Here is a 105,395-nt window from a genome sequence, read left to right as displayed (position 1 = left end):
TGTGACATAATTTACCACAATGACAATAGCATGTATTGTTATTGGACATTCCCAGTGCATATCCTTCTCTGTGCCTTTATTTTTGCTTTGGTAGCTCATGTTAATTTGCCAAGCTTGACCGATGGCAAAAACACAAATAAAATGAATACATTTTGTACACAAAGAGCAGTTACTTCACAGAGATTCCAACTAGAAGAGCTAGTAATCAGTGTTGGGCTGCTGGAGTAATGTAACTGTAATGCATCACTGCTATAGACATCCCAACATGTTAGTAATCAGTTAATAATGTGGGTGAACACATGTTGGTAACATGTTAGTAATACACAACTTTATGCTTTTTTTTTTTAAATCTCGTATGCTCCTCTATGCCCTTTTATCTCTTATTTATGCTTTCTTGATCTCTTAATTAATGATATCTGTTTATGTATCTATCTGATGTGCATGTACATAGTTATTTTAATTGCAGACAGTCCTGTTCCTGTGCTCTGCTCATTGCAGTGGATTGCAGATTAGAAACTGTACTTATGGTCAGATTTACTCTGTCATTCACTAAATATTTCAGAGGCCTTTCCTTGCCTTTCACAGACCTCTGCAGTAGAATACCGACATATGATTAGATGTTTGTAAATGGCTCCATGGTTTCTGGCGTAGCTGCTTGGTTAGAGGAGGTTGTTTTATAGCTTTGGGAAAGAACAGAAAGGAAAGCAGTCGAGCCGGCTCAGTCAGTATGCCTAATCATCTCAATCCCCTTTTCAGTGGAAAAATAAAAACCTGAACTAGACTGTCTGGAACAAATAAAGTGCATGTTCTCTGTTGTTCAGGAATTGGTATGACTCGTCTATGACACTGGTGCTCACGATTAACAGTAGTAAACTGACTTTTCTTTTTTTGGCTGCTATTAATGCATAATAGAATGATGCCAAAAGATCAGTGTGTGTGTGTGTGTGTGTGTGTGTGTATTTTTGTTTTTAATGATTTCGTTCAGCATTGAATTGACACAGGGTGTGTTTGTCTATGGAGCTTAAATGTCAAAGCCTCTGTGTGTAAAGATCATGATACGTTCTTGTTTGATTTACACAATTAACCAGTTTGTTAGTGGTTATCAAACATCTCATCTATTACACGATCTTTTTGTGAACAGCTCAGTGAGTGAAGGCATACAGTACTTCATAAAGTGAATGATTAATCTCATTGACACAGACAATTGAATGATCAGTCATGAAATTCCTCTCGCTATTACTGGTCTTTCTTGTGTCTATCAGGCTGAAGATCACGGTGAGAAAGTCAGTCCAGAGGCTGAGAAATCCACCAGTGCAGAAAATGGAGTAGTCCAGACTGAGGTGCTATCTCAACTCCACAGTCACAGTCCCGTGGCGGGGGCAGACACACATAATCACGAGGACGGGAGCGGAAAAGAAGAGGAACTCGAGTTTCCCCATGACCTGCTGCCCAGCATAGATCTGAGCAGTGAGCTCAACTTCACCTGGGGAGCATCACTCCGGTAGGTCCCCAGCTCCTTTCACGCTGTTTTACTCTCTCTCTGTTATTCTGTTGCAAACACGGACACACGAGTGCTGAATAATATGTTTCAGACTGGTTCTGACAAGGACTTCCTGCTAACATGGAATTAAAGAAAATGCTTGCCAACATGCAGTTAACAAAGGGCAAGATTCAGCATGTCACTGCTTTGAAGATATCGGATTCAAATCCCTGTCCCACATTTGTTTTGCATGTGTAGCTCACATAAACAAAAGCATTTTATGCAATGATGGACCTGGATTCGTGTGAGGATTGTCAGTCCTGGAATGATTTCCTCTAAAAAACATGCAAACAACATGTATTCTGGATTTTGCTTCCATGCTTGCGTAGTGCATGCCTGTTTGTAAACTTTATTTCATCCCAAAAACCAAACTAAAAAAAAAAATTGTATTTACTAATGATACTGTATGAGAAAATGTAAAATTAATGACAATTGATTTTAATGCTGTAAGAGCAGCAGCCTTATCTATCTTAGTAGTTTGAATCACACAGTGAACATAAAACAGGAAGAAAATGTGCGATACGTTATGGAAAAAAATTAACTAGGTTGAAATAATTCAGTTATTAACATTACTATAAAACATTAACTTTTATGTTACACATTAGGCCAGGTTTTAACTGTACTGCGTTCCAAACTCAAAGCCTAAAAAATCTGCCACAACTGAAACGAAATGCAGAATATTAAGTGTACTAAGATAAATATATTCACAGCATTTCTGCCAGAAAGTGTGACATGATTTTTTGCACCTGGCTAAGTGCTTTCCCACAGACAACTCTCACTATATATTTTGTAATTAGCTCATGAAAATGCAGTTCTGGCATGTTGTAGTTATGTGTTTGATGGCATATATTAGTTCAAATCCTCAAAAATTAGCACACCAGTGTCACAAACGGCCAGGCAAGGCCCATGTCTCTGTACATAGTGTCCTTGTGCTACTGATAAGGGGGCGGGGGGAGAGAGGGGCAAATCACAGTTCCTCCTTTCTTACAATCATGTTGCAAGATTTAACCATAAGCCTTTAAGTTAAAGGGCACGCCTAATGTAATCCATCATAAAATTCATACAGTAGTAGTCATTGGATGTGAGACAGTTTGTTGGTTTGGCTTTGTATTCCAGCACGTCAGATTTGATTTCATTAAGCAACATTTATTTATTGAACCACATTTATTATGACACATATCACTGCCATTTTTATGCACTCTTCCTCCATTTTAGGCATCAGTAAGTATAAAATAAGCTGTTGGCTGCTTGGTTGTTTTCTTGGTCAGTTGTGTTTTTTTTTATCTCGCACAAGCAAGCTAAGAAAAGATCTGGAGCTGATGATAGATGCTAAGATGCTCTGGAACCAAAAATGGTAACGCCACTAAAACAGGCCATTATAAACAAACAAAACCAAGAAAAAAAACCCTCTTGTGGCCAGTAATCACATGTATGTATGTATGTATATTGCTAATAACAAGAGTCATCAGGAAATGACATATCCCCCCTGGCCCCCACATAAAACCTCACTCCAAATCTTCCTCGGTTGAATTGGTTGCCATGGAAATATGGAAAAAAAATCGCAGAAATCCCAAAATGTCAAAAGGCACAACTCCTCTAGTCACTTAACATAACTGTCAGGTTTCGTGAAAAAAAAAATCTTAATAGTTTTTGAGTTATACTCCAGAAACTAAAATGTTTACAGACGGACAGACAGATGGACAGACGGACAGAGCAATAGCTATATCCTCCCGCATTATATACCGGGGGGATAAAAAGCAAGAACTTACTGGTGTGGTTAACACCAGCAAATAAAAGCTCTTGAATTTATACAAGAATATGATAATGGGTAAACATAGATGTGACATCTAGGAAGTTAATAACAGTACAGTCTCATCTCATCTCATTATCTCTAGCCGCTTTATCCTGTTCTACAGGGTTGCAGGCAAGCTGGAGCCTATCCCAGCTGACTACGGGCGAAAGGCGGGGTACACCCTGGACAAGTCGCCAGGTCATCACAGGGCTGACACATAGACACAGACAACCATTCACACTCACATTCACACCTACGGTCAATTTAGAGTCACCAGTTAACCTAACCTGCATGTCTTTGGACTGTGGGGGAAACCGGAGCACCCGGAGGAAACCCACGCGGACACGGGGAGAACATGCAAAGTCCACACAGAAAGGCCCTCGCCGGCCACGGGGCTCGAACCCGGACCTTCTTGCTGTGAGGCGACAGCGCTAACCACTACACCACCGTGCCGCCCTGACCTTGCAGTGTTTACCAAAATATGCAAACCATTGGTATGAACAGAACTGCTATTAAACTGAGCTCTGTGATCAAGTCTTATGGACAGGTTAGATGACCTATACCGAAATGCTCAGACATGCTCATGGTCCAAAGCACAGCACCTCATGTGAAACGTCATCTTTGTCTGCCAATGAAAACTGTAAATTGTAGATGTAGAAAGGTGTAAATGTAAATGACTGTGGGTTACGATCTGCAGAGCACCAAACTTGACATTTGATGCTCATTTAATTTCCAAGGTCTTAATGTTCACTAAAATGTGGGCATGTGGGTGTAATAGGGGTATAAAAAGCACAACAGTTGCTTTTGCATATTTTATGTAAATACTCATGTTAAATGTGATTTTCTGCACTTATAGTAACTGAAGACAGAGCCAAGATCATCTTGCCAGTTGCCTTTCTGTTGAATTATTTACAGATTGTGTAACAAATTAAAAATATTGTTTTCCACTGTATATCTCTGCATTTGATGCACAGTCTTTACATGTGCACACATGTACAGTTCAAAAGAAAAGCTAAGCCTTACACCTGACCCAACAATCCCTTTGTCTTTAAAAAGCAGATTAACGCTGCACGTGTTGAACAGATTTCCAAAGTTCTGATTCACTGTGATGGAAAATTTGCCAGAAGCTTCTATTGGCAGACCTGTGCATGAACATGGGTGCAGCTGAAGTGGTCGGGCAGGTATAATGGGAGCGTTAATGATTTAACATGTAATTAAAAGGCACATGACATCGAGAAGATTTTTAAAAATAATTATTACTCTATTTTCTCCTTCTTTGGTAATTTGCCAATTCCCCTAGCACCCACTAGCATGTTTTCCTCTTTTCATATGATAGCTAATAGCCAGGGTGTGTGGGGGCTAGCAAGTGCTTCCTTTGAGACGTGAAACCAGTCACTGCATCGTTTCCAAGTGCTGCTAATGCTTTGACACGAGACAGATGAAAACACTCAGAGGAAAGCACTAACTGCTCTCTTCCACATACAGTACGTGAGTTCATAAACGTCCATGGTTGGTTAGTGTCACACTGACTGACAGGGCAGAGTAATGCAATTTGCTTTCATGGACTCCTGGACGCAGATAGTTGTGACACTGTCTGGTTTCAAACTTTTGATCTTTTGAGGATAAGGTGAATGCTTATCTTTTCTGTTCGATTAATTTACAATATTCCACACAGACCAGTGAGAGGTATAAGGAAATAAAATGAGCAAAAAAGCATATGCGTGTGGGCGTGCTTGTGTATGCATGAGTTCACAGCTGCATGTGATCATTTTAGTGGAAACTTCTCACAACCATTAAGGACAGAGCAAAATTCAGGTTTTGGTCCTGTTTTTTTTTTTTTTTTATAACGTTAACTAATATTTCCAATAATAATTGCTAAATAAGGTAGGTCTACTGTATGGCTTTCAGAATCTGGGCTGTTTGATAAAAAATTCACCTGAAATACTGTATATAGATCCAATCTCATAGTGCCGCACCCTCTTCTGAAACCACAACTACACCCTTCCAGACAAGTGATTAATTATTAATGCATGACCAAGAAGATTTTCAGGAAGACTTCAGCCACCTCCAAGCATTCTGAAACGTGTTAGTCAGAGAATGATTATTAGGCTTATTGCATCAGCTATTCAGGAGCATGTTTTGGAAAGAAAACATTATGGCTCTTATGATGTATTAGGATTTCTTGAAGCATATCTTTATGTTTGTGTGTGTTCATGTGTATGAATAAGTAGCAGTAAGCCGGGTGAGCAAGGAGACCCCCTGCTGGGAGAAATGCAGCATCACATGGAGGCCAGTCCACCAGTGGTGGCCTTTGTAACGAGGTAACAGATAACAAAATGCAGTCTGTGACAAACCAGGCCCAGACCTGTGCAGCATTACGATAAAGCAGTGTGCATGTCATGCATGTTTCCTTCACCCCGCATCTAATAATGTGCACACATCCTGTGTAAATACAAGGAAAAACAATGCATCTGCTCTTCAATATCTCTTAAACGAAGCTGTCAAGAGCATGGCCCAAAGCTTAGAGTGTCCCAGAATCCTAAAAGTGTTACAATCCAACAGAACAGTGTCACAAACATTATTTCAGCAAATGTAACAAACAACAACAACAATTGGTAAATTTTAGCTTTAAGTCCTCCTGCACACCCTTACTGACCTCTTTATTAAGGCCTCTGCATGCTCTTGCGACAAGGCTTTCACAGATAGCTTTTCGCAGACAGTTGTAATTTATCGTTGCGCGGGGAGTAATAGGTGTGCGCGATGTTATTCACCGCCACAAAGCAAGGGGGCGCGAAGTCGCGAAATCGCTAGGAGTAGTTGGTGGGTGTGGTTAGTGGAGTGTTTATCCTCCGGTTACTTATAATGACTAGAACTGGAGTTGTATAGATGTACGTACTTCCTCACTTCCTCGATCAACCGCTCTTCGTGCTGCTCCATCTTCGCTCGTGTTTTTAAAAATGGCGGTCGTGAAAACAAACCAAACCAGGAAAGTAGGGAAGCGGAAGTGCGTGTACAGTGGATGTAGAGTGGACCAATCAGAGCCCTCTTGTCTGTGACGCTGTCTGTGAGGCTTCTGCGGTGGTCACAATTTTTGGGAGGTGCGCGCAGAGCGTCTGCGAAGGTGGGGGGGCTACGCAGACGCTATCTGCGGCGCCGTCTGCGAGGACTGGGTTGTCAGCATAAATTGGCCTTTAGACACACCTAACTTGAAGTGCACCCTGACAGTGTACACTTAGGCACTTAACATTATCTTTTTCATGCACCATGCCGTTTATGTTAGCTAGTCAGTTAACTGTGAATAGTGATAGATACCTAGCTCCTCAATACAGCAAACTGTATAGTAAGTGTTATAGGTTTAATACATGAATATGTCTGTATGTTAATCAATGTAAAGCAAATATTTAAATTGTATTCGCTGGCTTTGAGTAGTATATCAGATACATTCCATTCAGCTAGCATGATACTGAACAAGTCGAAGATGAGTATATCTATATATAGAATATATCTGATATACCGCAAAAAAAGCGCCAGCCAATATTATTATTATTATTATTATTATTATTATTATACATAGACACTCTCTTCATATCAGCATTCTCGAAGGCCAGCCAGGGCCGCGTTAACCCTTGCCGAGGCCCTGGGCAGACACCCCCCCGAGGCCCCACCCCCGCCTGTTGTCAACTGCGCTCAGCAAATTCACCCCCTCAGACGTACCTATCTAACTAGACACAGAAACTTAAATAATGACAGTGGCACAATTAGAAATACTATTGAACGATAAAACTTTATATCCATCAACACCTATTTAATCGAGAAAAAGCAATGGTGAAATAGGCAATTGCATGGTGAAAAAATCCATCAGACATCACGGTTAACAAGTCTGGTTAACTAAAGTTTAGCCTCAAGAAGCCTTTGAATGAGTGAGTCAATGAACAACATGTCAAAAACATAACCTAGGCCTACAACAGTTTCTTTAGTATTCAGAACAAGAACATTCATTTGGTATATAACCGTTCGTTTTCATTTTGGAATCCAGGCGACTTTTAACTTGTGAAAACAAAGAGCGATAACAACGAGAGAAAAATATCTTGCTTCTCAGAAATAAATCTCAAAATGTTAGGCTATGTGAAACATTTCATCCTTTCACACACGTAATGTCCCAAACAGCAGTGGCACACAGCTTTGCGCATTCAGTTTGACAGCCATGGGTCAACTTACAAGGGCACTTTCCTACTTTTCTGGAAAGCGAAGTCATTAATTAAATCATTGAACTCAAGCTGGCGTAGCGTGTGAAGACATGGTGGACAGTGACGGGTGATTTATGCGACGGGACAAGGTGGGCTTCCTTATGGGTGGCGAAATGCATCAAAAATGTTATCAATATGATCAAAACTTCTGAAAATATCGTTTCATATTTTCCGATCTCGCTACCTCTGAGGCCCCCTAGTGGCCGAGGCCCTGGGCAGCTGCCCATGAAGCCCATTAGGATAACGCATCCTTGAGGCCAGCGCTAGCTTACCTGCGAGTCGGTGCTGTCAGTGTGGCAGTGAAGTCACCTTCCAGCCGGCGTAGCGTTCATCAGTAGTGTTAGCGAATGCTAATAGACCCCTTCGCATGTTTGTAAACAAACCGACCGTTGCCAGGATGCGCGCGCAGCCTGGACTCAGAAACAATGGCGCTGCCCATAGACCGGCATTATGAGCTGTCAGATTATGCCAAACAATTGTCGTTACAAGATCGAGAATTCTACATAAATAAGTTAACTCTAACAAGTGGACATCGCCTACCGGATCCGCATTTAATTAAAGAGTGGACGGACGATGTTAGTAAGTTCCCTGGTATACAATGGCCAGATATATACTCGTACCTTATTGACAAGACTTCAGTGTACACCCACGAAAAACTTCGTGCCTACAAGTCTTTAGACGCATATGATTGTTATGTGCAGGCATGTACAACTTGATTAACAATGGGACATTCATATTCATTTTGTTTTAATCAAATTATGCCAGTGATGTGATGGCAATGTGACTTTAGCTACAACAGCAAATACCAACACTAAACAGCAATTTGCAGGAGGTAATGGCATGAAAGGAATGATAGTGTAAAGAGTGCAGCTAAGAGAAATCAGAGCTGCGTAAAAAGCGAGAGGCAGAGAGCAGAAATGAAACTGAACGGAGCGGGAGCTAGGTTAGAGCAGTCAACGTAAGTTGGCATTTAGAGTGAGGGCACACAATTTTACCTTTCCATCCTTGCTTTAAAATTGTGATTTTCGGCATACACAAATAATGATGGCACAAAATCTGGACTGCTTGAGTCAAGCGAGACCTCTCCTACAAACAAAATTGCATGCAAAGCTAAGTTAACATGCTAACAATATTCATTACATTGTGTAACTATGACCCAGCTAATCAGACAAACGTTACCAAAGTATTTTGCTACATCAATAAACGAAGACTAGAAAGAATAAAAAAGAAAGATTTAATAAATAGCCTGATCTTACCTGTGATGAAGTGGGCGCTGCAAACCCGCGCATTTTTGATAGTGCTTTCATCCCAGTCTACGCGTTTGATGGCTTGTAGTCATAGACGTCAGCGATTTTTTTGGAATGGGTGAGATCCTGCTGGAATTCTGAACATTTTAACCCCATCACTGCTACGATTCTGACACCCAACAACACAACAACTAGGCATTTCTGAGTCTTTTTTGGGTCCAGGATGCGTGCGCAATTTCCGCTTACGTATGAATGACGTTTACTGCGAAGGGGTCTATAAAGCAGTCAAGCCACTGCTATTGAAAGCAAGTAGCTCCGGATAATGACTGAGAAACTAAGATTTCTGTCTCCAGACTCTTCTTCCACAGTATTTTTCACTCACACTTAAGTATTCATTTCCCTCTGTAATTTACTCAGTTACTTTTTAAATCAACATTGACAACTACACACAATGGCGCGACCTGGCAGCCTGCCGCTAATCCCTTGCAAAATCATTTGCCCTGTTGCTTTTTTGGTGTGTCTGGCTAAGTTTTGGCTGAGCTGAAGTCCCAGCTCTAATAGTAACAGTTCGCTAATCCTTGAAGAAAATCTAATAAAGTTTTGGTAGCCTTTTGGGTGTTCAATGCGTCTTTCTCTTTCCCAGCAAACAAAGAAATGCTTCTGTGCATGCGCAGCAGAAAACGTTCTCACTGTATATTCACATCAGCTCTGACATGTGACGTCATATTGTCTTGACAACACGCAATATCGCAAATCATACTGAATGTGCATTCTCCATTGGGTAGAGTGACATAATGCACGTAGGATGAGTGATATGATAACAATATTGCATGCTATTGAACCAAGTCAGTGAAACCCGCTAGAAGGGAATAGAATACATGTTTTTATTCCATGGAAAAAGTGTCCTGTATGTATAATAATTGTATATATAGCATTTAAAGGTAAGAAGTGCTACTTTGCTCAGCCATGTTGATTTGATGTCACTCGACAAACTCATAGTTGAGAAGACTCCCTTGAGTTCATGAGGAGGAATTTCAAATTGAGAGGGTGATTTCTTTAGCTTTTCCTGGACGGAGGTCGGAATTTACAAGTTACAATCTCTGGTTGAACGCAGCTTAAGTCATTCTCTGCCTCTGCAATGACAATGGGGTGAATCTCAGGAATGCCACTGTGTCTGATACACTTAGCGTTACACACACTGCTATACCACTACCGTGTCAGTATAATTGCTGCGCTGAGCATAATTCACCACCACAATAATAATATTTATTCAGCAGTGGTCCTACATGTATGGTTGTTCCTAAAATGGGCGGACATATTGAGCACAGCAACAGAGTGCCAATTACTGCATACCTATAGTGCACTTATATGTTAGATGTACCTGATAAATTGATCAGTGAGTGCAGTTACAAGGCCGGTAAACCTAATTAACCTGCCACTCAGTGTCAATTTCCAAAGACGCTACAGACAGTTTTCATTTTGCCTCCACATTATACCAAACTCACCTGATTTAATATCCACATTAAAAACAAAATCAACTCCCCCAATATCAATAGATTACCTTAAATATGAAAGGGATGCAGTGTTCGTAGATATTTTTAGCACCTTTATGTCTGTAAATACAGTTGTTAAGTAGCCTCCTGTGTGTGTGTGTGTAGCTTGGTTTTTGCTACTACTACTAAGCTCTTATTGACTGATTTGATATGTGCACACAGACTTAACAAGTTTCATAATGGTGGAAAGCAGGTTATTATATAAAAACATGATATAAAACTGCCTTCATACTGATTTTATTTTATCCAATAATTTCCTAGATTGAAAAAAGACAGGGCGGCATGGTGGTGTAGTGGTTAGCGCTGTCGCCTCACAGCAAGAAGGTCCTGGGTTCGAGCCCCGTGGCCAGCAAGGGCCTTTCTGTGCGGAGTTTGCATGTTCTCCCCGTGTCCGCGTGGGTTTCCTCCGGGTGCTCCGGTTTCCCCCACAGTCCAAAGACATGCAGGTTAGGTTAACTGGTGACTCTAAATTGAGCGTAGGTGTGAATGTGAGTGTGAATGGTTGTCTGTGTCTATGTGTCAGCCCTGTGATGACCTGGCGACTTGTCCAGGGTGTACCCCGCCTTTCGCCCATAGTCAGCTGGGACAGGCTCCAGCTTGCTTGCGACCCTGTAGAACAGGATAAAGCAGCTAGAGATAATGAGATGAAAAAAGACAGAAAGCAATAGGGTACACAGTGCACAGTACGTACCGTATGATTGGTCGCAGTGCAGCAGGCAGGTGTGTGCCAAGTCATACACAGGTATGCACATGCACAACACACACACACATTGGCATGTAGGCAAGGGCTTGCCATTCACACCCTGTTTCTCCTCTCACATCTGGCAAGGCGTGTTATTAAGACCTTTCAGCTTGTTGGTTGAAAAAAGGCAGCTTTTCCAACACAATTTCTGTGACAGGCAGCAGTACATGGTGTTATTACCTTACAGCTTACATTGTGAATGAATACCAGAAGGTGACCTTGTGATTATCACTTGTGATTATTATGTTAGTGCGTTTCAATTTGCAGTTGAGAATGATTGATTGCCATGGAGTTTCATTTGGCAGAGAAAAATGTGCAAGGCAAATATTAGCTTCACTCTGTGAATGTCTCTTTAAAATGAAGGCACGGGGGAGAATTACTGAGGTCGAAAAGGCAGAGGCAGAGTAAGGGCAGTGTGTGTGAACAAGCTGGTGCTATTGTATTGGCCAGTGACTCAGCAGCTGTGATTCAGCACCAGAAGCTGGAGCACGAGAGTGGTTATAATGCACACCTCTCTCTGATGCTTGTTACATGAGGCTGACAACATCTGCTTGAATGTGCTTTTGTTGGCAATTCAAAGGACTTGGGTAGAAATGTATTGCTTTTTGTGGCCAAATAGTATCTGCTTGCTGCCACTTGCAGTACTCAAAACAGCTTGTTGTGCTGTGTTTGTGCATGTGGTGTTTTTGCATTGTGGAATTGTGTGCTTTTAGGATTTCTGTGTGGAATAAACTGCTGGTGTGTCATTTAAAAAAAAAAAATCCAATGTTTATCTTTATTATTCTCTGTTGCTGGATCACGTGTAGCCAAGATGGAGAGGCAGTTTCCACAGAGAGCTCATCTCTTCCACAACTCCAGTCAGCTGGAAAGATTCAGAAAAATGCACCATCACACCAGTCCTCAGTAACGCTGCTGGACCGTGAGCTCCAAGAAGCCTTTCAGGAATGCGAGAAACAAATAGCCTCTTTTGGCATATCCTCACACTCAGTCACTTCACGCAGTACAGATCATATTGACAATCATCTGTCAGAGGCTGTGCCTGCAACTGATAATAAAGAACTCAAGATGGCATATATCAAGAAGGATCCTATGTCACTGGCAATTTCACTCACAGAATCTCAAACAAGATGTGACCAGGGTTGCCATAGAAATGTTGGAGCACACACTACTGATTTAGCATCTTGTACAGAGGAGGCTGTGTTTAGCTTCAGAGACTATGTACTAGGGAAAACACAGCCAGAACAAGCCAGGGTCGAAGATCCTGAAGAACACAGTGAGAAATTGCACAGTGATCCAAAGGAAGAATTTCAGAAAGGGCCTGAAAGGGAAACAAACACTGACACAACAAAATCTGAAAGTGAATTAAATAAAACATATGAAATACAGGAAGTACCAGAAGGTGTCAGCTTAATAGTGTACAAAGACTCTCCAAATCAGGAGGCTAAAACTATAACAGGTCCTGAAGAAAAGCCACAAATGACACCGGAAACGGGCACACAAATTTTCACCACTACAGTCACGGATAATAAATCACTAGAAGGGTTTTCAACAGAAAAGGACGTTAATTTTTGTTCCATGTCAGAGAACTCTGATTGGGATAGGATACAACACAACTCAGAGACATTGCTGGAGTCAGACAAGCAGGAAAAAATTATTACTCAAACAAAGGCTCAGTCAGAAACAAAACCTGATCTTAAGACAAAAGCAGATTATCCAATAGAGTTGTTAGACACCCTTGGACAGCTGGGGCATCTCTGCCCTTCACCTCCACAGTCTTTATCCAATCAGGCTCATCTTACCCCACTGGAGGCTACACCTACCCCCACACTGGACCATTTACAGAGAGCAGAACAACAGGGTAACTGTACTGGGGCAGATGGACCCTGTAAGTCAATATCAGAACATGAAACCCTAAACCTCAACTCAACAAGGGAAGCTGAAGATGAAAAATGTTTATATAAGATATCTGCTGATAGCACTGTGATTGATTTTAGAGTTGCTAAAGCCAATAAACATGAGCATGAAAAGAGATGCAGTTCAGAGGCATATCCACTGGAGGAGGAGGAGGAGGAGGAGGAGGAGAATGTATTTTTTATAGGCAGTGAAGCTGGCACACACACACTGATGCGGGGGAAAACACACTCTCTGAGCAGAACTAGTACTAAAGGGATAAAGACAGAGGAGGAGAGTGCCCTTGAAGAGGCTTCAGCATCAGCCGTTGATTTCACACCGCCACTGACAACATCCACAATGCCAGAAATGAGAGAGTGTGAGGGAGTTGGAGAGAAGGGGACTGGAGATTCAGAAAGAGTGAAGATGACAGAGAAAGGATATTTAGATGGAAGCACAGAATTAAAGGAAACATATGAACCTCTGTGTTCTGATGGACAACGGGGCGAAATTATTGCAGCAGAAGTGCACTTATGTCCGCTAAGCTTTCCAGAGACTAATAACTCACCTGCAAAGGAAGCTAAAGAGGTAGAAGCAGCATCTGAGGTGAGATGGAGCAGCAAAATGCTACAAAACTCTGAAGAGAATGAAGAAAAGGGAGGAAGTCTGTTAGTTGATTGCTCCCTGGGGATGGACTCTCTCTCTGCAACTGGCAAGAAAGAGACAGGCACAGCCAGTGTTGAGGACATGACTGTGGTCGCTGCTTCCACACCAGAGTTTAACGACAGATGTGATTGGAAGAGAAAGAGCTCTGAGTCACCGGAGAAAAGGGGAGAGGGAGGAACAGAGGAAGGGAGAGAGAAAGAAAGGGGTGGAGCAGAGACTTTATACAGAGAGCAGGCACTGTCCTTGACAGTGACTAAATCGTATCCTCTCCATGACAACGGCGTGACACTGGCGGCACCGCAGCAAAGAGGTGAACTCATCACTTTGGCCACAACAGACATAGCTGACACAGCCTTACCTTTGTTGACCAGCAGCAAAACAATTGCCGGCAGCTTGATCGACCCCTCCTCTCCTGTCTTCCTCTTAAATGCAACAGAAACAGACAGCAAGGAAGCATCAGAGAAAGAGGCTCATCTGAATGCTTTGGGTGAAAACCAGCCAAACAGAGATATTTCACATCTGACAGCTGCTTCAGCAGATCTTGCTGCACAAGCCAGCTATCAACAGGTACAGAATACTTTGTGGATTCAAACTGAAATTAGCAGCGGCAAACAAAACAAGGCGGGGACAGGAAAAGACACATGCCATAAGAGTGAAGACCTGCATTCATCATCTACATCTCAGCTGGACATGAGGAGCAGCATTGGAAGTTTTAACAATATGGATGGGGAAACTGGGGGCTCTCAAGATGGCATGCCAAGCCAGATGATTGGGTTTGCTTCTCTGCCTCCACTAACAGTTCATGAGAATCTTTGGCACCCAGTAAGTGAGACAAGCTTTAGCTTTCAGGGGTTATTTGGTAACAGAGGACCAGACCCACCCAAAAAAACAGCTAATACCACGTGTGAAAGCACTACTGAGGCTGAGATCACGGAGGGAAACATGACCATGAATGAATATCCTGAACGGTATATTGATGGCAAAAAGAGAAACGATTCAAAAGATAAAACTACTAATAACATTACAATGAGTGCTGAAGACTTACTGAAGAGTGTGAGTACCAATGATATGAAGACCTCTGAGAAAAATTCAGTGAACCACGATCCTGATCTGCTTCTGAAAAACAAGGAAGAGAGTCAAGGAAAGGATGAAACTGTAATAATCACCCAGAGCACCCTGGAGCATACATCTTCATTAGAGGATACTATTGAAAAAAGTGTCGAGCTGCAGGATACTATTATTGAAGAGAATGGAAGTGATAAGATGAACCTCTTTGGTCGTTCTCACTGTGACCTCACTGTGTCTGATGTAGAGAAAAAATCTGAGGTTGTGCTCACCACCAAAGAAGAGGATGGACGGGAAGATAAATCAGTGGAATACGATGTGAGAGAATCTTGTGAAGACAATTTCCAGAGCATTCTGAGTGACAGTGTACAGCAGGAGTCCAAGTTAGTGTCACAAACTTCAGAAGGTGTTTCTCAGGAGCACTGTATGAAATCTGAAGAAAAACCCCTCTCCTGCTCAGATGGGGACGGCATGCTGTCAAGTCACTCTCCTGATAGTACAGGCATATCCAAGAAAGACCTAAACTCAAATATTCAACAACACAGTTTAATGTCTGTTGGAGATCCTCAAGCAAAACATGAAGACCACATGAGTGGGCTCCAGTATGAGACAGACTCCAGTCATGACACTAGACCAGCTTCTGAAGTTGCCATGGGCGTTGTGAGTACAAAAGATCCCACGCCTATTGCTGTAAAAGTATCTAGTGCAGTGGAAGGGAGTGTACCCTCTGCCATTGCCAATATTCAAAGTGATACTAAAGTGCCTATCGTGCTCAGGCCTCCTGGTCCTATGATGAGTCACTGGGAGGTCATTAATGATGTTTCTCTCCCAGGAGATGAAATGCGATGCAGCCAGGAAGTTAAAGCAGAGATGAACAGAAAGATTGTACGTACTGATACTGTAGAAAAATCGAAACCTGTGGAGACTACAGGAGAAAAAATAGAAATTGATAGCAGCCTTCCCTATGTGAATTTGTTAAACCCTGATATAACTGTCATGGCTTGCTCTGTGCAGGATGCCAAGTTAGCATCTAAAGAAGTGGATGGTACTAATTTGACTTCAGGCAGCTTACATGGTGGTGAAATTGCAAATGAAAGGATAGATTTGTTTGTACATGAGAATGCTATAGATGGAAAAGCTGAAGTGGATGTTAAGCCTGAGGCACCTGAGAAACCGTTAAGTGCTGGTCAGGAAGCGGAACCCCTGTCCTGCTATATACCATCTGCTGCTGAATGCTCCAAAGCAGACAACATGCTATCAAGCCAGTCTATTAACACTACAGACATATATCAACAGGACCAGATATCAAATTCTGTGATCTTGGAGGAATGTTCTCGAGCAAAACTCGAAGATAATATAAGTGAGCTGCAATATCAAACAGATTTAGGTCATGACAGTGCAGCAGTCTCAGAAGGTGCCATGAGTGTTGTGCCTACAACAGACCTCACACCTCCTGAAATAGATGTATCTGGTATGAGAGAAGGGGGAGTTTCATCTTCTAATATACAGCATGATTTGAAAGTACCTATTGTGCTCAGGCCTCCTGGCCCTATGATGAGTCACTGGGAGGTCATTGATGACTATAATGTTTCTGTCTCAGAAGAGGAAACACAATGCAACTATACTAAAATCAACACTCTGAACAATGGAAGTGTTGGTGCAGCAGATATGAGACATGAGAGTGTGAAAACTGATACTGTAGAAAAACCTGACGAGCATTCTGAATCTGTGGATATAAAGAAAGAGAAAAATGAAGATTATAACAGCTCTTCCTGTATGAATGTGTTAATCCTGGATATACTAACTGATGCTGTTTCTTCCAAGAAGGATATCAAGTCAGCTTCTAAAGAAGTGGAAGGTACTAATTTGGCACCAGACAGCTTACATAGTGATGAAAAGGCAAATAAGGTCAAATCAAACCAGTCTACTAACAGTACGGGCATTTCTCAACACAACCAAGAATCAAATGCCGTGAGCTTAGAAGAATGTTTCCAAGCAAAATCTGAAGAGAACATGAGTAAGCTGCATTATCAAACAGATATAGCTCATGACAGTGGAACACTCTCAGAAGTTGCCATGAGTGTTGTGTCTACGAAAGACCTCAAACGTCCTGATTTGGCTTTATCTGGCACAAGTGAAAGGGGAGTTTCATGTTCCAATATTCAAAGTGATCCTGTAGAAACACCTAATGAACATTCTGAAACTGAGGCGACAAATAGAGAAAAAAAAGAAAACGATAGCAGCTCTTCCTGTATGAACGTGTTAATCTCGGCTACAGGAACTGTCATGGCTTCTTCTAAAAAGCATGAAAAAGAAAATAAGGGGATTGATTTTGTGGTAGAAGATGACCGTGGAGATGAAAAACCTGATGAGGTTGTTCTAACAAGGGAACCAGGGAGACAATTAAGTACTTGTCATGAAAGGGATCAAATTACACATACAAAGGATATAACAGAAGCTAGTACTGTAAGACAAGGCACTGAGCAAAATACAGAAACTCTGCCACTCATGCCACAACACTGTGATGACAGCAAATTCTATGGCAAATGTGATGCTATTTCTAAGCCAAATGCATCAACAGCAGATAAAGTTTGTCTTTCATTTGGATATGTCAACTCTGAATCAGAGGACAGAGTGGCTGATATTCAGTCCTCACAATCTGCCTGTGCAAAGCCAAATTCCTTGGTGGAGATAGACACCTCCATTGCTGATGAATACTGTGCAATTGAACTTTCCACTGTGATACCACAGCACTCAAGCCCCAAACCTGCTGCCAATGAAATCAACCCTGTCCTAAATCAGGTACTGATAGAGCATATAGGTAGCTTTACTAAAGATGATACAGTTAGAACAAATAAAACATATCAAGAACATACTGAAGAAGAAAATCAAGTGATTAAGTTGGAGCCACTTGAAGAACCAGAGTGTGCAAATGATGCAAGTCTATTCAAAGAACAAACCATTACAGATAAACATAATGTCTCTGAAAATAAAATAAAGCATGAGCAATCAATCAATAATGTACATCCACTGGAGGACGGAATGTCTGGAAACCTTAAAGATAAGATAAACAAAGACAAGAAAACAAATGCTTCAAATGAACTACAAGAAAGCAATCAAAATTTGGAGAAAGAAGTACAAACCAATATTCAACAGAAACTGATAAATGTGGATCACTGGGAGACACCAGAAGGACAAGAAAGTAAAAAGGACAAGAAAGAAGAAAAACACTTCGATGAAACAGTACCAGGAACATCTTTGAAGGCTTGTCTTTCTGATTCTGGCTTAATCCTCACAGGGTTTGTTGAGGAAGTACAGAGCCGTGGTAGGGATTTGATTGAAACCACTCATCCACCCATGGATCAGGGCCTTGTGCAGGTGGCATGCTGTGAAAGAAACCAGACACAAGATCAGAAAGTGTTGAGTGAATTGGATTTGGCACCTGGTTTAAATATTAAGTCCCAGCCAACAGAGCTACACCAACCACAGCAATGCAATGAAGCTACAAAAACAGTGGAAATTAGAAGTTTAGAGAGGTATGATGATGATGTTTCTCTAAAAGAACCCAAGGTTAGCTGTCCAAGTTATGAACTGCAGGCCACTGGGATTTTGTTAAGTCAAGTTGAATCTGAGAACTCCTGTAGTAGTTGTGGGAAGTTGGAAAATGTTACGTTGTTGATGGATTATGAGAATGCCAGTACTAAGGGTGATGAGTGTCTTGATGGTAAGCAAAATCAAAGTGAACCCAGTATCAAACCAACAGAGTTTGGAGATGTCTCTTCTATAATTAAAGGCATGAATGAAAATAGTACAGAAGATAGAAACGAAGCAAACCAGATTAAGTTGGACAAGCAAGAAAATAAATTGCTAAGCATTTCAGCAACAGCTCTTGAAAATACAGACCTCAATAGTGAGCTGAAAGAATTGCCAGTGTCTGTCATTCAAGCATCAGAAGAAGGTGAGTACAAACCTCACTTGGGCCAGACAAATGAATCACAGGTCAGTGTGGATAAAAATGGATGTCTGGAGGAAGTTGTGCCTGACCTCTGTAAAGCTGTAAAACTTGCCAATGATATATCCAAGGTATGTGAGAATTCTAGCACCTCACACCATGAACACAAAACAGAGGATCAGTGTTTCAGTGCCATCACCTTTGGCAAGAACAAGTGTACTGAGGTGTGCACTAGTGTTCAGGCTGAGGCTATACTGCCAACTATTTACAAAACTTCTGTTGAGAAAGTGGAGAGTGAGAGTGTTGCTGATGTCTCTCAAGACATGGACAAAGAAGAGCTGACAAATAAAGCTCAGATTCACAATGTAGAACTCCCTTGTACACCCCTTCAGGCTCAGACTTTGGCTTTGGAGCTGGAGCAACATAATGAGGCACCCCAAACGTTGGATCCCAAACATTCACAAAACAAAGAGTGGCAGGATTCATTTAATCCTGAAGCACAGCATACTGAGCCACAGGGCCTCTCAACAAGTGCAGGAACTGAAGGTGAGGCCAGAAATAAGAAGACACAAACAACTATTTTAGGAGAGGTCAAGCAGATGGAGCACAGGAAGGAAGAGATAAGTGAATGCAAAGAAAAGAGAAGAGAGAATGAGACAGTAGAGGGCATGAAACTCGCAGAGAAGTCTGAAAGGCCTGAGACTAGAGCCGTAGAGTGTGATCTTAAAGACATAAAGGAAGGCGATGAGAGACAATTGTCTGAACACAGTGAGGGATTGCAGACTGAACAAGGAAAAGAGTTATCAAGTCCCAAACTCAGTGTTGTTGTCATGATGTCAAGCTCACAGGACCCTTCCCAGACATTACTCAATGCTAATGCAGACTTTAGTCATGAGGCTGCCAATTCCTTTATTCCAACTATGCATGAAAATGCTTCAGACGTATTGAAAACAGAGCACGGCTCAAAAGATGGAGAAGTGGACTTCACTTTATTCAGCAAAGTAGTTCAGGAGGAAAAGGCTGATAGCAATGAATGCACCGAACAAGTATCAACAGATGAAGACAGGTCAGTTAATCTGAAGACTAGTGTACTGTCAGAGGAAGATGTTTCAGCTGTTAGTCCTGTACTGAATCAAAACACACTCAAGCACACAGAAGAATCATGTGAGAGTTCAGACTGGCTCAGAGCACTGAAAGAGATGGCCTCTATATCGCAGACTCAACAGAAATCTAAGCTTGAAACGCCTTGTGGATCTGCAGATAACAGGTACTTGAGAACTGCTTCGGAGAGAGTTTATGTGGCTACTATTCATTTTGATTTTTTTAAATCCATAAAATAAAGTGTTTAGCAGATATACTACATTTCAAGTTTTTAACCCCATAAACAATTTATTGGGTGAAAAAAAAGTCAGGAGGCCTTTCATTAAATGATAAAAGATTTTCACATATTTTTCAGCAGAGCTTAGTCTCATCCTCAGATGCTACATGTCCATGTGTCTGGTATCTTTCTTTTAAATAGCTTGTCCCAATCTTTAGAATCTTGAAGGTTGCAATTTGATTGGACCTTTGTATCTCAGCGTATACACACATCTGCACACTGATTTTCAGTGTGAAGCTAAATGAGCTTTTCAGAGCAGGAAGCAATCACTGGATTAAAAAGGAAAACACCATTAAGGCAATTAATTAAAAGTTATTGAATAGCGTTTGAAAAATGGTGTGAAAACATGGTTTACAGTGTCAGTCAAATAGCCTCTACCTGTGAAAATTTGTTGTTCTTGGCTATATTTAGTGACAAATATTACCACATATTCTCTAGCAAAGCCTAGTGCAGGGCTGTCCAATTTGGGGCCCACGGGCCACATTTGGCCCATGATCCCTTTGTTTTGGCCCAACATGGCATTTGACAGGCTCATGCTTATTCTCTTCTTATTTTGAAATTGCTATAAAATCCTAAATGTCATGACTATGAAATGTAAATTGTGTGCAACTATAAAGTACATAATCTGAGGTTTACGGCAATGTACAGCACAGTGCTGTTAAGAATTACAGTACTCTTTCTCCCTCCCTCTCTTTCTTTAATTTTTCATTTTTACAATTTTGTTTCAATATAATTTTTACACAAAAGCAGAAGGGAGTGATAATCACAAAATATTGCTCATCTGACGTATAGACGGTATTTTAATACCCTATTTTTAAGGAAATGCTCACGTACTGTGCATGTCTCTTACTTCACTGGCTTTGAGGCATCCAAGTCAAGATGGAGTGACCGAGGCAGTGGCCCTCCATCCAGATTAACTTTTGACCCTTCATAGGAAAGAATTTGGGCACCTCTGGCCTAGAGATCTGGCTATGCTAGTACTAGCCATAGTTTAACCTACAATTTTAGATAGACTTGTTCCAATTAACACTCCCAATGCCCTTCTAGAGGAATTCAGCTGGGCTCTATGTAGAACCCTACAACAGAAAAGTTCCCAGTTAGAACCCCTTTAGGAATTTAGAAAGGACCTTTAAACATTCAAAGAACTCTTGAGGAAACATTTTCCCGAAGTGCACTGTAACTTTATGGTATATTTGGACCTTGGTTTCAACTGACAGAAAGTTAGGAAGTATAGATTTACAGGTTTTTGAGACTGTATAAATGATTATTATGGTGGTTTAATGAAAGGTTGCACATCTACTATTGCTCATTATCTCCTGAAGGTGATCTCAGCAGTGACATCATCTCATGCCCTTTGTGGCAAGAAAGAGCCTATTCATATAGACACCCAACAAAACATCGCCCTCACAGAGTCTATAAACAATTGCTCATGCAATCTTTGCATTGTGATGCACTCTTGACCTGTTTTCTGTGCTTGTTGTTTCTCCCTAGACCTTTTGAGACTCTTGACAAACCTCAGGCTGAACTAGAGTCTCGTTCCCCTACTAAAGACAGTGACTCTGTAGTAAAGCAGCAGCCAGAGGAACCACCAGACAGCAGGTAGGAACTTTATGACAGTACATTGCCACTTTTGCAAAAGTTTTGTTTTTTCTGTAAGCTGATTGTTAGAAAAAGACCAAAGCTGCATACTTATAGGATTTTACTGTGGTTTAATCGCTCACTTATCAGTGCTATGCTTACTTTCTCTCTAATTCTGCCTTCTTTACTTTTTATTGACCTTGCTCTAAAACTACCAGAGAGCACTTGCTGTCTGTCAGTCATAGCCTTTGACCCAGAAGTTCACAAAGAGAGACTAAGAGAGGGCAGTGACTGACAGACATTCTAATGTCTTATATCCTTCTTATTTCTTAAAACATACCGCAAGTTGGCCTAGTGGTTAGCGTGTCCGCCTCTCGATCGGGAGATCGCAAGTTTTACTCACGGTCGGGTCATACCAAAGACCATCATAAAAATGGTACCTACTGCCGTCTGGTAAGGCACGCTGCAATACAGATGCGAGTGGGGAGTCAAACTCTCGCGGTTACCAGAGGACTAGCCCCCCACTGTAACCCTATGTAATAGGCGAGAGGCCGAGGGCTATGGAAACGGAGATCGGCGCTGCCCTATGCACCACATGGCGTGGGAAGGACTTTGAATGATTTCTTAAAACACAAATGTAAGCTTGTTAGTTCATTCAGGTAATCATTGATGTTGTGTGCTTGTGTATGAGTAGCTTTAGCTTACTGAAAAGTAGCTGTCAGATTCTCCCTGACTCTCTTGTAGATGTGGTCCACAAAGAATGTAGGCTACGTGTGTGTGTGTGTGTGTGTGTGTGTGTGTGTGTGTGTGTTCTGGCAAATGTGAGTGCAAGAATGTGCAACCATGCATGCATATAGTATGTTTGCTATTTGCGCCAACACCCTCACATGAGGTCATTCTAGGGGCCTATCAGTGCAGAACAAAAGGGATGGAGCAGTGGCACACTTGAGACCAGTGTGAATGAGTCAGAGAGAGAGAGAGAGAGAGAGAGAGACCAGCAAAGTGTCTTGAGGTATTTTGAGTGCAGCGCCTAAAGGGAATACCCTCCACGCTGTACTGTATAGTCTGCACTCACTCAGGCTAGTGGACTCTGTGCGCTCCAACACTTGGTAAGTTCTGCACTCATTTCACTGATCCTGAAGTTTAGTCATATACCTTCTTTGATGTTGCGGAGGCTCATGGGTACATTTAGTGCTAATAATTGTCAGCGTGCAACAGATGGAAAGTGGGAGGAACTCTGTGTGCTGTAGAGAAGCATCTTGCTTCTTTCTCTGTTCCTGCTTCTCTCTGTCCTTTCTGATTTCAAACAGATGACTGTACTCAGTATGATCACCCCTCTGAAACATGCTTTGGGATTTAAATGTTAGGCTCAGCGAAGAAAGTAAAATAAATATGAGACTAAGGTGATTGCATGTTAATGTCTCCGTCTCAGCTCTTTCCACTCTGACGAACATAAACATGTTTTAACAACCCACAAGTGGATCTGCACATGTTCAGCATAACAGTAACAGACGGTGTTCACCTGCATGTGGCCAGTAACTTTACTATTAGATCTCATTGACTTAAACACATGATGTTTTTTGTGTATGAATTTATTTTTCCAGATGCTTGATTGTTTTTCACTGTTAAATAATAAATATAGTTATCACAGTTTATCATGAAAGAAGTTCTAGAGGTAGCCAAGCTAAAAAGCTTCTCACATTGTTACATTTTTTTGGATTTACTTGAAATCTCAGCTCTCAAAATAGTGTCTCTTTTATAGATGTGTTACCACAAATAATTGCATGCAGTAACATACTTGAATTGTGCACATCTTGTTAATACTTTCAATGCTGTTTACACCGCAAAAAGGTTTGGATAATAATTCTGGTCACGCTGCTCTGAGTTCTTAAAGTGCCATTCCACCATTGGATGTATTCTTTGGCATAAAATACAATATATTTTATGACAACATGACTAGACAGAGAAATCTTTTAGCTTCAAAATGATATATCAAACATAATTTTTTGACAACGACAAGTATATTAATTTTGCGACCAAAGTCACCTACCCTTTTAATTTCCGCGCGGTAGTGAAACGTGATGTCATCGGCAGGTTCCCCTTCTTGTGTACCACGTGTCGGTCTATTTTTAGACCAGGAAACCCCCAAAGTGAGAGAGTCATTTCTCCTCGTATATGGGGGCCAAAAAAATTGCGAAAAATTTTGAGTTAATCTTTCAGTTAGCTAGATTTATTGGTATTAGCTAGATTTATTGGTATTATTTTTATCGCGTTCTATCCGCCATTGCTGATAATATGTGCCACGTCACACGTCACGTGGTACACAAGAAGGGGAACCTGCCGATGACATCACGCGCGGAAATTAAAAGGGTAGGTGACTTTGGTCGCAAAATTAATATTCTTTGTCGTTGTCAAAAAATTATGTTTGATATATCATTTTGAAGCTAAAAGATTTCTCTATCTAGTGATACCATTTATATATGTTGTCAAAATATATTGTATTTTATGCCAAAGAATACATCCAATGGTGGAATGGCACTTTAAGGGGCACCTAAATACTGGATGGTCAGGAATGCTAATTCATCTGAATGTAAAGGAAGAATATTCACACAAGACTGATGTGGCTGGAAGAAATGGGTGTGTGAAAGAATCAGAGGTCTCATGGTAATTCATAGCCACCATTAAAAATGGCTGAGAAGCAGTAGATCGTAAGAGACTTAGGAAAAACGGAAAGTATGTAAACTTTTTATATGGCAGCTAAAACTATAATTAGCTGAAACTGCTTCTGGTGGAGTGTAAAAAAGTGTGAATGCTGCTTTAGAATACACTCGTTGCATTGTTATATGCCAGCTCCTTCAGCTACTTTTATTTTATTGCAGTCTGTTTGCTATTAAACACTCTCTGGGCCTCTAGGCCTATTTCAGAGAATACAGCTGCTCCCGAGTGATTAGGTTGTGTGAGGATATACAGACATGGACAAGTTTGTTGGTATCCTTCCATGAAAAAAAAAAGAACCCACAACTATCTGAAATAACTTGAAACTGACAAAAGTTAATGGCATCCATCATTGTTTATTCCATGTTTAACACAAATCAGACTTTTGCTTTTGAGTTTTGATTCAATTGAATATTTTGCATAACAAAACAAATGAAAATGGCATAGACAAAAATGATGGTACCCTTAGCTTAATATTTTATTGCACAAACTTTAGCAGCAATCACTGCTAACTAGCGATCTCTGTAGCTCTCAGTCAGTGTGTTTACATGCACATCCAAATCGAGCTACTGTCGGTAATCGAGCTAAGGGTCCCAGCAGGGGTGCCAGAGAAATCCAATCCTACATGCACACAAGGAAATTGAGCTATTGTGTGAGGTACATTGTGCACCCGAGCCACAGGTGGCGCTACATGCCCCATTGTGTTGGTACACTTCCGGTTGTCGTCATGAAGAAGAGGAATGAGTTCCACTTTACATTCACACCACATGTCATTGCCACCTGTTGGCTACAAACTGTTCTGCGCAGACCACTGTTTTGTAAGACAACTTATTTTGCACAATTGTTTATTTTTCTAAAGTCCATTTTTTGCTTACAATTTAACTTGTGTCTTAATAAACACACAAAAAGTTCAATTGTTTTTGTTTTTTGTCTCCTTGTTCCTCCTGACCTCTTCTGCTGCTCGCTACTACTACTGTTGTCATGCCGACCGAGGCTGTTGTGTTTCCCGCTTGTGGTCTCGTCACTCGTCACTTCCAGAAGGGAAGTAAGTAGCTCGACTACGTAGCTCGATAGGGTTACATGCACTAAGTAGCTCGGCTACCATCGCATAATCTAGGTCGCGTAGCTCGATTACGAGAAATCCAGTTCGTTTCGATTTCAGCCGAGCTAAGGTGTATCCATGGCATTTAGAACTTCGATTTCAGTCGAGCTACGGCAGAAATTCGATTTTCTCGATGTGCATGTAAACACACTGAGTGAGACTTCTGCATCCGCCAACAGGTAGCTTGACCCACTCTTCCTGAGCAAACTGCTTTAGCTGTCTCAGGTTTGAAGGGTGCCTTCTCCACACTGCATGTTTCAGCTCTTTCCAGAGATATTCGATAAGATTCAGATCAGGGCTCATAGAAGGCGACTTCAGAATAGTCCAATGTTTTGTTCTTCACCATTTTTGGGTGCTTTTAGCTGTGTGTTTTGGGTTTCTATCCTGTTGGAGGTCCCATGGCCTGTGACTGAGGCAGAGCTTTCTGATACCGGGTAGTAGGTTTCGCTCCAGAATGCCTTGGTAGTCTTGAGATTTCATTGTGCCCTGCACAGATTCAATTCACCCCGTGCCAGATGCAGCAAAGCAGCCCCAAATCATAACCAAGCCTCCTCCGTCTTTCACAGTAGGTATGGTGTTCTTTTCTTTGAAAGCTTCATTTTTTTCTTCTGTGGACATACAACTGATATGACTTGCCAGTAAGCTTGAGTTCTGTCCCATCTGTCCAAAGGACATATTCACAGAAGCACTGTGGCTTGTCAGTGTGCATTTTAGTAAATACCAGTCTGGCTTTTTAAAAAGTTTTTCTTTCAACAATGGAGCCTTCCTAGGTTTTCTTTCACTGAGCTCACTGTCGTTCAGAAAGTGACGGATGGTACAATCAAACATTGATGTACCTTGGCCTTGGAGTTCAACTTTTATCTCTTTGGAAGTTGTCCTTGGCTCTTTCTCTACCATTGACACTATCCTTCTATTCAATCTTGCAGTCATGTCCAGGAAGGTTGGCTACAGTCACATGTAACTTAAATTTCTTAAGAATATTTGCAACTGTAACCACAGGAACATCAAGTTGCTTGGAGATGGTCTTATAGTCTTTGCCTTTAATATGCTTGTCTGTGATTTTCTTTCTGATTTCTTCAAACAACTCTTTTCTTTGCTTTCTCTGGTCGATGTTCAATGTGTTGCACATGACAATACAAAATAGAATAAAATAGAATAGAATGCCTTTATTGTCACTATACACATGTACAATGAGATTAAAGCATCTCCAATAACAGTGCAAACAGAGAGAGAGAGAGGAAGGGGGGGAGAAAAAAAAGGGGGGGTGTAAGGGGGGTAAGGTGCACAGTCTGAGGTGTATGTGTTGTGTTACACATTATGGAGTGAGGTATTGCACATAAAGTATTGCACAGAGACAGTCACATTATAAATTATTGCACGAGAGAGTCACATTATAAGATAAAATATTACACATTATGAAGTATTGCAAGGTAAGGTAAGGTGCACAGACTTGAGGTGTATGTGCTGTGTGTAAGGTGCACAGTCCTGAGGTGAATATGTTGCGTTTCACATTATGGAGTGTGGTATTGCGCATTATAAAAGTATTGCATAGAGAGTCATCTTATAAAGTACTGCACATTATAAATTAGTAAAATAGTAAAATAGTAAAATAAATAGACTATAAAGTCAGAGCATATCCGAGTTCAGGGCGGTTATGGCTTTTGGAAAGAAGCTGTTTTTTAATCGATTTGTCTTTGTCCTGATGCACCTGTAGCGCCTCCCTGAGGGCAACAGGTCGAACAGATCAAAGCCAGGGTGGGAGCTGTCCTTGATAATATTCTTAGCTCTGCTAAGGCAGCGGGAGGTGTAAATGTCCATCAGGGAGGGGAAAGGGCAGCCAATGATCTTCTGTGCTGCCTTAACTACCCTCTGGAGCCTCTCCCTGTCTACAGCAGTGCAGCTGCCGTACCATACTGTAATACAGTACGTCAGCATGCTCTCGATGGATGAGCGGTAGAAGGTCAGCAGCAGGTTGGAGCTTAAGTTGTACTTCCTGAGGACTCTCAGGAAGTGTAGCCGCTGCTGAGCCTTCTTAATGACTGCTGTAATGTTTGCTGAGATGTCGGTGGAGATGAGGACACTGAGAAACCGGAAGGTGTGGACCCTCTCCACATACACGTTGTTGATGTAGAGGGGGGCTAGGTCGGTGCTGTGCTTCCTGAAGTCAACAATGAGCTCTTTGGTTTTCTTGGTGTTCAGAGCGAGGTTATTTTCTGAACACCAGGCTGCCAACTTCAGGACCTCCTCTCTGTAGGCTGCCTCGTCTCCCTTTGAGATGAGTCCGACCACTGTGGTGTCGTCAGCAAACTTGACGATAAGGTTGTTGTTGTTGTGGGTCGGACTACAGTCGTGGGTGTAGAGGCAGTACAGGAGGGGGCTCAGCACACAGCCCTGTGGAGAGCCGGTGCTCAACGTGCGGGTGGAGGAGAAGCGGGGGTCAAGTCTCACAGTCTGGGGCCGGTTAGTAAGAAAGTCCTTTAACCAGGCACATGTGAGAGGGGGGAAGCCGAGAGTGTCCAATTTTCTAATAAGGATGGCCGGGATTATTGTATTAAAAGCTGAACTGTAATCCACAAAGAGTATGCGGACGTAGCTCTGCTGCTGCTCCAGGTGATTTAGCGCAGAGTGATGACTTTTCTCCATTTAAATAGATCAAATGACTGATTACAAGATTGAAGACACCTGTAATACTAATTAAGGTTAAACAATTAGTTTAAAATATCACTATAATCCAATTATTTATAATCTTTTCTAGGGGCACCAACAAATCTGTCCAGGCTATTTTAGAATCCATCCATCCATCCATCCATTATCTGTAGCCACTTATCCTGTCCTACAGGGTTGCAGGCAAGCTGGAGCCTATCCCAGCTGACTACGGGCGAAAGGCGGGGTACACCCTGGACAAGTCACCAGGTCATCGCAGGGCTGACACATAGACACAGACAACCATTCACACTCACATTCACACCTACGGTCAATTTAGAGCCACCAATTAGCCTAACCTGCATGTCTTTGGACTGTGGGGGAAACCGGAGCACCCAGAGCAAACCCACGTGGACACAGAGAGAGCATGCAAACTCCACACAGAAAGGCCCTCATCAGCCACTGGGCTTGAACCCAGGACCTTCTTGCTGTGAGGCGACAGTGCTAACCACTACACCACCATGCCGCCTGCTATTTTAGAATATCTTTGTAAAATAAACAATAAATCATTTCTTTTCACACTTTTTTGCTTTAGTCTATGACATGCAAAAGGCATGCAAGTATACATGCGAAAATTGCTTTTAATTTCATTACTTTTCAGGAGGAATAAAGCATTGTTTCAATGAGCTGTAAGGGTTCCAACAAATTTGTCCACTTCTGTATGCTCATGTGGATTTGTTTGCATGTGTCAGGGAGAGATAATTGTGCTGTTGTTCCTCTTTTACAAATTTCTATTGTTCTTGCAGTTCTCATTATATTCTAGATAAGTTACAGTAGACGTATGTTGAGTTGAAATGTCTATTATGAGATGAGTAGATATGAGATTGCTGTATGGGGCTTGTTGATTAAAAGATACAGTGTGTTGGAAATGCTAGTACTACGTTATGCTATGCACAGTTGTTGAAGGACTGTGTATGTCTGGAGGCTGAGATGCATAAGTGAGCTATATTTTTAGATTGTGGCAAGAGGCTGGCCCTCACTATGAGCAGCTGGAAGACTGTCTGCTGTCTACCCAGTTGGGCTTTTGTCATCTTTTTTTGGCCAATACCAATTATGATATATGATTTTTAGTGGCTTACATTTCATTTCTACGTTGGGGTTGAGGCAGTGTCACCTGACCCATGCTCCATCTTATGATTAAGGTTTTATGCAAAATATGTGGTTTTATGTTTATATTTATTGAGCTAAACTATGCTAGTAATTCAGCTGGAATACCATTTCAGTACTATATTCCAGTATAGCATTATATTCTAGATCAACATGATGCACCGTTCCCCTTACCAGAACTATCAATAATTATAAAAGGAACCAGTGAATCAGAAGGGGTTAAAACAAAGTTGCTTGAAATGCCTAACCCTGTACAATAAAACTTGACAATACAGAATCCAGGAAAGTTGTAGACAAGAACCGATCAGGAGTGATGTAGATGACATTTAAATATTTCCTTGAGGTTGTCAGTATGGTCCCAGTATGGCCAAGTTTACATTAGACCGTATCTGTCTCGTTTTCTTCGCGGATGCACTGTCCGTTCACATTAAAACGCCGGGAAACGGGAATCCGCCAGAGCCCACGTATTCAACTCAGTTCGTATTTGATCCGGTGCTGTGTAAACATTGAGATACGCGGATACGCTGTGCTGAGCTCTAGCTGACGTCGTCATTGGACAACGTCACTGTGACATCCACCTTCCTGATTCGCTGGCGTTGGTCATGTGACGCGACTGCTGAAAAACGGCGCGGACTTCCGCCTTGTATCACCTTTCATTAAAGAGTATAAAAGTATGAAAATACTGCAGATACTGATGCAAATACTGCCCATTGTGTAGTTATGATTGTCTTTAGGCTTGCCATCCTTCCACTTGCAAGTGGTAAGTGACTTGCGCATGCTGCCCGATATGCACTGGGATCACACACACAGCGGATCAGTCCCGAATCACTGCTCGTGCGCTTCACTCGTGCGCTCTGTGAGCTGCGCAGGGCCGGAGTGCGCACCCTCCAGAGGGCACTCGCTGTTCAGGGCGGAGTGATTTGGAGCGCAGCCGCTGAGGACGAAGCGATGAGCTGCACTGACACATTTCAACTTACGTGCCGAATTAGTCATGTGATTAGCGTATCCGTGTATTGGCGTTGCTGTGTGCACGCGAATCGTGTATTGGCGTTGCTGTGTGCACGCGAATCGTTTTAAAAACGTTAATCTGATGATCCGCTGATACGGTCTAATGTAAACCCCACACCAGTAGCACTGTATAATCCCAAATACTGGATACTGCATACAAACTACTTTTAAAACATTAAAATCCTACAGGATGTAGGGGCAGTCTGGCTGACAGGGTTTTCTTAAATTATCACTTAGCCTAACTTGTCATTTAGGAACAACTGAAAATCTTAGAAATACAATCCACGACAGTCACTGATGCAGACTCTAGGCTTGCTTTCTACTTGTCAAATTTTTGTGGGGAAAAAATGGTCGTATGATAGATAGTTTACTGTTAAGTGGGCACAGGCTTACCAATACTTGAGAGCTAAATATTGTGAAAACTTCACCTGGTATTTTTTCTCTCTTCAACTCCTCAATTTCAGTGAACCTGTGCCCTCTGTAGCCTCAGAAGCTTGTTCTTGGCCGACAGAAGTGGAACTTTATGTGGTCTTCTGATGTTGTAACCCATTTGACTCAGTGTTCAATATGAGATCTTTCTTGTTCACTACGGTTGTAAAGACTGGTTATTTGAGTTAATGTATGCTAACCAGTCTGGCCATTCTTCTCTGAACTCTTTCATCAACAAGGTGTTTCTGTCCACAGCGGAAACTACAGCTCACTGGATGTTTTTTGTTTATTGCTCCATTCTGCGTAAACTCCAGAAATAGAGTTGTGTGAGAAAATCCCATGAGATCATGAGCTGAAATACTCATACCAGCCCATCTGGCACTATCCATCAATCCATCTCTCTCTCTCTCTCTGTCTCTCTCACACACACAAAACAAGCCCTATGCTTTGCTTCTGTAAAGTGAATGATGTATTTTTCTCTCAAGCCCTCCTTACTCCTTTGTATACTTGTGTGTTGTCCAGGCCATTGCTTTCAGAATCAGCTGATGGGAGTGAGTCTGTCCTTTCCTTCCCCCCACCCCCAGAGGAGGACACGTTGCCGCCTGTTCTCCCTGCTCACCTGTTCTGTGACAGCACTGAATTCCCCACGCCACCACCCACACCCCCAGAGAGTGTTCCTCTAGAGCCTGAACTTGAGTCTGCACCTCCTGCTTCTTCCTTTAACCCAGATCAGGTCCCGAGCGCTGCAGCTGTCCTCCTACCTCAGCTCCAGCACGACCAGCAGCCAGGACCTCCAGCCAGGTACACAGCTCTGCAATCTCTTATTCAACAGTTACATTTATTCTTGTGTGAAATGCATGTGTAAGAGTGCAGCTGTTGGTTGAGACAAATGTAACCTCACACAAACTGGATCTTCACAATGAGTTGAGGTTGAAAGGTAATCTGATAAGCGACAAATGTTAAGTTTTCTCTTCTACATGTAGATGTTGATGGAGGCAACGACTTCCCAAGAGTGCTGATTCACTGCTAATGTTTTTGTGCTCTCTGGCTGCCTGTCTTAATTAATACAACACTCGCATAGGTGGCCTCTCTGTTCTTTGTGTGAGTCTTAGGCCTGTTGCTGCCAAGAAGAGACATCATTCACTTTTAGCTGTCTAATGCAGATTTTCCTTGCAGATGAATAATAATGGCAGCTTTTACTAAAGCCTTAATGCGACATGCGGAGATATACTGAGCTAGCTAACGCTTCCTCAGCATTCCCTCCCTGCTGATTCTCATAAAAATGGCAGCAGAGTAATGCAGACTTAAGACAGAAATTTATAGACGTCTAATTCTTATGCACATTATAAATTTCACAAGGTAAAGGCGGAGCCTTTTAACCTTTATATTTTTATTCCCTTCATGCCTTTTTGCTGCTCTGATGTTTACTGTCGTATTTTTGCTCACAGATATATTTGAGGTATATTGGTCACAGATGAAGCATTTCACTAGCACTGCTTTGTTTGGATAGAGGACAGGATGACTCAGCCACGTTGACACTGTGTGAATAGCACGCATTTTCCTTTTCTGAGGTAGAGGTTGGGTGTGCTGCGCTCTGTAGCACTGCCTGGCTCCATCTACACACTACTGCCCACTACAGTATATATTGAGTGAATGCATGTAGAAGGAGATAAATCTGCAATATGATGACTGTCATTTTAATTGCGGAAAATCTCTGCTGAAAGAATGTGTTGACACTCAGGGTGTTCTTTATGGGAAATAAAGATATAAATATATATTATATGGGAAATTGTGTGTGTATATATATGTTTTTAACACTTTTTTTTGTTTACCACATAATTCCATATATGGTCCATATGTTATTTCATAGTTTTGGTGTCTTCAGTATTGTTCTACAATGTAGAAAATAGTCAAAATACAGAAAAACTATGAATGAGTAGGTGTGTCCAAACTTTTGACTGAGATAATATACAGATTTCATGCAGTGAAACGTTTTATTTATCCATCCATTATCTGTAGCCACTTATCCTGTGTAGGGTCGCAGGCAAGCTGGAGCCTATCCCAGCTGACTATGGGCGAGAGGCGGGGTACACCCTGGACAAGTCGCCAGGTTATTGCAAGGCTGACACAGAGACAAACAACCATTCACACTCAGGGTCAATTTAGAGCCACCAATTAACCTAACCTGCACGATTTTGGACTGTGGGGGAAACCAGAGCACCCAGAGGAAACCCACACGGGGAGAACATGCAAACCCCACACAGAAAGGCCCTCGTCGGCCGCTGGGCTCGAGCACAGGACCTTCTGGCTGTAAGGCAACAGCGCTAACCACTACACTACCATACCGCCCTCGTTTGTATTTATTTATTTATTTATTTATTAGGTCATGGTGTATTTATTAAAATATTATACCTATTCATCTCGGGGCGGCACGGTGGTGTAGTGGTGAGCACTGTCACCTCATAGCAAGAAGGTCCGGGTTCAAGCCCAGCGGCCGGTGAGGGCCTTTCTGTGTGGAGTTTGCATGTTCTCCCCGTGTCCACGTGGGTTTCCTCCGGGTGCTCCGGTTTCCCCCACAGTCCAAAGACATGCAGGTTAGGTTAACTGGTGACTCTAAATTGACCGTAGGTGTGAATGTGAGTGTGAATGGTTGTCTGTGTCTATGCGTCAGCCCTGCGATGACCTGGCGACTTGTCCAGGGTGTACCCCGCCTTTCGCCCGTAGTCAGCTGGGATAGGCTCCAGCTTGCCTGTGACCCTGTAGAACAGGATAAGCGGCTACAGATAATGGATGGATGGATATTTATGGATACTTATGTCCATCCATCCATATTTTTTATATATATTGTATATATACAAAAGAACTGTACACAATATTAGTTATGCATTTGCATAATGCTACTCATAAAACATCCTGCTTCATGTATTTCGTCATTGCCCTGTGGCCCTACTTTCAATATACTGCATACTGATTATGTAGAACCTATGCATTTTGGCCATGACAATACACATTTCTGTCAGCATAAAGTGCCATTAATATATCCACTAAGAATGCAAAGATCTATGAATAAGTATGAATGTACACGGTGGAATGTCCCCATGTCCTCCCACCATCCAAATTTCATCCTAACTTACATACACTATACTCCTGCTTGTGTTAAACTGCACTATTATCAAGTGGCAACATTGAGGAATGTAAGTAGCAATACCTCTTTGGACCTCAGACTGCCTCACAGTTTTTAAAAACAGTGATTAGTTTATGTATCAAAATAGTCAATTCAATTATCATATTGTATTTACTGACATGGTATTGTATTTATGCAGGTAGCATGGTGATGCAGTGGTTAGCACTGTTGCCTCACAGCAAGAAGGTCCTTGGTTCAAACCTCATGGCTGACAGGGAGGCCTTTCTGTGTGCATGCTTGCATGTTCTCCCTGTGTCTGTGTGGGTTTCCTCTGGGTGCTCTGTTTTCCCCCACAGTCCAAAGACATGCAGAGGAAAGATTGGAGAGAGTTGCATCAAGAAGCGCATCCAATGTAAAACCAATGCCAAATCAAATATGTGGAACAGATTCGGAAGAAGATTTACTGACACTGCTAATGAAACTGTACTGTAGGGTTACTTTCGCTAGCAGGTCAGAGAGTTGGATTTCAATAGCTGAGTCTCAATTTGCTTGACATATAAGCTGAATTATTTATTAAACTATCTTAACATGTCATTGTGTCCTAAGAATTAGCATAGTTTAGTATATTAGAGAGAATGCCAGGTCAAGAATTGTCTTTGAGAATATTTTGTAAAATCACATCAGATACTAAGCTTATAGGTGGCCCCTGAAATTAATTTTATATCAAAGTACTGAGAACATCTCTGTATCATTGGAAATATTGACTGTAATTTTAATTTAAAATTGAAATACAAGTTCCAATCAAGTACCAATCTATATAATCCTACTGAGCCCAAAAGGAGTTAATTGTTTAAAATTCATGGGAGTGAATGATATTTTTAAAACATTATAGTCAAAGAATAACAACGCATGGTAAATATGCTAGGTTGAATTTGTTAAATCTGTTAAATAATCCAATTAGCTGAAAACACAAGTGGGAAAACTCAAGAGAAACATTATAGGACACCAGCATTGGATGCATAGAAACAAGCAAATACACAAACAGCAATCACTCACTCATTTCTTCCAGCTTGTCCCACTTATGTATGTGAGGTTGCTGCCATGTGGACCCTATAGATGACTTACAGCCACGTGATCAAAAATGTGCTACGTCATGAGCGTCTGCCGTAATGGTGGGTATACAAAGCAACTAGTATGGCAGCTGCTGAAAGCGTGTCTGTAAACAATACTGAATTTTCTCAGTATTATCACGATTTGAATGGTCGAGCGAAGATTCAATCCAGAGAGAAGATAGATATGTGTGGTTTTGACCCATATTATTGAAAAAAGTCAGACTTTTCTGAAGATAAGACGCTTCTACCGACCATCGAGTATCCAGATATCGCATTCTATCTGGTTTGGCTACCGAAGAATCAAGTCTGACCTTGAGACAAAACATAGCCCATTTTCTGAGTAGGTGCCCAGTCTGGATTGTTTCTATTGTATAATTTTGCTGCCGCTCCTAGAAGCGAAATGCTAATACACGTGTTAAAATTATAACAACGACCGAGTGAACCATGACAAGAGAACACTCATTTTATAGCAAAATTCTAGCAACACGAAATAAAATTCTTCCATGATATTATTGAGAAAGCTTTTGAATCTAACCTGAGATAAAATGATTACTGCAAACATGAGCTGTTTTGGTTTTATCCTCTGTTAGGTCAGCCCTGCCAATGTTGTTCAGCCGTGTTCATCTCCTCTCCGTACTAAGCCTCAGCGTTTCCTCACCCTCCTTCCGAATCATGGACAGAATTCTAAAAAATCAGAACGTGCCACGGTCACGAGTACTGTTGTGACCACAACCACATACAGCACAAAGATATGGCATAGCTAAAAGAACACTTAAAGCAGTGGAAAAACAAAGAGTTGTGCACACGTGACTATATGTTTTGTATGGAATGTCGCTTAACCCTGCATTTGTATATCCACCAACATGGCCGACTTCCAGGTTTCTATTTTGCTTTGACATCACTCGCAAGTCAAGGATTGATCCACATGTCATAACTGGAGCATAGCTTTATGCCAGATGCCCTTCCTGCCACAACCCTACCATTTCCGGGCTTGGGAAACAACCATTCACACCTATGGACAATTTAGAGCCTCCAATTAGCCTAACCTGCATGTCTTTGGACTGTGGGGGAAACTGAAGCACCCGGAGGAAACACATGCAAACTCCACATAGAAAGGCCCCTGCTGACCACTGGGCTCGAACCCAGAACCTTCTTCCTGTGAGGCGACAGTGCTAACCACTACACCACCGTGCCGCCCCAAATACACAAACAACAATAAAAGAAAACAAAAATCTGCTAGCCAGGTTTTTTTATTTGCCTTTGGAATGCTTTCAGATGTGTGCAATAAATTAACTTAAGTCACTATTTCTTCATATATCAGGCATTTCTACTGAAATTAATGTTTCACAGCCCTCACATAAGAAAGCCACAGATGAGCGTTTTCTTAGCGAAACAGGAAAGCTTACTTTAATGTCAGCCTTTTTAGTCATTGTTTTTATAAATTATATCATTAAGTCTGCTCTAGTACTAGGCTTATCACCTACTCCATCACCCTAGTATGATGGACAGGTAGAGTAGAATGGTTGTGCTGCAATTTTTGGCTGTGTTGCTTTATTGCCTTGTTTTCCTCTGGATACAGAAATATAGTCTGCAGTTACAGCATATGTGAAGGCTCACTGTTTCTCCCTCCGTTTCTGAGTCACTTTGACAGACTGCACCGTCAGCATCTGTTTGTTATTGGTGTATTCCAGTTACAGTAGACATCAAATTAACATTGACGAAGCTTTTCTTTTCTCTTAAAGCTGCAACTTACAGTGGTGCTTGAAAGTTTGTGAACCCTTTAGAATTTTCTATATTTCTGCATAAAGATGAACTAAAACATCATCAGATTTTCACACAGGTCCTAAAAGTAGATAAAGAGAACACAGTTAAACAAATGAGACAAAAATATACTTGGTCATTTATTTATTGAGGAAAATGATCCAATATTACATATCTGTGAGTGGCAAAAGTACAGTATGTGAACCTTTGCTTTCAGTATCTGGTGTGACCCCCTTGTGCAGCAATAACTGCAAATAAACGTTTCCACTAACTGTTGATCAGTCCTGCATACCAGGTTGGAGGAATTTTAGCCCATTCCTCCGTACAGAACAGCTTCAACTCTGGGATGTTGGTGGGTTTCCTCACATGAACTGCTCGCTTCAGGTCTTTCCACAACATTTTGATTGGATTAAGGTCAGGACTTTGACTTGGCCATTCCAAAACATTAATTGTATTCTTCTTTAACCATTCTTTGGTAAAACAACTTGTGTGCTTCGGGTCGTTGTCTTGCTGCATGACCCACCTTCTCTTGAGATTCAGTTCATGGACAGATGTCCTGACATTTTCCTTTAGAATTCACTGGTATAATTCAGAATTCATTGTTCCATCAATGATGGCAAGCCGTCCTGGCCCAGATGCAGCAAAACAGGGCCAAAGCATGATACTACCACCACCATGTTTCACGGATGGGATAAGGTTCTTATGCTGGAATGCAGTGTTTTCCTTTCTCCAAACATAACGCTTCTCATTTAAACCAAAAAGTTCTATTTTGGCCTCATCCATCCACAAAACATTTTTCCAATACCCTTCTGGTTTGTCTATGTGATCTTTAGCAAACTGCAGATGAGCAGCAATGTTCTTTTTGGAGAGCAGTGGCTTTCTCCTTGCAACCTTGCCATGCACACCATTGTTGTTCAGTGTTCTCCTGATGGTGGACTCATGAACATTAGCTTTAGCCAATGTGAGAGAGGCCTTCAGTTGCTTAGAAGTTACCCTGGGGTCCTTTGTGACCTCGCTGAATATTACATGCCTTGCTCTTGGAGTGATCTTTGTTGGTCGACCACTCCTGGGGAGGGGAACAATGGTCTTGAATTTCCTCCATTTGTACACAATCTGTCTGACTGTGGATTGGTGGAGTCCAAACTCTTTAGAGATGGTTTTGTAACCTTTTCCAGCCTGATGAGCATCAACAACACTTTTTCTGAGGTATTCAGAAATCTCCTTTGTTCGTGCCATGATACACTTCCACAAATGTATTGTGAAGATCAGACTTTGATAGATCCCTGTTCTTTAAATAAAACAGGGTGCCCACTCACACCTGATTGTCATCCCATTGATTGAAAACACCTGACTCTAATTTCACCTTCAAATGAACTGCTAATCCTAGAGGTTCACATACTTTTGCCACTCACAGATATGTAATATTGGATCATTTTCCTCAATAAATAAATTACCAAGTATAATATTTTTGTCTCATTTGTTTAACTGGGTTCTCTTTATCTACTTTTAGGACTTGTGTGAAAATCTGATGATGTTTTCGGTCATATTTATGCAGAAATACAGAAAATTCTAAAGGGTCCACAAACTTTCAAGCACCACACTGCAAAAAAACCTGAAAACTGAATTTGAGGAGAAAATTCCTTAACACTAATGAAATTATCTTGCTGCATTGGCAGATAATTTACTTGACAAGACATCTTGGAATAAGTTGGTTACAATCTAGAACTAGTTTTAATAATCTCAGAGTTGGTGTCTTGTATTCTTCTACACTGCAAAAATGATAAGTTAGAATATCTTGAATATAGTTGAAATGATTTCCTATTAGAAGAATACAAGACACCAACTCTGAGATTATTAAAACTAGTTCTAGATTGTAACCAACTTATTCCAACATGTCTTGTCAAGTAAAATTATCTGTCCATGCAGCAAGATAATTTTACTAGTATTAAGGAATTTTCTCCTCAAACTCAGTTTTCAGTTTTTTTTGCAGTGCACTGTATTTTCATTATTAGTATACTGCTATTATTTTTAGCTCATGGGATGACTTTATGACTGGCTGCAAAAGATCTTGGTGTTTTCAGTTTAGAGATATCTAGGGTTAGAACACAGATGGGGATAAATTAATTCTGAGCTGTACCAGTTGACCATGGTTGTGGGTTGAGATTTAAGTGGCTCTGATGGGGACTCATTATTGTGGCATGGATGGCAGGAGCTTCTGTCACAAACACTGCTTAATTAGCTATGTTTGAATATGAACAGTGACTAAAGTAATCTGCATTAAGATCTGTAGAAAAGAGTTGGGAATTGTGGTCAAAACATGCATTCAATGACTGTGATGCTCATTTATTAAAATGATTATACAACTGACATGATCAAACTGTCAGCCAGAACAATATCTCCACATCTACATCGATAGGGATTTGTTGCTGTTTATAAATCCCTAATAACTAAGGCAAATGCACATTTGAGAGTTTAGTGGTTCAATAACTATAATCACTGCTCTCCAAAGATGTGAAATAACCTGGTCAGATGAGTCATCCTTCTCTATCTTCTTAACAAGTGGGTGAGTGCAATTTGGCGAACACCAAGATAATGGAACAAGCTTGAATGCCTGAATTAACCTATACAGCGAGGGGAAACGGGTTCTGTTAAGCTGTAGGGGAATTTTGCTGATATGGTTTAGAGGGAAGGGTCATTGCTAATCAGCGAATCAATACAAAGTTTTTGTGACTCATTATCTTTTTTCAATGATGAAACATTTATCCTGATGTGAGTGGTTTCTTCCAGGATGACAAAGTTCTCATCCATAGGGCAAAAGGGCTTACAGAATAGTTTGAGCATGAAAATAGTGTAAATCATATGCTATGGCCTTCACAATCACAGACTGACTTGTTTATGAGGACTCTCCTCCAACACTACCATCAATATTCCATCTGATTCCATCCAGCTTTTGAATGTTCATTATTTTAGTACACCTCCAGAGACTTGTGTTCTCTATGCTGAGGTGCTTTGAAGTCCTAAATAAGTTTAATTGAAATTCATGCCAGACTTTCTCCATGGTAGACCAGGTTGCTCTTGGGAAAGGTATGTATAACAGCAGGGAAGAGTAGTGCCACATTACTGTGTTCAGCTCATGCTTGGTGAGAAATCTGTATACCAGTCTAAACTTTGGTGTGTTCTTTATTCCATCCATCCATTTTAGCATATCACTACAGTGACGTGGCCGCTCTGACGGCTTCAGCCATCAAAGTTTCTAGGGAACATTACAGTAGTGGTTTCCCATTGCCTTCTACTGGATTATTATAGAGGTTTTGTCCTCTCAACCAGTTACACTCACATTCACACCTATGGACAATTTAGAGCCGCCACCAATTTGCCTAACCTGCATGTCTTTGGATTGTGGGGGAAACCGGAGCACCCGGAGGAAACCCACACAGACACGGGGAGAACATGCAAACTCCACACAGAAAGACCCCCATCGACCACTGGGCTCGAACTCGGAACCTTCTTGCTGTGAGGCGACTGTGCTAACCACTGCACCACCGTGTATTATAGCAACAAAAATAAAGATATTCCTATGTGTATTATTTTGTACCTTATTTGGGGTGCTTTCCATTTACTTATTATTATTATTATTATTATTATTATTATTATTATTAATTATTTTTTTTTTTTTAATTTACCACAAGCTAAGCGATCAAAGCAAAAGCTATGGATACCACCAAACACTTCATTTTGCACAACAGAGCCATGAACTACCATCTAACAATGTATATATATGTAACTGTATAGTTATACAGAAGTAATTAACATTATTAGCTTATTACTATTATTTTCAGCTGGGTCACATTATAACTGATTTTGTGATTTAAAGGCAAAGCAGGTGATTTTAGTGAAACCAGCTCCTATCTGGTAAGCTAGATTTTGAAAGTATCCGTCTGAAAAATCCCATGCCTCCCTTCAGTCCTCCATCAAAGCCACTTCTCAAAAACACATGAATGCACACTGCCTGATTACTGCTGAAGAATAAGTTCACGAGAGAGAGAGTATTGGGAGAGAGGAGTGTCGCGCATCACTGTCATAACCAACTAACAAAATACCGCCAAAAAACAAAACAAACCAGATAACTCCCTCGGTTGTCAGTATTGTTGAAAAGCCATACTGATGTTCACTCTGGTATGACCTCTTGCTTTTGCTGCCTTCATGTGCTAGTCTGAAGGTCCTACTTCCCATGAGGATTATTTCAGAATTAGGAGTATTTCAGGTGTATTTCAGGCCGGTATTCAGAATTAGGAATATTTAATGTTCAACTGCTTTGTTGTCTGAGTGAAATGAAAAATACCGGATGCAAGATTCCTTTTCGCTTGTTTCTTGGGGAAATCCTATTTTGATTCCATGACACATATGCTAATCAAGCAATATCATATAAGCGTGAGTGCTGTTGTACTTGAATATGAGCATGGCTGGGATTCGGTTGTTGGAATAAGGTCTCAGATTAGGTGCTATAGCTAATCACAGCTGTGCTGATATTCAGTTACCACAGCACGACCTCTAGTGTGATATTGCTTTTACACAACAGTTCTATAAATAAGAAATTAATATTGAGTAAGTGCCATTTTGGCCACAATATGGCCAAATATTGTGCTTTAGCAATATGTCTGCCTAGCCTTGTGGAAGACCCTGGTTATGTGTAATGAGTGCACAGGCAGAGTGTGTGCAGGTAGACAGGCAGATAGGCAATCCTGTCATTTCATTCAGATGGATAATGAAAATAGGATTTCAAGAAATATAAAGAAAAAATTCTGAAAAAAATCTACCATGCTTTTAAAAGGTTGGTAGATTTTCCTAGACAAATCAAAGGAAAAATCATTTAACCCCTTCAATGCCCTTGGATGAGTCACATACGTCATGAAATCTTTTACCGCTTTGCCTTATGACGTACGCTACTCGTCATAAACACCTCCTTTTATGTACCTTACATGGGACATTTACTTCACAGTGACACATATGAATTACAGTCAAAGCCTAAAATATTCTTCCGTCATAAGGCACAGCTGTAAAAGATTTCATGACGTACGTGACTCGTCCAAGGGCATTGAAGGGGTTAATGTTGAACAGGCTGGGCTGACCTCAGTTTTGGGTCAAGATGGCAAGAGGAAAAGATGTAGATGACTTTGAAAAGAGGATTCATTATTGGGGTATGGATTCAGGAGCTTCGGTTACAAAGACTGCAAAACTGTCGGTGTTTCAACAGGACCAGTGATGAAATTGATGTACATTTAGATTTATGAGAAAGACATCAGTAAATAGATATGGAAGTTGTGGTCAAAGTGCATATTCAATTGCTGTGATGCTTCATTTAACACACCAGAGGCATGAGCTAGTGTGATTTTCATTTAGTACATGAGGCATACGAGGTTTGTGATGTGTTTACTTTGTTAGATCAGGTTCAAATGACATGAATAAAGTTTTTCCTCATTATACTGTAGTTAAATATAACAGAGTGCCAAAGCTCTTTCTCTCCTCAGAGTTAGTAAAGACTCCCAGTCCTAAAAGGCAATAGGTAGAGCTGGGCTTGTGTGAAATGTTCTTTGTTCTGCTTTTCCATGAACAGACAATAGATTTATAATGCTCATGTTTCAAATCCCTTCAGCATCCCAGGTTCCCATATTCACTGCTCCTACACACTGTAAATCAATATGAGTTGTGTGGATTGGGCAGACTGGTGAGAGCTCCACTGTCTGCCCTGGAGGCAGTTATACTGTATCTTTCTTTACCCTCTTATTCATTCTTCGGCTTTCTTTGTTTCCACTCTTATGCAGTGTAATTTCTAGTTCCCATATTTACTTTTGGTATAAGTAATTTAGATCTTCAACACAGCCTGCCTCCTTCAGGATTGACAGAATTAATTTGTTGATGGCAGTTAGCACAAGCTCTTGCGTTGCTAAGCCCATCTTTAATTGTGTTGTCCTGGACAAGCAAGAGAATTCAAAACCTTTAAAAAGCTAGAAAGTCGTGTTTTTCTCTGGAAAAGTCATCTGTAAGTGATGCTCCTATCAGGATTTATTGATTTTGGCATTAACTGTGCCATAGATGATCAGACAATATTAGTAATGGAAGGGCTGTTACTGCTTTAGTACTTAAAACTGAAATCGGGTCAGTCTTCATGAATAAACTAAAACACGCACGCACATAGAAAGGGATCTTTCTCAGGGTCTATTGTTGAACTCCTTTTTGTTTTCAGCTGCCTGTTCACGCCTAATGGAAATTTCCATTTTTCCCCATGAAAATGCACGAGAAACGTCTTTGTAACTCATGAAAAAAATGTGCACAGAAAGAAGCAGTGAAAAGGAGATTATGTTGTGTTTAATTTAAAATGTCAGGTGCAATTGTGCTTTGGATCGAGAGAGTGAGAGAATGAGGACGTGGTGGGGGATGTGTTACATAGCTTTGTGTGGGGTACTCTATTGTTTACGTTCCATTCGCAGATAGGGCACCAGAGGGCTGATAGACAGGGAAAGGCTGCTTGATTGTTTATACCTAACTAGCCCCGAGAGAAAGAGAGAGAGAGAGAGAGAGAGAGAGAGAGGGGGAGGAAGATAACCAGCATTAGCTTCGCTGAATGGTTCAGTGCTTCAGAGAGGGGAGGTACAGCTGTGAAGTAGCATCATCCTCCTTCCTCCTCTCTCGCTCTCTTATTTTCTCCATCTTTTATTTAATACCTTTGCACGCTGTTTCGCTCTTCTACCCTTGAAGCTCTGCTGTTGTCACGGATACAAGCAAGCCCCAGCCTCCTACCATGTAAAAACAGCATGTGAGAAGCGGATTATTTCACAGAGGAATTGGAAGACTCTCTGATGGGTAGATGCTGAGTGTGGCCACGCAGCCTTCACCTGATGCCATCTTATCCTGGCTCACTTGACATCAGTGACGAGCCGAATCTGCGCTCCCCTTCCCCATCACCCACCTTCTGGAGGAAGGGGGGAGGTGGAGGAGCAGGAGGTGGAGGAGGAGGACGGTGGAAGGGAGCAGGTGGAGGAGAAGTTAGCCGAGAATGGGAGCAGTGGAGTCTACCGAGCAAGGACAGGTTCCCTGTCTGTTTCAGGAGCGTCCCGAGAGCATGTGAGTGAGGACAGAAAAGGAGAAAGAAAAGAAGAGGAGGGGGAGTTTCTTGATGATCTCATTGTTGTCTCTTGTTATTGTTGTTATGAGAATATGCTGAGTAATGTACAGCTTACCTGTTCGGTTTGTTTTGTGCATGTGCTCACTTGGGGATGTATGGATTCACTGAGCAGTGCTGTTGTGTTGTAGCCAGATGGCCTCAGTGCAGATGTGTAATTGGTTATCAGTAAGCCATAGCGACACAAGCATGCTATCTGAAACGAGGACAATGGTTTATTATTATTGCCCCTCTGTAGTGGATGACGTCATGTTTGTACCAGTCATGAATGGCTGTGTTTACATCCAGGTAGAACATATATTGACTACAGAGCGAATGCGGTCAGACCTGGTGGATTGGGGACTCCGTGTACCTTGGTGTGTTTTTGTGGGGGATGGAGAGCAGTGCTGCAGGGAGAAAGAGGATTGAGTGAGATGGTGCTCCAGTACAAGGCTAAAGTATTTGAGAAGAAGGGGGATGGTGACATAGCAGAAGAGAGAGTTATTTATGTCTCATACAGCAGTGAGTATCCGAGAATAGAGCAGCTGTTTGGCTGTCATCTTATATGATGCAAAAATGTATGCTGAGAAAATTTACCATATTCTCCACATGATCATGATCTGGGGTTAATGAAGACACACACACACACACACACACACACACACACACACGCAAGCAAGCAAGCAATTATGCTAATTTTCTAGTGCTTTAGTTATTGTTTAAAGTCACCCAAAACTTTAATCATAAACAAATAACACTGGTCAACAATTTCTCAGAAGTTGTCTGCTTCAGAGATGAAATTGGCTGGGTTTTTTTTGATAGATAGATTCTTTATTGTCATTGCACATTACTATACAACGAAACACTGTTTGAGGGCTCAGATCACAGCAGCATATTAATAAATAAAAATTATATATATATATATATATATATATATATATATATATATATATATACACACACACACACACACACACACACATATATATATATATATATATATATATATATATATATATATACCATACACACACACACACACCATGTATATATATATATATATATATATATATATATATATATATATATATATATATATATTTTTTTTTTAAACCCGTTAAAACTGTTAATGTTATAGTCATGTTGTCTGTTGTTGTCCAGATGAGGATGGGTTCCCTTTTGGGTCTGGTTCCTCTCGAGGTTTCTTCCTTGTGTCGTCTGAGGGAGTTCTTCTTTGCCACCATCGCCACGGGCTTGCTCATTGGGGACAGATTAGGGATAAAATTGGCTCATGTCTTGGGTCATTCAGGCTACGTTTACATTAGACCGTATCTGTCTCGTTTTCTTCGCAGATGCACTGTCCGTTTACATTAAAACGCCGGGAAACGGGAATCCGCCAGCGTCCACGTATTCAATCCAGATCGTGTCTGGTCCGGTGCTGTGTAAACATTGAGAATACGCGGATACATTGTGCTGAGCTCTAGCTGGCGTCTCATTGGACAACGTCACTGTGACATCCACCTTCCTGATTCGCTGGCGTTGGTCATGTGACGCGACTGCTGAAAAATGGCGCGGACTTCCGCCTTGTATCACCTTTCATTAAAGAGTATAAAAGTATGAAAATACTGCAAATACTGATGCAAATACTGCCCATTGTGTAGTTATGATTGTCTTTAGGCTTGCCATCCTTCCACTTGCAAGTAGTAAGTGATATGCGCTGGGATCACACACACAGCGGCTCAGTCTCGAATCACAGCTTGTTCACTTCACTCGCGTGCTCTGTGAGCTGCACAAGGCCGGAGTGCGCACCCTCCAGAGGGCACTCGCTGTTCAGGGCGGAGTGATTTGGAGCGCAGGATGCCTGCGGAGCCGAGCGTATCCGTGTATTGGTATTGCTGTGTGCACGCAAATCGTGTATTGGCGTTGCTGTGTGCACACTAATCGTTTTAAAAACATTAATCTGATGATCCGCTGATACGGTCTAATGTAAACATGGGCTCAGATTCTATAAAGCTGCTTTGGGACAATGTCTACTGTTAAAAGCACTATACTGTACAAACAAACTTGACTTGACTTAAAAAGCAGCATAATGACATATAATTAATGCTGATAATATAATGGCGTATGTAATTATTCAATGTAGCCAAACACAGTAAGGTGCAGAGTGTGAGTCCAAGTCCGTGATGAAATTTTACCAAGTTTGTTATGAAATTTGGTGTGTTGAATTTAAATATGACAACTAAAACAGCTGATTGGCTACAGCTTCCAAGATATTCAAGATTTTACATTTTATACTTATGTACATTGTATAGATAGTAACGTTTTAAATATAAATTGTAAACTTAAGTCTCTTTATGTGTTTATAGTTGATTTACATGATATTTCACTTGTTCTCTTTATGTAACACTAGAAAATCAGCAAAAAGTTTATATAAATAAAATGTATTATGAACCAAATGGCAAAAAAAAAAACAACCAAACAAACAAAAAAAAAACCAATTATGTATAAGTACTGAATAGGTTTAGTCCTTATTCAGTGTGTACTCAGTGCTTTTTGGCAGCTTGTCTCTTGTATTCATGAAATGGAGCATCTCTTGTCAAGCAAAGACTTACTCTCCAGTGCATAGCACTGTATGATTTTTTTTTTAAGATGATACAGGGCAATTTGTTCAGCAGAGTGATGTAAGTTGACTTATGATTGCATCATCAGTGACTTCTAGGAATAACTTGATATAATGTATGATGCAATACTGGCTTCAGATTGCATCATTCATTGTTTTGCCTAAAAAATGTAAGTACTATCCAAACCCAATCATAGATTTATTCATAGAGCCAATCTTGAAAACTAGAGCCAATGAACAATTTTAAGTTTCATTTTCGTTCTCAGCGACCTAAAATTTTGACTATATTTATTTCGGAAGAATTTTGGCTGTAGACCAGTGTAATTTATTAGGATTAAATATTGTGCAATGGGCAAGATGTGGAAAACTGTTTCAGCAGCTCTTTTGTCACTTTCTTTTAGGAAACAAGGGGATTAAATTTACATTTGGAAATGATTAGTATTGAACATGTGATAACTGCTATTGTCTATCACTGGTTTTCTGTGAGAAGGCGAAGGGTATGACTGTTGGGGTTTACTATACACATATTCAGAGAATGTGAATTTCTTGATGGGGGTTAAAATTTCGGTGCTTTGTGCCATCATCTTATTTCCTCTAATGACTATTTAGTGATACCACTCTGCCAAGGTAAATATTATTCACTGTTTTATATGACTTTACTGGTTTAGGTTTATAGCTCTGGAGAATCTGATGAGTGGATGGTGGGCACTCAGATGCCACTTTAAATACGAGTTAAGCACACTGTTTTGCATCAGAGAGTATTGTTCATCAAGTCATGACTAAGCTTTTGTCTGCTTACTCAACCACTTCAAATGTTCCCATGTAATGTTGGCACACCTTTTTTTTTTTTAAAGATTTTTTTTGTCTTTTTTCACCTTTATTATTGGATAGGACAGTGTAGAGACAGGAAATGAGCGGGAGAGAGAGATGGGGAGGGATCGGGAAATGACCTCGGGCCGGAATCAAATCCAGGTCCCCGAACCCATGGCACGGCGCCTTATCCACCCGAGCCACGACGCCCCCGTTGGCACACCTTTTGAAATAACCTTCAGTGGACTTTGTGCTAAACTTCACTAGGACCTTTGGTGTGTGAATATGGTTAACAATACTGTACTGTATGTCATTTTGACACAAAACATTAGGTTAATAGCACAGACCCCATATTATTATCTCATCTCATCTCATCTCATCTCATCTCATCTCATCTCATTATCTCTAGCTGCTTTATCCTGTTCTACAGGGTCGCAGGCAAGCTGGCGCCTATCCCAGCTGACTACGGGCGAAAGGCGGGGTACACCCTGGACAAGCCACCAGGTCATCACAGGGCTGACACTTTTGCCGCTTTTCCACTACCAACGCGGCTGAGTCGGGCTGAGCCGTGCCGTGCTGAGTTGGGCTGAGTCGAGCTGAGTGGGGCTGTTGGAGTTGCATTTCGACTACAACCGCGCTGAACCGTGCTGGCTGGAAGTGGGTGGACACATTGGGTGGAGTTAGCGAAAGTGGGTGGAAGTCACGTGATGTCGTTAGGCGGCGCAAACAGTGACATCAGTGACCTTTTAAGCGGATAATAAACAATAAACATGGAGTCATTAGTGTTGCTGGTCTTGGTGCTGTGGCTTGTTGTCACCGACAACGCAAACAGATACTGGCAAGAGCGTATAGATGAGGCGAGGCGCATAAGGCTTCAGAAATTCTCGTAATTCGTAATTATTCTTCTTCCGGGTTTACGGTGTTTACAGATCCCAGCGTGCTCGCGGGGCGTGTGTGGGCATGTGAGGACACTCCTCCTCACCAATCAGTGCACAGGGGAGTGTCTGCTCATGCCCCTAGCCCCACTCGGCTCGGTTTGGCTCGCTTCAGCCTCACTCCAAAACCGTGCGAGTTTTGGGTGCTAAGCAGGGCTGAAGCGAGCTGAGTCGCGCCGCTCTGAGGTAGTCGAAACGCGAGCCGTGTCGGGCTGAAGTGAGCTGAAGCGAGCTGAAGTGAGCTGAAAAAGGGCCAATAGACACAGACAACCATTCACACTCACACCTACGGTCAATTTAGAGTCACCAGTTAACCTAACCTGCATGTCTTTGGACTGTGGGGGAAACCGGAGCACCCGGAGGAAACCCACGCGGACACGGGGAGAACATGCAAACTCCACACAGAAAGGCCCTCGCCGGCCACGGGGCTCGAACCCGGACCTTCTTGCTGTGAGGCGACAGCGCTAACCACTACACCACCGTGCCACCCCCATATTCTCATCTCATCTCATTATCTGTAGCCGCTTTATCCTGTTCTACAGGGTCGCAGGCAAGCTGGAGCCTATCCCAGCTGACTATGGGCGAAAGGCGGGGTACACCCTGGACAAGTCACCAGGTCATCACAGGGCTGACACATAGACACAGACAACCATTCACACTCACATTCACACCTACGGTCAATTTAGAGTCACCAGTTAACCTAACCTGCATGTCTTTGGACTGTGGGGGAAACCGGAGCACCCGGAGGAAACCCACACGGACACGGGGAGAACATACAAACTCCACACAGAAAGGCCCTCACCGGCCACGGGGCTCGAACCCGGACCTTCTTGCTGTGAGGCAACAGCGCTAACCACTACACCACCGTGCCACCCCCATATTATTATACTTTTTAAAAATAATTTTTTAATATGAAATGTATAGTAATATGCATGCTGTGAAACAAGGCAAATACACTGTATATGTTTTTTTTCTTCTCTTGACAGTGTTGCTTGCTCATATCATGAGTTCACCATGATTCTTGGATTTGGTGCAGAAAGCATCATCTCATCTTGACTCTGTGGTTATTTTCTAGAAAAATGACCAACTTATATTTGGAAGATGTTTCTTTTACTTAAATGGAGAGGCTGATTCTGTGGTATGGCTCTGTTTGTCTAGACTCTATTATCATCTGTAAATCAAGGCTACTGACAAGTGGTTAAGCACCACTCTGTTATTATAAGCCTGTGTATCTTTTAAACAGTCCTCTTTGTTTACGTAGAGAATGCTTACATGTAAAATGACTCACATGTAAAACTTACAGCACTATTTCTGGTTTGCTTACAGTAGTTGAGGCAAAGAGAGACAAATTATGCTAGATGTTTTTGGACAACTTTCAGTAAAGTATTTAATTTGTTCTCATGTTAAAAAAATGTTATGTAGATTTTCTGTAATTATTTTTCTAATATAGTGATAGCCACAGCCCAAAAACGTTGCTCAGTGTTTTAGGTACACCAATTTTAGACAAAAATGTTCTCAAAACACAAAGAAACCTTGACTAAAACCAAAAGTTCTGCTCAGCTAAAACAGTTAACAAGGCCCCCATGTGGTACTTTTTCTGACTTCTTACTATTGATTTCAAACCAATTGCCTAAGACATGCAACTACATCCAGCGCTGTCATGCTTCAAAAGTACAATAAACAATATCTCACAATCTTTCATGACATTATAGTGAGATACAGATGGATCATGTGGGATTTGGTGGATTGTGGCACTAATTCTTATTAACCACTACATTTTATGATCCATTTGGGATTACTGCACAACGGGATGACTCATGAAATGGGATTTAATGAGCAGGACTGGAAATCAAGGCTACTGGCTGATGGTTTTTACATTTCCTGTTCATTTTTAGCATGAGATGAACGGCTGCAGATTTTGGGGGCTTGGCATCTAAAAGAAATGAAATATTGAAAGAGCAGAATTACTTCAGCATGAGGAGAGCTGGTGCATTACTGCATGCAACAGAGTGGAGATGGAAAATAACTGTCTCAGGAATTTTGTTTATGCATTACTTTTCCTAACTATTACAATCTCCCTATGGTTTGGCACTAGATTGTGCCCTTGAATTTCTATATCTCATATAAACATGCACTGAAGCCAATGGGCACATAAACCCAAAGCAAAGAAAAAAGAGTAATGAATGCAATTATGCAGGCTTGTTTAACATGTATTTGGTCTGTCTGTCTGTCTGTCTGTCTGTCTGTCTGTCTGTCTATTCTGGTTGTTAAACTGCAATAAATGTTTCATCTTATTCTCATAACACAAATTAATATCCACCAGTTTTTCCCGGCTCTAATTTGCTCAGGAACGGACATTGGGAAAGGAAAATTTCTGACAGACAATAAAGGGAAGTGCAGGGTAACTGAATCACATTGTTGCATTGCTGAGAAGAAGGAAACCGAGTAATATGTTACTGGTTAATGGGGGGAAGAGGATGTTTTTCAGGACTGTTTTGCGTTACTCTGAACGGCATGAAAGAGAAACTGTGATCTAGATTGGAGCTGAGAACTGAAGCTAATAATGATCTACTAACCATGACTGCTGTAAATTTTATAGTTGTATACTGGTGAATGAGAAGGCACGGTGGTGTAGTGGTTAGCGCTGTCGCCTCACAGCAAGAAGATTCTGGGTTTGAGCCCTGCGGTCGATGGGGGCCTTTCTGTGTGGAGTTTGCATGTTCTCCCTGTGTCTGCGTGGGTTTCCTCCGGGTGCTCTGGTTTCCCCCACAGTCCAAAGACATGCAGGTTAGGCTAATTGGTGGCTCTAAATTGTCCATAGGTGTGAATGTGAGTGTGAATGGTTGAGAGGAGAAAACCTCTACGGTATAATAATCCAGTAGAAGGCAATGGTAAACCACTACTGTAATGTTCCCTAGACACTTTGATGGCTGAAGCTGTCAGAGCGGTCATGTCTCTGTAGTGATATGCCAAAATGGATGGTTAGTGTTCGCTACTACTACAGTGGACTGAGATGTGCTATACAGTACTATACAGGAAAGAAAGCACTTGCTATCTTCATTCTCAGTGAGCAAAAATAAACAAATTAAATTTGTAAATTGATCATCTACAGTTACTCCCCTCTACATAGCTAATGTTTTGATGGCCACGTCACTGTAGTGATATGCCAAAATGGATGGATGGATACTGCTGAGTATTACATAGTCAGCAGTATTTTTCCTCAGTATTTGTTCCTGCCTGCTTTGTCTCCATCTCTCGGCCTCTAAATGTTATACACTGTCGTCTCTTTCTGTCTTTTCTTTTATGAATTCAGCTTCGAGTATTCAGAAGAAAGTTATCATTGCTTTCTGTACTGCATTTCTGTATTATCTGAATTTTAAATAATCAGAAGATTACCTAGCAGGTACGAGTAGAATAAAATGCTGCCATCCACATCCCTGTCTAGTGATATATACAGTACTAGAAAAGCACTCGGAGAGCGCAGACCTCCGCCAAGAATCCTTTAAAAAAATCCGGGATCCAGAAGGTGATCCGGATCACCGCCAAAATGTAATGGATTGTTACTTGTCCCCAGCCACACCTCTGGAAAAAATTTCAGAGCAATCCGTTCATTACTTTTTCTGTAATGTTGCTAACAGACAAACCAACCAACCAACCAACCAACCAACCAACCAACCAACCAACCAACCAACAAACAAACAAACAAACAAACAAACAAACAAACAAACAAACAAACAAACAAACAAACAAACAAACAAACGCTACTGAAAACATAACCTCCTTGGCGGCGGTTACAATACAATACAATACAATATAAAATTTATTAGGAATAACTTAATGAACTTCCTCGTCAGTAGTTTATTTTACGGTATTTATTTATTATTTTTTTCTTGGCTGTAGATTTGGAACACTCATCCTCCTCTTTCAGTAGAATAGATCCTCCTTCTCTTTTCTCTTTCTTTGTTCAAGTAGCACACTCTTATACACAGAAATGACTACTGTATAGCTGGGACACACGCTCGCTCTCTGGCAGGCACAGAGTCTGCACTGAAGTATATGTGTGCCAGGGATTCTGGCTGTTTCCATGCAGACAGCATTGGCTGCCTCTGTCTCTCTCCGTTTCCTTCCCCTTTGTCTCCCTGTGCCCGCTGCTGATGTCTCGTTCTTCTTCCTTTTATTCTATATTTTTCTCCAGACACCCATGTTGTCGACAGTGCAGAGAGTTTTCTTTGTGTTTCACGGAAGCATTAGTTATTCAGTGTCATTTAGCCTGTTTAGGGCTACAGCAGTTATTTCAGTTCCTTCCACATTAGCAAGAAACAATAGCAGTAAAACCTTTTGTTCTCTGTTTTTTTTCCTCGATGCATTGCTTCATTCAAATAGAAAATGCACGGCAGCAAAAATATCACCCTTTGGCTTTAAAATCGCTCAAGGGAAGCATACACTTGGTATTACAGCACTGCAACTCATATGTTCTGCGGATATTTGAGAAATAAATTAGTACTTTATATCGCCACACACTGACAAGACCACTTTTTTGTGTATTCATGTTTACTGTGATAAATGTGACCAATTAAAGATGTGTGATTATATGTGTGCACATTTGAGACAGACCAAAAGGACAGGCTCAGCCAAGATTTTGTGCAAGCTATCAATGTGTGCCCAGGGGAGCATATGGCCTGAGACATAGTTGCCATGGCAACAGTCTGTTTGCAAGGCTATGGAGAAATTACCTTACAAAGAACAGAGATGCTTGGAATTAACTGATCATCCCTTTAGTTCTGTCTAACACCATCACTAACACAATCTAGCTCGGGGATTTAGCAAACTGAAGAATGCAGCAGTGTCAGGGTTGTTTAGTAGCCTCATATTGCTATCCCACAAACAAACAAAAAATGGTTGGAATGCATGGGAATGATCTACTAGACAGATAGCAGTATGAATGATATTGAATGAAAGATACAGAAAACATTCTTTATCAAATTCTAGTGTAGTTCCTCAGCAGTCATTGTTTTTCCAACCCATCAGTTCATCACTGGTGCTCCTCCTCCAATAGATAAAAAGATTTAATCTCCCACTTTGGCTTTGGTATTGACCACCCCGAGTGATACTTAGCTCTTTCCACTCTATTCATTGATTTCTACCATCAATGATCCGGCATCTCACATTCGAACAACACTTAACCCATGTGTATTGTAAGTGGACACAGATGTTGCCAAAATCCCCCATGGCTTTTTTTCCACACAGACACAGTGCACACACAGCAGGTGGGCTTGTGCCTTGGAACATGAGAGAGAGCCCTTGACATGAGTTGGACCAATATACATGCTTTTCACCTCAGTTAGGCCATGTAGCTGGGCTATGGGTTTGGCATGGTGTTGTGGTAAGTGTCGTCACAGATTATAAGAGCTGTCTAATACTAACCCTGCTTTCTGCTCTCTTGTGTGCATTCAGTATAGTTTTGCTCCCGATTTGGTTCTACTGCTGGAGTCATGAATTTTCATCACATTGATGCTCTTTTCATCATCCACGAGGTTGGCACTTTTGCCAGTCAATATTTCGTCAATCAGAATTTGGGCTGCTCAAGACTGTTCTAGAACATAGAAGATAAAGACTAAAGCTTTCTGTATTATCTTTACAGCTAGAGTCACACAACAATAATGACTAAATTAGAGTTCTTTGGTCAAGATTCATCTCATCTCATTATCTCTAGCCGCTTTATCCTGTTCTACAGGGTCGCAGGCAAGCTGGAGCCTATCCCAGCTGACTACGGGCGAAAGGCGGGGTACACCCTGGACAAGTCGCCAGGTTTGGTCAAGATTGAAGTCAATATTCAATATCACAATTATTCAGCTAATTTAGGAGCAGAGGTTTTATTGTACTGTAGCATTTTGATTTAAGACAATTTATTTATTTCACATTGCATGTCATGGCATGGTGGCACAGAGGTAGAGGTGAACCCTTATAGCTCCAGGGTTTGATCCTGAACTCGGGTTACTGCCTGTGCAGAGTTTTGCATGTTCTTCCTTTGCCTGTATGGGTTTCCTTTGGGTCTTCTGGTTTCCTTTTACTGTCCAAAAACATGCAGGTAGGCAGACTGGCTATGATAAATTGCATAAGTGTGAATGTGTGTGGGCATGATGCCCAGTGATTGACTGATATCCCATTCGGGGTGAGTTCTGTCTTGTGCCCAACCTTCCAGGGATAGACTCCGGATCCAGCGTGACCCTGACCAGTGGTTACTGATGATAAATGAATAAATGAATTTCTTAAAATCTTTAAGAAATCTTTAAATCACAAATGTGAATCACTTCGCTTTGTAATCACAGTTGATTATATTTAGGAACCCGAAAACTGGATTCATGATTAAAGCGTGATTAATTGTGTAGGTATAGATAGAAGAAGAAACACACACACACACACACACACACAGGACATACATGTGCATATCTAATCTGTATGTTAGATCAGTATTTGGGCTTTTGAGTGTAATTTGAATACATTTATTAGATTTAAATACAGCAAGAAATGATAGGGGAAGGTGATGAGAAGGTGAATGTGTATTGCAGAGGAAACAGACACAGAAAGGACTGCATTACACTAACTACTTCGACAGAAGACCTGTTTCTCTGCTCCTTTTTTTTTTTATAAATGTGTGAATTATTACAGTACATTTGCTCTTCAGATAGAACTGTGAGCCTGATGCACTTCTCAGCATGAAGGCAGGGGGATGCTGAGAGAGAGAGAGAGAGAGAGAGAGAGAGAGGATGAGGAAGGTGGGGGTTGGTTGGGTGGGAGGGAAGGAGGCAGCCAGTACAGTGAGGAGTGCAGAGAAGAAGAGATACAGGCAAAGAGAGGGAGGCAGGGATCCTGTAGGTGGTGATTTATCTGCCACAAGTCTCTCTTGAAAAACGCTACTAAAGGAAATGCTATAGGATGATAGGGAGGAGACCCTATAAGCAGTGTGTAAGCTGAGCTGTAGCAGAGAGGAGAATGAGAAGAAGGCTTGTGTGACGAGTGAGGAGCAGAGCTTACTGACAGAACAGCTGGAATATTTTTTGCATTAGCAAGTACGTACCTGGTGGTGGTGATGGCGGTGAATGCATGGCAGGCTCTGTCCCCATTGCAGTGGGCACGATGGGGCTGGGATACATTGCTGGGGGGCTCTGGCAAAGGGGATGAGAGCGACCCTACTCTTGGACTTCTCCAGCGCCTCACCTGGAGCTCCAGGAGCGACTATATGATCAAGGCTGCTAGCGGGCTGGTGAGGCAGAGGTGAGAGATGCTGTCAAGCATTAACGGACACTGATGCAAGGAGATTGGGTGGGGTCTGCAAATCGAGAAAAATGTTGCATACTTGAATCATAGTGATTGTATTTGAATGAATAAACCATTGTAAATTTGTAACTGTCTGTGTACACCTATGTGTGCTTTTGTCAGACAATATGCCTGTATAGCCATCTTAAAGCCCTGATTACACAGTCATGAAGATGCTTTGCCTTTATTAGCACTAAAATGCCATTTACAAAGGCTTTTTAAGTAGGTTAATGCTTATTGTGGCTTGTTTTAAATGTGAAAGTGGTTAGTTTATGTGTATGGATGGACTATGTGGGGGGGGGGGGGGGGGGGGAATGGAAGGGGGAGGCAGCGGCAGGGCTATGTCAGAGCCATGGTGTCCAGCGTCTTGCAGCAGATTCAGTGCTTTGATTTCCAGCTGTAGGCCAACAATCATCCAGCGATTGAAAATACATGCTGCAAAGTGTGTGTGTGTGTGTGTGTGTGTGTGTAAATGATTTGGTAATTAAATGCATAATAATGTCTCTTTATGTGGTCTCAGAGTGATTGTGATGGGAGCAGTGCTGATCTCCTGCACTGCTACTGGCTCATGACAAATTAAAAAAAAAAGCTTGTAAATAGAGCTGAAAACTATATGTATTACATTTGCTTTTTATTTATTATTATTTATGGTATATTTAAAACATGAATTTGTATTTCAAAATCTGAAATGGTTCCTCAATCCAATGAGTATCAGGGTGCAATAGTGATGTCTTTGCTTTACATAATGTATGTATTTTGATAAAGGGTTTAAATCTAATTCATATACCATGAACTGTGTACACTGGGTTGTCGGTTTATTGATGTACTAACTAGGCATCTCAGTGCAGTATTTCATTATGTATTTGACTAGCTATCTGTTTTTCCCTTGGCTTGTTTTAGGAGCTCAGACTCTGATGGCACGTTTGGGACCCCTGAATCTACCACACCTGTGAAGACCGCTGCCCCTCCAATTCCCTCAGTTGAGCAGCCAGAGCCTATCACACAGCCTCTGACCTCCACAGACACAGGTAAGCACTGACAAACACAATCACAGATTACAGCTGGCAAAAGATGGAGCGTCAGCTAAGATGGAGCGTCAGTTTATTGATGTACTAACTAGGCATCTCAGTGCAGTATTTTTTAATATACAGTGGTGCTTGGAAGTTTGTGAACCTTTTAGAATTTCCTATATTTCTGCATAAATATGGCCTAAAACCTGGGTGCCCACTACGTCGATCGCGATCGACCGGTCGATCTCGAAGGCAGGGATGGTAGATCTCATGATTGATATGTAAATATTAATATATTTGTTATGAAATTAAAAAAAAACCGTCGTGGTCATTTTTACATGTAAACAAATTCGCTTTTTCCCTGAAGCGAAATGTCAGCCAAGTGCTGCGTCAAAAAAATTGTTACATTAGGTTACCATGACAACCAGCAAAATGAAACTGCTGGTTTCAAAGATGCAGCGCCGTGATTTAGGAAACTTCCGAAACCTCGCCTCGGAGCTGGAGATGCAAGGGAGGGCGTTTGCGCAACTTAACAGTGCGCGCTACACTGAGCAGATTGAAATTCTCCAGTCAGAGTTTGAGAAGCGATTTCAAGACTTTCCTTTGCTCGAGCCACTATGTGCCACCCATTCGGGGAAGATACTGAGGTGGATTCCCTCGCCTCAAAAGTTGCGGCACTGTTTCAGCTGAACACGTCTGCCGTGGAAGACGAGATGCTGATGCTGCAGTCTGACATCGAGTTGAAGTCCAGGGCGCATGGGCCGTTTTGGAATTTACTCACGGAGGCGAAGTACCCGAACATGCGGCAATGGCACCTCCTTAACCGCATTGTTCGGCTCCACTTATTTGTGCGAGTCGGCCTTTTCGCATATGAAGATCATTAAGTCTAAATACCGCTCCAGTATGTCCGACGATCATCTCGAGGCCTGCTTGAGGCTCGCTACCAGCAGCTACTGTCCGGACTATGCAGCCCTCTCTGACTCCCTCCAGTGCCGATCATCATCGGATTAAGATCTGATTTAGGGCCTACATCAGTATGCTATGTATTAAAGTTGTGCTGTTGCTAAGTTCCACGGTAAAAAAAAAAAAGAAAAGAAAGAAGGAAAAAATATAAAAGAAGGAAAAATGTTTTTATATAAAATTGTTGTAAATGTCAAATCTCTGTCTAGCAGGCTATACAAAAGTCAATTGATGTGAACAAAAATGTTTTGGGGTTTACAATGCCTGTCTGGATGCATTTAACTTTTTTTTCTAAACATAGCCCCCTTTTTTTTTTACAGTGGGCTTGTTTCATGTTTACATATTAGTAGTTTGCGGTTTATAAAAGTTAACAGTGATTTGAACAAAAATACGTTTAGGAGTACAAAGCTTATGCATTTAACATAATTTGAATGTAAATTTCAGTCACCTTTTTGTATGCATATTTGCATATTATTAAACAAATTGCATATGAATGTTTATAAATCAAAACAAGTGTCATTATTGTTATTATTATTATTATTATTATTATTATTATTATTATTATTAGTAGTAGTAGTAGTAGTAGTAGGCCTAGTAGTAGTAGTAGCAGTACTAGTAGTCATAGTAGGCCTAGTAGTGGTAACAACCTAGTCCGAGTAGATCATATTAACATGTTCATTTTAAAAGTAGCTCGCGAATCAAAATATTGTGGGCACCTCTGGCCTAAAACATCATCAGATTTTCACACAAGTCCTAAAAGTAGATAAAGAGAACCCAGTTAAACAAATGAGACAAAAATATTATACTTGGTAATTTATTTATTGAGGAAAATGATCCAATATTACATATCTGTGAGTGGCAAAAGTATGTGAACCTTTGCTTTCAGTATCTGGTGTGACCCCCTTGTGCAGCAATAACTGCAACTAAACATTTCCGGTAACTGTTGATCAGTCCTGCACACCGGCTTGGAGGAATTTTAGCCCATTCCTCCATACAGAACAGCTTCAACTCTGGGATGTTGGTGGGTTTCCTCACATGAACTGCTCGCTTCAGGTCCTTCCACAACACTTCGATTGGATTAAGGTCAGGACTTTGACTTGGCCATTCCAAAACATTAACTTTATTCTTCTTTAACCATTCTTTGGTAGAACGACTTGTGTGCTTAGGGTTGTTGCCTTGCTGCATGACCCACCTTCTCTTGAGATTCAGTTCATGGACAGATGTCCTGACATTTTCCTTTAGAATTCGCTGGTATAATTCAGAATTCATTGTTCCATCAATGATGGCAAGCTGTGCTGGCCCAGATGCAGCAAAACAGGCCCAAACCATGATACTACCACCACCATGTTTCACAGATGGGATAAGGTTCTTATGCTGGAATGCAGTGTTTTCCTTTCTCCAAACATAACGCTTCTCATTTAAACCAAAAAGTTCTATTTTGGCCTCATCTGTCCACAAAACATTTTTTCAATACCCTTCTGGCTTGTCCATGTGATCTTTAGCAAAACACACTTGTGAAATTCAGAGGGAATTTCACAAGTGTGTGATGAATAAAGTTGTGCTTTCTTTCTTATTTAGCAAACTGCAGACGAGTAGCAATGTTCATTTTGGAGAACATTTGGAGAACACCAGCGTAGTCGCAGCCATCTTCTTCTTGTTGTGTGTTTGTTCCTGACAGTGCTTCACACCGGGTAGAAGAAGGGGTTTATGCGCATGCGTCTACTTCTTCTATTGTTCTGGTGTCTCCGATGGGACCGTCTTACAGCGCCCCTAGAGGTGTGGCATGTGTATTGCATCGTTTTCAGCAAGCGTTGCGTTGACATATGTACCTGATATTTTACTGATCTGTTGCCCATGTGGACGCGATATTTTTTAAAATAAAATCTTGTTGCCGTTGTCGTGTGGATGTAGCCTCAGTTCATGAACAGATGTCCTGACATTTTCCTTTAGAATTCGCTGGTATAATTCAGAATTCATTGTTCCATCAATGATGGCAAGCTGTCCTGGCCCAGATGCAGCAAAACAGGCCTAAACCGTGATACTACCACCACCATGTTTCACAGATGGGATAAGGTTCTTATGCTGGAATGCAGTGTTTTCCTTTCTCCAAACATAACGCTTCTCATTTAAACCAAAAACTTCTATTTTGGCCTCATCTGTCCACAAAACATTTTTTCAATACCCTTCTGGCTTGTCCATGTGATCTTTAGCAAACTGCAGATGAGCAGCAATGTTCTTTGCGGAGAGCAGTGGCTTTCTCCTTGCAACCCTGCCATGCACACCATTGTTGTTCAGTGTTCTCCTGATGGTGGACTCATGAAAATTAGCATTAGCCAATGTGAGAGAGGCCTTTAGTTGCTTAGAAATTACCCTGGGGTCCTTTGTGACCTCGCCGACTATTACACGCCTTGCTCTTGGAGTGATCTTTGTTGGTCGACCACTCCTGGGGAGGGTAACAATGGTCTTGAATTTCTTCCTGTCTGACTGTGGATTGGTGGAGTCCAAACTCTTTAGAGATGGTTTTGTAACCTTTTCCAGCCTGATGAGCATCAACAACACTTTTTCTGAGGTCCTCAGAAATCTCCTTTGTTTGTGCCATGATGCACTTCCACAAACATGTGTTGTGAAGATCAGACTTTGATAGATCCCTGTTCTTTAAATAAAACAGGGTGCCCACTCACACCTGATTGTCATCCCATTGATTGAAAACACCTGACTCTAATTTCACCTTCAAATGAACTGCTAATCCTAGAGGTTCACATACTTTTGCCACTCCCAGATATGTAATATTGGATCATTTTCCTCAATAAATAAATGACCAAGTATAATATTTTTGTCTCATTTGTTTAACTGGGTTCTCTTTATCTACTATTTGGACTTGTGTGAAAATCTGATGATGTTTTTGGTCATATTTATGCAGAAATATAGAATATTCTAAAGGGTTCACAAACTTTCAAGCACCACTGTATTTGACTAACTCTCTGTTTTTCCCTTGGCTTGTGTTAGGAGCTCAGACTCTGCACTGAGCTGCAACTGCGAGTTGGCCTTATGGTGAGCGTGTTTGCCTCTCGATCGGGAGATTGTGAGTTCTACTCTCGGTTGGGTCATACCAAAGACCATAATAAAAATGGCACCTACTGCTGTCTGGCAGGCATGCTGCAATACAGATGTGAGTGGGGAGTCAAACTCTCATGGTTACCAGAGGACCAACCCCCCACTGTAACCCTAGCTATGCAATAGGCGAGAGGCAGAGGGCTACAGAAATGGAGATCGGCGCTGCCTAATGTGCCATACAGTGTGGGAAGGACTTTAGAAAGATGGAGACATAACAATCAACCTGATTGTCATTTTTGTCTGTGTTTATATACTCTCTGTTTGTTAACTGTTTATAAATTGTGCATGATTTTTTCCCATTACAAACAAGAAACTTACTATTTAACAGAATACAGCTCACTGTAGGCTGTTACATACAAAAATACCACAGACACAATACTGAACACTCCATAAGTGTTTACATGGTCTACAAAGAGAAGGTTTATTTTTGTAAGATATAAAATCTCTCTTAGTTGTTCTTTGTGGTTTTTTTTTTTTTAAGACAAAGAGGTTGACCACTGGGCGGCACGGTGGTGTAGTGGTTAGCGCTGTCGCCTCACAGCAAGAAGGTCCTGGGTTCGAGCCCCGGGGCCGGCAAGGGCCTTTCTGTGTGGAGTTTGCATGTTCTCCCCGTGTCCGCGTGGGTTTCCTCCGGGTGCTCCGGTTTCCCCCACAGTCCAAAGACATGCAGGTTAGGTTAACTGGTGACTCTAAATTGACCGTAGGTGTGAATGTGAGTGTGAATGGTTGTCTGTGTCTATGTGTCAGCCCTGTGATGACCTGGCGACTTGTCCAGGGTGTACCCCGCCTTTCGCCCGTAGTCAGCTGGGATAGGCTCCAGCTTGCCTCCGACCCTGTAGAAGGATAAAGCGGCTAGAGATAATGAGATGAGATGAGATGAATGAGAACTGGGTGAAACATGTTTGAATATTAATATTCATACACTTTAGGTTTTATAGATAGTTGATGGTTCAAAATTTTTAAAAGGGGTTCTTGATCGGGGTACTACAAACAAGGTGAATCTTTTCTGGAAAGAAAGAATAATACTGGGGGAGGGGGTATGAAAAATGAATTAAAGCTAAATATTTTTTAAAACACAAGCAAGTTTAGGTACAAACCTAAACTTGATTAAAAAATCCTGCCTTTTATGCTTCTGTTTTCCAGACTCCTGTCCTTTGCCTGCTTCTACAGTAGATGATTGTGCTAGTGAGGTGCAAGATCCTTCTTTCCATCCTCCCAGCCGCTCTGTTTCTATTGTCTTTGATGAAGACAAGCCCATAGCAAGCAGTGGCACCTACAACCTCGATCACATCCTTAGCTCTGAACCAATCTCAGCACCAGCATTTGATTTGGGCTCAGCAGGGCTAGAGAGTCGTACACCCCTAACACGCTCACTCAGCTTCCAGTCTGGGGAGTTAGACAGCTCTAGCCCTGGAGACAAGCCAGCAGGGGAAGCCTCTAACAAATCCATTCATCCTCGTTCAGAGTCTTTCAGTGTAGGTACAGGGAGCGCCCCAGGGACTCTACGACGGGTCAAAAAACCTCGCCCAGGCTCTTTGAAGAAAAAGCCTCTTTCCAGGCAGAACTCGAACCCTGAGAGTGCCACTTCCAGAAGTGTCTCATCCAGCAGTACTCCAGAGGTGAAGAAGAAAGGGCAGCCTCTTACTGAAAGTCCTCTACAAACGGAAGAGGAGAAAGAGTATCCCCCAGCTTCTCCCAGCCCCAGCCCCAGCCCTGCTGGCACCCTCAGGCGGACCAGAATCAAGTCTCGAGTAGAGAGTCCTCCACCTGTACTGGAGGAGAGCAGCCCTGCTCAAGCGCCAGTGGCTGCAAAAGCACAGGAAGAGATTTTACCAGTTCCTGAGGAGGACTCCCCCATCCCTCCCAGTGCCACTTACAAATGGGACCCAGATAACTTTGAAAACATTGACCCTTTTTGTACAGGTGGCAGTAAGCTTGCCAACTCTCCTGTCTTGGGTAGGAAATCTGACTTTATTCCTGCCCCTGATCCCACCCCTATTCCCACAGAGGAGCCTCCTGCTGCTCCTGCATCTCCGTCAGAGAAAGCCTTCAACATTGAGGAGCAGCCAATCACCAAGCGGCAGTCTGTCAGACTGGAGTTTGATTACTCAGAGGAGAGTGGAGATACACCACAGGACAGTCCTCTGCCTCCCAGAAAACTGGGCAAGAAACAAGGGGCCAAGATGCCTCTCAGAAAACCAAAGCTAGGGATTAAGAAGGCCCCCCAACAAACTGAGCAGTTACACAGCACACCTGCCGCAGTCCATTTAAATGACAATGATGACATTCCCATTCCCAAAGCATCCTACAACTTTGATCCTAGCAATTGGGATGATCATAATTTTAACCCTTTCTCTTCAGGGAAAGCCATCCCTAACTCCCCTCCCCAGTCTAGGACAAGCTACAACTTCGATCCAGACTCGTTTGATGACTCCATTGACCCCTTCAAGACATCCATCAAGATTGGAAATTCACCTCCAAAGGCAGCATCGTTAGAAGTGTCCAGCAATGAAAATGAAAATGACAATGTTGATGAGTTGGAAGATCAAAACCAGAATAAACCAGCCAAGAACAAGAAAAAAACCCTCAAATCGTAAGTCTAAGCCCTGCATCAGAGTAATTGCCTTGTCTAACACAAGGATGTGTACTATTCATTTTATTGTGTGCGTGCATATGTGTGTGCGTGTGTGTGTGCGAGAGAGAGAGAGAGAGAGAGAGTGAGAGAGAGAGTCTTGTTCCCATGTCACTTTCCTGTGTCACAGGAAGTCCAGTGGTTTTTCTTCTCTCTGTTGTCCCTTGTAAGTAAAAAGTCGAAAGAATAAATGAACATTAGTAATGATAACATACATCACCATTTGCTTTCTGACCACAACATTTGTAATATTCTTAATAGGATTTCATTTGCCATCATAGAGAACTGTTTATCTTTAACTCAAACATTGGTCTAACTTTTAAGTCATGTCCACACCATCTAGGCCCTGACACATAAATAAAAAAGACAGAAAGGAAAGAAATAAAGTCACATTTTATGATATTCTGATGCTGGTTAGACATATTGGCTACTGATTGCTTGGTCTGGCTAGTGAGCAATTTGAAATAAGCCTCAGGGTAATATTAACTCTATCTCTATCTGAGACAGGACTTAGAATTGTGCTATAAAACAATATATAGGAAACTACATTTAAGCAATATCACACAAGAGGGAGTTCTGTTGTACTGAATATCAGGACTACGGCCTCATGCTTGCAACCGAATATTCAGTACAACAGCACGACCTCGAGTGTGATACTGCATTTCTGCAACAATTCAATGAACAAAAAATGATTATACATTATGGACATTATTATAGACACAATATGTCCAAATGTTCTCTTTATTTTCCACAAGCAGAAATAGATCCCTAAGAAGCCACACTCACTTTACAGCACATCAGCTAGCTGGCTAACTCACATTGATTTATACATTCCCATTAAAGGTGCTTCTGGTAAAATTGGCATCAATTCTTTTTTTTCATCCTCATCTGATGAGCTTTTACACTGCAAAAAATGATCTCTTGTTGAGAGAAAATATCTTTAATATGGGTGAATTTATCTATTATTTCTTATTAGAAGTTTACTAGAACTCAAATATAAGATTATTTAGCTTACTTTGAGACACTTTTACTAGGGCGGCACGGTGGTGTAGTGGTTAGCGCTGTCGCCTCACAGCAAGAAGGTCCTGGGTCCGGGGCCGGCGAGGGCCTTTCTGTGTGGAGTTTGCATGTTGTCCGCGTGGGTTTCCTCCGGGTGCTCCGGTTTCCCCCACAGTCCAAAGACATGCAGGTTAGGTTAACTGGTGACTCTAAATTGACCGTAGGTGTGAATGGTTGTCTGTGTCTATGTGTCAGCCCTGTGATGACCTGGCGACTTGTCCAGGGTGTACCCCGCCTTTCGCCCGTAGTCAGCTGGGATAGGCTCCAGCTTGCCTGCGACCCTGTAGAAGGATAAAGCGGCTTGAGATAATGAGATGAGATTGGCAGATAATTTTGCTCATTTTAAGCATTCAATTCTAGAAAGAAGCAAAATTATCTGCCAATGGAATAAGAAAATTTAAGGCTTGAAATTAGTAAAAGTGTCTCAAAGTAAGCTAAATAATCTTATATTTGAGTTCTAGTAAACTTCTAATAAGAAATAATAGATAAATTCACCCATATTAAAGATATTTTCTCTCAACAAGAGATCATTTTTGCAGTGTATATTTTACATCAGAAGTTATATTCTTGAAAAATATCATCTGCCATATGATATCATTGTTTGCTGATGATGTCGTTAACACGTAGTAGTAGTAGTAACTGTTTCGAATTAGGAAAAATATTGTTTCCTGCCAAACACAGACAAGTGGAGTGATGCATATAGTGAAACGTCCCTATGCTGTTATACTAAATATCAGCACTCTTGGGATACCACTTGAATAATCAAATTAGTGGACTGGAACTAACTGTTGTTTGAATGCAAATAACCTTCTTTTAATGGTTTTACTGGTGTTTATTTTCCACCAGGAGTTAAATTCATGGGTAAACCCAATTTCAGACGACTACAAGTATAGACCCTTTTCAGTCACGTGACCTTCGTAAACGCGACCGCCATTTTGGACATGTAGTGGACTTCGGCTCGAATCAGTTTGAATGCGAGGAAGGCGACAAACGAAAAACATAAAAGAAAAAGGAGCGAGATACAGAAAACACCTTCACTATCCAGCGACGTAGGGCATTTACAGGGCGAGCAGAGGGAGAGGTGTTTGCAAAAATTGAGGTTAGCAGGCTTAGAGAACGACGTTTACCTGCTTCCACCAGGATTGTTCACTGACGTACGGAAGTACACGAAGCCCTCGTCTTTACCTGACTTCGGCCCACATGATCTGTATACCTATGTCGTTAAAAACCCATCGCCATACACATACACGCCAACGTCCGAGGTTCCGGAGCACGCTCTGGCTTGCTCCAGGAGTGCTCCGGCCGAGGTTCCGGAGCGCGCTCCGGCTTTACTGGATTTACTAGTTTACTGTAATTATGATCCGGCAGCTATTTACACCGGATCCAGTGTAAATAGCTGCTGGAGCCAACGTCCGAGAATTAAGCAGCGCGCTCTGGCTTGCTCGCCCTCAAATTAAGCAGCGCGCGCCGGCTTGCTCCCGGAGTGCTCCGGCCGAGGTTCCGGAGCTCGCTCCGGCTTGCTCGCCCTCAAATTAAGCAGCGCGGTCTGGCTTACTCGCCCTCAAATTAAGCAGCGCGCTCCGGCTTGCTCCGGAGCAAGCCGCTTAATTTGAGGGCGAGCAAGCCGGAGCGAGCTCCGGAACCTCGGCCGGAGCACTCCGGGAGCAAGCCGGAGCGCGCTGCTTAATTCTCGGACGTTGGCTCCGGCAGCTATTTATACTGGATCCGGTGTAAATAGCTGCCGGATCATAATTACAGTAAACTAGTAAATCCAGTAAAGGAAAAACTTGAGACTGAAAGGTTTTAACAGTCATCCAAATGACTGAACGTAAACATTGCTACAGTAACATACCAGCTATGATGTTGTTGACATTAGCTAGTCAACAATAGCTACTACAGAAGAACAAAGAGGTTACAATGGGTTATTTTAGCCTATTTGGTTACACACTCGCCGCCACAGAATGTTAACAGCAATGTAATGCCTTTTCTGGCTAATTTTATTCGTCTTACCTCCAACAAAGTGGTCACTACACAAGCGTTGGTATGCCGAGGGCTGCCAATCTGTTAATGGCCGCTATCCATCTTCTCCGTCGGGATCCGATAAAATGATAAACCTTGCCTTGTTTGTTGATGGTTACTACATCCAGGTGCACAACAATATAGTGGCATGATGGAAGTCTTGCTGAAAATAAACACTTTCTTTGCTGCCGTTCCTCAATGTTGGCTGTGGTAAACTACTGGTAGTACACGTCCAAAATGGCGGCCGCGTTTGTCGTGACGTCATGTGAAAAGGGTCCATACAGTTAGAGGAGAAGCCAACTTCCAAAAAAAAAAGTAGAATACAGGGAAAAGCTCTACATCATATAATAATAATAATAAGGGCGGCACGGTGGTGTAGTGGTTAGCGCTGTCGCCTCACAGCAAGAAGGTCTGGGTTCGAGCCCCATGGCCGGCGAGGGCCTTTCTGTGCGGAGTTTGCATGTTCTCCCCGTGTCCACGTGGGTTTCCTCCGGGTGCTCCGGTTTCCCCCACAGTCCAAAGACATGCAGGTTAGGTTAACTGGTGACTCTAAATTGACCGTAGGTGTGAATGTGAGTGTGAATGGTTGTCTGTGTCTATGTGTCAGCCCTGTGATGACCTGGCGACTTGTCCAGGGTGTACCCCGCCTTTCGCCCGTAGTCAGCTGGGATAGGCTCCAGCTTGCCTGCAACCCTGTAGAACAGGATAAAGTGACTAGAGATAATGAGATGAGATCAAACATACTAACACAGAAAAAAAAAGAAAGAAAAGAAAATGCCGCAGTGAGAAGCGGCAGCCAAAATGAGCACAGCGTACTCTTAACCAGAAATGGTTACACTAATACACTAACAATAGCATCAAGTGTGGAAACCCAGTTACTAAAGCTTCAATTCCAGTATTTTGCTCTTGTTAAAGGTGCGGTCAGTGATTTTTAAGTCAGAACAGTTTATATAGTATTTGATTCTTCTCACATTATGACAGTTGTGAATAAAATACCTACTCAGAATGAGAAACTCCAGTCTCAGGCTGTAAATGGGAGGAAAAAAATATTTTGATGGACCCCAGCGTTCTGTCAATCAGGACAAGGACTTGAATACAAATCATGGTTATAGTGTCTGTGTATGTGGTTTGGAGGTACAACTTTGGAGGAAACACTGAAGACAGGGGGCCTGTATTTGTTTAGAGTTTGAGTTTCACAGTAATTGGCTTCAATTAAAATCACTGACTATACCTTTAACCATATGTACTTAGACATTATTTATGTAACTGTTAAATGTTGGCTGATGGAAAATACAGGGTATTTCAAAAAAAAATTTGATATCATTTCACAGTCTAATAACTTTGCCAATTCTCGTTCAGTTGACCTCAAATTTTAACAGCATGTGTGGAAACAGGTCAAAATTTTATGTTTAATGTTTTTTGCTTTTATCTTTTTAGGTATAGAAATGCCATTCACTGGAAAAGAAAAGGTGTTTTTTGTGTTAGAGTACGCTCGAACACAGTCGAACAAGACTGCAGCGTGCATTTATGAGAGAATTCTCTAAAAAGGCACCAATTGCAATGCAGATTTGGACACGGCACAAAAAGTTCAAATAGGAAGGCTGTCTGTGTGTCTCAGGCGGCACGCATATTGAAAATTTGTGAAATCGTTCATGGAATCCACATACCTTTGAATTTCTCATTCAGATTTTGAGGAATATATATTATATTGCTCAACATTAAGCCTGTTCAGTTTCATTTGCCTAGACTATGTAGTTTCTGGGATATTTACATCTCAAATAATATCAAATTTTTTTGAAACACCCTGTATTTAGAAAAAGGCAACACAGCAGGTATGTATTCAAATGAAGTTTCACTTATTTCACAGAAAACAAGACTGAATCCTTTAAATCCTGGAAGTGATACTAAAGTTCAATGAATGAGGCATTTGTTTTGTTTTGTAGTTGTTGTTAAAAATGAAGTGTTAAGCTTTAATTCTAATGATGTCTTTTTGTTAATTTAACAGGAACACATTTAGAGTGAAGAAGTCACCAAAGAGGTCACCTCTGTCTGAACAGGTTGTACAGGTGCGATTTTTAACTGACTTTCCGAGAACTTCTAAAGAATTGTTCGGAATATAGTTCAAGAGTTGTATCCGCTCCTTATAAAGAGGTCAGAAAATTATGCCTCAATCTTAAAATCACAGATTTGTTGTATTCAACCTTATAAGTGCAGTTGTTTTTCCATATTAGCAATTTCTTCACTGTTAGCTCAGGACAGTGCTGTGTTTTTGCCTACCATCTCACTCAACATCACCCCCTGCAGGACTCCTCTGGTGATGTCATGCCTGATCACCTGCAGGACCATGCCACAGATGAAGAGAAACTGGCCTCCTCGACCAATCAGAAATGGGCAGCTCGTCATGACGTGAAAGTGGAGTTGACATCTGATGTCCAGGACTTTCCTCAGCCCTCTGACCTTACTGCCTTCGTTAATGAGAGTAGCTTACCTGCACAGAGCCATGGTGAGAGCTGGGGACACACAGAATAGACATGGGTGTGTGTGTGTGTGTGTGTGTGTGTGTGTGTGTGTGTGTGTGTGTGTGTGTGTGTATGCATCTGTGAGTGTGTACTTTTCTTTTCCATGAAAATAGAAAGGACGCACTGGTCTTCTTTTCATGGCAAAATATAATATTTATGAGTCTAAACGTGTCTATAGTCACACTTTTTTTGTTTTGCTCTGTAAAAAAGATTCAGTCAGGTACTACTTCCTCTAGATGCTGGACGATCTATGGAGAATTTGTGATAATTAAACACGTAAATACATTTTCAGTAATTTGAACAATTAAAGTCAGTGTGCAGATCTCATCTCATCTCATTATCTGTAGCCGCTTTATCCTGCTCTACAGGGTCGCAGGCAAGCTGGAGCCTATCCCAGCTGACTACGGGCGAAAGGCGGGGTACACCCTGGACAAGTCGCCAGGTCATCACAGGGCTGACACATAGACACAGACAACCATTCACACTCACATTCACACCTACGGTCAATTTAGAGTCACCAGTTAACCTAACCTGCATGTCTTTGGACTGTGGGGGAAACCGGAGCACCCGGAGGAAACCCACGCGGACACGGGGAGAACATGCAAACTCTGCACAGAAAGGCCCTCGCCGGCCACGGGGCTCGAACCCGGACCTTCTTGCTGTGAGGCGACAGTGCTAACCACTACACCACCGTGCCGCCCAGTGTGCAGATGATTTGACAAAAATGATTAACCTGTAAAGTGAAACGTAATGAAAGCTCATAAGATTCAGCACTGATTCATGAGTCCAGTCACACCAGTTTATGACAATTACAGATGATGTAGAGTTTCAGGTATAGCTTACAACAAGAGATAGCATTGGATTACAAATAAATTAATGATTATTGCTCATAAACAAGCTTCTTATTAGTGAATAGAAATTTAATCCCTTAAAGTGCATATCATGGGTAAATTCAGGAGCAAGATCAATGTAATTCTCCTATTTTATATTAAACTTTGGTCAAATATCTGTAACATTTTGCATTTTGTGCAATTTTTTTACCTTGCGCAATACCAGAAAAATTCAGTTGAAATCAAGCCTTTTGAGGCGAATTCGTCCGCCTCTGAAAACATTTGGCGTTTGGATTTCCCGGCAAACATTGATTTTCATGATGTCACGTGCGGGACGCCTCCTTCTGAATCCTACGTCAGCGCTGGTTTGTTTATGAGAAAACGACCTGGTGGTTTTCTGCAAATTTCTTCAACATTATCACGTAATTATTAAAATGGTTAACAGATGTATCGTAGGAGGGTGTAGCAACACTGATCTTGATGGGATTAGTACTCATCGTTTCCCAAAAGACCAGACAATGCGAGAGAAATGGGAGTGCTTCGTGCGAGGCACCCAGAAGCTGAGGACCAAGCAGAGCCGAGAAAAAGACCAAGAAAATCGGCGATTCACAAGTCGACTGTTGCCAGGGTAAGGAATAAGAGAGACTATACTCTAAATTAGGTGTTCCTGTGTTTGTGTGGTACACAGATAATGTTATTTATTGACACACACAAAAGTAAACAACACGAAAGCGCTGGGCGATAATATACTTACTTCACATGTATCAAGGGATATGTGTGTCAGGGCTTGAGATCTTGGGACCTGTCAAACACATTAAAAGTATATACAGCCCTGCTTAGCCGATTCCATGTGTGTAGCTTATGAAATCTTTCTCCTACAGTAGCCAGTACTCTTCTAAATGAAGAAATATATAAATACATAATAGTAATTAGAAAAAATATGATTTATGTAACAATAGATAGATGAGCATTGATACATGAATCCATGGGTTTAGAAGCTCAGGCGACAATTCCATATTTCAATGCAAAATCGCTAGCTGCTAAACTTGGTCTACACAGGCTGTGCACTGAAACCGTGCAAGCTCGCGCAGCCTGCTGGCGTTTCCGCACGTGATGTCACAAATCTGGCTCCAGACTCCCTTGGGATTTTTCCAGACGCGTTTTGTTATTTTATTTTTTTTTCTGCTGTAGACAGATGGCCTTGTGCAAAATTACCTTTCCAGACGCGTTTTGTTATTTTATTTTTTTTCTGCTGTAGACAGATGGCCTTGTGCAAAATTACCCTTCTGGATGAGTGTGTAAAGGGACATTCTTTCATATAAAAAAAAAACGAAATTGGTCCAGGATATGCACTTTAAACTCCCAGGCTCTGTCAGCAGGTTCAGTCTTACATTCCTCACTCTCATAAGTATATTCATTTAGTGTTAGAGTCACTGTAGTTACAGTATGTAGCTACATATGTGTTTTAAGAGGAATAAACTAATAGCAAGTCAGGAGTTTAAAGGGTTCATGCTTCAAGGTAGAAGATTAAATGTTAGAGGAGAGTGAGGAGACTTGGGACAGTTTGTATTCCCATAAATTAATTTCAACCAGTCAGATTACATCAGAAGTTAGATGATGCCCCTTAGAGTAACTTACTTCCTTTGGAGCCATGATGCTGGACACTGCAGTAAGGTTTGTGCAGTTAAATATTTTTGTCAACCAAAACCTGTATTTTCTACTTTGCAGTCCACCTCCATTCTATGTTGTAATGTACACTGGTGAATTTGGGATTTGTTAGGAATTAAACTATGTAGCTTAGAATTACCATATATAATATTATTTATTAAACTTAAATTCCGGGCGGCACGGTGGTGTAGTGGTTAGCGCTGTCGCCTCACAGCAAGAAGGTCCGGCTTCGAGCCCCGTGGCCGGCGAGGGCCTTTCTGTGCGGAGTTTGCATGTTCTCCCCGTGTCCGCGTGGGTTTCCTCCGGGTGCTCTGGTTTCCCCCACAGTCCAAAGATATGCAGGTTAGGTTAACTGATGACTCTAAATTGACTGTAGGTGTGAATGTGAATGGTTGCCTATGTCTATGTGTCAGCCCTGTGATGACCTGGCAACTTGTCCAGGGTGTACCCCGCCTTTCGCCCGTAGTCAGCTGGGGCCATTATTAAAAAATGTTCTGTTTCCGGTCCACTGGCCGGGTTTGTGTGGTTGAAATTTTTTTTAACGCTGTTTTTTCGACATTTTTTTCGGGTTCGTAAATCTAAAATCGAACTTGACATTTACGCATTCCCAGGGCTTTCCACTAAGGCTCATACTAGCCAGCCATGACAAATAAGTAGCCAGCCGGGGGATAAACACAAAATAAACTCCTGTGCACGCAGTTCCCAGGATTAAATGTATTTTCCACAGACCATTTATTTATTCACTTTACTCAAATACAAAGTAAAATGGCAGTAAATCTTCTTTCTTTTCTTGCGTATTGCATCATGAGGCGTTCCTGGCTTGTAAATCTCTTATTTTCGGTGCATGACACATTCACGCAGCTGAGCATGCTATGAATTAACAACGACAACGGTCTGCAGTGGTGGCTACACAATTACACACTCAGCGAACATTTCTCCATTTGTGTATGAAAATACACTCCAACCACTCAGTTTGGTTTCATTTACAACCAACAGTGTCTTTTGATGCCAGCACGTAATTGAACGAGAGAAGACTGGTTTACCGGAGACAAAATAAGCATTATCTCTGCTTCTGTTCCCTCTGACGGCCCCGACACACTACTGCCTCCACCGAGTGCGCGCGCACTCTGAATTGAATCAGCTCTGCGCATGCGCCGTGCGGCACAAAAAAATGGCAGCCACCATGAAGGAAGGAGATCCGGAGTTTTCAAACATTTGCTTAAGTGTGAAATCGCAAAATGGTATTCTAGCAAACAACAAAATAGTAAAGATTCAGAAAAACAAATCATTCAGTGATCATTTTAACAGTGTAATTTCATCCGAACTCGGCCTAACGGTCGATTTAGAACCACAAAAAGTCCGTGTGTCGGACATTTTAAGTACCTTTGTAAAAGTTTTGCAAATGTTGCAGTCAGCATTTAAAATGCTAACTTACAGTTTTTGTACAAGTTTCAGTTGATTAAACTGTCATTTTATTAAATGTGTCTGCTTTTGTAATAAAAAAGTACTGAAAGAAAAAGCAAACACAGCATTGCAATTTCTTATCCATCCATAAAAAAAAAAAAACCTCCCTCCTGACTGAAAATTTTTTTGCTCACCCGGTGGACAGGAAACGGATTTTTTTTAAGGATGGTCTGGGATAGGCTCCAGCTTGCCTGCGACCCTGTAGAACAGGATAAAGCGGCTAGAGATGATGAGATGAGATAAAAATGGCCAGATGGGGAGAGTTGGGACAGTCCAGGTTATAGTTTTTTTCTTGTGGTTTACGAATATAAAATTGTTTAAAAATGTTTGTTAAAAATGTGGGCGTGCACCTGCATGAGGATGAAGCTTATTTCATTCCTTCTTGAGAATGGAACTGTTTTGTCAAGTCAGGTTTTTGTAAATTGAAAATGTTCTATCGCTGTACCAGCACTGTGTTCATTCAGTTCATATGGCACAAGTTTTCGTAATAAATAAAAGTTTTTTTTAATTATAAAATGTATAAAATAAGTATTTTATTTTTGTTCCATGTCTCCCCAATATGTCCCATCTCCCAACATAGTCCTATGTCTCCTCTCAATATCTTATGTCTCCCTGCAAAAAATAATGACAGAAAAAGTGAAGCCTGAAGGCCAGTATATGGTATGTGACAAGCTGAGAAACTGATGTTGTGGCAAGAGAGTAGAGTAAATCCTCTCTAATTCAATATGAATGTGACGCTACCTGCAAAGAATTTCACACAATCTACAAAAGCTGAAAACTTGTCCCGAGTCTCCCCTTCATATGCAGAATTGAATCCCTGTCTCTTAAAATAAGATATGAATTATACTACTGTATATGTGATACTGAGGAATCTGTTAACTCATGTAAACCGAATTGTGCAGTTATGGCTCTCATACAAGTGCATGATGTTGTTGCATATACAGCAGTTTTAAAAGATATCGGTGACTCAGCCGTAGTTTTACACGAAATGCAGTAGTTTAACTTGTTTTCTGCTAAAGATAGACTAAAGTAATATCTGCTGTCTCAGCGGTAACAGTTTAGATGATAGCGTGGATAACCTCAGGTTGAAACAGCTTTATTAATCTTCATATACCTTATCTGGGTCACTGTGTGTGTGTGTGTGTGTGTGTGTGTGTGTGTGGATGTGTGTGTATCAGATGTACTACAATGATACTGTCCTGCTTATGCACTCACTTCATTATTGTAAGGCCAGAGGCCAAAACTGGTTTGTTGCAGAGAGGGTGTGTATTGACTGTAGTTTTATTGTTCTTTTAATCCAGCACGGGATTTGTTCAAACTCACTTATTGTTGACCTATGTTGCTCTTGTCTGTGTTATCTGTTTACTTACAGACTATGAGATTGAATACATGGAGAAGATTGGAACATCTACCCCAGTAAGTACGGTATCTGTATTTTCATGTTTAGCTTAAAATCACACAGAGAATACTGTAGCAGGAGGAATAATCTGAATTATTTTGTGTTCTACTCCTGTCAGTGTGTTTATTTAACTGGGTCACTTTGTGTTCACCAGCCTTTGTCAGTGAAAAAGCCGTCCCTCTACCTAAATTTGGATTCTGTCACAGACAGTACAAACCAGGGATCCAGTATACACCACTCAGGAGCCAACTCCCCCTGTACTGGGTAAAACAAAGACACACACACACACACACACACACACACACACACACACACACACACACACACACACACACACACACTCTATCCTTGTGAGGATCTTCCTTTGAGATTATTAGTAATGTATGAAGAATGAATGAATAATGATCTTTATTGAAGATGCCAATGTCATGGAGTGATTTACAGAAGGGTCCTCAAAAATATAAATAAATTAAAAACTATTAAAGTGATGCAATATAAAATATGAAAAGCACATAAGTTAGTAGAGTGGTTGACATCAACCCACGAAATAAAGTGTAACTGTGAATAAAAGTAAAGAACGCAGGCCTTTACTTTTTTTTTAGATTAGAGAGCACTGAAAAGAAAATTCTACAACTGAAGTACAGTAAGCTAAAGTTGTAAAATTTTCTTTTCAGTGCTGTCTAATCCGCTGACTTGATTGGTCATACCTGTGTTCTTTATTTTTATATGTAGATAATTAACAGTTATTCCACGAAATCGAGTTGTACACGAGCTGATAGCTGACTAGGTGCGTAGCGCTGAGTTGACTATAAGCCATGTATGACGAGATTGAGTGGAATAACTGTTTTATTCTATCCACATTCACTGGATTTTGAGAAACAGAGCATTTTTATTTTTATTTTTTGCCAATTCGATAAATAAAATCTTTATACAAAATGTCCGACAAAATCATTTCTGCTTCGAATGTAAACAAACCTGTGAGTTGACAGTAGCAATTTGTGAAAAATGTGATGATAATAATTCTTGAAAAATAAAAAAAATACATTCTTACCTTCAAATACTTTTATTCCATATTTTGTTGCTTTTTTTGTATTTTTTGGGGTTTTGTTTTCGAGCAGAGTTTTTATTCCGTCCTCGGTTGGTTCAGTAACGCGCTCCACCATTTTGTTTTTCTCTACTCACGGTATATGAGCTGATAGCCTAGTAGTAGAGTAGCCAATCAGAGTGCAGATTGCTCATATCCAGTGAACGTGGATATAATAATTAATGTTATATCTGCACCTAATTCTAACTCTTACCCTAACCATGAAACATACAGTTAATTTTCTGGGAACGAGTTAAAACGATCAGATATTCTTATCCATGTAGTGATAAAAAGTTTAACATAAAGTTTAACCCACACATCCTCTTTAGGAGTTTTGAGGAAATGGAGGCTAAGATCTCAATGGAGGGCAAATCACCTGCGCTGCCGTCTTGTGGTGCCCCAGAGCCCCTAACACTGGAGAAGAGCAAAAAGAGGGAAGTCCATTCCCAGAGCCGGGCACAAAGCAGTGAGAGAGATAGAATGGTTAGTATGATTAATCAAACTTTAGTAATGCTGCCTGACATTGTTAATAACACGATCATTAATAGAAAAATTGTTGAATTAATTAATCTGTACTGTAGGTCTGGTTTTTGGAAAGAACAGAATTTACACCGTCATCTTTTTAGTTTTGTTGATTTAACAAGCTTACTGTTAAGGTAGGCGGCACGGTGGTGTAGTGGTTAGTGCTGTCGCCTCACAGCAAGAAGGTCCTGGGTTCGAGCCCCGTGGCCGGCGAGGGCCTTTCTGTGTGGAGTTTGCATGTTCTCCCCGTGTCCGCGTGGGTTTCCTCCGGGTGCTCCGGTTTCCCCCACAGTCCAAAGACATGCAGGTTAGGTTAGATTAACTGGTGACTCTAAATTGACCGTAGGTGTGAATGTGAGTGTGAATGGTTGTCTGTGTCTATGTGTCAGCCCTGTGATGACCTGGCGACTTGTCCAGGGTGTACCCCGCCTTTCGCCCGTAGTCAGCTGGGATAGGCTCCAGCTTGCCTGCGACCCTGTAGAAGGATAAAGCGGCTACAGATAATGAGATGAATGAGATGAGATGAGACTGTTAAGGTACTATTTTAACTTCAACCTCTAGAGGGAGACAAAAGACAGGCTATCTGTCTGTCCAAGGTCATTTTGATGATCTGGGTTTAGCCTTCAGTTCAGCCTGTAAACAGCCTGCTAACAATTCTGCATCACATCCACTTGCCAGAACAGAACCGAACCCCACCTGGGAAACAAACAGGAATCCAGTTTAAAGTTTACACCAGGCCATGTTGGTGAGACATCATGTGTGCTTGCTTCACATTTCTGACACCCACACACCTTCCTCCTCCTCCTGTTGTCCTTCTCCCACTGTAAACTCCATAACAGTCCCCCTCTCAAGGCCCCGGGGACCCCGCAGATCTGTCCCTCTTAGACAGGCTGAGTGAGTCAGCCACCCCTCTCAGCTACCTGGAGCCTGACCTGGCAGAGACCAACCCCACTGCCTTCGCCCACAAACTGCAGGTGTGTAAAAGGTGACATGCCTGCTGAGCCCCTTTACTCTCATTCTTCCCCTCAGACCTCTTCTTCTGAACTGTGTGCGTGAATGGTGGCTTCTTTGCGTGAGTGTTTTCATTCAGCTTCAGTGTTTTTTTTTCCCCCTCAAAAATCATTTTACATTTTATTTTAGTTGTCTGTGTGCTCATGTATCTTCCTGTCCTCTACGTCTATCACATCTGTCTGTATTAGTTGTTTTTGAGCTGAGGTCAAACCAACAACACATTTTCTCCAAGTTGTCAGTTTTCTTCTTAGTACAGAAAAAGGTCTTGAAAATTATATCTTTGTTAATCGCACACATCTATGGATGTGATAGAAACAGTCTGGCTTGAGAAAACTCTTGAATATTTATTTGATTTTAACCATAATCCTGTCTTATGTGACATCTGTTTTCGATGTTTTCAAATCCAATTTAAATACCTGAGCAGTTCAGGTGTTAGAGATGGACTTGGCCTCAGCTCTGAACATCATTGTATAACATTATACTTGTATGTGTAATACAGGATGTGTGTATATACTGCATTCATATAGGTGTGTGTGTGTGTGTGTGTGTGTGTATGGGAGTGTTAATGTATTCTGCTGAACTCAATCAGTTCAAATAAGAGGTGAGAGTTTGAACTCTAACCCCTCTCTCCCTCCTCGCCCAACACCCTTTCCCCTTGCATTGCTGCTTTTCCTTTTCCCTCCTCCTCCTCCTTGTCCTCCCCCTGCGGCCCAGGAAGAGCTAGTCCTCGCAGCTCTGAGGATTGAGGCTCTGCAGGTAGCCCAAAACATCTCTCAGAGCCCTTCTCTATCCACTGTTTCCCCTCAGGTATTGCACTGTGCCATTGTGTGTGGGTGTGCTGGTGTGTGTTTGTGTGCGTGTTTTCCATCTGCAGTAGCAGAGTGTGTGTAGTGGTGTGTGTAGGAGCACGTGTGATACCTTTACCTGACTGCATCCTGGTGTGAGTGCATACCTACATACTACCTCAACATATTGTGGGAGTGGCCCAACACTCACATTCATCCCTGGTTCCTGTCATGTGACTTCTCTAACCTGGCTCCTGCTCCCTGACTGGTGCTTCTCTCTCCTAAACCGACACCCTCTCTCTCGAGAGTGGAGTGTGTGTCTTCTGTAAGGGCTTTGTAACAATCCTGCATGTTTGCCTGGATAGCAGATGCATAAAGACAATGATCAGTGTGACTTGGGGTGGTATGCTGGGGTTTGGTTTATGTAGCAGTCTTATCCAAATACATCCAATTCACTGTGTAGGCTTAAAAAAAAAACCTCTGAACTTGAAAATATCTGAACTTCTTTGGTGCTTAATTCCTTGTCACATTTTTGCATTTTGAGTTCCAATTCTGTCACTAATTGACACTAACACACTGGAAAATAGGTGATGTGTTCGACCTGGACACTGTTAGTGTAATATTACATAACCCTGAGTTGGTTTGGTGATTGTGAACAGCACTCTTCTTGACTAATGGTTTTTTTATTTATTTATTTTAATTTTTTAATTTTTAATTTTTGGAAATATATAAATTTATAGAAGTAGGTCTTAAAGTGCCATTCCACCATTGGATGTATTCTTTGGCATAAAATACAATATATCTTGACAACATATATAAATGGTATCACTAGATAGAGAAATCTTTTAGCTTCAAAATGATATATCAAACATAATTTTTTGACAACGACAAGTATATTAATTTTGCGACCAAAGTCACCTACCCTTTTAATTTCCGCGCGTGATGTCATCGGCAGGTTCCCCTTCTTGTGTACCACGTGACGTGTGACGTGGCACATATTATCAGCAATGGCGGATAGAACGCGATAAAAATAATACCAATAAATCTAGCTAATACCAATAAATCTAGCTAACTGAAAGATTAACTCAAAATTTTTCGCAATTTTTTTGGCCCCCATATACGAGGAGAAATGACTCTCTCACTTTGGGGGTTTCCTGGTCTAAAAATAGACCGACACGTGGTACACAAGAAGGGGAACCTGCCGATGACATCACGTTTCACTACCGCGCGGAAATTAAAAGGGTAGGTGACTTTGGTCGCAAAATTAATATACTTCTCGTTGTCAAAAAATTATATTTGATATATCATTTTGAAGCTAAAAGATTTCTCTGTCTAGTCATGTTGTCATAAAATATATTGTATTTTATGCCAAAGAATACATCCAATGGTGGAATGGAACTTTAAATAATAATAATAAGGAATCCGGGCGGCACGGTGGTGTAGTGGTTAGCGCTGTCGCCTCACAGCAAGAAGGTCCTGGGTTCGAGTCCCGTGGCCAGCGAGGGCCTTTCTGTGCGGAGTCTGCATGTTCTCCCCGTGTCCGCGTGGGTTTCCTCCGGGTGCTCCGGTTTCCCCCACAGTCCAAAGACATGCAGGTTAGGTTAACTGGTGACTCTAAATTGACCGTAGGTGTGAATGTGAGTGTGAATGGTTGTCTGTGTCTATGTGTCAGCCCTGTGATGACCTGGCGACTTGTCCAGGCTGTACCCCGCCTTTCGCCCGTAGTCAGCTGGGATAGGCTCCAGCTTGCCTGCAACCCTGTAGAAGGATAAAGCGGCTAGAGATAATGAGATGAGATGAAAAAGGAATCCAGTCATTCACAAACACATTTTTGTTCTCTCTGGGTCATCTCAAGTGGTGGGCGTGGCCAAGTGCGTTATTTTTCTGGTGGGGACTGGGTGTGTTTGGTGTGTGCATTCTGTACAAATAGAACCAAACATAATCGGCACCCGAATGACAACCTAGCACATTAAGCATTTTTTAAATACAGTACTTAAGGACTTGAACTGCCATAGCTGTTTACCAGGGATTATTTCTCTAACAACGATCACACCTTCAATACCTCAAATTCCCATTTGAGTGCCTCTGAGTGAGTCAGTAAGTGTGCTCCATTACTGCACTGGCACACCATTGAGACGCCATCTCAGCTGACTGCCGAGCCAGATCATCCACTTAATTTAGCAGCAGAAGCAGCATAAACAGTGAGCATATAGTAAATTAAAATACACACAGAGACCAAGTATGGATGTCCATCTATAATGCAGGTTTAAATGAAGTTAGTTATCTATGATTGACACGGAAACATGTTCAGCTGGAACAGAAACCTTGCTGTCTGTGGACAGAGTTGTAAAATCGTAATTGCAATCCATTTTTTAATCTCACTCTCTATGATCAATAACGCAATAATTTCTCATACAGGCTCTGACAGAGCTGCCATTTTCTTGTTTACAGCTGTCACTTGCTGCTGTTGGCAAAAATATTTCCCCATCCGTTTAAATTATACTTGCCTTCCTCTCCCCAGTGAAAGCACAAGAAGCACACTCCACATTTTTTTTTAATCATATGTCAAAGAACACTTGGTAACATCAGCTCTTGATATGTAATGACTAAAAACTAATGCTTCACAAAACATTTCAGTATAATTCTCAGTAGCTCTTCTGAGTTTTTATTTCTGTTTGGAGAATTTTACTTCAACATTCATTTCACATGCAGTCTCTTGCTATAATTGTAGCTGATGTGTTGTCAGTGCAGGGCCCTGAGCTGCTATTTTCACCCACTCATTGAGACGACCCTGTTCTCCTCACTCCATATTCAAGTCTTTTTCTTGCACGCTTCACAGTTTCAGCTCAAAAAACCCAGCTCACGCTGCTGAATTATTGACAGTTCATCCACAGTTAAAGTAAGAGTATTCAAACTCTTAATACTAGAATTAGTATTTTTATCTTTTTCACACTGAGTTAAAATGTGTCCTGAGTTACCACACATGAAAAATAAACCTTATATCCCACACTGCAAAAAAACTGAATTTGAGGAGAAAATTCCTTAATACGAATGAAATTATCTTACTGCATGGACAGATAATTTTACTTGACAAGACATCTTGGAATAAGTTGGTTACAATCTAGAACTAGTTTTAATAATCTCAGAGTTGGTGTCTTGTATTCTTCTACACTGCAAAAATTATATCTTAAGTTAGAATATCTTGAATATAGTTGAAACGATCTAACATCTCCTATTAGAAGAATACAAGACACCAACTCTGAGATTATTAAAACTAGTTCTAGATTGTAACCAACTTATTCCAAGATGTCTTGTCAAGTAAAATTGTCTGTCCATGCAGCAAGATAATTTCACGAGTGTTAAGGAATTTTCTCCTCAAATTCAGTTTTTAGTTTTTTGCAGTGCACATAGCTTCTGTCCTTTTACTGAGTACAAGGACCACAATCTCACTCCCTTCAGGATGCTGCACGATCTTTTTAAGGTTCGTTTAAAAGATCTAATAGTTACAATAAATCTCATGCATGTGCACCTGACACTGAACGTAAGATTACAGATAACACAGATGACACCATACAGCCATTTCCATTTGGACTTTAGATTCCAAACTCATACACTGCAAAAAATGGTGTCTTAGCAAGTGAAAATATCTTGAAAATAGTTTAAACAATCTAACATTTCCTATTAGAAGAATACAAGACACCAATTCTGAGATTATTAAACCTAGTTCTAGGTTACAACCAACTTATTCCAAGATGTCTTGTCAAGTAAAAATATCTGTCCATGCAGCAAGATAATTTCACTGGTATTAAGTAATTTCTCCTCAAATTCAGTTTTCAATTTTTTGCAGTGTAGGACATGACACTTGAAGATACAAGTCAAACTCTATCAAAAATCTTTACAGATCACACAGGGAAAGCGTTTAATTCCCCCCAAAATATGTATGAATAATGAGCCTAGCATCCACAAGCAATAGTGTATAGATGCTGTAGATTTTATGTACAACTCCGATTCCAAAAAAGTTGGGACAAAGTACAAACTGTAAATAAAAACGGAATGCAATGATGTGGAAGTTTCAAAATTCCATATTTTATTCAGAATAGAACATAGATGACATATCAAATGTTTAAACTGAGAAAATGTATCATTTAAAGAGAAAAATTAGGTGATTTTAAATTTCATGACAACAACAGATCTCAAAAAAGTTGGGACAAGGCCATGTTTACCACTGTGAGACATCCCCTTTTCTCTTTACAACAGTCTGTAAACGTCTGGGGACTGAGGAGACAAGTTGCTCAAGTTTAGGGATAGGAATGTTAACCCATTCTTGTCTAATGTAGGATTCTAGTTGCTCAACTGTCTTAGGTCTTTTTTGTCGTATCTTCCGTTTTATGCTGCGCCAAATGTTTTCTATGGGTGAAAGATCTGGGCTGCAGGCTGGCCAGTTCAGTACCCGGACCCTTCTTCTACGCAGCCATGATGCTGTAATTGATGCAGTATGTGGTTTGGCCTTGTCATGTTGGAAAATGCAAGGTCTTCCCTGAAAGAGACGTTGTCTGGATGGGAGCATATGTTGCTCTAGAACCTGGATATACCTTTCAGCACTGATGGTGTCTTTCCAGATGTGTAAGCTGCCCATGCCACACGCACTAATGCAACCCCATACCACCAGAGATGCAGGCTTCTGAACTGAGCGCTGATGACAACTTGGGTCGTCCTTCTCCTCTTTAGTCCGAATGACATGGCGTCCCTGATTTCCATAAAGAACTTCAAATTTTGATTCGTCTGACCACAGAACAGTTTTCCACTTTGCCACAGTCCATTTTAAATGAGCCTTGGCCCAGAGAAGACGTCTGCGCTTCTGGATCATGTTTAGATATGACTTCTTCTTTGACCTATTGAGTTTTAGCTGGCAATGGCAGATGGCACGGTGAATTGTGTTCACAGATAATGTTCTCTGGAAATATTCCTGAGCCCATTTTGTGATTTCCAATACAGAAGCATGCCTGTATGTGATGCAGTGCCGTCTAAGGGCCCGAAGATCATGGGCACCCAGTATGGTTTTCCGGCCTTGACCCTTACGCACAGAGATTCTTCCAGATTCTCTGAATCTTTTGATGATATTATGCACTGTAGATGATGATATGTTCAAACTCTTTGCAATTTTACACTGTCGAGCTCCTTTCTGATATTGCTCCACTATTTGTCGGTGCAGAATTAGGGGGATTGGTGATCCTCTTCCCATCTTTACTTCTGAGAGCCGCTGCCACTCCAAGATGCTCTTTTTATACCCAGTCATGTTAATGACCTATTGCCAATTGACCTAATGAGTTGCAATTTGGTCCTCCAGCTGTTCCTTTTTTGTACCTTTAACTTTTCCAGCCTCTTATTGCCCCTGTCCCAACTTTTTTGATATGTGTTGCTGTCATGAAATTTCAAAATGTCTCACTTTCGACATTCGATATGTTGTCTATGTTCTATTGTGAATACAATATCAGTTTTTGAGATTTGTAAATTATTGCATTCCGTTTTTATTTACAATTTGTACTTTGTCCCAACTTTTTTGGAATCGGGGTTGTATTTGCCCTTTGACACGTCATCCATTATCTGTAGCCAGTTATCCTGTGCAGGGTCACAGGCAGGCTGGAGCGACGGGCGAAAGGCAGGGTACACCCTGGGCAAGTCATCAGGCCATCGCAGGGCTAACACATAGAGACAAACAACCATTCACACCTATGGTCAATTTAGAGTCACCAGTTAACCTAACCTGCATGTCTTTGGACTGTGGACGAAACCGGAGCACCCAGAGGAAACCCACATAGACACGGGGAGAACATGCAAACTCCACACAGAAAGGCCCTCGTCAGCTGCTGGGCTTGAACCCAGGACCTTCTTGCTGTGAGGTGACAGTGCTAACCACTACACCACCATGCCACCCCTCCTTAGACACATCGTTACTTCAAAAACATAGACATTATGAAATTCTGAAATTATGTCATCACTATTTTGTAGAAAATACTATGCTTAATGTATAGCAACATCCAAATTCAATCCCAGTATTGTGCTTTATTCCAGCTAAGCAGCTCTTGCAATTATAATTTCACATAAACAGCTTATTCTGTGCATCACAGATGCAGTATCCATTGATGTCCATAAACAGTGTCTAACTGAATACACCCCAAACCCAGTGGCTGCATATGATGTGTTTGTGGATCGTTTTTTTTTTAATTGTTTTTTTTTTCACAACAGCAATGAGCTTCAGGATGGAATAATGAAACTATCATAAATATTATGGCCAGACCCAAGATGTATGTGTTTGTGCCCTGTCTGTGTCCTCTATGAAACTGGAACTTTGACAAATAATCTTCTAATCCTCCTCTTTTTGGATTTTCTCCCAATCAGCAGATGGGTTTTAAGTGGAAAAAAAAGTCATTGTGTTTACATTGTACCTTCCCATTTAGGGTTATGAATAGATTGGGAAATTAGGCATGTAGAGAAAGATTGAATCTTGGTGCAGTCATAGCAGGTTTTACAGCTATGATACAGCCTGTTTAGTTTCACTATTTGCGAAAAATTACTCTAAAACCCAGGAATACATTTAACCAATTTTGTCTCACAATTTTGGGCATCCCAGATTCTTTCTTCAACTGCTTTTTGTTGCTAATTTAAAAAGTTATTACAAAGTTAGTTTTGGAGTTAATCCTCAAATTTGTTCAGGACTGGTTGGTCTTTATTGTTACAGAGAATGTGCATCTCATTACTCTTTATTCATATTTGTGCAAATCATTATAATTAACACCTTTGTATACATGTTGCTCTTTTTAACTGCTCCAGCATGTTACTAACATGTGGGTAATTCTTTGAGCTTCCCGAATACCCTTCTTCCCTGGTCTTGGCCCAATCACAGATGTGCTCTTTCACAATGAGCAGCTGCTTCCACCCATTTTGCTTTGAGCCTATCATGGCCCCTTAGCTGAAGCTCAACAGCAGATTGAAGCCTCATCCCAACTGCGCAAAGCTTTAAATCCGAGCTAAAATCCTGCTCTCATTGGCATTGTGGCTTTGCTGTGTAGAAACTGTAGACAATGCGCTGCCTCATGCCTTGGTTCTGAATCCCTCTAGTATGAGCGTATGACTGAAGAGTGTGAATCACTGAGGGTAGAGGTGTGCGTGGGACCATTTTTTAAAATCTCACTCCTGCCCACTCCTGAAGGAATTCTGACCAATCTTGCCCACTCCCAGAGACACTTTTGACTAATTGCACCCTCTCCTGCAGTTGTTTTTTGTTTGTTTGTTTGTTTGTTTGTACCTGGTCACAGTTGTTGGGAATGAACTTAGTCTGTTCTGTTTCTGAAAATATAGACAAATTCGTAATTTAACCCACAGCAATTCTGACCAGAATAAAGCAGCTACTAATGATGAATGTTGTGCAGTGCAAGCACTTAGAATGCTCCTAGGTTACATAAATGTGGCCCTTTTTTTGGTCCCACACAATTCATAGCCTGTAAAAATCACCTGTTCCCACAACTTTTTGGTAGGGGTCTTGGGGGTCCCATGTGATCCCAGTCCCGATGCACACCTCTAACTGAGGCTACAGACAGTTAAAGTCCATTCTTGTGTCTATCGTTCCTCCTAACACTTACCATCTTTCCAAACCAGGAGAGAGAGCTGGCCTCCCCTGGAGACAGTGGTGTGTCCAAAAGCTCCCTATACTCCCGGACAGGGTACAGTGAAGCTGAAAGCCCTTATCTCCCCCAAGACCTGGACCATTCACTGGGCATAGCGAGAGAAGAGGTATATAAATGTATATGTGTCAATTCTCAAGTAAGAATTACCTCAAAATATATTTCATCTCATCTCATTATCTGTAGCCACTTTATCCTGTTCTACAGGGTCGCAGGCAAGCTGGAGCCTATCCCAGCTGACTACGGGTGAAAGGCGGGGTACACCCTGAACAAGTCGCCAGGTCATCACAGGGCTGACACATAGACACAGACAACCATTCACAGTGCTTACAATAAGTGCTTACAATACACCATATTGTCGGGGCCTTATAATCGGCCGCGACGATTTCAATGTCCAATTTTCAGAAAATCGGCAAGAATTTTAATATATATAACTATCTATTTGGTGAAAAGGGCCGTCACAACTATTTTCGTTCAATTCCGTATGTAATTTTATGAGTGATGACGTCATTTCCTCTGCCGGGCTAACCGGTGGTGCTCGAAAAAAAACGACCGGCAGTTCGAGGTGCGCATTGATTTTGGGTAGATTTTGCGGAATTTCACGGGGTTTACGTATGTGCGATTCATCCTAAGACTGATACATTCCCTGAGAAGTATAAATCGAACAAAAGTTTGGAAATTCAGGAACAGTCGACCACCAAATAGCCAGTACTTTTTTCTAGGCACCGCTTGTACATAGCGGAAATGAAATCTCAGGTAACGAAAATGAAACTAAAATAAACATGTCCAAATTCGACAGTTCAAAGACAATCACGCTTGCTACATTCAAAAAGTTCACGTTTTCCGACAACTTTGATGTTGATTCTATCCTACCATTGACATTGTTCAGGCATGAGAACTAGTCTTTTTTTCCGAAAAAGTTTATTTTTACAAAGTTCTTATACAGTCTTGTAGTTTGCCTTGATGTTGATCCTATCCTGCCATTGACAGTTCAGGGATGAGAACTAATTTTATTTTCAAAAAAGTTTATTTTTACCATGTCTTTATATATTTTAGTTTATGTTTATTGTTGAGACATTCCAATAAATATTCGTTATAAATATAGAGTCATTATTGTCAGGTATACCTACCATCAAAGGTCTCAGTCTCAGCCAAATCACAGACAATACAGAATTCAATTTCTGAATATTGAGAAGAGATTACTTCAAGCATACTCTGGCTGGCATGTTCTCGGGGGACCAGAAATCCAGCAGAATATGTTGTGTTGACCAAAGTATGCTTGTATATAATCTAAGCATGGCATTTGTAAGAATCGCATGTTAGCATGGTCATCTATTTCGCCAGGCCACAAATAGGCCACGATCCTCAAAACTCAGGGCCTTTTAATTAGCCACGAGCAGTCCTCGACCTTCAAAAGTGGAGGCCTTTTTTTAGGCCGCAATAATTTTTCTTATTGTAAGCACTGCATTCACACTCACACCTACTGTCAATTTAGAGTCACCAGTTAACCTAACCTATAGGTCTTTGGACTGTGAGGGAAACCGGAGCACCCGGAGGAAACCCATGCGGACACAGGGAGAACATACAAACTCCGCACAGAAAGGCCTTTGCCGGCCACAGGGCTCGAACCCAGATCTTCTTGCTGTGAGGCAACAGTGCTAACCACTACACCACTGTGCCGCCCCCTCAAAATATATGTTTATATATATATAGCCGGGCGGCACGGTGGTGTAGTGGTTAGCACTGTCGCCTCACAGCAAGAAGGTCCGGGTTCGAGCCCCGTGGCCGGCGAGGGCCTTTCTGTGCAGAGTTTGCATGTTCTCCCCGTGTCCGCGTGAGTTTCCTCCGGGTGCTCCAGTTTCCCCCACAGTCCAAAGACATGCAGGTTAGGTTAACTGGCGACTCTAAATTGACCGTAGGTGTGAATGTGAGTGTGAATGGTTGTCTGTGTCTATGTGTCAGCCCTGTGATGACCTGGCGACTTGTCCAGGGTGTACCCCGCCTTTCGCCCGTAGTCAGCTGGGATAGGCTCCAGCTTGCCGGCGACCCTGTAGAACAGGATAAAGCGGCTAGAGATAATGAGATGAGATATATATAGCCGGGCGGCACGGTGGTGTAGTCGTTAGCACTGTCGCCTCACAGCAAGAAGGTCTGGGTTTGAGCCCCGTGGCCGGCGAGGGCCTTTCTGTGCAGAGTTTGCATGTTCTCCCCGTGTCTGCGTGGGTTTCCTCTGGGTGCTCCAGTTTCCCCCACAGTCCAAAGACATGCAGGTTAGGTTAACTGGTGACTCTAAATTGACCGTAGGTGTGAATGTGAGTGTGAATGGTTGTCTGTGTCTATGTGTCAGCCCTGTGATGACCTGGCGACTTGTCCAGGGTGTACCCCGCCTTTCACCCGTAGTCAGCTGGGATAGGCTCCAGCTTGCCAGCGACCCTGTAGAACAGGATAAAGCAGCTAGAGATAATGAGATGAGATTATATATATATATATATATATATATATATATATATATGATATGATCAATAACCGAGTGAACTGATGTCCCCACTTGTCTGGGAATCTGAGGTCAAACAGTGATTAATTACATACATCAGTTCTGCACTCTAGAACTATCCAGTCTGTTAATAATACAGTTCTCCAATTAAAAAAAAGTAAAAAAAAAAATAGAAAAAAATAAACAAACAGGCTTAAGAATGCATATACAACCCCGATTCCAAAAAAGTTGGGACAAAGTACAAATTGTAAATAAAAACGGAATGCAATAATTTACAAATCTCAAAAACTGATATTGTATTCACAATAGAACATAGACAACATATCAAATGTCAAAAGTGAGACGTTTAAAAATTTCATGCCAAATTTGGCTCATTTGAAATTTCATGACAGCAACACATCTCAAAAAAGTTGGGACAGGGGCAATAAGAGGCTGGAAAAGTTAAAGGTACAAAAAAGGAACAGCTGGAGGACCAAATTGCAACTCATTAGGTCAATTGGCAATAGGTCATTAACATGACTGGGTATAAAAAGAGCATCTTGGAGTGGCAGCGGCTCTCAGAAGTAAAGATGGGAAGAGGATCACCAATCCCCCTAATTCTGCACCGACAAATAGTGGAGCAATATCAGAAAGGAGTTCGACAGTGTAAAATTGCAAAGAGTTTGAACATATCATCATCTACAGTGCATAATATCATCAAAAGATTCAGAGAATCTGGAAGAATCTCTGTGCGTAAAGGTCAAGGCCGGAAAACCATACTGGTTGCCCGTGATCTTCGGGCCCTTAGACGGCACTGCATCACATACAGGCATGCTTCTGTATTGGAAATCACAAAATGGGCTCAGGAATATTTCCAGAGAACATTACCTGTGAACACAATTCACCGTGCCATCTGCTGTTGCCAGCTAAAACTCTATAGTTCAAAGAAGAAGCCGTATCTAAACATGATCCAGAAGCGCAGACGTCTTCTCTGGGCCAAGGCTCATTTAAAATGGACTGTGGCAAAGTGGAAAACTGTTCTGTGGTCAGACGAATCAAAATTTGAAGTTCTTTATGGAAATCAGGGACGCTGTGTCTTTCGGACTAAAGAGGAGAAGGACGACCCAAGTTGTGATCAGCGCTCAGTTCAGAAGCCTGCATCTCTGATGGTATGGGGTTGCATTAGTGCGTGTGGCATGGGCAGCTTACACATCTGGAAAGACACCATCAATGCTGAAAGGTAGGTTCTAGAGCAACATATGCTCCCGTCCAGATGACATCTCTTTCAGGGAAGACCTTGCATTTTCCAACATGACAATGCCAAACCACATACTGCATCAATTACAGCATCATGGCTGCGTAGAAGAAGGGTCCGGGTACTGAACTGGCCAGCCTGCAGTCCAGATCTTTCACCCATAGAAAACATTTGGCGCATCATAAAACAGAAGATACGACAAAAAAGACCTAAGACAGTTGAGCAACTAGAATCCTACATTAGACAAGAATGGGTTAACATTCCTATCCCTAAACTTGAGCAACTTGTCTCCTCAGTCCCCAGACGTTTACAGACTGTTGTAAAGAGAAAAGGGGATGTCTCACAGTGGTAAACATGGCCTTGTCCCAACTTTTTTGAGATGTGTTGTTGTCATGAAATTTAAAATCACCTAATTTTTCTCTTTAAATGATACATTTTCTCAGTTTAAACTTTTGATATGTCATCTATGTTCTATTCTGAATAAAATATAGAATTTTGAAACTTCCACATCATTGCATTCCGTTTTTATTTACAATTTGTACTTTGTCCCAACTTTTTTGGAATCGGGGTTGTATAAATGCTCTGAACTTTACTCAGCCTTATATCATACATTACTGTATGGTCCGATTCTGCACATTTGTTCCATTCCTATATTGAAAATATGCTCTTGCTTGCATTATCAGATTGTTGCCAAGGAAAAAGAAGTGCTGGAATGGCAGAGGAAGTACGAAGACAGTCGACAAGAGCTGGAAGAGATGAAGTAAGAGAGCACCACTGACACATACTGTTCTTTTTACTTCATCTTCAAAATATTTGTGATATCACTTGGGGGAAAATCACATTGGAGACACAGTAAAGCAATCTGTAACCTTAAATAATAAACAGACTTGTATTCGTAACAGAACTTGCCCTTATTTAGCAGTATTGAGTTTGCTAGCTACAGCACTGAGCTAACATTGCTCTAGAGCTACGTATTTAGCTTTGCAAATGTTAACTTTCCTGCAATAACTCTTCAAATTTTAGTATCTGAACAAGTTATAAATCCTGCTAATGTTAGGTAAAGCCTGATATAATTAAATTAAAACTAAGTGATAGCAAATTAGTTAACATTAGGGTAATTATATTCTGTAAACAATACTAGTAAGATAGTTTACACAAGGCTATTAGCTGATATGCCATGTAATTTCAAAATGACAAAATGACCAAAAGATTCCATGTTTGATAGGATGTAACAGCCCTCACGCTGCAAGACTGGTGGCTGTCATGATCACAAGAGAGAAGGAGGGAGACCACGTTACAGGGTGGGAATTGGCAATAGCTAAACTGGGTGTAAATAGGACACCTTTCTAGTTTTACCTGGCTGTAAATAGACTCTAGAAGGCTTACCTCTTCACTTTGATTTCACTGTAGATTACATAGTCTAGCCAACTGCTACAGTAATCTTTTATTGACCAGCACATCAGCTTCAGTGCATCTGTCAGTGTTTATTTCTCTCCCAACCTTTTCTCAATGCTCAGGCCCATGCACCAACCCAAAAAGACCCTTATGGGACATGGCCCATTGGGGCATGATATACACTCCATCCATCCATCCACCCATCCATCCATTATCTATATCGCTTATCTGTCAGGGTCGCAGGTGAACTGTTTCCAATCCCAGTTGGCTTTAGGTGATAGGTGGGGTACATGCTGGTCAGGTTGCCAATCTATCATAAGCCTAACACAGAGATGAACAACCATTCACGCTCACATTCACACCTTTGGGCAATTTAGAGTAGCCAGTTGACCTAATCCGCATGTCTTTGGACTGTGTGAAGGCAACCAGAGCACCCAGAGGAAACCCATGCAGGTACAGGGAGAACATGCAAACTCCATGGCATACACTAACCTACTGAATAGGAACACCTATACACATGCTCATTCATGCTATTGTCCAATCAGCAAATCATGTGGCTGCTGCACAATACATAAAATCATGCAGATATGGGTCAAGAACTTCAGTCAATGCTCACATGAAACATCAATATGGGGAAAAAATGTGTTCTCAGTGACTTTGACCATAGCATGGTTGTTGGTGCCAGACTGGCTGGTTTGAGTATTTCCGAAACTGATGATCTCCTGGGATTTTTCTGTACAACTGAGCTTAAACAGAATTGTGTGGAAGAAACCCTCAAATGACAAGCAGGGGCGGCATGGTGATGTAGTGGTTAGCACTGTTGTGTCACAGCAAGAAGGTTCTGGGTTCAAGCCCAGCAGCTGACGGGGGCCTTTCTGTGTGGCGTTTGCATGTTCTCTCCATGTCTGCATGGGTTTCCTCTGGGTGCTCTGGTTTCCCCCACAGTCCAAAGACATGCAGCTTAGGCTAATTGGTGGCTCTAAATTGACCGTAGGTGTGAATGTGAGTGGTTGTTTGTCTCTATGTGTCAGCCCTGTGATGATCTGGCGACTTGTCCAGGGTGTACCCCGCCTCTCGCCCATAGTAAGCTTGCCTGCGGCCCTGTACAGGATAAGCAGTTATGGATAATGGATGGAACCCTCAAATGAGTTGCTGTTCTGTCTTGATGAGAGAGAACAGAGGACAATGGCCAGACTGGTTCCAACTGGAAGGCTACAGTAACTCAACTAATCATTCTTTACAATCATGGTGAGCAGAAAAGCATCTCAGAACACAAAACATGCAGAATCTTGAGGTGAATTTGCTACAACAGCAGATATCCCACATATCGGGTTTCAGTCTTGTCAGCCAAGAACAGGAATCTGAGGTGACATTGGGCACAGGCTCACCAAAATTGGACAGTTGAAGGTTGGAAAGTTATGATTTTCCAATCTTTAACTGTACTGAAGCACTTGACCTGTACCTGCAGGGTTATATACACTGTAGTGCTGCCACATGATTGGCTGATTGGATAATTGCAAGTGGCTTGTGTAGGCAGACATGAAGTTGAAATATTCTGTCAAAATCATAATATTAATATGCACAACACTGATCAATGGTCCTGTTGTATTGCAGTGGATCTAGCAGACCTAATAGTATTAAATGAGACTGGACAGTAATGGCAGACAGCACTTCAGTAAAAGTAAAAGATAAAAACATTGTATTGAAACACAGAAAAAATACTAAGAAAAGATACTAAGGAATATGGTGCCTATTGAGCTTATGTTTAACTGTTTTCCTGGCTCAGGCATGTGCTGAAGCCTGAAGGGGAGGGGAAAAAGACAGCAGCTTGCTTCATTAGACTGATTGGGCTTAACATAAGGAAGACCTAGAAAGCTAAGGGGAAGCATGGCTAATCCATCTGCTTACTGTGCTGGCAACCTGCTTTTCCCAAAATAAGCTGTCCCGTGGGCTTTTACCAACAAACAGCAGCCTTCCAAGTACTGCCTTTACCAGGGGAACTTCAAGAAAAAGTGGCACAGCCAGCCATCACTAGAAAGCAGAGATGAAAATGTGAGAAATAGCTGCACTAAATTAACCCTTAAATGGGTTATGTATCCTGGGAGATACAAACATTTGTCAGGCTCTGGGGAGGAGCAATTATGAGGTGGGTTTAATTTCAGTGGAAAACTTTGAAGTGTTTAAATAAATAAACACTAAATAAATAAAATAAATATTAAATAATTCATTTATTTACTTACTTACTTACTGCTGCTGTCGTGGGTAGACCCACATAGCGCCAACACAAACGACCGCCAACTTTTCCTGTCCTGCGACGCCACCATAGCCTCCTCATATGTTAGGGATTGTTGAAGGTCTCTAGTGACCGCGTCGCGCCAACGCATACGCTGTCTGCCTGGGCGCCGGCGTCCTTGAGGTGCCCAATAAAGAAGTCGGCGCGGCAGGCATGTTGGAGGCATGCGCATAACGTGCCCAAACCATGATAGTCATCTTTGTCGAAGGATGTTCGTTAGAGGAACCTGTCCAGTTCTTTGGAAGATCTCTGCATTGGATTTACGCTCTCTCCAGGAAACATCAAGAGTTCTGCGAAGGCATCTAGTATGGAAGGCCGATAGTCGCTTCTCTTGCTGCACTGTTGTGTTCCAGGCTTCGGCTCCATACATTAGGATGGTAATTACTACGGCCTGATAGATTGCCATTTTTGTGTGAAGCTGGATGGACTTGTGGCACATGATGGGTAGAAGTTTATTAAAGGCGTTCGCTGCTTTCCCTATACGGTTGTTAATCTCTCGGGTTAAGTCACCATCGGATGTTATCGTACTTCCCAAATAAACAAACTTCTCCACCTTCTCCAACGCATCTTGGTTGTTTAGACTGATTGTAATGTCGCATTTATCCTTTGAGACAGCCATAACTTTGGTCTTCGTGGGGTTAATGGTTAGTCCTATTTTACTCCCCCCCTCTTTCACTTGAGTGGTTGCATACTGTAATCTTTCTTCTGACTCGTCAATAAGAGCGATGTCGTCTGCAAAGTCAAGATCAGATAATCTTTGCTGCTGGTAACGTGGGCTCCTTCGTCGTTCGAGTACAATTCCACAGTCATTCCTGTCCAGGGCTTGTTTCAGCACCCAATCGATCAATATGGCAAACAACATTGGAGACCATATACAGCCTTGTCTAACGCCCGCCGATACTGGGAACCTTTCAGTTGTTTCTCCGTTGACCTTGACACAGCATTCCGATCCGTCATAGGTGTTCTTCATGATGTTTACTGTCTTCTTGGGAAACCCATATGCTTCAAGAATTTTCCAGAGGGATTCTCTGTCTACGCTGTCGAAAGCAGCTTTAAAGTCGACGAAGTTGATGTTGGCCGAGAGTTGAAATTCAAGGCACTTTTCTACTAGTTGGCGTAGGGTGAAGCACTGATCGATGCATGACCTCCCCTTTCTAAATCCAGCTTGGTTTTCTCTGAGTCGCTCATCCACGGCATCTCTAGTACGCAGGAGAACCAAGATGCAGAGTACTTTCCCGGCTATGCTTAGAAGGGTAATACCGCGGTTATTACTACAGATGGTGAGATCTCCCTTCTTCGGGAGTTTGATGATGACTCCTCTTTTCCAATCTTTTGGCACTCTTTCCGTCTTCCACACTACAATGCAGATTCGCAACAACCAGTCTACTAACTTCTCTCCTCCAGCTTTTAACATCTCTGCAGTAATTTCATCAAATCCAGGTACTTTGTTATTTTTCAGACACTTAATGGCTTCAATAACTTCCTCCCTAGTAGGGTCATTCAGGTCAATATCAAGCTGGTCCCACTCAACGGGGATGTCCTCCATCGCATTTGCAGGTGGTTCAGCATTGAGGAGTTCACTGCCCATCTCTCCAACTTCTTTTCCTCGTCACCTATTATATTTCCATCTTTATCTTTGACTAAGGGTGTACTGCTTGTCTCTTTGCCTGTAAGCGTCTTCACTTTTTGGTATACGACTCTCTGGTTGTTTTTAGTTGATGCTTCTTCAAGCTCCTTCGCTTGCTCATCTATCCAGGATTTCCAATCTTTCTCAGCCCTGTTCTTAACGCTCTTGTCTAACTCTCTGTACTTCCTCTTGTTAGCCTCCGTATTGTCATGATCTCTGACCATCTTTGCGATTCTGCGTTGCTCAATCAATTCATATGTCTCCTTACTTATCCAGCTCTTATGCTCTCTTGTCTGGGGTCCTACCGTCTCCTCAGCTGCTTTGTAGACCGTTTCTTTAAATCTACTCCATTCGTAATCTATGTCCGGCTCAGATGCTATATCAGATAATGCTTCAAATTTTTCAGCTATCTTTGACTGGTAGTCTCTAGAGAAGGGTGGAAGCTGTAGATCCGTGCATTTCAGTTTAGACTTCTTTGACGTTTTCTTCTGTGCCGCCAATTTAACTTGGACTTTGGCTATAACTAAGTCATGGTCACTCCCTATCTGCTCCCCTGAAGGTTCGAACGTCCAGTAATGACTTTCTCCACCTGCCATTGATCAACACATGGTCGATCTGATTATGAGTGTTACCATCAGGAGATGTCCAGGTCGTCTTGTGGATGATTTTATGTTGGAATAAGGTACCACCAATGACCATGTCGTTTTCAGCACAGTACTCAACCAGCCTCAATCCATTGTTGTTCATAACATCCACACCATGGGACCCCATAACTCTTGTCCAGTTGCTATTATCGCTACCAACTTTCGCATTGAAGTCCCCAATAACAAGTCTGAGGTCGTGTCTTGGCACATCATTCGTGACTGACTGCAGAATTTCATAGAAATGATCTTTCACATCGTCTTCTGCCTCTTCGGTAGGGGCATAGGCCACAATGATAGTAACCTTTACTTGCTTCGCGTATAGCCTCGCTCTCAAGATTCTCTCATTAATAGTTTCGTATGACATTAAACTTGCTCTTGTTCTTCTAGAAAGCATCAGACCTACACCGTGTGCATGAATGTCGGGCAAGCCTGAATTAATGAGTGTCCAACCTTCAATAGTCTCGATATCAGATCCAGTGATATGAGTTTCGCAGATGCCACAAACATCAAGATTGTATCGTTCCATCTCATTTACTAAGAGTTCTTTGCTGCCTTTCTTGTGCAGAGTTCTGGTGTTCCACAACCCAACTCTCAATGGTTTCTTCATGATTTTAAGGCTCTTCCGTTTGCCACCTCGTGTCAGACTATCGGCTTCTTGGGTCAGGCTTTGACCGTTAGTCGTCATCATACTGGCTTTTGAGGCAGTGAGGTCGCTCACAGAAGAAAGTTCAGTGATGTGATTTGTCCTTGTGTTAGATTCCGTAGCAAACTATACTCTAGGTGGGATGCTGGCCCACTGTGGAGGGTTTTTCTGTCGGGGTGTCCTTCCCTTACCCCTTTCAGTCGCCTCTTACGACACGCACAGGTTACGTTGGATGTATTCTAAAGCCCAATCCACAGGCTTATTCATTTATTTAATTAAATTATTAAATACTAAACGATAGATAGATAGATAGATAGATAAATAGATAGATAGATAGATAGATAGATAGATAGATAGATAGATAAGTATTTTATTAAAATAATGTTTTTAAGAATGATATTATACGATTATGTTAAAATGATCAGAATTTATATAATCTGACATAAAGTGTTTGTATCCCCAGGGATTCAGTTCTCAAATGGGGTTAAAAACAAAAATAAAACAAAATACAAAAAAGAAGTATCGCAAATTCATATGTTGAAGCTTTTGAGTCCTGTACTGTATAAAAATTAGTACAATTAATTTCATATTAGTCTAAAGATGACATTAACACTATTTAATTAGAAACATTGGTGTTGTTTAAAGTGATCTGATCACAACACTGGACTTCTTTCATCGATGTGGATATGAACAGATTTATTTGAAAATTGTTCAAAGGCGCATTTACACATAACGTTTGGTATTCGTGAAAATCCTGTAAATTCAGAAAAAAAATATTTATATCCTAGTTTGTCAGATTATACATTTAGCAAACTAACTTATGTAAACCCTGGCTGATCAGTTTCAAATCATATAATTATAATGGATTACATACAGATTACACTGTCAGGTATAAATAGCTTATATATTTCATTTGCACATACAAATTTAATGAATATTTTGTGAAACATGGTAATTTTATATTAATTTCAAATGAAGGAATTATTAAATATGTAAAAAAAAATTAAAGCAATGTGATATAAAGCCATACATTAAGTCAAATAAGACTAGTCATTCAATTAAGAAGAAATGCCACCATATAGAAGGCAGACAACGGCTCAGTGCATAAGTAGGTTCTGTTTGCCACGACTGGCATCCTTTGATAATGCTGGGCAAAGCATCATTAGACCCACCGGTATGTCACCGATCTACTATGTCTCAATCTGCAGTGTGACATATATGCCAATATATTGTACGTCATTTCCAATCGTTTTCTTTTTTCATCTCATATAATTCACATTCAATTCACTTTTTCTGTAACTCAGTTCCAAATTCTGGCCTTTCAGGTGCTATTACACTGTTTTATAATTGGCACAGACATGACTCAAAATAACTTCCATGACATCCGCTGAGAAAGTTTTTCTTGTTGTATACTTATGGCATCAGCTCTGTGAGCTTTGCCTTTTATTAAGTTTTGTGGGTATCACTTAATGCAAATCAGCAGTGCTGTGTATGCGCCTGGTAATTCACGGGTGATTGGCATTCATCAAGAGTATGTATGCGAGGAAGAAGAAAATCTGTGTTTTCTGGAACTTTTTTTAAATCCAGCAAAAATATTTAGCTTAGTTTGGCTTATGCAAACATTTACACACAACTTTACAAAAAATGGATACAGGCCCAAAGTTTTTAAAATGTTTTAAAGCAGATTCTAAACTTTTAACAAGCAAAGCCAAAAGCTATTCATTTGATTAAAATATATACCCTAAATGGGCAACGTACCCGGAGAGATACAAACTGTACAACTGAAAATAAATATCATATTTTGAAAAAGAAAACTGATCACGTTAAATTGAACACTAAGGTGTTTTAAGGTACTTGCCCACTAAATGGTTAACCAGCACAAGCATAGAAAAAAGTATTCTGTTCTTGCTCAATAATTGTGTATTGCAGGGGTTTTCAAAGTGTGGGAGAGTGAGCCCCCCCTCGGAGAGCAAATAAACAACAGCGCCCCCCCTTACAATTTTTGTTGTTGCTATACTTAATGTCCCATTCGTATTTTTAAAAAAATGGTTGTTGTGCACATTATTTTTTTCTTTTTCACATTTTAAACATCTGTGCTTTTTAAAACATCTTGTTTTACACATTTTAAACATCTCATAGCATCGTTAGCTAACACCTCTTGGCAGACAACACACTGTGGCAGTGGAGCATCTTCAGATCCAGTCCATGAAAATCCAAACTTTAAATAATCGTGGTCATACTTCCTTCTTTTTCCAGTCCCCCAGGATTTCGCAGGCCTTTTTTGTGATTGTTGCGGGCTAAAATGTCTGATGTTGCGGGGGGTTTTCCAAAAAAATTGTGATGAAAGTTGCGGTGTTTTTTAGGTTTTTGTTGCGATTACATTGCGGGCGGAAGTGAAAGTTGCGAGAAATTGTTGCGATTTTCTCTTTTTGTGATTAAAATTGAGTGATATGTTAAATATTAAGTTATTACTGAAAAACTATTGATTAAAAAAACAAAGAGAAATGGTCCTATAAACAACTTTACCAATATAAAAGATTACCAGGACTACAAAAATGCAGAAAAATAGGCTTTACTTATCCAAATGCACCTGTTGGTTCAAAAGTTAAAGTGCAGAGAACCTCACAGCACAACATGAAGTTACCTTAAAATATAATATAAATGCCTCAGCTTTCATGTAAGAAAAAAAAACCTATTAATACTAGTACTGTGTGCAGGCAGTCTCTCCTGAAGACTAAATTAAACAATAATTATAAACTAATAAAATAAATGGAAGATAATAATAAATAATAAAATAAATAGAAGAAAAAAACAATTTGAACAGAATCTCACAGTATGATGCTGAAGCTGCCTAAACAATGGAAAATAAAATACCATTTTGGCAAAAATGGTGGCATCCATTAACTTCTTGTATTAAATAAAAAAAATTAATAAAGTGCACACAGTCCTTCACTGTAAACATAACACACTTTCAGTGTTGCCAGATACTGCTGACGTTTTCCAGTCCAATATGTTCAAAACCCACCAAAATGCACTTGAAATCGTTCAATCTGGCAACACGACGCGCATGCTGCTTCTCTTGAACACACGGAAGTAAGGCGGAAGGTAGTTTGTCGACGTCACCTCAAGATGACGCTAACGATTGGTCAAATTTGCGGGAATGTTGCGGTGATTGGATATAATTGCAACACCGCCCTGAATTCGCGGGGATTGGTTGAATTTGCGCTGAAGTTGCAAATCGCAACATCCTGGAGGCTCTGTTTTTTTTTGCTTGGCCCAGACTTTGTCTTCTCACTCACTGTAGCTTTAGGTACTAAAAACCGATCCATTTTGTCTCTCACGTTGCGCCCCCCCGAAGAACTCTGGCGCCCCCCAGGGGGGGCGCGCCCCACACTTTGAAAAGCCCTGGTGTATTGTATACTTACTAAGTTTTATTTTTAGTCAAAATCAATTTAAGTTTATTTCTTCCCTTGTCTGCAGGAGAATAGTTACAGAGTATGAGAAGACCATTGCACAAATGATTGGTGAGTATGCAGTGTCTGCAATACACCTGAATGTCTTTGGTTCATTATGTCTGTATTGTAGCTCTACTGCCAATTTCTTTGACAGATATTATTCACAACGAGACTGAATATCACACACTAATCTCTGAGTCATGAAACATATCGACAGGTTCATATGCCACTTTATTTTATTGAACTAGAGGGGCTGGGGTCATTTCCAAGCACAGGCTCTCTCTTACCCTTCACTCCTCAACTTTTGCTCTTGTCACTATTTCTTGAACCCCTTAACATGTAATGCTATTTTTACCCTATTTTCTATCCTTCCCAAATATTTTTGTCTTTAATCTTAGATATACTTGTGCTGTGAAATATATTCTCTTCTTCATACCTTCTTTCTTGTCTTGACATTCTGCAGCCTTGACATTCTATTTCTCACTCAGTTCAGCTTCACTTCCCCCCCGTTTCCACACCGAGTGTCTTTTTTGCTTATGCTTTCTGCTTATTTTATTTCATTACTTTACTCTCACAGATTTTCACTAATGTAAATCTGTTCTTTTGGGTTATTTTATTTTCATCAATAGAAGATTTACCTACCTCAGTGGAAGGAAGAGGATTTTATTTTTTATATCTGTAACACACTTTCTCCCACATATCACTCCCAGCTGGCTTGGTTTAACACAATCCCTTCTTTCTGTTTGCCTCCCTCCTTTGCCCATAAATACCTGATAAACCAATCAGGCATGCCTGGTAAGTAACAGAAGGACTCTTCTTTTTGTCTGTCTTGTTTAGCGTCCAAATACATCTGGTAGATGGGGCAAGGTGGAGTCTATCCATCCTTGTCTTGTTACGTGTTTCTTTTTTTCTTTTCCATTTCTGGATGTATAGCTATTTTTGTGATTTCAAACCAGGGCATTACTACTCACATTGACAGTCCAGGCAACATTAAAGAAACATAAAACGCAGTACCATACTTGACATGTGCAATTTTGGATGTGTCATTTTCTTCCTGACTCTCACTAAACTTCGAAAAGGACCATAAGTCTTATGATACCATAGAGTCAGAGGTGTTTCTGTAAGAGTCTCTTGTGTAAAGGGAAGTCAGATGATCCTCTGTGGTGGTCTCATCTGTCACCCCGTGTCTCTTTGGTTGCCCATCATTTACTGTGTGTCTCGTCTGCATGCTTCACAGGGGAAATGCGGTGCAACAGAATGTCATCAAATATTAGTGATCATCATTAATGATGCAATGCATATCATATTTTCCAATTTAGAGTCCATTTATAGTGTCTCTTTGGCTGGCCATCCGTTTGTCTACTCAGTGGGGGTTTGACTGTGTGGAATTGAGTGTGACTGTGTGTGTGATGCTTAATTATTTATGACATTTCGCAGTTCTTTTTCACATCGTCAGTATTATGACAATAAAGTAGGGTTATTAGGCTGAGGTCTCATCACTGTGTGTGTGTGTGTGTGTATGTGTGTGTCTTAGAGGATGAGCAGAGAGAGAAGTCTCTGTCCCATCACACCATCCAGCAGCTCATTCTGGAAAAGGACCAGGCTCTGGCTGATCTCAACTCAGTGGAGAAGTCTCTGGCTGATCTGTTCCGCCGCTATGAGAAAATGAAAGATGTTCTCGAAGGGTTTCGTAAGGTGAAGTCAAACATTTGCTGATAAACACTCACTTAGACACTTACACATTCACACCAAGACTATATCTAAAATCACTCCGCTATTCAATCATTCTCTATTTATAGACTGTTCTATAGCACACTATAGGGCAGCAGTAAATGAGACACCAAAGTGAATTCAAACAATTGGAATGTTACAAATTACCTAGCAACCTAAAAACACAAAATACAAAATTAAGTACACCACTAACAGATTACTTTTGGGTTTTAGTGGTCATTAAACGACAGTTTGCATTTATCTAGCTAGCTAGCTAGAGCTAGCCAGCCATAATTTTCATCATGGTCAATTCCTACCCAACAGACAGGTCTCCCCATCACACAACAACTGGCAATCAGGAGGGCGAAGGTCATCATGTGCTTCCTCTGAGGCACATGACGCCAGCCAACTGCATTTTTTTGCTGCTTATGCAACATTAGGGGGCAGCGTAACACGTTCAGAGGAAAGTGCTATCTACCCACTTCTGTCCGCAAGAGCTCACAAGTGCCCATGATTGGCTAGCATCACTGTAATTGAAGGGGAGGAAGAGTATCCCACTTGTCCCTCCCTGAGAGCACAGGCCAGTTTTGCTCTCTTGGGCTCCTGGCCATGGATGGCCGTGGCATCTTTGGGATTTGAACTCGTGATCTCTGGATGAGAGTGCAAGCACTTTTCTGTTTAATTGCATTTATATGCAAAAGTTTCTGCTCTATTATACATGCTGACAAGTACATTTCAAGCTGAAAGAAATCGCTATGCATTGTGATACTAAGGAGCACTTCACTGTATTGTATTTAGGTTACTTCATCCAATTACAAAATGAATACAATGGACTACATTATTTTACCTGTAACACATAAAAGCAAACAAGTCAACTGATACATCATGACACACACTGCATAGATTAAACAGAATGTCTAAAAAAAAATCTAATTAAAGGTAGACTGCCTTTCAGATTTTTCAAGTGTAGGTAATAAAAAGAATTTTTCCGACACCTAATTATTTTTGCTTAGTGGACCAAAAGCTACTGATTTTGAATCACATACTTCCAGTTTTATTAGTTTTTTTTTAATAGAACAATTAAAGAATGGCCTGTTTTTTGTTGTTGTTGTTGAGATATTATATATCACAGTGACCAAATTTCAGAGGGGACTAAATTTCACCGATTTTATGAAACCGAAAGACTGTCTAGCTTTTAAGTACTAAAGACTTACTAAATTGACTGGCATCAGAGACCCAAGCAAATAGGCAATATAAATGCTCACATGTGAATGAGTACCCACATGGGCACAAAAAGACAGATAATGTATTTCTTCTAAATTCTGTACGTCAGCGTTTTATTTATTCCACTGAAATATTGATGTAAAGGTACAAGTGAAATCTGATCATATATCATCACATAAATGGTGCCGCAGTGGGCCGCCAGTGCAGCTTTTGATTGGATATCACATAACCACACTTCTAGATGATGTGTTCATTCTTTTTCAATTATGACACACTGCACCAGCAAAACACCTGCATTAATAGCACATAGGCATAGCAAAAATATATCTTCTAACACCCAAGATGTTAACACTATAATCTTGTGCCTTATATAAACCATTAAAGATTCCACTCTTACTAACACAATTAAATTTCCACCTTAGAATGAGGAGGTGCTAAAGAAATGTGCACAAGAGTATCTGTCTCGAGTGCGCAAGGAGGAGCAACGCTACCAGGCCCTGAAAATTCACGCCGAGGAGAAACTGGATAAGTAAGTGCACTGCAGTGAGAAATTCTGAATGCTTTATTCCAGCATTATTTTGATTTGTCTTTTCTGCTGCTGTCTAATGCATGTACCTAATGGCTGTTTGTAAGTAAATGAGTTCTGCGGAAATAAAATCTGAATGTAATGTGGAGTGGCAGTGCCTGACTACGAAGCTCTTTGTGGCATCCTGCAGGGCGAATGCAGAAATTGCTCAAGTGCGTGCCAAAGCTAAGCAGGAGCAGGCAGCATACCAGGCCAGTCTGAGGAAAGAACAGATGAAGGTGGATTCACTGGAGCGCACACTGGATCAGAAGGTTTGTCTTCACTGCCGTACATGTCTACTCAGCATTTTTAATCAAACAAATACACAGTGTTATTGTAGCATACACTGAACTAATCAGCTGCAAAATAAATTAAAATTTATAGTAATTATTTGGGGGCGTCACGGTGGTGTAGTGGTTAGCGCTGTCGCCTCACAGCAAGAAGGTCCTGGGTTCGAGCCCTGTGGCCGGCGAGGGCCTTTCTGTGCGGAGTTTGCATGTTCTCCCCGTGTCCGTGTGGGTTTCCTCCGGGTGCTCCGGTTTCCCCCACAGTCCAAAGACATGCAGGTTAGGTTAACTGGTGGCTCTAAATTGACTGTAGGTGTGAATGTGAGTGTGAATGGTTGTCTGTGTCTATGTGTCAGCCCTGTGATGACCTGGTGACTTGTCCAGGGTGTACCCCGCCTTTCACCCGTATTCAGCTGGGATAGGCTCCAGTTTGCCTGCGACCCTGTAGAAGGATAAAGTGGCTAGAGATAATGAGATGAGATGAGCAATTATTTGATGCAATATGTTTGATTTTTTTTTTCACAGAACAAAGAGATTGAAGAATTGACCAAGATCTGTGATGAGCTAATTGCTAAAATGGGGAAGAGCTAGCTGACTATCACATGATCCATGTCCATATAAGACAATATATGAACTGAAAGAGAGTTGTAAAAACCATTGTGCTGATTTTGTCCTATTGACTGCTGGAGAGAACCACGGACTGTCCCCAAACTCTTAAACACTACTGATGTTCTTCACAAAACGGGGCTCCTGTTGACTAGGAGGACACACTGGTCACTTGATCACACCACTGTAACTACTAACCAAGCATTTTGATGTTTTAATGTACACCAATTTACATGTAATAGGGGTCTTGTGGATATTTTTGAGATGTATTCTCCATGAGTACAGAAATTTTATGAGAGTGTGTGTATGTCTGAGAGAGAGAGACAGAGAGAGAGAGGATGAGTTTAATTATGATGCCATGACAGCCAATGATGGAGCTGACTGTTAAGTTAATTTCTGTGGTAACCTCTTTGAACTTGAAATGACAAGTGAGAAGAAAGACATGTCTATATATATGATTATGAAATGATTATAAATATGCATGTATTCATTTCTTTTTTTTGTGAATATGAGCTAAATATAGTATAGGAACACAAATGCAGGTTTTGATACTGTTTATTCTGCTTCCTCATGTATCTTTGTAGATACTCCCTAGTTTTGTTGCCTCTTAGCAAAACTGATGTGCAATTGTATTTTTTTTTTTTTTTGGATTTTATTTGAATCTGTTAATAAGCATAATGTCCTTTGTCTCTGGTACTAAAATAGCTAAATTAATTTGAATAGGATTGTCTCAGTCCTGCTCTGGTTGATGTGACACAGTAGATGTTTCCCTAAGAAGGAGCTCTACTCGACTACACAGCACCTGCTTATAAAGTGCAATAAAAGATGGCAATAAACTCTGCTGCCTCTTTCTTTGAGCCTACACAAGACAATGTACACTAGAGGTAAAGCAATGAAATGCTAACATAATATTTTCCCCTGAGAATTAAAACAGCCTTCTGATTAAACTGTGAAGACGAGTCTATATACGTCTGAAAAGATGCTCATTGCTGCTGAGACAGCAAACAGTTACTTACATCTGATAGGCAAGAATCCTGCTAGTGCAAAGCACAGAAATAGTCTGTCTGACAGTCTGTCATATCTGCACTTGTCGTATGTAGTATGATGAGGATGAATCGGTTTATTTGGTTCATGAGTTTTCCTATTTGGTCTGGATTTACATTCAAAAGCTCAGTTCTGTTTTTCATATTCTGAAGCAGGTACACTGTTAGAAGTAGTTTTTTTTTTTTTGTAGGAGTCCATTTCTGTCCCTCAAGTCAAGTCAAGTTTATTTGTATAGTGCTTTTAACAACAGATATTGTTGCAAAGCAGCTTTACAGAAAATTAAATACTTTAAACATATGAGCTAATTTTATCCCTATTTTATTACCAATGAGCGAGCCTGTGGTAAAGGTGCCAAGGAAAAACTCCCTCAGCTGACACGAGGAAGAAACCTTGAGAGGAACCAGACTCAAAAGGGAACCCTTCCTCATTTGGGTGATGACAGATAGCACGATTATGAATAATTTGCTTCTATAACTGTGTCCTATACAGTCACAGAGTACAGAGTGTTTCAAAAAATTTGATATTATTTGAGATGTAAATATCCCAGAAACTACATAGTCTAAGCAATTGAAACTGAACAGGCTTAATATTGAGTAATATAAGATTTATTCCTCAAAATTTGAATGAGAAATTCAAAGGTATGTGGACTCCATGAACGATTTCACAAATTTTTGACTTGTTCGACTGTGTTCAAGTGTACTCTAACACACAAAACGCCTTTTCTTTTGCAGTGAATGGCATTTCTATACCTAAAAAGATTTAAAAAACAAAAAACATTGAACATAAAATTTTGACCTGTTTCCATACATGCTGTTAAAATTTGAGGTCAATTGAACGAGAATTGGCAAAGTTATTAGATTGTGA

The 105,395-nt window shown here is 41.2% G+C and overlaps 1 protein-coding gene across 2 annotated transcripts; it reads left to right on the top strand.

The window, feature by feature from the left end:
- Positions 1–1,262: 1,262 nt before the first annotated feature.
- Positions 1,263–104,323, top strand: tacc2 (transforming, acidic coiled-coil containing protein 2). Of its 2 annotated transcripts, none has more exons than XM_060925993.1 (19): positions 1,263–1,501; positions 11,928–19,961; positions 21,564–21,671; positions 31,237–31,515; positions 56,453–56,580; positions 61,780–63,229; positions 68,352–68,412; positions 68,651–68,849; positions 74,200–74,243; positions 74,381–74,490; positions 75,640–75,793; positions 76,672–76,806; positions 85,285–85,419; positions 89,722–89,798; positions 99,121–99,164; positions 100,630–100,790; positions 102,452–102,558; positions 102,746–102,866; positions 103,407–104,323. In XM_060925993.1, the coding sequence occupies exons 2-19, from the start codon at positions 12,187–12,189 to the stop codon at positions 103,470–103,472; spliced, it is 11,154 nt and encodes a 3,717-aa protein (XP_060781976.1). In that variant the 5' UTR covers positions 1,263–1,501; positions 11,928–12,186; the 3' UTR covers positions 103,473–104,323. The 2 variants fall into 2 exon arrangements, with proteins under 2 accessions (XP_060781976.1, XP_060781975.1); XM_060925992.1 differs by lacking the exon at positions 1,263–1,501 and adding an exon at positions 5,589–5,653.
- The last annotated feature ends 1,072 nt before the right edge of the window (positions 104,324–105,395 follow it).

The sequence above is a fragment of the Neoarius graeffei genome, chromosome 7 (assembly GCF_027579695.1).
Source record: "Neoarius graeffei isolate fNeoGra1 chromosome 7, fNeoGra1.pri, whole genome shotgun sequence".
NCBI classification, from domain to species: Eukaryota; Metazoa; Chordata; class Actinopteri; order Siluriformes; family Ariidae; genus Neoarius; species Neoarius graeffei.
The sequence above is the reverse complement of the archived record's forward strand: the minus strand, read 5'-3'. Positions and strand labels throughout refer to the sequence as shown.

Coding starts and splice junctions, on each gene's coding strand:
- tacc2 (XM_060925992.1), top strand. CDS start 5,604: ATGCAGCATCACATGGAGGCCAGTCCACCAGTGGTGGCCTTTGTAACG. Junction 19,962..21,563: donor TGTGGATCTGCAGATAACAG/GTACTTGAGAAC, acceptor GTTTCTCCCTAG/ACCTTTTGAGACTCTTGACA. Junction 21,672..31,236: donor GAGGAACCACCAGACAGCAG/GTAGGAACTTTA, acceptor TGTGTTGTCCAG/GCCATTGCTTTCAGAATCAG.